The following is a 144,179-nucleotide window of genomic DNA, read 5'->3' as shown; positions in this document are numbered from 1 at the left end:
GCTGTTCCTCTCTCTGCCTCCACATCCTCCTTTCAACGAGCTCCTCATCCGTATACTCTGGCTCAAAACGGTAAGGACGTCCGCCATAAACAAAGTCGTCGTCCACAACCTCAGAATCATCCATCATGATCCATCAATCATGACATCATCCAGGTCAGAGGTTAGTAGGTCAAGCTACAGACCCAGGATGATGATAACAGGTAACTCCGGACTCAACGTAGAACAGCACTAGCATATCATAACAAAATATTATTGAAATGAACTAGTTTCGCGGCAGATAATGCATTTCGGTTCCCCAGTCACTCCGAACGACTCCAAATGACACCAAAGTTATATGGGTGAGTAAACGATCGTATTTTATGCCAGAAATAAGGTCCAGGTTGTAAAAAAACGGTAATTCCCCTCAGTACCACTCTGCAGAATTACTCCATTACAAGCCAAAATATTGTAGCTATGTAACAATATGTATTATTAACAACACAGACATGTAATTTAAACATTTAAACTAAATTATTACTTGTGTATTTACATTTGTAAAACCAGAGTATTTACAATACAATGGTAAATATAAAAGTAATAACTGTGCGTTTAGAACAACAGCCTATTAGACTACGTAATGTCATTACTGTGAAACAACTATGTAACAAACCAAATGTTAGAATCCCAATAATAAAAACAAACAAAATCAAAAATCTCCTCTAACAGGTATGTAAACCAGTCCTTTACAATTCCAGAGGGAATGGAAGGACACTGGGAAAAGAACTTGATGGACTTGGCTGGAAGGGATTATGTTATGAGAAAGTTTCGATTCTCCCAACTGCCTGAGCTGGCAAATGAAAAAGTTCAGTTTCGTTTTGCAGAAATCTTTCCAGGAAATGGATGACCGTAAAAGCCTTTGTGGCTGCAAAAACAACAGCAAAAAAAAAAAAAAAAAGGAGGAAGTGACTTCAGGGGCATCCTTCACAGAGGAGCCTCGGAGGATTGCAATAATTGTATGTTAATTCAGTGGCTGAGGGGGTCCTGTGTAGTAGCTTAATCCGTCAAATGAAGACTGGGCCAAGTCCAAAGTTTCCAGGCATTAAAATCAAGTCATTTCACAGTAGCCTGCCAAATGAATTCTCTGCAGTTGTGTAAGGAGCGGACTGGGGAATGGTTTATGAAAAAGATGGACTTGGTGTGACATGTTTTAACACACAAGATAAAACCTTAAAGGAGCAGTTTCATATTTTGGGAAACGCGATTACGTGATGTCCTCTCGAGAGTTAAATGAAAAGGCAACTGTCGCAGGTTTCCATGCTACGTACAGAGACGCAGTCCCTCTAGAGCCACATTCAGTGGTGTCGAGTGGCAACAGTTTTCACTCCTGGCAAGAAAGATAATAAAACTAATTTCCAAAATGTTGAGCTGTTTCTCCATCGTCCTGACTTCTGTAATATAACAACATTTAAAAGGGTTATCCCAAACTGGAGAATCGTCCGATTGTCTAACACCGGCACTGCAGAGCATTCACTATGCTCGATATTTGTTAAAAATACAGAGTCATTAAAATTCGACAGGCAACTACATGGTTAACATCTGTAACATCTGGATTCAACTTGTGGTCACATGACTAAGAGGAATCTGACACTGCGGAACACGGAGTTTCTGTTTTCACAGGGAAGGGGAATTCACTCACCAGACCTCAAACCCGGAGTTGAAACATGTCGCAGCTCTTCATACTCACCCTCATCCTGTTACCATGGATCCCAGGTAATAACTATGACAACGGATGTCATCTGATTACACAACTTGTGTAAAAAGCCTTTGCATAATTGATTAAAAAAAAAAAAAGAGGATGATTAATGCCGCCCCCTCACTTTATTGTGCATTTGCCAAATACTGCTGCTACAATGTGAGATGCTCTTCATGCATCACTTCTCTTTACTCTTTCATTACTGTTCTGAATTAATCATTTGTTAAAGACAGACTAGAAAGGATGTTGTAACTGCTGTTTCCTGCCAGAGCCAGAGAGGAGCTTTTGTGTTTTTGAAACTCTTCCAAGCTTCCGTATAGTTTACCCCTTGGCCACAGTATGTTTGAAGTTTATTTTGTGTATTATGGCGGGATAATCCAATTTCGGAATTAGACGTATGGAGAGAGAAGTTAAAGTAGGAAAAGTCTTTTGTAACAAAGGGAAATGAGAGCCATAAATGTGCAAGAGTGTTGCTCAAGGCTTCTTTCCGGCAATTTGGCAGATAAGAAGTGTCCACTGCGAGTGACTGTTCCTTCTGCAGCATGACTGAAAGTTTAAGTTCCAACTGGTGTTCAACACTCAGTCATCTCCACTTTCTTTCAGCCTTCCTCTGCAAAGTAACCACGGTGGAGGAGTTTGCAATCTTGGAGGGTCAATCCGTCACAATCCCGTGTCATTACGAGCCCCAGTACGCCAGCTATGTGAAATACTGGTGTCGAGGGAGGACCAGGGAGTTCTGCACCAGCTTAGCTCGGACTGACAACACCCGTTTAAACAACCCGGCCGAGGAAAAAGTGAGGATCTTTGACGACCACATCCAGCAGGTGTTCACGGTGACCATGAACAGCCTGAAAGAGGAGGACGAGGGCTGGTACATGTGTGGCGTGGAGATAGGTGGAATGTGGAGCGCAGACGACGCCACTTTCACCCACATCAAGGTCATTCAGGGTGAGCTGTTGATGGAATTTGAATTGATAATTCTTTATTCAAGTGCAAGTAAAAATGATTTTCATGCGTTTTGATAATGATTTCTGCAGGAATGTCAGTCGTGAACAGCAGAGTGAGTGGGGAAGAGGGAAGCACTGTCACCGTTAAATGCCTCTACAGTGAAGGATACAGGTATTTGAGTTTCCTTTGATGATTATTAATATTTTACCAATAAGATAATTTAAAATCCTATCTAGAGTCACAGTTGTTTGAAATCCTTAATCCAAGTCAAATGCTGGCAGACAGTCAACATTCTCTGACTCCCCTGTGACTGCCTGCCAACAGAGAAAGCGAGAAGAAGTGGTGTCGCAGTGGTGACTGGAGCTCCTGTCGGCTGTCAGGTTCTGAGGGGAGCTATGAAGACACTTCAGTGGCCATCAGCGATGACAGAACTAGGGCTTTCACTGTAACCTTAAAGAAGCTGCACATGAGAGATACTGGCTGGTACTGGTGTTCTGCAGGGCAGGAGAAAATACCTGTGAATGTGTTGGTCACACCACGACCCACTACTAGTAGGTTGACAATTTAAATTACCAATTGTGCTTTTTTTATGTTTCTTATGTTAAGGGAATATATTCTATTTAGTGTGTCAGTCCTGTTTGATTCAATGCGAAAGCTGCAATGGGAAACACTGCGTTTTATTTAAATTAGTATAGATTATTTGTTGTCTGATAAAGCTGAACTCTCAGAAGTGGTTGCAAACAGCCATGGAGCAACATTAATATTCATAAGTTGCCACAGAAACCCAACCAACAAACAATAACTATTTCCAAACAATCCCGGGCAACCCACAACCCAATTCAAAGTGCACATCCAAGGCTGCTCTTTGGACTGGCAGGTGGAATGAAAATGATATAGCTAGGAGTCCAGTATTTTCAAAATATCAGGGCAGGACACCTAAAAACCTAAATACACTTGCAAATTTTAAGAAAGTTGGGCTGAACAATGCCTATTCACAAATACTGTTGTGCCTTGGTCGCCAAGGGACAGAGAGAAAAGGTGTCGGTTTATGATAGAACATTCTTGCAATGACAATGCCAACGTGCCAACGTGTTAATTCAGTATACGAACATGATGTAATTATCATGTTCAACACCTTAGCATGTGAACATTTTCTAGCACAAATAATTGGGCATCAAAAACTCTCATGAGAGCACCAAGTTCTCAAGAGTGTTTTTTTATGTGCAACTAAGTCTAAACTGATAGTGACATTGCTAACCATCTTCTAGGTAACATACATATGCTGTAGTCAATCTAATTACTGTTCAGCCACAACATTAAAACCAACTACAGGAGAAGTAAATAACATTGACCATCTTGTTACAATCCAATGTTCTGCTGGGAAACTGCTGGGAAACAGCACAAGGTGTTGACCTGGCCTCCAAATTCACTAGATCCCAAACTGATCAAGTATCTGTGGGATGATCCACAGAGGCCCCTCCCCTCAATCCATAGAACCCAAAGGCCCTTACTAACAACATTCTGTTACCACAGGACACCCTCAGAAGGTCCATGTCCATTCTCTGATGAGTCACAACTGTTTTGGAGGCACAAGGGAGACCTACACAATATTAGGAAGGTGGCCATAATGTTATGCCTGATCGGTGTAGATACTTCATTGTAAAATGGTGCACTGACCAACAGAGTGATCAATGTTGCCATGCCTACTCTCTCCTTGCCAGCATGGCTAGAAACATTGAGAAGTTAAAAATCTGCATTTTTTTATTACTCTAAACCAAGATTTTGTTGATTTTTTTGATCTATCATTTGAAGCTCTCAAATCTATTTTAATCAAACACTGTAGATATAAAAAATAAGCAGAATTCTGCTACTCTGTGACCTTTTTTTCATGCCAGCATGAATCTGCTGAAATAAGAAGAAATAGCTTTCAGAGATCAATAGCTGTTTTGGACAAATGGGGCCCTCAGGTCTCCAACTGCACAAGGTATCGATTACCACGTGTCACCTATCAAGAACATCGGTGTTATTAACTCATATGCGCATGGAGCCACAAACACTCTTTGGCTTATCACAGTGCATCATTTTCAGCTCTGTATCTCTATCTCCAGGAGCAGTTCCTGTGACATCCGCAACTCCACCAAATCAGTCTGTGTACCTGCCTCCACCCAAACCCATCATTAAGCAGTCCTGGAGGAGTCATGGGTATAAATGAAGCACTTCTTTATAATTTCTATCTTCAAAAGTGACGTTGAACCTGAACTGCCTGCTCAACCACTTTGTATTTCAGTCACATGCTGGAGGCTATGGTGGTGTGTTCATCTCTCGTGCTCCTTGCGGGCATGGCTATATTAGCAAGAAAGCTTTGGAAACTGCACAGTAAGGCCACTTGTCATTTTAATGAAATTCAAATATTAAGTATATATTTACATCTGAGTGTGGTAAGAAAATATCCAACCATTATCCTTTTCTAGAGCGGGATCCTGGGCTGAGACAGGCGAAGCATATGAAGGCAAGTCCCGATATCTCTCACTATTGCATTAGACACCGTTTAAAAACACCATTATTAAGGATAGACATTGTTATAGTTCACATTTTTCTCTCTGTCTCCCACAGGATCATTCAGAGGACGTAGGTGCTGCTGTTGTTTTCCTTAACAGGGATTCCCAAGACATACACGTGTACTGATATCAGTCTCTCCAGTGGATACTGTCACTCTGAAACTGAATGTCAATTTTTTGTTCATTTACTGCACACAATCTTTCATAGTATTTCCATTGTCTTTGTCTTATTACAAATCATGCCATTTCTCAAGAGAATTGTGTTTTGCTTTGCTGCTTTCCATATACAAACGGCAGAGTCAGCAGAGCTCTTGAGATAGGGATGCTGTAAGATGAATATGGCACATTGCGTTTTTCGATTCTGTAATTAACTTCCAGTACACACAGCATACTGTATTTCTACACGGATTCCAGTTTTATACTCAATAAAATAAAGTAATTACATACAGAAAATGTCTAATTATTTGTACACCAGATTTTGATTTAAATGGGGAAAGAATGCTTCAATTTATCTGGTTGTAACTTTCTGAAAATTTTCTATAGCATTTGTGGAAGGCTTTTAGTTAAACACAGGGCGAACAGAAGTCATATCTTCATAGTAGGAGAGCCCAAACTGTGCAATGTTCAGTCTATATGTAGTGCTGTGCTATAGACAGCTTAAAGGTGGATGGCGGAACTGCTCTTCAAAAGTGAAGCCAAAGCAACTAGAGCTCCCCCTGGTGACTTGGAGCAGTATAGGTCATAAGCTCCACCTCCTCCATGTTAGTGGATGGGACTTGGGCCAAACTGAAACACTAAAATACGCATTTCATAATATATATATATATATCTTTTTTCCAAGAATGGTTCCTGTCATTTTAGGTAGTTAATATAATGGTGATGCATGTTCAAGTGTCAATTTGTTGGATAGGTTTCGTTTAAGCTAGCTATTTGACGCTGTAGAAACAGGATGTGACATAATGGCTACTTCCAGTTGCCATCCCAACCGCTCCGTAAAGCGAACCCGCGGGACATTGAGAGTTCAAAAAATAAAATTTAAAAACATTTCAACAACATTTCCTTGTAACTGGCGGATGTAGAGCAGAGCATTTTTGTCCATATTTATACAGTCTATGTGCCATGCATCTGCTATTAGATGCAATACAGTTAGTTGTTAGTTTTTTTTTTCTGAACGGAGCCGAAATAGTTTTATGTAGCACTACTCTGAATGCTGTGAAAGAACAAAGCTGTAAGTTTTTAGGGCCAGACAATCAATGCTGCAATGTTACCACAATGTCAGACTTGTTAGCTAACGGAACAGTGACCAGCAAGAGTTTTTGTGTTTCGTTGAAGGATGTACTGTATAGTAAGCACAACATTCAGTTGCATTTAGCTCTGTTTTGGTCTCCACCACCTGCAGAGGGAAATGTGTGACATTTTGGCTGCTAACTGCAATGCTGATTTTAACGGCTAGTTGCTAATTTGGTGTGTTTTAAGACAGTGAGACCAGGGAAAACAGTAACTTTTCAGGCCAGCCCAAATATTGGTGATATTGGTGAGTTGATTTTAAATATGCATGCAATCAGTATATGCACCGTGTATTTATCCATGCAGCATGACATGATGCTAATCACCATATTCCCTGCGCCGTCCAAAAAACTAATTTGAGGCCACTGTATTATTGCAATACCTTGGTTTATTTGAAGTGGGACTGTCACACACACTAGATGATGGTCGACACAATCACAATTCAGGGATTGGGTGTCCTACTGGTATAAAAAAAAAGTAAATCATCCCAATAATGAAGGTTGCATCTGTACGTGTTGACAGGGCAACCGCAATTGCAAACAAGGGAGGTTTGTTCCTTTCCCATTGTGAATTTTTAACCTTCTTAGTGCCAAGGGAAAGAGTTTTACTTTTGTAACATCAACACAATGTAAAGTCTAAGAGACTTTTTGTCTCTCTGGGGGACAAAAAGAAAAAAGTTCACGAATTGTAATTTAATTAAATGAATGTTTAACATTTAACACATATCAAGAAATAATTACCCGTTTAGGTCTTATAACTAGTGGTCATGTGCACTTACTATTTCTGTTTAAAACGTAATGTGGGGCTCTTTTAAAGATGGACAAACCGCTGCTAGTTCCTGCAAAATCCTGCAAAATCCAAACGGAAGGATTATTAAATGCAAGATGGTAGCACTTGTCTGCTGGTAAAGCCCATGGGATTGACTTGAGAAGAACATTTTAAGTTTTTCTTCCCGTTAAAACAGACCCAGACTGCAGTGTTAATTTATAACATCCCCATAAAATGGCTAATTAATGCATTTGTGTCATGGCACAAAAAGTGTTGGGGAGCAAAAAAGAGAAGCAAATAGTGTGAACAGAATTGTGAAATGTACTTATTTGAAGAGCGAAGGAAACGAAAAGGAGGAAACTAATCGAGACAGAATACATTAAAGGGAGGTCACAAAATTTAATTCAGAAAGAAAAAGGCTGTGCAGCACATTTCATGCTTGAACTCTCTGTTCTTATATTGAAGAACGAACAATGTGAATTGTAAATTGAACTGGCTAATGAGACAGCCACAGCAGCTGTGGAGCCAAGATTCAACCAGACCTTGAAAATGTTGATATTAACGTTTGGCTCACCTTCACTAGAGGAAGAAAAAAATAATTTAGAGTCAATATTCCTTCGTGGTGTCCTATATACACAGTACCTGCACAGAGTGTCTCTTGGATAGAGGTGTTTTTCTTTTGGTTGTGAACATCCATTGTGAACACATCATTGATTCTTTTTAATAGCCATGTTTGGCATTTTAGAAAAAGCTTCAGGTTACCGTACAGTAGGTTTAATATCAGCACAAGAGGTCAGGCAGTCTAGAGCCAACAACAACAAAGCGGTAAAAGTGCAGAGGTTACTTTGGTCAGTTCTGCTGATGCTGACAGAAGCTTATTCAGGAAATGCAGAGTGAACCAGATTTTAGCTGACGCCAAGTTTGAATCACGTGAAATGGAATTGCGTTACACATCCGTTGTGACAAAAAAAAAAAACACCCCTCTGCATTCAGTTACAGTATGCTGGTGAAGTAATATATTAAACATCATTTTGCACTCACCTTCCTCACAAAAGAGGTTTCCAACCTTAATTAAAGGTTCAAGACGGAAGTTATGCTAATAAAAACATACGGAGGTGTGAAAAACTGTTTCTCCTACTCCCACTGTGCTGCATCCGCTATATTCACACATGACACAGTAAATAGCAACACCATTTTTTATTATTATAACGATCCATATTGTGCATACACTACATTAAAAACTGCAAAACTACACATTATTTGCAAAGTTTGCATGCTCTCCCTGTTCCTGTGTTTGTCTTCTACGAGTGTTCCGGCTTCTTCCCACAGTCCATATATAGGCTTGTTGGCGATAGACCTATCCTTGGTGAAACCCGGCCCCCCCCGGATAAGCGGTTATGGATAATGAATGAATGAATGAATATACAATGTCACAGGATTTCTATAGGAGAAAATCAAACTGTACAGTGAATATCCAAGGCTGTGCAAAGGTGCCCCAGATGCATATAGTACAGAATTTCTATGAGTAGAAAGATTTAACTAAATAATGAATGTGCATTGCCTTGGAGCTGTGCTGCAGATGTGTAAAGTGCTAATGTCCATTTTAGTTTGAAAGTGGCTTTTGCAAGGTTTTGAGTGTGTGTGTGTGTGTGTGTGTGTGTGTGTGTGTGTGTGTGTGAGTGTGTGTGTGTGTGTGACTCTGTGTTAGTGCTGGGGAGATTAGTGGGTCCTTGGAGCAGGTGGAGTGGGGAGAGTGTTCAGAGTTCTGGCGGCCTGTGGGATGATGAAGTTGTTTTTGAGAGTGATTGGTCAGGTCCAGCTACTTGAACTATTAGACCACCGGCTAAACCAATGTGAAATGGAAAATTAAATTAGAGTGAGGCAGTTAAAAAAGAAATCTCTGCATCACATATAAATAGAGAATTATCTGTTATTTCTTGCAGTTTCAATTAAACTTCGGTTTGTGTGTGATGACTTTTAGAATTTTGATTAAAATAAATAAGTTAGCACAGTAGTATTATATAGTATACTATATTAATACTACTTTACTATAGTAGTAATAATATAGTAATAATATATAGTATTGTGCAAACATCATTATCCTTATTAATAATTGAATTCACAACATAGTGGACTCTAAAACTCTTATGTTCATATTTTTTATTATACATCATCACAACTCCTGCTTTAAACTATTTATTTCTATTTTGGCACGTTTCATAAATCACACTTTTATTTTAATTTATTCTGCTATCTCTCATGTTCCATGATCATTTATTGTGTTCTCTTCGACTCTGGCTCAGCGTAATCTAGTTCAGGCTCACTATTGTCTTGTCTCCTCTGCGTTACAGGGACTCCATCATTAATCTTAATACGTTTGAAGCTGAAGCCGTTCTGCCACTAGATGGAGGTCAACCCTGTATGAAATATGTTCTTTCCACTGTGCATTGATGGTGTGTGTGTGTGTGTGTGTGTGTGTGTGTGTGTGTATTCATGCACAAAAAAAAATGATTATTTGTTTCCTGACCAAACACCACACACAGTCTGAAAAAGGTGGGTGCTTGTCCCTGCAGAGCCCTAGACAAAAAGTGCAGCATTTAATTATCCCAACATTCATGCATTTTATACATTTGCGTGTGTTTTCGTTGAATGCAAAAACATTTCGATTCGGGCTTATGCCTACATGCATTAGAAATTACACTTCTGTAACTGTTCCCTGGAGTCTTGGCATTTGAGAGGCATCAGCAATCAATACATTTGTACTCACCTTGTGCGCAGCTGCTGCAGATAATAAGGCATCAGCGGGAAACATGGAGGGCCAGGCTGAAGGATGAGACTCTTCTATGCTCTCCGACAATTGGCATGAAGGCCGAGCGCTGCACGAGCATACCTGGCCCCTATTAAAAGCTGCACCTCTGCACAGACTAAAGCAGATGGGAGGATTAGAAGGCTTCTTAATGGGGATAAAAATAACTCGGCGACAAAAAAGAAACATGAAAGGTAAACTGCCGTCTACAAACTTCCATTAACACCACTAAATAGAACTTGATGCATTCATTTTGGCATATTGTAAATCATAATTTCAGTTTCTGTTTTCACTGTGTCTTGGTTCATTCGCTCTATCACAGCATGGAAGCTGCATGGAGAAAGAGGCATAATTTCCCCCAGTGTTTCTATAGTAACGGTAGATTAACAAACAAAATAAAATAGTTATCAGATTATACGCAACAATAAAATCCACTGTGATTTAGCAGACTGCCTCTCATCCACTGAGCGAGCACGATAGGGCTGGAAAAGGGCACGGGATGGTCCTGCTGACAAACCTTCAGACCAGATTTCACGCTGCACTCTTTAACACTTGTCATTACTTGGTGTTTACAAGAATGTGACAGTGGGAAAAACGGGAATATTTATATTTAATAGTTTACTTTTTATTTGCTTTAGCTCCAAGGTCCCAGTGGACAGCTTTTTTATTTTTTTTTTCCTGTGAAAAATATTGTAATATTTGTGCTGCTCTGGTACAGCTTAGAGGAAAAAGTGTAGCGCACTGAGACAGATACAAGCTGCTTTATAAAGGACGCTAAGACAGGTCAACACAGCTACCATATGATTCAGAATCAGCACAAACATTTCCTGTCTGACAAAGAAAGTGTTCGTCTTCAGTATACAGAGGAATGAAAGACTGTTATTACTCGTGTAAAGCCGAGCCACGGATTTTCTCGGTTTTGCTGTTTTATTCCTACATCCTACAGTATTTTCTTCTGCCTTTCACCGGCTGCCTGTCTAATTATGTTTTCAAAGGGATGAATTTTTCTTCATTAATAATAAATTGAAAAAAATAAAAGATTCACAAAGAAAACTAATTCCAAACTCGGAGAGGACCTTAGACTGATCCTTGAAGAGTACCACGATTCGCCTTACAAAACACTGACATGTTTAACTCTCTATGACATGAACTATTAAAGAGACAATCAGTGGAAATGGAGGAGATGTTGCTGGGATGCCGAAAAAATTTATCAAGCAGCTCAGGCCCCCTGGTACCATCTAAGAGCTTGCTATCAGTATGCATTTTGTGTTTTTTACATGTTATGTACTCTGAATGAAATGAAGGGCCGAGCCTACAAATCACACACAAAGAGCTTAGATATTTTCATTTCAATAAATGTCTGTTAAGTCACTATCTATTGCAAGAGGAGGGAACACACGGTTGCTGATCCCATGTGCAACTGATAAATATATTGTAATGTTTATACGTTTTCATTATTATTATGAACTGGTTGTCTGTGGTGACCTTCTTGGAAAAAAAGCTGTCTACTGTTAATGCACCTAATGTATTCTCTGTAAACACATATCTGCATATAAATGCACGACTCTCCTGAGGCGATAGCTGAATATTTCCTACTTCACATAAAAGGCATTTAAATTACATTCTTAGTACAAAGCAGACAGAGGAAACTCGGTGTGTATTTTTCAGTGAGTGCAGCACTTACCTTTATCAATGATCATTTTGGCATTTTCTGACAGTGTATCATTTTGAACTATTCCACAAAATGACAAAACAAAGACGAGCAGTCGCAGTGAGCTGTTAGATGAAGAGCTGCAGGAAACAGCCTGCACACCTCCAACTTCTCAGCACGGCAACCAACTGCTTTCACTGACCCCTGCTGTTCTCACGCCGTGTGCAGCATACAATCCGATCACGGCTGTTCACAGAATGACGGGCCAATTATAGCTTGAATTCTTTACTCAGCAACAATTGTTTGCCTTGCTGCCCTCGCAGCTTTATCAGCCGCAGCTTTAAACCACACCAGTCACCATTTAGGTGTTGCTAAATCAACTGTGAATAATATGTTGGACATTGCCCCTTTAAAATGCGTTGCCATGGCGCGCCAAAATGTGCTTCAAGTGGCTCAATACTCATCACATAATGTCACGGACATACCATAACAGCACGGCCCTGCTAGAATTTAAACTCATGACGCAGGACAGAGACATGAGATAATTACATATAATTATATATCACAATACACAGTGTGAAAGTACATCCTTGAGCTTAGAGGCTGGCCAGACATACACAATTTAATGGTCAGTGGATGAAATACTCCGAAGAGTGTATAGATCTGGTAAAAGTCATTATGTGGACTGCAAGGTTTTTAGTCTTTGCCAGAAAGGTATAATGTCATCTCTTGCAGCCCAATGTAAAACAGCAGCAAGTATTCCAATTAGCTATGACCGGATGTGTTGAATGGTTCGTAACCATAACGATGTGTGCCGCAAGAGGCCTTTTATGTAAGTTATTTGAGATCAGAGCCTCCTTACACTAATGCAGTACAAAAGATTTGTGAGCCAAAAGAACTAAAATTGCGTAACAACTTTGTTGACTCATACCCTTTCATCTCCATCTAGCCAGACACTGCATTACATTTAAAAATAATGTGAGTCACTGAGGAAACTTTCACAGGATAAACATTTGTTCTCACTAAATACTGTACATCAGGAAGTTAAGCTGAATTAGTTAGCACATAAATGCATTCTGTGTTTCAGATCATTATTTACGGCTATTTTGATATGTAGTAGAGGTTAAGGTTGGTTGTCTTTGATAGTTGCAGAAAAGCTGATTCCTAACTGAAACTGTTACGGAAAAACCCAGAAGAAAAGGGACTGTCTTGGCCATTTACCAGTGGGACCGTGTCAGGGTTCAGCTCCTTCCACAATGAGGATTGTGATTTTAAATGTCATTGCCAGCATGGAGCAGCAATCCTGCAATGTGCTCCAACTGGGTCAAGAAGCATTGTGTTGTCGTCGTCTGTGGAAAATGCACAGCGATAACGATGGCCACTGAGGGTAGGCTAAAGCCCATCATGCGTACGACACTGACTATCTCTACTTTGCAGGAAAAAGCAAGTACACAAAAAAAAATATTCACAGTGTTTTCCATAATTTGACACTACATTAGGGTGAATCAATTTCCTGCAGCAAATATGTCAAATAGTTTCATTTGGGATTTACGGAATAAATTATAATTCTATTCACCAGTGAGTTCCATATGCAGAAACTGATAAACAGAGTCTGGTCCAGTTAATATCTTTTTTTGCAAGGAAATGCCCTTGAATGACACAAATCAATTATCGGTAAAACATTCAGGGAAGTTTAGAAATAGAAATAGAAATAACGCTTTATTTCTCTCAGCCTCTGTGTCTGACATTGACAAGTTTGACGTGAAGGCCTAACAGTGCGCTTGCTGATAACATTGGATTACATAATTTTATCAAATATATATATATATATATATATATGAATCCCTGATATTGGTAATTTGCATAGAAAAACGTTCCTGCTCCAGAAGGATAACTCACTTGCAGGAAATTGTTCACAGATCTTGGATCCAGCGTCTTTAAACAGCTTCCAAATGGCCTAAACTCCATAAACAGCTAATTGTCTTACGACTGTACTTTTACATTTTTCAAAAACCAAATTGCTACTATAAACAAACATTTGCCATAAAATTAGCCAAAATATGAGTGGAGTCTTGTCTCTAGTCTAATTGCCTCCCTCTGCCAGAGATTAGATGCTGAACAAAGTAGAGCACACACAGGGATCAATATCTATTTCATGCCTCTATAGAACCACTGGCACTGTACAATTTATCAGCGCAACAACTCAATTTTGACCTGCTCTTAATGCATAAGGGGATATTAAAGGGAGTTTAGTAATTTAGAGGCAGATGATGCCCATGGGTTTTATGTTAGAGAGTAATTTTCTCTTCTGACTTATCATTAGTACAGCTCTGGCACGGACGGGGACTGCTATTTTCTGCAACAGTGGACTTTCTGTGGTCCTCTTGTTTCAATTTGTCATTGCAGGCCTCTGTGCTTGTTGTAAAGCTGCTTTAACATTGACCGTTTGCTTTTTCTGGTAGGTGTATTTGGAAAATGTCTCTGCATTTGTCCGCACGCCGTGTGCTGCATTGGAGCATTTGCTTGGCTGACTTGATGGTTTTGAACTGTGCAATCTCCTATTACTGCTCATTTTGTTGGTACAGCTGATCTGGGCTTTCTGTTACTTGACAAATACACTGTCCAGAAAAAAAAAGTCACCACCAAAAAACGGTCACACACTCGCTCACATTCACTGTGGCATTGTTTCGATAAGCTTCTGCAATGTCACCAGGTTTATTTCCATCCAGTGTTGCATTCATTTTCCTTGTATTGATGATGGGAGAGTCTACCCACTGCACAAAGCCTTCTCCAGCACATCCCAGAGATTCTCAATCGGGTTAAGGTCTGGACTCTGTGGTGGCCAATCCATGTATGAAAATGATGTCTCATGCTCCCTGAACCACTCTTTCACAATTTGAGCCCCATGAATTCTGGCATTGTCATCTTGGAATATGTCCATGCCATCAGGGAAGAAAAACTCCATTGATGGAATAACCTGGTCATTCAGTATATTCAGCTGACCTCATTCTTTGGGCACATAATGTTGCTGAACCTAGACCTGACCAACTGCAGCAACCCCAGATCATAGCACTGCCCCCACAGGCTTGTACAGTAGGCACTCAGCATGATGGATGCATCACTTCATCTGCCCTCTTCTTACCCTGATGTGCCCATCACTCTGGAACAGGGTGAATCTGGACTCATCAGACCACATGATCTTCTTCCATTGCTCCAGAGTCCAATCTTTATGTTCCCTAGCAAACTGAAGCCTTTTTTCCGGTTAGCCTCACTGATTAGTGGTTTTCTTAAGGCTACACAGCTGTTCAGTCCCAATCCCTTGAGTTCCCTTCTCATTGTATGGGTGGAAAAGCTCTTTCACTATTAAACATTGCCCTGAGTTCTACTGTTGTTTTTCTTCAATTTGATTTCACCAAATGTTTAATTGATCGCCAATCATGATCAGTCAGGATTTTTTTCTGACCACATTTCTTCCTCAAAGACGATGGTTCCCCACTATTCTTCCAGTTTTTAATAATGCGTTGGACAATTCTTAACCCAGTCTAAGTAGTTTCTGCAATCTCCTTAGATGTTTTCTTTGCTTGATGCATGCCCACATGGTTGGCTTCGGCGTGGTTGTTTAAGAAATGAGAAGCTACTCATTGCATCAGTTGGGGTTAAATAACTTGTTGCCAGCTGAAAGATAATCACCCATGCAGTAATTATTTTTTTGGTCAGGCAGTGTATGTTGAATGTCAAACTCTGTGCAACGTTGATGTGATTTGTACACGGGCACAGCATAGGACAAGTGGTTTTTACAGTATAAAATTTATATACACAGAATTATTTTTTTTGTATTGATATTATTTGCAGACCACTGGACAGATTCTACTTTCCAGAGCTTCATTCTCTGGAATGTATGTTTAATCAGTTGTGCAAATCCATCTTGTGGCTCTTGGACGAGTTCTTGCACTTCTCTCAAATGTACTGTTTTAATGCCGTTGCCTCTCTAGAAGGATTAAAGGGATGCTCTGCAACACAGGAACATTTTCTCTGTGTTTTTAAATCAGTGCAAACCCAGTCATCTCAATCTAAATGTCCAGACTACTGGACTATGTGAATACATGCATCAAGCTTCAAACAACAAAGCAACTAATTTGGTTGGCCATGGTTGAAACATATGCATCATGTTTGATATGTTTATACTGGTGGGCTGCCTTGTACTGAGTGGTGCAGAGAAAAGCAGTCTCTTTGTTCGGTGTTCAGTGCCTCGGTACTTATCAGAAGTGCTGCTGAGGTCTACAAATGCATGGAGCTATTCGCATTTCATTACATAACACTGACCTGCCGGGGGATGATGGGAAGCAAGCAACCACCGTGACGGTGAGGGACGAAGGACACTGCTCCTGGAATATCATTTACATCACTGTCACAAAGACAATTAGACATCTATCAGTTCACCATCAGTTATTTTAAGTAGGATGTTACTGAGAGTCAAGGTGAAACCAAACCTTCTTGATTTATAACTTGACTAAATAACTACAAACATTAGAGAGGATTGTTGGTGAACTTTATGCATATATATCCACACTTTAAAGTTGTAGCTTCTTCATGCAAGTTGTAATTTATTTTACAGAATATGTATTTTTTTTAAGGTTTCAGTTTCGTGTTGCCTTAAGAAATGGTGAGTATTTTACAGAAAGATCAGTGAAATGAATGCTGAATGAAACTGCAGTTAATGAAGCTAGGGAGCAAAGGCTAACCCAGGTAACGCCATGATTTCAGTTCCCTATTCACCTTTTTCAAAGAACAGTTTTTTGGGTTGTCAAAGCAGGAAAATGGAGTTTTCAGGAATGGGAGTAATTTATAACATTATACACTTTCATTTCATTTATGCTGCATTCAGACGGGGTTTGTCTTTTCTGTGTTCACGAGAAAAGTCCATGCAAAAGGTACCTTTAAGTGGTATTCACGACCTTGTAACATAAGGTGTAACACGTTTGCTGACGTTTTCAGAAATAGTGGAGGTAAATGGTGAGTTAATATGTCATAATTTAGTCTTTGTTCTATACATTACCGCATTCATAGCTTTTTCCCAACAGCAGCAATTGCCTAGTAGTTATGTTCTCACCTTACCGTCAATTTGCCTCAGTGTTCCTGCTGTGAAAAAGGTCGTTATATTAGACAATGGTAGTTTGTCCATTCGGGCAATTAGGCGACACCGTTCCAAAGGAAAGGCCCCGAAATAGAAGGGGACATTTTCTTCCACATTCAACCGCAGTGTTTGGCAATCATCATCACGCCATGTTCCTTGGAGCACTGGTGGTCCCTTTGTGGCTGTTTCAATATGGCTGCAAATTGTGCAGCTTGTTCTCTTAGACTCTCATGTTAAGGTTGTATTTTCAATCGCAGCAGCCAGTTAGCTAGCGTTCAAGACACATACTGTCTTTTGTGGGGAACTAGGTTTCTAGTCAGGGACATTGCTGAATTCACAGAGGGAGGAATTTAATTTTAATAGTCAGTTATTCCATAGCATTTCTTTTGTATTAAATGCAGTGGTTGAATTCCAAATGTTTTGAATTAATTCTGAGGTTCATTCACGTCATCAGCCTCAGCGTCACTGTTCTTTATTCTGGATTTGCTTTAACCAAAATTAAATGTACAGAATATTGTGATAGTAGGTGAATTTATTTTTGATTAATTTGAAGTAGTTGTCTTTACAGTCGAGGCTGCTGAACCGATTAATGGCAACCAACTAGTGGTTACTGGTGGTTTTGCAACATCAGCTAAACAGCAACTGATAAATGCAATGGGACCATGTTGTTAATTTACCAACACCATACCAATAGCTCCCTCCATGAAAGATTTGTCTGGAGCCAACACTGCTTTTAGCTAACTGTTTTGACTGCTGTTTCAACCACCAATTTGACGCTACTATTTCACACTGGCTACTTCAACAAAATATTTATCATTCATTCATTCATTCATTCATCTTCTATACCCGTTTAGTCCTGTTAAGGGTCACGGGGGTCTGCTGGAGCCTATCCCAGCTGTCATCGGGCGAGAGGCAGGGGTACACCCTGGACAGGTCGCCAGTCCATCGCAGGGCCACACACAGAGACAGACAACCATTCACACTCACATGCACACCTACGGCCAATTTAGAATCACCAATTAACATAATGAGCATGTCTTTGGATGGTGGGAGGAAGCCGGAGTACCCGGAGGGAACCCACGCAGACACAGGAGAACATGCAAACTCCACACAGAAAATATTTATCAAAATATTTCAAATACTTAATACATTTTAGCTATTTATCCATTACTTATAGCTATGACAGGTATCTGGTTCAGCTAACTGTTTCAAAATTAGATTTGACATCAAGCAGTTTCCACCATTTATCTGTTTTAGCTAGCCTTTTCAGACACTTCATTTTACCCTTAGCTAACTGTTTTAAATGTTTCATTCCTTTTAGCTATTTACATAGTTTCTTTTGTTTAGCCATCTGTATCTGTATTTCAGATATTTAAGGTATGGGTTATTTTTAGCTAGCATTGCTTGCTAGCTACCCAGCATCAAACATAACATGTAGTGTACATGTTACTCTGAGTTACAATTACTGTAACATGCATGTGTACTGAGTGTGTACGAATAATTTCACAATCAAAATATTCTTTTTAATTCTTGTCAGATTAGATTATAGCAGTGAACCAATTGCATCTATGCTGCTGCTGGGAAGGAAATATTAAAAATCATTGCTACAGTATTCCAAGAACAATACAATTCAAACACATAGCCCCCAGAGCAAGCACTAATGTGACAGTGACTTTCTTTCTTTCTTTCTTTTTTTTTTTTAAACAGAAAGAAACCTTGGGCCGAACCGAGCTATTATGTGGAGACACATCTGTTTGAGGGCAGCCAGGTACAGGGACAGAAAACAGGAGAGGAAGATGTGTCAGAGGCGAGGGGAGGAGAGGTGGAGGAGGAGAATAGCAGAAGCAAGCAGCTGCATCCAGATAAATCATAAATGCAGCATGTAGACATAATACAAACCAGAGGACTTGATTCAAGATGATTCTATCCCTGATAATTGTGAAATGCAGAGTGATGCCTTCCAATGGAACTCGTGAGCTCATGAGAAGACAAAATTATTGGTGTTTATGTCATAACATTAACCATAAGTGGGTGACGTCATTCATTCAACCTACGCAGACACAGGCAGAACATGCAAACTCCACACAGAAAGACCCCAGTCGGCCTGGATTTGAACCTGAAACCGTCTTCTGGGAGGCGTCAGTGCCAACCACCATATCAACACCGTCCTCAGATATATTATAAAATTACCAAAAAAAATCATTTTCTTCCATCTCCACACTTTCTGAAAACATCTTCAAACACATCACAACTTGCTAATGTCCACTTTGGAGGCCGTGAATACCACACGAGGGGGCCATTCGCATGAACTCTCCTTGTGAACACGATAAATACCACACCACTTGAAGGCAGCAATTCTCACAATTAAAGCACTGTGATGTGAACAAATAAATATCATAATACGTGTAATGAGCAGCCACGAGACACTGCCCGACTATAAACAAGCCAAAGTTGCAGCACTGCTGTGATTTCATGTGCATTTCATTACATTAATAGCTGTTTTTTTTTTTTTTGTTTTTTCACCAGTGACCAATTACTGTGATGTTCGGGGTCCATTAGAAGAGGATGCAGCGCTGAAGAGGATGAAATGTCAGATATGAAGCAAAACACTCAAGGTTCAGCATGATTGACTTACTTTTGAACAGGACTCAGGGCTTTGTGTGAGAGAATAAAAGAAAGCTGTCTTTTATATCTTTTAAATCAGTTGTCTCTTTCACTGATGTTGGTATCAGAAAAATATCATTTTGACCTGACCTATTGACTGGCTTTCAATCATATGATCCTGAGCGAGAAATCACATGCTGTTAATTCGTGCCTTGAATAAAAAAAGAAACCCACATTCAAGCAACACTGTACTTTCTACTGGGAATTGTAATCAAACAGTGCTGTTGAAAAACATATCATTATTGTAGGACTTGAGTCGACGCACGGGGGGTTGATTGCTGTTTCTACTTGTTTCTCTGCAGGTGCGCACACGCCTTCCATCCTTGCTCTGATATATTTTATATTAATAAAACTGTTAAATATGAATAGATCTGACTGACCTCACACCGCCAGGCATAATTTAAACATCATTCATCACGGCATCAAAGCAGCATTGATGCAAGACTAAAATCTGTGCACAGACACAGTGACATCTAACATTAGAGAGAATTTTTGTACAAACCCTTCCTCTGGGAAAAGCCATTGTAGAGGCCAGGTGGAAATGCATCAATAATTCAGTCCCAGATATCTCATATTTGACCTCATAGAGAAATTCATTCCCTTGTGTTGGAGTTCGAAGAGAGATGAGAACAGATACTTGAAAGCAGGTGAGGGGGGAAAAAAAATGAAAAAAGAGCAGCATCAGTATGAGAACCATGAGCTCACACTCTTCTCTGCAGCATCCTCACTCCACATGTTGATTGATGGGCTCAGGTATAAAAAGTCAATCCAAAGTCTGACAGATAAAACATCCCAGCATTCATTTTATGTTATGGTTGTAATGTGTACCTGTGTTCCTGCTTCCTCGCTTCTTATTTCTTAATGGTGAGAATTCATATTTGGATGTAGATATCTGCCAGGCCGACTGGGCCTTTCTGTGTGGAGTTTGCATGTTCTCCCTGTGTCTGCGTGGGTTCTCTCTGGGTACTCCGGCTTCCTCCCACTGTCCAAACGTTAGGTTCATTGGTGATTCGAAATTGGCCGTAGGTGTGCATGTGAGTATGAATGGCTGTCTGTCTCTCTGTGTTAGCCCTGCGATAGAATGGCGACCTGTCCGGGGTGTACCCCGCCTCTCGCCCGATGACATGGATAGGCTGCAGCCCCCCCGCGACCCTTCACAGGACAAGCTACGGAAGATGAATGAATGAATGAATGTAGACATCTGTCCTTCACTGTCCTTGAGTGGTTCTCATAACCAAAACAAAAATAGTAAACTCATCCAAAATCTTACAAAAGATATATTCACCTCCAAATGAATTTAATTCTTAAATGTGAAAACAATAAACTTCCTTCTGCATAAAAATAACACTGGGTGATGGATGCAGTTACACATGAACGATGACCTACAGACTGTCAGTGCTTTTTGAAAAAGGTAAAACCTGCACTTTGCTATTTAGTCAGGTCGCTCTTAGCAGCGACAGTACATTAAAACCTTGATTTCCATATTACTGCTATCATTGGTGTTATTTTTGCATAATCTTCTGGCTGTTAAATCAATTATGGAGGTCTCTCATCAACAGCACACGCCTGCAGGTACACTGGCGGGGATCTTGGAAAATAATATGGAGTGATTAGAGAAGGTGCGCCAGTCTGAATGAAGAATGAAACAACTGTCTTCCGTGATTTTGACAAAATAGCAGAAAGACAAGCGACAAACAAGCTTTGCCGCGTTTGGATTTGCCACGGGATTATTGTGCTGTCTTGTACATGGCTCTGGCTTTTTGTCTTCCCGCTGTGAGCCAGACAGAGAAAGTAAGACTCAGCCAGCTACAGCAACATTAGTCTGCTTACTTATATGTACCAAATCCATCGTGCCCATGACAACCATTGTAAGCTGGGCTTTGTTGGACATGTAATGACACAGCCTGAGAATTGTATTACAGTAGACACAAAGGAAATCCATTTGCTTCATGGGACAACTGGAATAAGAGAATTTCGCGTTTCATTGTGCGAGATAGGCTGCATAATACACCTTCAGCTGTGATAAGGAGGTGTTGTGATGGGCTGTCGGTCGAAGAGTCACATCTTCTTTTCCGTTGCGCGGGTAATGTTCTGCTTTTTTCACTTGTATTAGCTCAGCTGTGTGTGGGAAGGCTGCTGTTGGTCAGTCAGTGCAGTCAGTGTTCATCTGAGTTTTTTAATCAAAAAAAACCCAAAACATATTTGTGATTGTTTTATTGAACAAAACTAGCCAGACTTCCTGTTTTCCCTTTATTGCAGTATTTATGGTGGGCCGTGCTAAATGGCTGCTTACTATTCATATTTGAATGTTATGTTCTATACTAATACAGAAAAGGCATTTTTTGAGATGTTACTGTATTACCTATCCTGTTCTATTAACATAACAAGGAAGTATTAATTTCACTCCACAGTCTTTCCATAACCTTGGTCTCTGGTGCATGTGTTGCCTGAAGCTAACTATGTGTGAGACTCAAAATCCTAACCCAGGTCGCATATCCTGTGACTTCTACAAGTAAGAGCATTTGATGGAAATTGTTAGAATTTTTGACATAATTGGACCAGCAAACATTTGATCCTCTTTGATACAGTCCCTCCAGATGGTAGACCTTTATTAGACTTTTCAATAATCCAACAAACTAGGGACCCTCTTACAGTGGAATCAAACGAGCTACAACGCCAGTTAATATGTTGACATTTTGACCCATGAGTTGCAGTTGCAGTGTTGTGTGCGTATCTTGCACTGTTGTGATGCTGACAAAATCTACAGACAGTGATCAGTAGCTATAATACTGTTGTGCAAGTAACTACAACTTTGGCCTCAGTATTACCCTTAGCAAAGCATCTGGTGGGTGTATGTGTGACTGCACACCAGCCTTCAGCTCTGTGAAGCTTTGAACATTAGCCTTTCTTCAGCGGCGAGATGTTTGAGGGATCTGAAACATGGAAATGGCAAATGGACAATTGTATGTGTCATTGGTTCCAAGTTTTTTCTATGACTGTTCGCTCACCGCTCTCCAAGAGCATCTGTCTGTAAGAAAAATCCTTCCTACACAGGAAACTTTACTGAGACAACATCATCTAGACTGAGCTCTGGAGTATTTCTTGAGAAATTTTATATGACCATCATATTGACGGTCCTTGCTTAATAATAGGTAAGCTGAGTGTTTAACAATATAACTGATGTTGTGTTGATGCTACACAGTGCTTATGGCAGTAAGTTTTTGATGAGTTCATGAGTTCCATGGATTAACTGTGGCATTTAATGCAGTACTTAGAAAATGGCTTCAAAATACTAAAATAGCAGCCATTTTAAAAGAATATTGACGTGTTTTTTTGACTTAGAATCAATATTGCTCTGGGTCTTGGTATGAAGCACCGATTATTTGCCTTTTCAAAACACATTTCCAAAAGCATTCTTCTATCTTTGTACAAGTAGCTCTGAAAGCACACCTGATACCACAGTGTTTACCTGCAAAGGGAAAGGATAAGAGGTTTATGAACCATGGACCTCTCACAGTCTGACCTCTACACTGTGGGTGAAATCCCCAATTTCACTAGAAAAATATGTTTTTCACTCCCATCTACAACGTCTCACGGGTTGTAGATAAGAGAGAAAAACTATGAACTATACAGTACACTGTGAGTCTATAAAACAGCCAGTAGCTTATATATATATATATATATATAAAAAACACAGGCTCTTTTAAAATACATTTTATTATGCAGAAACCAAAGACAAAATGTACAATAGTCACATTAGTATGGTTGTTACAGGGTGATATTCATGGAATAAGTGCTTTCATAGACTCAATTTCAGGCATTAGAAATCCTTGTTTTTAGCATTGCAATAAACAGGTAGAAAAAAACATGACACGCTGACATCAAGGAATACAAGGCTATGGTACAAACATTAAAAAAAGACTAGGTGTTGCATTCAGATTGTGCCTTTTTTCAGCAAATCCACCCACCCCTGCCCATACACACATATCATAATGCGGTGTCTGTAATAGAATTGCTTTAGGTCTAATGTGATCTGCAACAGGGTCCACAAAACAACCATACTTCACAGTGAAAATTAGCTTCATTATATTTACACAAAAACACAGACAAAACATGGAAAATGAAACCTAAAGAGAAAAACCGGTACAAAACACAGACCATTAGCCACACTGTGCTGTAGAGTTTCAACCTCTTTTCTGAGGATTTAACTGTCATACTAACCATTTCTGATAAGGTTAGCCACTTATAATGATCTTTAAAGGGTTGATTTGGAGACGGAAAGGTATGGTTCACTTGTTTTTTTTCCCCACTTTAATTATCACTGCTCAGCCCCCTGACACATCTTAATGTCATACAATCAATCAGGAGAGAATCACTGGCGGCCTGGTTGTGATCCAGGTTTCCCCCCAGCAACTGCTGACAGACACTCCCCTCTCTTTGGAAGGCCAGATAATAATCTGATACTTCAAATCATTGCACCGAGATGATTCCATCTAATGTCTTTAATTAGGTCCATCAGCACTTTGTTTCATGTCACAATGTAAAAACTCCCTTAGCAGTGGATCTCGTAGGCAACCTGCGAGCCAAAGAGGAGACTCTGACTGAGGAAGAGCTCTTCTGGGTCTGTTGTTAGGGGTCCCTCTCCTCCGTCTGCTGGGTTTCTGCGAAGCCCCATTCCCCCTGATATTGTGAGTGTCTGCACCATTTCGTGGTCCAGGAGAGCCTCCTTCATACCCTTCTGTTGGACAAACCCACTCATCATAGGACACCTTGATGAAGTGGAGCCAACCACAGGCTTTGCCCGGTTGAGCACATACATCTCATGGCCATGGTCATCGCGGTACTCTTCCAGCTGCGCAAATGTGGTGGGTCCATCGGAGTAGTCGTTCACATAGAGGATGCTCTCTTCCTTGCTGGTACAGTAGGAGCCACTGTCCTCCTTTTGGTACTGCTGGTGACGGCTGTAGATCATAATCAAGAGGAGCACAGCAGTGAGTGCCAGCAACGAGATGCCAACAGCAATCGCGGTCTGCGTGGCAGGGCCTAGGGCATTGAAGTCCATGCTGTCCTGCTCATACAGGGGCTCCTGGCTTACATCCAGAACCTCTGGCTGATATAATGAGTTTGATGAAGAGGAAATATAGGAATGTGTGTTCAAACGAGGCCAGAACTGGGACGAATATGAGGAAGCGGACATGTTGACAGCCAAGTGGAAGGTAACCCGGGCCACTCCGCCGGGGTTCCAGGCCTCACACTCGTAGCGGCCAGCATGTGCTACAGTGACATTACTGAGGAACAGCATGCCACTGCCCATGTCTGGATCAAAGCTGTCCCTCTCGCCGCCCTCCTCAGTCCCACGCACAAGTCCATGGATTCCCCCGGCTCCCCCCATCTTGACCCCTCCACCACTGGGCAAGGCTGTCACCACCCCTCCAGCCCCCGGCCTGAATAGCTCCCCATTGGGTCCCAGCTCCTGAACCAGGCCTCGAGGTGATACTTGGGCCTTACCATGAGAGGCCTTTTTCCAAGTCACCTGGGGCTGAGGGTATCCCGAGGCCTGGCAGGAGACTCGGAGGCTTTCTCCTAGTCGCACAGTCAGGTGGCTTGGCTCAAGCTGCACCACAGGAGGGATGCAGACCAGACTGTTGGGAGCAACCTCCACCAAGCTGAGGTGAGAGAGGCGAGGAGGCTCTGAGCACATGAGCCGGCGCTGCTCTGCAGAACTCAGCAGGCGCTGCCCGTCTTTGCTGATCCAAGTTCTTAGCCAGCCAAGGGCACAATCACAGCGCCATGGGTTCTCTGGAAGAGATGAATGGAAACAGACAAGGATACATGGGTTAAACCTAGGTTAATCAAATAGTGTTTTCAGAGTTAAGGATGGACTTTTAAGCAAACATGATGAGAATTTGTTAACACTTCCATGACCACTCTGCAAACTCCATAGGCTGCTGATCATCCGATAGATTGAAAGCAGCTAACTGAGCCTTTTGTTTACACCAATTTAAACTTTGTTTGAGCTCAAATAAAGGGTATATTCAGGCAGAACGATTTGTTGTCTGACCATGATGAAAATCAACAATGATATCAGTCATTTCAAATGACCATTCAACGGAAGAGTAAAAAGACGGCTGTCGTAAAGAAAGGATGGATGTTTAAACATAGAAAAGCATTGCAGATTTTCAGCCACAGTCTCGTCTGTGTGACATTCATAGTATCACACTTGGTTTTTCACATGAAAAGCGAAAAAATAAATAAAATAATGAAATGGTAAAGGAGCTGAGAGTTTAATCCCTGTTTCCTTTGGCACCTCTCTACAGCTGGCTGTAAGTGTAAGTGGGTGCAAGATTGTTGGTTTTGTAAAGGTATAGAAATGGTCAGTGGATATCCTTGGATATGTAAAATATGTTTAAGGGCACTTCTATTCCTTGACATCAATCTGTTATGGCTTGCTGGTCATAATACGTTTAAAGTATTCTACCTACCTGTGACACGGAGCACCTGCAGGCTGACAAGCGGTTTGAGGGACGAGGCTCCCAGAGTGCGGAGGTGATTCCTGCTGAGATCCAGCAGGGCCAGGGATGACAAGCCAGACAGAGCTTGCTCTGCAAGCAGCTCTATGCTGTTTTCCTGCAGGTGAAGTTCCTGCAGACGCTGCAGGAAGACATAACAGAGGATGTGTGAAAAGTTAAAGGACAGATAGAAGTGTCAAATACAAAGCTAGTAGGATAACTCAGTTTCACAGTATAACTGTATGTTAGGGGTTTAAAAAACATCCCATATTTCATTTCATATTTCACTCAAATCAAAGTGTACATTAACCCTTTCTACCCATCAATCCATCCTTCATCTCAGCTCACACAGTCATACCTGCAGTCCCCTAAATGTATGGTCCTGGACCCTAGTAATCTGGTTGCCAGCGAGGTAGAGGACCCGGAGATGCTCCAGACCCTTAAAAATGTCAGGGGTGACCAGGTGGATGAGGTTTCCATTGAGGGCCAGCTCCAGCAGCTGCCCTTGGCTGAGAAAGGCCCCGGGCTCCAGGGCTGAGATGCTGTTGTTCTGGAGGTACAGGTAATGGAGGCTTCCCAGGCGAGTGAGGTCCTGAAGACGGATTTGCACTATGGCATTGTCCTGAAGGAAGATGGTCTTTTGGGAGACAGGGCAAATGAAATTAGTAGAGTGATCACAAAATGATTTCTTTATGGTAACCATGGAATGAATGTGATGTTTGAATTGGCACTTTGTTTTCTTTGGAGGAAAGTGAATGTGGCCCTCTGCAGACCTTTGCTCAGTGGGCAGAAAAATGTATTAATGTTAAAGAGAGATTACATTCTCAACAGGCCCACTTTCAAAGCTATTTCACTGGTCTGCATAGAGCTTTGGATTTATGCTAATGCAAGCACTACAAACAATGTGAAATGAGCTATTTCAAGATCATAATAACGACAATGTGGGCTGTGCTGCTTTTTTCCTGTTTTGTGGTTCAGTTCTCTTGCAAACGTGTGCAGAAGTCACAGTAAACATATTCCAACAAAACACTAATGACTGACTGCAGCCGTATGTGAAGTGCTTTCTATGTTTTACCCACGATGCATGGATGTCTGCTTGACAGTTAACAGCCATTCATCTATGATGTTTTCACACAGGAAAACACAGGGCAGTGAGGTAAAATATGATCGACGAGATAGACCTGCTGATTGAGGTTAATGGAACAATTTTTACGGGACATGCTTTTCATTAATATTCATGAGCTGCAGTAATGTTGGGGGGCCTGAACCCGAGAGGGAAAGACGATGTAATGTTAAACATCTTCTCAACAGATGATCAGAGGACGTGCAAGAGTCACTCTCTGAGCAAGAATGAATAATTACACAGCCAACAGCTCAGCCCCTCCCTCAGGCTTACATCAAAGAGGGTCACGGCGAATTGATTAACCACAATCATTTCAGGCTAATAAGAATGGATCAGAGAGGAAGTCAACTGAAAACTGCTGATGTGGGGAGAGGGGTCAGCCACAATGCAATGGCATCTAGTGCCCGAACTTATTGTCGATTTGCCAACAGACCTCAGTGACAGAAGGGACGCCTTGTGGGATTTCTTTGATCCCCAGGGATCCGCACTCCACTGTGAGGCTGTAGCAGCGACAGCTGGAGGGACAACCCCGGGACAGTTGAGGGCTGAAGGCTAGGATGATCAGGGGGAGTCTGCAGAACCACAAGGGGGTCATGTTGGTTTCACAGTAGGCCTTTAGAGACAGAACCTGAGGAGAGAACATGGAAAAGGACAAGAGGTTGTAAACATCAACCACTTAACGCGGTTACATAACAGCAAGCCCTCACGACAGTGTATTACATTCACAAACATAGGCCGACAGCTGCAGATATGTTGTATATGTGTAGATGACTGTGAAATGGCACAAGAGCATAGGTGTATCCCTTTATCCGCGGCTGTTTTCCGTTCAGCTGTGTCTATTCAGTGCAATGGTAGCTGCTTCTATTATGGGCCTCAATTAATTAAAGATGCGATAAAAGATGTGCAGGTTGCCTCAAGGACCTCTCTCTCTTGTCTGTTTAATGCATGCGCAAACACACCCTCCCTCTAGTTCCTTCTCTCTCTTTGTCTTACAAACACACACACGCATGCAACGAAACAGAGCCTCTGTTTTGAACCATGTAATCTTCGAAACCACATTTACCTCCTCAAAGCAAATCTCAAGTGGTAAGCAGTTCTAATCATCTCAACTATCAGCACTGGCGGCTTGCTGCGCCTAACAGCAATGCTCGTACTTCGACATAAACCCTTCCCCGAGCAACTCATCCATGCGCTTTTTTATTTTTATTTTTATTTTTTTATTCTATACAGCCCCGAAGAGATTTATTGTTCTGCTTGACGGTTCATATCAAAACGTCTTCAGACCAATACCATGTAGCCCAGCGGTGTTGACAATAGCTCATCAGCAGCAGATCACACGTAGGTACCCCGGGGTCAGAGATAGAATACATGTTTAAAAAAAAAAACCACTGCACTCTTTCTCCCCCGGTGACAGCAGGTACGCTTGCCTGCCTCGTCCCGGAGAAGCGTCTTCCACTACGGACATCTCATTGATCCAATCTGAAGTCTCACATTGTTATAAAACATTCATGCGCACCCTAGCCTTGTCTCCGTATCCCATTAAGCTTGTCTGACTTGTGAAATTTCTAGTTTGCTTAAGACTGCAGAGTCACTCAGAAAGATAATTGATAGCATTTACATCTTGCTCTGAATTAATTGAACACTTTATTGATTAACGGAATGTGCTCATGCTCATTAAATTTCTGAAAGGGTCTTTATCCCTGAAATAAACGGATAAATATTTGGTTTGCTGGGTGTTTGAACTGTTCATACTCTTACATCAAGCATGCACCATTTGCAGTGTTATAATCCAGATCAGTAATTTAACGCTTAAGCTATATTATCACCATTCCAGTTGAGACGTAATTCTCGGTGCAGTCACACTGCATTATTAGGCAAATGAGCAGTGAACTGGATTTTAATATTGCATGTTTGATTTAGCGCGCGTTTAAGAGGATAGCCAGCAAGATTAATACAATGTGACCTACATAAGCTGCTCAATCATCTTCTCGCGGCAAAAAACAGAGAGACACTTATTAACGAAAGCATGCCATTTCCTCTCCAGAGGTCTCCAAACAAGCATGGAGAGAAATTATGGATTTCTATTGTTGGAAGGAGAATTGAATTTTGAATGAGGCCTTGGTCTGTCATTGAGCTTTTGTTACGTCTCACAGTGAGATGACTTCCAAATAGCTTTGACTTGCTTGAAAAGTGTCAGAAGGGAACCGGAGAGGAAGGCACTCGCCTGTCCTGGGCTAAGAATACACACGGAACAGGATGCACGGTCTGATATTTGTTGTTTCAACGGGAGCTCGGCATCGATAAAAATGACACCCTGCCATGTAGAAGAAATAGCTTTATGTCTCTGCTCATTTCAGTGATACTCTATTTCAAAAAACAAAATAATAATAATCCCGGCGGCCAATAATTCTGAGCATGCAGAGCTAGGGTAGCCCGATGAGATGCACATACCAAGGACAGCATGTGGCACTATCAGGCTCTATAAACTGCAAGAAAACAATGACAAAAATAAAACAGGGAGCTCTTTAAATAATGCTGCTGCTGACTGATGTTCTATGGTACAGTATTTGCCCCACTGTTTCAGATTCAGGCTGCACTCACTGTGCTTGACTGTCATCTTTTGTCATGCTGATGTGGGATTTCAGTGGTAAAAGGTCAATTTGTTCATTTCAGTCTCAGTAATCCTCTGCGGAACACGCATAATCTGCACAATCAGATGCTTGTTAGCTAAGCTGCTCTCGGCGCTGTCGACATTTTCATAGAGGGAGCTGCTTTGTTCGGCGTAGAATAAAACGAGGTCAGCGATATATTTTTATTGACTGTGTGGAAACGTGGAAATGGGATGATTAGAGCTTGAAGTTGTGTGCATAGATCCGAGTGTCAAATGAGAGTGGCCGCCAGGGCAGATGTCAGTCAACAAATGCCAAAGGAAATCTAATGAATCCCACATCACACAAAGCCTGTTAGGCATTCACTATCAGCACCTTCCTTCTAAAATGCATCCACACACGTCTCTGCAAACATCATTTTGCTCTGGCCTCCGGATTGACGAAGAGCTTGTGTATTTGGGCATTTGTGAAAATACCATAGTCTATTTTATTTCTTGACATAGCGCTTTGTTTTCATGCCCCAAACAAATCATCCACTGCTGAACAATCACAGCCTGCCTGACCAAACATTCACAATGGAGAGAATGTACCACATCGCTCTGCTGTGATTTTTTCCCTTATTTTCTCAAGAGGGTGGGTGTTGATGTGTCGGAGGTGCAGCAGGCAGCCAAAGCGCTGGAGGGAGAAGGAAAGTTCACATCCCTACGCCGCCACCAGTGCAGATCGGCCTCGTCCGTTGTTATGGTAACTCTTGTGATGAGGGGAGGTCGGCTGGTGGGGCCCGAAGGCCAGCCAGGGTTCCTGTGAGCTGGCGTTAGGCAAACAACTCGGCAGGAATAGAAGCTGTCATTTCCTGCCAATAATTGCTCACAGGTACTTGGGCTACGTGATGACCCACAGCTAAATGGTAAAATCTCTTTCGGTCCAATTTGACTTCTCTTTCTCTGGGTTTGACTTTTTCCTCTCCTTTGCTCTGTCTCTCTTTTTACTCTCCTGCTCCCTTCATGGTTTTCCCTGAAAAGCCTCCATCATTTTCCCCTTCCAAGTCTCTGACCTCTCTCTTTTCTCATCTCTTGTCCTTCTGCTCTGACTGACAGGTGCTAAATCATTTGTCTCAGAGCATCCTTTTGTCCACAAATAGACTGAGGCCAAGGCACCGAACGCACAACAATGTGGCACTAACCCAAGAGTAACAGGCTGACTTTGAGAGACAGTCTCGATCGTGTGCTCAAAAAAAAGCACACAAACACAAACACGCTCATGAACATGCAGAGCACGCCTACAATGTAGCACTTGTACACAAGCACCAGCCACCGACGTTCAGGAACACATACTCTTTAACGAGAGACACACGCACAGAAAGACACGCAAATGCTCATGCACTCACAAATGCTGCCTACAACCAGCAGCAGCCATCATCATTCCCAAACAGAGACCAAGTCAGATACAAGCACTCACACATATTTTTGTGTCCGCAGTAAGGGATGCTCTGCTCAGTTAATAAGTCTGCATTGATTTCTTTATTTTGCCACTACCACTCTGTCCAGTTGGGCTCTGCAGCCATTGATTTTCACCATGAAAGCAGATGGGATTTGGCTGGCATTCGTGAATGTCTGTGTTGTGGAGAAACAGAGTAAATGAGTGCATGTTGCTTTTTGCTGAGATTGCCGAGTTGTGTGCATGTGTGTGTCTAGCTCACTGTCAGGCTGCCTCCAGCAGAATAACCCTCAGAGCAGCAGCAGCACTCTCCCACTGCTCCCAGTGGAGCATTTAGTCTAAAACCCTCACTCAGTCTCCCCTTACTCAGGCAAACTCTATAAATCTCAGATTTTTAAAAGTTCACTTGATAAACCGCTGTGACATGTCTGTCTGTGATGTATAGTAGAGACTGCTGTTTGCCTTGTAAGCTGACCAGCAGGAAAGCTAAAAAGTTATTGATATAAAATGCACAGAGGCTCAAATACACCCAGAAAATGTGATTTAGCTTGGTGCTTTACAGACTGTAGTAGCTGCGGTCGCAGCCAACAGCAGCACTCCAGCCCTAAGTGGCACGGTCAACATCATTTTTCTATCCTCAGGTTCAACAAGTCTCTCGTGTTCTCGCAAGTCAGTGTGATTTGTGACTCATAATTAAGAACTAAAAGCATGGTGGCAACTGTATGGCTTCATAATCAATATTTCCTTGTCCATGTAAGATTTAAATTTGATGCCCTCACTGTTTCGGGTGGGGGGGGGGGGGGGGGGGGGGGGGGGGGGGGGGTGATTGGAATGCTACATTATGATTGCTCAAAGCTTAAAAAGAGATTTTAAACCTCTTCTAGCCTTGCATATTTTTCCCACTGCTCCATGCTTTCCGTTTTTTTTCTGAAGGCAGTTCTGTTTCTGCATGATGAAACAGGAGTAACAAATGCTGTGTACAAAACGTATGACTTCAAAACAACTAGAGCATTATGAGCAGAAATCGTATTGCTTTCAGAACTGAATATATTTACACAGATAAACTTAGTGTAACATGAAATAATTATTCTGTTTTCTAACCTTTTATGAAAGACTGTAGCCAGAAAGACAGAGACTCCTGCACATTTACTGGTTCTCCAAAAATCTACATAATTTGAATTGTTTGAGGCTGTCGTAGGTTGTATGTGACGTAAACTGAGGGTTACTGTATGTTTCCATAAGGCATGTTTTTGTTGTAAATAGTGACCCTATTAACCATTTTAATAGTTAAGAGCAACTTTTGAGTTGCAAGGTTGTGAAATAATTTACTTTAATTTTGAGAAAAGGAGCTGAGTCCATTTATTTAGAGCTAGCAGCCAAATAGAAAGGATGAATGCCAGCCATGAATGTTGAATGACTACCCAATGCCATGCTTTTATTAGTTGATTATAACGGATCTTTAATGGCTAATTTTGGGTTATTAAACTTATTAGGTTGCGTGACTGGAGTGAAACTCTCTACAGCAATATAGGATCGCTATCTCATGTATTCTATCTTAAGCTACTGAAGGCTCCTATTGGCTTTCTTGCTTAGAGGTAAATCAGTAGATCGTTGCCTCTTTTAAGGTAAAAACAGCAAATAGCTTAGCATTAAGACAGGAAATGTGCTTTGTAATCAAAACAAACAAAAAGAGAGGAATTTTAGGTTGGTAGAAACAATGCCATTTCCTGTTTTTTATCTAGTCTTTATGCTAAGCTAAGCTAACTGTGGATCTGGATTTATGTTCACAGTACATGTGCGAGTGTGGTGTCAATCTTCTCCCCTCACTCTTGGCAAGAAAGCCAGTAAGCTTATTTCCCCATGTGTTTACGGCCGTTCCTTTAAAGTAAAAATGAGGCAGAGTTTGAGAAACCAGTAATGAGACATCAGCCATGTCTGTGTTTGTGTATGCATGTCGCCCATTGTTTTCATGCTTTCGGCAAACCCGTCGGCAGCAGTGTCATAAATTGTGTCACCTTTTGAAATGTGACTGTCAGTGTTCGCTGCCCTTCCCTCTTCACGAGAGTCACTGTGTCAACATTACCTGTCTGACACTTACTAGTGTTTTTTTCACCCCTTTTCAAATGCCAATTTTCTCCCTGTCTCGTTGCCTGTCCATTGTAATAGTCAAGGTTAGTTGATGCAATCGATCAGAGCAATTTCACTCACAGTAGCCTCATCTGACGGTCTGCAGAATTTATGAGTCAGTTGATTATGCCAGAGCAGAATGAGTGGTTTGATTTGTATTATTTATAATACATTTTCATGAGTTTGGTTGCAGCCCTCTTCTTCTTTGTCCATTGTTGTCTGTCACTGACACATGCGGCAATCGCATTTGACAGTTGCTCAGTAAATGTTTGTTTCGCATTGCAAGGGACTGATGAGCTCAGACAGGTTGGAAGATGAATGAAGGGGAGCCGCGTCCTCCTCTGCTGAGAAGCAGAACACTCTCTTCCATTTTAATATTTCTCCCAATTTTAATAAAAGTACTCGCATGGCTGGATTTTTATTTGGCTCTGTTTTCTTTTAAGCTGTTGCATTGCTGCATTACTACTACCCCCACCCCCCAGTGTTCCAGATGGGTGAATCTGAATTGTAAATATTGTTTATGGCAGTTCGGTTGAAGGTGCAGGTATTACTCAAGCAGCAATGGAAGTGCGTGGGAAAGAGAGTGTGTGTCCGAAAATAAAATGAAAGCGATGCTTCGATAACGACTGCTTATCATCACACTATATTGCATTTCTGTGATATTTGGTGTGCAGTGGTGTCTGCAGAAGGATCTACTGAATCCTCATAAATTATGTTCCTTTGTTGCCATGGAAGTGACAGCATCTGCTGACTCCAAGAGATGGACGTCAGACGTATGTCAAATTACTGACATGTAGCCTATATTGTGGTTATCTGTAGAGTCTGGGGTATAGACAGGAAATAATGATACAGTAAAAGAATATATTTTTTCTTTATCCCCACCCTACCCTCATGCATTTCTTATTTCAGCTGATCTTTGCCATCTGCCAATATCTTTCCCAAGTCAGGACAGAATTGGGGGTGCTATACAATTACAGCCGAGAGAGATTTCAGTCATTCATGTTTGTCTGGCAGACAGTAGCCGATGAAAAATTAAACATCTCTGCAGGCGCAAAAAGTCAACCTGTCCGCACAGATCTGTCCATGCAAGACAGATTCCCCACCGTTGGAGTTAAACAAACGAGGTCCTATCTAGGGGGCCGCTGTTTGGCTCCACGCTGCTTCTTGTGCAGAATAGCAATTAACCAGAGGGGTGTGCGTTACAGCGTTGGGGAAGGAAGAGTGGTGCTGAAAATTCAGAAAGAGAGGACATGGCGGTCTTCCTGTAGGGAGATATATTATTAATAGTAAGCTATGGTAACCTAATCATACCATATTGCTCTTGGCAACTCCTGTAGTGTCACTGTAATACTTCTGCCAGATCCCTATAGGGTCTGTGCTGTGCTCAGCAGTGATCTTATTATACTTTCGATCCCGATACTTTAGTATCACACCTATGTGATCTGGATATGAAGTGGCTCTGCAGTGAACATAGTCTCTCAAATTTCCTTTGAAACTGTGTGTTAATAAGGGAAACAGCATGACAGCACATCACCACAGTTCCTCCATATGATGACCCAGTTGCCAGATCATTAGGCAAACTTTTCCAGAGCTAATGCAGTAGACACAACAAATGTGACGGTGGTAGTTTTTCTCCAGGGTTTCTTTCTTTTCTTTTTTTTTTTTTTAATCTTAAGGCAGGTGTTGATTAAGCTTCACAAAGGCTCTTATTTCTGGTGCTGCCGAGCTGTATGGTTCATTATTTGTTTATGTGCACTCAGTGGCCATTTTATTAGGAACACCTACACAAGCTAATGCAGTCCAATGTGACGACCCTGTCAAAGCAGCCACCGTTACGGAGCTCTTAATGTAGAGTTTTGAGTGGCACATTTCACAAATGTATGGTTAATATTGAAGTCATGCGTTGTGCACTATTATATTCAGAATTGTTTTTATCTTTTCCCCTTCCCACTGACATATATGAGATACTATGACACTACCACAACAAGGGTCAAGCATCAAACAAGTACTGCAGTTGTATAATAATACATATATTAGATGTGTTACTGGGGATCTCAGTTTGAGGTCTATAGAGTGGTGTTAAATTGTTCCAAATTCATATTAAAGAGGACAGACTAAATACTTGAGTGATACTGTTTCATCTAGTTCATTTATTTACTCATAAGTATCCAGATTATTTTCTTTTTAATGAGGTCATTAACTGTAAACTTCATTTACGGAAGTGCTCCGATTCAGTCCCACCTTCATTTTATTTCATTTTAACTCCATTCACGAAATTATTCCAGTTACGATAAAAAATGCACCTCTTTTGTTTCACCACCTCTTTGTAATCTCCTAAAGTACACTGCGGACAGGCTACCACTTCAACATGCAGGCTGTCACAAAAGAAAAATAATAACAAAAAGCTTTTGGTTTGGGATTAAAATGAATCACATGTCAAACGGGGTCGCCAACAAACAACATGTGAGGACCCTCAGTGTTACTATCCCAGGCGCACACTGTCACCTTTTTCCCCACAAAACACAAACACTGCGACCTACCGCTTCCTTGCGCACTCCAAATCTGGGCAGCAGTCTGTCCACTTGCTCGGCCGACTTGGAAAGAAAGACTGAATAATAGTAATAAAAACAAAAATAAATTTCCCACTTGAAATCACTGCGGGGAGAAGCGCTGGAACATTGTTTCCCTCCCTCTGGCCGGTTCGCTCTTTGACTGGGCAGCGGTTCACAGTCCGCACAGGCTCAGCTTGTCCATTGTAATTGGAGGCTGAGAGCCGGAGGAGGGAACTGCTCGCATCTGCCAAGGCTAGGCGTCAGCGCTGGTGATTAAGGCTCTTGTCTCCCTTCCTCTTATATTGTTATGCGGCTTTGATTCGCTTCCCTTCTCCTCCTGCCTTCGTCGGATGATATCTTCCAACAGTGACCCACTCCTTTAATTATCCTGCTTGAATGGACTCCCTCCCCCTTTCTCTCTCGCTGTCTCTCTCTCTCTCTCCTGTCTCTGTTTCTCTCTCTTTCTGTGCATGAGTAAGAGGGTGATGGAGGTGGTCTTTATCTTCTTTATTCTCATTTATTCACTTTCAAAACACATTTTGCTGGGTTTCCTCGCTGCCCGGGACCGTCTGTTCCAGACAACTTTAGGTGGGATTTCCATGGCTTTATTGTGAAACAACACATCAGAATGAAGCAGAGTGATTTCAGCACCACGGACAGCAGCCTTGTCTTTTATTATGAAAGGTAGGGGCGTGTTAAGGCTGAGCCTCCATGCAGCGCTGCTGAAAGGGAGACGCTCGGAGTGATATTTCCGGCTGTGACGACGGGTGGAAAACTGCGGAGGCACCGAGTTGGAAAAGAGCCTTCAGCCTTCTCCGTCTGACCGGGGGCAAGTGAATCCAAGCTGAACCCCGGCCTCTCAATGTCCTGCGCGAACCGCATTGCTCAGTCGTAGCGGGTGGCCACTGTTCATTACAGCTTGTGGGCGAGAGGATGAATTGGTTGCATTCAAGATACAATCTATTTTCGGGCACTTTGGTGGCCCCTGTTGCTGCTGATTGTTCAGCTCTTGTACCAATCAAGCGCACTCTTGAATATGCGTTTAGGAAGGAGGCCAGTTTCCTGTGTTGTAGGTATGTGGCAAACTGTGTAGACGAACAAAATGACGTCCTGCCATTAGCATCAAATAGCTGCTTAAAACGAAACTTATCAGAAAAAAGGAACACTTGAACATGCAGAAATGTGATAAGAACTTCTTAAAATGAAAGACACAATCTTTGGAAAACATCTACATGAACATGAACTTTTACTTTTTAGTTTGGCTCCTTCAGTTACATCGCCCATACCGCAACCAGCCACCGGGGGGGGGGGGGGGGGGGGGCTCCACATGTTTTGGTGTGTTTTTTTTATTTTTCATTTTTATATATATATATTTTCAATTTAATTTAATTTAATTTAATTTATTTTTTGTTTGTTTGTTTGTTTGTTTGTTTTTGTTATGGTGCATATGCGCAAGCTCGGTAGCCCAGTAAGACAACTCTAGAACCATGTGTATAATATTTAAAGCATGTTTTTTGTAATAATGATCACTACCGTTGCATAAGTGGACTCGAACCATTAATAGGTTTAGCTAGCTATATCAATAACTTAGGTAAACACATTTAAGTGTCAAAATGGTTGGTTGCTAAAAAAGGTACAATATTTACAATTAAAGTTGGTAGAGTTTGCTATTTAAAGTTACTTTTTCTGTCCTAAATCCATTTCTGACACAGAAATTAGCTAAATTTGCCTACTTGTAGCTATCTACATCAGATTATTTATAAGGCACCATGTAAAATTGCATATGTACACACATGTATGACGTGATGTGTAGTTATATGATAAATGTATCCATCTCAACTATTTATCTATTACTTTAACATTAAATAACATAGTTGAATTAGTTATTTAAACTGTTTATCCATGGATTTATCCATCTTGTTTCTGCACCTCTTTCCGTTTTTTAATATTATAGGCAACATTAGCTAACTATTTATTCACTTTATTCATTACTTTTACATATCCATAACTATTTACCTGTTATTTTCCCTGTGTAACCATTTGAGCAGTTTATTCATTGCTTACAGCTAAACTATCTCAACCAGGTTTATAGCATTTTGCTGTTTTCTATTCATTTATTTATATGCATTTGTTCATTATATTTTTTAGTTGTTTTTATTTTCATTTTAGCTGCCTTTCTGCATTTCTTCTCACATGCTTTTCACAGTCTAACAATTGCACCAGGTAGCTGTTGTTGAGGCGTCAGAGCAGACTCACTGTGGATCTTTTTTGTTCCAATCAAAAAGCAATTTCTGTTTTTTTTTTTTTTTTTCCATGTATACAAGCTGCCCTATCACAATCTTACAACGTATCCCGTTGCTGCTGCTTACGGCCACCTGGGGTAGGCTGTGGTAGCCAAACCTGGTGGGGAATCACAGAAGTTACGTGCATGGGCCTCTGTGGCGGCGTGCCCCCTTTGATGATGACTTGATCACTCAGTAATCACACACCACAGTAGTTAAAACCATGCTGACCCACATTTCACTTTGCTTGATTAACGGCTATGTACATGTGTGTTTGAGCATACACGTGCATGTGTGTGTGTGTTTGAATAAGCACTGGCATGTAGTTACATGTGGAAAGGTTGCCATGCTGCCATGACAGGTGCATTAGTTGGTGTGTAATTGCATGTCTTTGTGATGCGGCGCATGCCACAGTGTGTGTGTATTTGAGCTCAGATTTTAATGATCTTCTCCTACCCCCTCTGGGCCAGCATGGGCCTATTTCGACCCACATCAGGATAATTAACATCACACTCAAATGGCTGTAAGAGCACAGGGCTCCTTTCACCATCTTTCCTCACATCCTGCTGCTCCTAACTGGTTCCATTTCAGCTCACAGGAGAAGCAACAAATGGTAAATTACAACACATGGGTTATTTGTATGCATGCACAGTGCACACACATTTTTATTTGCACATAAATTGGTCTATAAACTTTGCTAACAAGTTGTGTTTTCCAGTCATAAAAACCAAAAGTACCTTATTAAGCAGACTGGGAGCGAGGCAGTTTGTCTTACAATGTCATGGTTGCCAGTTTGACTCACCAGATGTGCAGGAGAATTACATCTGTACACCCAGCCACTTACACTGTCCAACTGTCTAAGTGCACTTGAACTAGTCAGAGTCCCATTAGTACTGCACTGAGGCCAACCTTGGAAGACTGAGGTTCTCTGGGCTGTTTCCGTGTGTGTGTGTGTGCTCACGCCCTACTGTGTTTGAGTAAAAACCCTTCATCCCTCTGCAGCTGCTCCCATAGGGATTGGCTGTAATTAGGAATGTTCTCTTTCTCAACTTGGATTGCAAATGAAAACACCTCCATGTCAAAGAGAGCGCACACTGGATCCGGCCCGGCTACTGAGCCTTTTCCACCTCTGATCTTGAAACCACGTCTCTTTATTGCCACTTCGTTTCTTTGTAGACCCAAATCTTCAAGTAGAAAATTTCTATTTCTTAAATCACAGCACTGAGAGAATCTCAAATGAAGAGTCATAAACCGACGCAGATGTAGACACAAGCTCTTTGTCATTGTGTGAAATATATTTGTGACTGAATCATCCGTCTCTTTGTCTCTAAAATTGACAGGTTTGGGCAATTTTCAAAATGGCAGGCAAAGATAAACTCTGACAAGTTGATTCAGGGAGAGACAGGCAGATGGAGATGGAGCGATACAGAAGAAAGCAAATTACCAACAGGGCAGTATAATTCCCATTTACATATTTTACAGAGCAACATAAATGAGTGCTATTTCCATATAACTGTAGGAAAGAAGATACCCAGGTGTGTTTGTGATGTGGTCTACATGGGTTAGAATCGATTACATTCACAGACTGATGCTGAGGAGATATTGTTGATTTAAAGCAAACCTACACACACACATGCACACACACCGTGTAATGCGATGATCTCCCAATGAAAAGCATGCAGGACATGAAAGCTTTACAAATGGCCGGCAAAACAACAGCTGTAATGCGACAGGCAGACATTTGTTCCACTAATCACCGAGGGGATTGTCAAATACGGCCGAATAGAGGCTAAGATAGTCTTATGTTATTAGGCCCGGCTATCGTGACTCCACACCACAAACGTACACATACACTGTGGATGGGTCTGTTGTCCATCATCCCTTGCCTTGGCCCTCACACCTTGACAGCTGTCAGTGTCTGTGAATTGTGAGATCTCTGTATAAAGAGATTACGCTGATCTGTGGAGAAGCCATGTTCCCTGTAGACATCGTCCAGGCTACACATCAACTTAACAATGTTGGGTTGTATGAGCTGGTCGAATAAAGCTTTAGGCTCATTTGAATTTCAAAAACAAAACGAAACAACCAAATAAATTATACATTTCACATCCAGGGCCAGTGTTTATAAAGTGCTGTCTTTCTACAACATTTGCCTTTGGCAACAGGTTGCAATTAAATCTGCAGGAGCTGTAGAGATTTTCTGGCCACTTCAGGGCAACGGACATCACCTTTTCAATTTAATAAGTTAACAACAACAGTCATTTACATATATATGGAAAACATAAGGATTTATTTTGGTGGTTCTGCTCTTTTAGTGCAAAAAATAATGAAAAATGTAAGTGAACCACACCGGTGAAGCTGAGGCTGGAACAGCAAAGGACTGAGCATAAACCTATTTTGAAGCACTATAAAACCAAGAGGTTCACCACTGTGAATGTCCCTATTCATGCATTACAGTGTTTTATAGATATGTCATTGTCGCTATATAGATTTTAGCCACAGGTTAATAAATGTCCATAGTTAACCCCAATAAACTTAGGAGGCACAAGGGAGACCTACACAGTATTAAGAAGGTGGTCATAATGTTATGCCTGATCAGTGTATATGGTATTTATACACTCTATAAGGGCATATTAGCCTTTGGTTTCATGCCATTGCCACACAAATCTCTGTTGTTTTTATTCTCTTAATCCATGTAAAAAATAGATTAGCCTGTCTACACTTTCTCTGTAAATAGTATCTCATCCTTTAATTCGTTTTTTTTTTTTGTTTAAACCTTATTATAGTTACCTTGTTGTTTGCACAACTATTCTTAGTTATTTTTAATAAAAATCTTATTTAACTTTCAAATTACTTGATATTGTGCACAGTTGGGAGTTCTTGCAATTTTCTTTCACTGCTGCTATACATGTACATTGTGCATGTGACAAATAACAACCTTCAACCGTGAACTTCAGTCTGTAGACCTTGATGTACCAGAAATCCCTGAATAGATTTCTCTAAAGATTTAATATTATCGGGCAAGATGTGCTTCAAGGTAAGTGACTAAATTTGTTCTTTCCTTTGATAGAGGGAGCTGATCCTTTAATAGGTTTATGTATCTGGACTCATTAATAGACAAAAGGTACTGCCTGGCACACAAACGTCCAAAAAGATAACAAGGCACTCACAATCAGGGCAGAAGTGTCTCCCTTCTTCCTGGAATATCCCCTGATGCCTTTTCATCTGTGATTTCAGGAAGTCCATTACTATTGCAGACAGGTATCGTGCTTCTACACTACAATCAATACTCTTCCATTAAGGTGATGAACGGTCCGTTTCCCCAACCTTCTGCAGTCAAGACAAATTCTCAGGACTCACTGATCCGAATCAGTCAATGTGGCCATGACAGCACAACACCAAGGCAATGTGAAGGGTAACGAGAGTGACTGACCGGGAAGTCTGACTGACGCCACAATCCCGGCAGGTGGACATCTCCTGCGTGATGCGTGCCATCCCTTACCCTAATAGCAGGCAGCTCAAACACCGTCAAATGTCATTCATTTCTCCAACCTAGAACGGGTAATGAATTTTTATCTAACATGTCTGAAGTAATTTCAAACACAGTTTGAAGTCTTGAGCTTGGCAAATGAAGTTATTTAGATTAATATTGAGTGGTTTCTCAAAATAAGTTAGATTGGAGGAATGATTCACTGGAACCCCCCTGGTATCAAGATAATGTGATGAGGTTCAAAAAGCTAATGCGAAGTGATTTCTTTGGACAAAGATTCTTCTTCATGCTGTATAAAACAATACCTCAATCTGGTTGAACATGTGGTTAATAATATGGAGGCTTTGATCAAACATGATATAGTCACTGACCTGGCACCTTTGGAAATTAAAGGCTAGCACAATGCAAATGCTAAATGCTTCCCCACATTCTCAGCAATGAATAAAATCAGTGTAAATCATATAACCGTATAAATATGGACAATGCGTTCCCACTTCCTCTCATTGGCCAAACTGACACTAATTTCTCGGGGATATGGACAGTGCCATCTTGTGACTTTGGAGCCAGAGTTTGTGCACTAGAGTGTGGGCCACATGGAGCCACGTTATCGATGAACCGCCAACACTTCCGCCAGACTAATTTGTGTTTTGGTTTAATAATACTGCGCTCTGTTCTACCTCCACCAGTTACAAAAAATGTTAGATTATAGACTGCATTTATTTGATTATTTTTTCCAACTCTCACGGCTCTACGGGCTTCACTGCTTCACAGAGTGGTTGGCATGGCAACTTGTAGTGTTTCTATAGCGTCAAATAACTAATTAAAATGAAACTTCTCAGAAAAATTGACACTTGAACATGCACCACTATGATATTAACTACCTAAAAGACAGAAACCATCCTTGAAAAAAATTATTTGACTTGTACTTTAGTGTTTTATTTTGGCCCAAGTCCCATCTACTAACATGGAGGGGGTGGAGCTTATGACCTATACTGCAGCCAGACACCAGGGGGAGCTCTACTTGTTTGACTTCACCTTTGAGGAGCAGTTCCACCGTCCATATTTATACAGTCTATGGTCTATGGTGTAAACAGCACTGTTCTTCAGTTCATAAGAAAAAACACACAAATTAGCTTAATAATATTTTCCAAGATAGACATGTTATGAAAACCTTGGTCTTCTTTATTTAATATAGTCAGTGTTGTTAGCCTGCTCCAGGAACAGTTTTCCTTCAGTTTAGCTGCTGACACGTTTTACTATCTTTTAGTAATCTGAAGAGACACACAGAGTGGCAAAGCAATTACTGAGTGAGTGACAGGCTCGCAGTCAAACATTCAGCTAAGCCAACAAAGACAATTCCGCATAATGCTCAAACAAAGCGCAAATCTCTCTGTGACATAGACAGAGCGGTGTGGGCACTGCCGATGAACGGTATCGATCGCCATCACTGAATGAATTAAATGAGAGCAGAATCCAAACATGGTTAGTTTTACTGACTACAAACAGCAATTTATCAAATTAAAATGAGGCAAAAATGTATTAATCCACTAATTAGTCACGTAAGAGTAAAATTATTAGATGGGTACTAAAAGGCTGATGAAAACAGATGGTGTCATATCAGGAAAATGCACAAGCACATTTTAATGACTTTGGGACTGAAAGAGGGGTGTAGCTGTTGAGTTAAATTTCATTCACAATGATGACAACATAACACAAAACAGCTGAGGAGTAACAAAGAATAAGAGATGAAGACAGTTTGAAAAGATTTTTACGTCACTATTCAGTAATGCAAATGCATTAGGAACAAACAAGCGCTTCCAACTATTACTCATAATCTTTTGTGGTCTGCAGTGTGACCCTGAAGTACAGAGGATGAGAGCACAATCAGCTGTTCACAATTTAAGACATTTCTGTCGTACAAATCAGACAGGTGCCTATTCTCTTCTAGCTTTTCACAATGTTGTTGAGTGCATTTCTATATTTCACAATGAGATTATCAACAGATGTTCAGTCAAGGTCCTGTCTACATTAAATGATTTTAATTTTAGAAGACATTAAAGACACTGCTGTCCCTTTTTGCACAAGGCTTCTGTATTTGCATCAAAGCTCAATCACCTTCAGGCTATTGTTGTATGTATGCTAAGAGAATCAAGTTTAGCTCTGAAATCAATAATCATGTCTTTTGTATTAGATCCATTTATCTTCACACCATTTAAAAAAAAAATAATGTATTGACCACTGGTCTGTGGCATTATTTTTCAGAAAGCTCACAATGACTGTCTGATTTGTAAACCAAATGTACAACCATTTATAAAATATATAACAAATGTGAGAGGACAGTTGATGTGAGTTTGTGGATGTTGTCAGGGGAGCACAGAGGCTACCATTTTATCTTCATTCTTTGCATACCCGGTCCTACTAAATTAAATTTAAGTCCAGAATAAGTAATGAATTTGTCTGCTAGAACGTGTGGTGTTTTGTTTTAGAGGACATTCTTGTTTTAATCATGGATTAATCACTTCCTGTACATCAGGAGTCAGCACTTAGCTTTACCCGCAGGTCAGATCATTTAAAAAAATACTGCTCAACATGGGGCTTACATTTACAGGCGCAAAACAGATCCTCATACACCAATCCAGCATAACATTATGACAAATATTGTGTAGGTCTCCCTTGTGCCTCCAAAACAGTTGTGACTCATCAGAGAATGGACATGGTCCTTCTGAGGGTGTCCTGTGGTGTTTGGTAACAGAATGTTGTTAGTGGGGGCCTTTGGGTCCTATGGGTTGAGGGGAGGGACCTCTGTGGATCATCCCACAGATACTTGATCAGTTTGGGATCTAGTGAATTTGGGGGCCAGGTCAACACCTTGTGCTGTTCTTCATATTTTTTGAGTTGTTCCTAAACCGTTTTTGTGTGTGTGCTCATGTCAGGCTACATCCTGCTGGGGATGGCTGCTGCCATCAAGGAGTGTCATTGCTATGGGGTGAGGGTGTCTGGTCTGGTCTGGGTGGGTGGTACATGTCTAAGTAACATCCACATGAATGCCAGGTCCAGTAGAACATTGTATTGTCACAAGATGGTCAATGTTATTCACTTCTGCTGTCAGATGTTTTAATGTTATGCCTGATTGGTGTATATTGATGGAGTTTTTCTTCTACTATTTTAAGGCTGTCTACTTGGATAAAGTAATTTTTCCCATTAGGCACTAAGTGCTAACAGAGCTACGTGCATTTATTACTAAAGTGCTATGTTTTATCACGTCGAGACCTGCTCCCGCCTGGTTCTCACATTGTTACCTGCGATAAATTTCTGATGAAAGTGTTTTGATTCAAATTATAAAGGAAGAAACTGCCGAAAGATTTGGCTGATGGTTTGGGTTGTCAAATACCAAAAGTACAAACAGAATAAGATGTCACAAAGAACTTATAGCAACTGTCTGCTGCTACAAATGTCAGCATGCAAGCGTATGCACAATGACAATGCTAACATGCTAATGGTTAGCAGATTTGTTATGGCTTACTTCTGTTTCCATGTGATGAAGCTACTGGACACCTATCTATCTATCTATCTATCTATCTATCTATCTATCTATCTATCTATCTATCTATCTATCTATCTATCTATCTATCATCATCATCATCATCATCTACCAAGGATCATTTTATTGTTGTCTGTCTGTCTGTATTACAGACTTAAGAATAAACAGGGTGATCAAAAGGTGCCATCAGATGCAAGATGACAAGTTTAAATGACCTGATTTTTTCAGACTAAAACAAAAACAACAACCCCAGATCAAAAAGCAAAGTAAGCACATTAGAGAAGCTGAAAGCAGAGAGAGTTCGATGAAAAGATGAATTGATTACATAAAAAGCAGATTAACACTTGCAGTTAAACTTATCGTGGTGAACCTCCCATCTCAGCTCTAATGTGGTATGTTAAAATCACTGCTTGATCAATGCTGGGCTGACACCAGCATGAAATGTTGTCCCGTTAATTCATTAATCTCCGCCCAGTGTCGGTTGGTGTGAATAACAACAACAGCCGACCTCACTTGCTCCCCAATCTCATTAATGAAAGTCTCAAGTAAAGCGCCACGGCCGCGGATATGTTGTATTTCATGGCTGACAAAAAGTGGAGGACCGAGCGCTTGAAGGCTGTGACTGACTGTCTTTCAGTTCAAGGAGAAAGGTTGTCTTCCCAGAACTGGAGTCACCTTGCAGACAAAATGCAACGATGGCCTCACAAGCAAGAAAATTACTTTCTGCAAAAAAATGACATTCTGTCTGTTATTCACCAGAAATCCACTTCTAATTCAGCTGCCAGTCTATACTAAGAGGTGACCGTGTGTGTCATGTTGTTTCCTATCTGCCTCAAACAGCACCGCGGGAACTGATGAGATTGTGTAACCGATGGACAAAACTGATAGCAGGCCCACGTAACTCGAAAATGAGAGTAAGAGGTCCTGTGTGTGTAAGCAGTCAACAGTCCACTGACATCTAGTTGTGTTCATTATGTAGTTTAATCCTGTAGCCCTGTGGCACCCTGTGATTGATGTTACGGCCCTGTGATAAAACAGCTTGGCTGCAGTAGCTGTGTCTGTAAAAGAGGCTGGTGGTCCTTGCAATCACAGACACGCTGCCCTTTTCTGATTCCTCTTGACTTGACATGCACAATACAGTGCCGCACAATTTGAAGATGGAAAAAAACGGATCTTCATCTGAACATCTGAATATCTGAATCACTTCAGGCCAACAGACAGCTGTGGAACTTAACATGCATATTCGATCAGACTCAGTCAATGATTCCTTGAGATTTTGGTCCGTTTGCACACATCAGGTTAAGGCTTCCATCATTTTGGCCAGTGAAAATATGTTTCAAAAAATAATTAAATATGCTGTAATCGGTCATCGTTCCTAGGGGAGGCTTTCACTGGAGAGTAATATGAGACCAATCATGTGCAAAAAGAACTTATCTGATAATCGACTCATGATCTCACCCTGTAATTATTTTTCTCATTCTCAATTAGAGCTCTTGATTATATTGTTAGGTGATCATCAGTATAAGAAGTAAAGGGATAACGGTGCTCCCTGATTTAATATAATGAGTATGAGCTTCCATACCTAGAGCATTTGTTTTTCATATTTTGGAAAATGTCAAATTAAGGTCTTCACTTTTGCAAACGGAAGCTGTGTAGTTACTGGAAAATGGAGTATAGGTTGAATTATTAAGTGTTCCTTTTTGCTGAGAGTCTGAGATTATCCCTTAACTGCTGCGATGCTGAAGAAATTTAGAACATCTGATGATCCTGAGGCAAATTCTGAATAGCACCAACTTCTTTGCCTATTAGTCTGTTGTATGTTATTTTATAACTATGAGAGTTTTCTTATAAGGTTTTAGATAAGAATCGCACGATAATTCTCTTTGTGCCGTCAGGACAAATGTCAAAAAGCTTTAGTGATACAGATTATCTGTGCCCATAGTCTGGATAAATCAGTGTCAGTGGAGGCAGACACCTTTAAAAAACAATCTCTTTCGTATTTTAGGTTTCAACCAACATCACACCTGCTCGGGGCTATTTGCAAGCACGCCTTGTTTTGCTGGACGTCTCTAAAGCCAAACGGGAATTTCACAATATCCACCTACGTCCACTGAGAGGAGAAAAAAAAAATCAAAAATCAAAAATCAAAAGAACAGTCAAATCTGGCTGCTGGACATTTCCATGACACAACATTTGGCTGCTTGCTGAAATATTCTTCATGCCAGTGTTGACTTGCTGAGCCGCAGCTGCGCCTTCATGGCAGATGAATTTCAACAATTACAGCCATGCTGCCCTCTCCTGACTCCACGTGGCACTGCGGTCACTTCTCAGGCTCTTTTCATCTGGCACCCAGGAAATTACATGCTGACTGTATGCAGGAGTCACAGCTGAGTCATCATTATTATGCACTGGACCTCTGGCTTTGCGTCAAGTACCAGTCTGCATGGAGAAATTTTCTGAATTATTCCATCTTAGACAAATGAACAATATATAGTCCCTGATATGTTGAATTGAAAAGCACCCTCTTACATTAATCCCAAGAAGGAAGAGCATACATTTTACTCCTAATGGAATAATCTTGCCAACTAATGGGAAAGCCATAACATGAAGCTCAGCATAAATCCAGTCAGACCTTCCCTCTCTTCCTGCTTCAGCTGACTGTGTTTCTGGTTTAAATATTTAAATTTAGCCACAGTCTCAAACAGCCAATCACGTATTCGCTGTAAATTTTAAATATGTGTCTCCTCTACCCTCCTACACCTCCAAAACCCCATCTTTCTCTTCTTCTCATCATTACCACGGCTGTCTAGACCCATGGTGTGTGTGTGCGGAGGGGGGGCTTCTCCCTCTTAAATCTATGGCACTAATTACCAAATACTTTCACATTTTTCTATTGCACACATCATTTAAAATATTCATTCTTTGCCCGGGAACATAGTCTCTCCTGATTGAAATGGCCTTCTGTATTTCCCCACCTGACATTAATAATGCCGCGCTCAGTCACCTGTAGACTCGAGTGCTGCTGCATTGCTCTGTGTGGGGGTGGAAAGGTTTACATTTCATCTCTGGCCTCAGCAGAGCCCACGGTGGTATGTGAAGTAATGTCTCCTCTGTAGTTTTCTCCCTGAGAAGTGCTGGATAGTTTTACCTTCAATAGCTGCTAAGGATGGGGGAAATTACAGCTGCTCACTTCGCACAGAGTATCCAACCAGTTTCTTGTTTCATAAATCTATTGAACGTACTCCTTCCTTTTAGATGGTTTGAAATTGTTTTGTAGTGGGACTGTGAGTATTCTGAATTGGGTTATTGGGTTACTGGTCTCCTGTGTGATCAATATGGGCTTGCACTCTAAGTGTTCAATCACTATTATCAGGGATTAACAACCCAGAGAGTAGTTCAGAAATGTCAGACAGACCTCAAATTTAATGCAATTTTTGACCAAACAAAGCTACTCACCATTTTCACTGTGTTTGTGCAAGCACAACTTGTTTGGTCTTGTTCTGTGACCAAAAAAAAACTACAATAACCACAAAAGCAGCTGGAGGGTCCTTAATAAATTATTACCTCCTGGAATCTGCTTGAATTTGTGGAATTTGTGTTTATGTCGCTCATCAGAATGCTGTCTTTCCTCTGAAGGTGCGAAGTGGACATGCTTAGGCTCGTTGTAAAGGGCAGAATTCACCCACTCATGTGATGTATTTCTTAAAATGATACAACAGACACAACGCAGATAGTAGCTCAGAAGTGTCACTCAGCCCTCGTCTAATTCCGTGCCGTGAAATGACCACACTAAATTGCTCATTATTGTGTCTGTGTTTGTGCAAGCCTAACTTGTGCGGTCTTCTTTTAAAGAGTCGGAATAGAGGTTTGATTTGATGTATGGCGTGACCAAATCAAACCACAAAGGCAGCCGGAGAACCCTCGATATACTGTATTAATGCCTCCCTGGAGTCTGTTTATGTCACTCATCAAGATTGCTGCTCTTCTGAAGGTGAAGCGTAAAGTGCAGTTTATTGCTACAGTTTCCCTTGATTTGCCCAGATTTTCTTGAGTCGGTAATTTTAAAGACGTCAAACATGTCTGCAGTCTTAACTTGTTGCTGTCTGTTAAAACTGAATTCCTTGACATGGTAAAATGTGGTGCAGTGCAAACACACTAAGTCAGTTACACAATAATATAAAAAGGGATCTGATTCAGTTAACGTTCAGCTTCAACATGCTATTGGTCACACCAGACCAAGTTACCCTGCAGTGTCAAACCCCCTGACTCTACAGACTACAGTAAGGATGCATTTAATGTAATATCAACTTTTAATTTGTATGTATAAGATTTTTTTTTTCCTTATTTCTTTTGTTTCAAAAGTTAAATAGTCTGCCTTTGTCTTTTGACAAATCTATTGCAGGTAGCAATTTTTACAGTGCATAAAGTCAGTTTCCACAATAACAGATTTGGTGTAAAGCATGAAGAAATTAGACAACTATTTAATGTAAATAGAAAAACAAAATGATTTAAATATATGTAATATGTATGATATATGCACAATCACGCATTCAGAACCATCAATGGAATCATCACAAAAGACTTCACAATGAACCACAGGAAGTGATCTTTAAAATAGATTTTATTTACCATTTTGTAATTCAACAGTTTACGATATACAGCTGACAGGACTAAAGACATTTCAATGGATTTTGGCCCTAAAGGTTGAAGAACAAGTAGAACAGACATGGTTAGATAGATAGACTGATAGATATGATAGAAGGAACCAGAAGATCTGTGCTCTCTTTTCTCACTTGTGCTTTTCCTCTCCCATGAAACGGCTCACGTTGGCATAGCAACAACACACGATTTCTTTCAACCAGACCACTGAAAATGATTTTATTCACTTGTTTTGTCTTTTCCCCCATAAAAAATACAAGTGTGGAGTATTATTGTAATTTTATACATTTACTGTATAGCTCCTGTTGCTTTATAAACTAATGATTTCTTTAAAGTGCTGCGTAACATGAGATTATTCTTATATGAGCAGTAGTAAGAAATTCAAGAGGTAATGTTCTGCAATCACGGAGAACCACAGAAGCAAGGTGAAATCACAGTTTTGTTTTGCAGTTGAGCAGTAGTGCTGGGAATTTGTGCACAGAAATGGTCCGTACCTTTGCCTAGTTTACGTTCTTCAAGATCAGTGACTTAATTCCACCTTAGCGTACAATGACACTAAGCAATATTTGAAGATCTGGGCCAATCATTAATTATTTTCATTTCTGGAGGGAAGAAATTTGAACTTTTGGAAGCCATATAATCATATATTTATATCAACAAAGCCAGAAATATATGGATTAAAAATAGTATATTTCCCTGTCCGGTGCATACACCACATTACTTGCCTAAAATGTCCACATAAAACAATTCTAACAACGTTAAGCACAAGAATGAAAATGTAAGTTCCTGATGCTGATTCAGTCCTGGTTGCAGAGTAATTTTGGTGTTTAGATTTTTCTCATTTTTCTTTTTTTTTTTAACAACTTGGACAGAAACAGCCAATCCGCTCGGTTTAAGGGCCACACGATATTAAAGGTAAACAGCGATGAACGACTGCACTGTGTGAAATAGCTTGGAGTAGATGTAAGACACACACGATAACCAAAAAAAAAAAAAAAGAAAAGAAAAAGAGTCATGTAGCTGCAGCCGCCTTCTGCACCAGAGCTCACAGTAAAAACTAATCATTCTTTTGTAGTTCAAGTTTCGATCCAAAGCTTTTTGTTTGACAATGCTTTTAATATCAGCTGGCTTTATCTTAATTTTCTATGAATACAACTTCGAAAACAAACAAAAACAAGTAGTGTCGTTGAACGTGGATAAACAGTGATTAAAATCTGAAGACAAAATATGTAGTTCTCTTCTTTTAGTACAAAATGTTTTTTTTTTTTCTTTAAAGATAGACCGTATGTTAATAGAATAGGACTCGTCTAGTTCTGATAGATTAGAGGTACATGGACATCAACACTGACACTACACCTGCTCTACATGCAGGCTCAGCAGTACGAGCTAATCCACTACACACAGAATACACAATACACCTGACATCGTCTACGTTGCACTACAAGAAAAAAAAAAAGAAGACAAATCAAAAACCAAATCGATCGATACCCGCCCTCCCCCGACCAGCAAAAAACACACCGACCCACTCCCTAAAGTAAAAGCAATGAGGAACACACACACAGTCCGATTATATAGTTTTTTTTATACATTACTGTACAATGGGAGGAAGAGATGCAGGGCCAGCAGAGATGGCGAGGGCTGGGATATGTAGAGAGATCGCACGGTGGCTAAGCTTCACTTATTACAACATGAATGCACGAGACGGGCAATCACAAACGGGACGCGGCCTGAGCTACAAGCTGTCCCAATATACACTTAAAATGACCTCTTATCTCTCATTTACAAAGGGGACTTCCTAGCGTTTCAGAAAAAGCAACACTTGTGTGTTCAGAATGTGGATAATGTATTGTTTCATAAAGAACCTGGTTTTTCAGTGATTTCATTAAAATGATTACAAAATGCTTCACGTGTGATGTGAACAGTTTATGAATGAGCCAGAAGCAGACCGCTGGCTACCAACCAAAGCTACATTTCTTCATCTAAGGGAACACATTCTATTGTTTCACTGTATAAACCAGTTATAAACCTGGATATGAATGCTTGTGCTCGTTTCAGAATGCTCACCGTGTTTATCGTGAGTCACTATTTTTAAGCTCCTGTGCTTAACACTGGCCCTTTCATCATTGCTGCTTTTGTTTTGTGCCCAGTTGCCAGCTGCACCTCCGTTGTGCCTTTACTATCCTGAGTGTCAGCATCGCTCCATCCTGTGGATTATAGGAGCAACTACACTGCCATGGTAAAAAACAACAAAAAAAACACTATCTGTACACACGATTGTGGGGAATAGTGGCGAAAGCGCGTGCAAATTAAGTCAGACGCTGTGCTGTGCTATTCTTACAACAGCCGTTCACTATTTTGGGCAAATGTGCTTATTTACTGTCTTGCTGACTGTTAGAAAAGAAGGTCAATGCCACTCATATGTCTGTTAGCTAGACATGAAGCTGCAGCTAGCGTCAAGTTAGCTTATATATTAGCTTAGCATAAAGACTTCAAGCCTGGCTCTGTCCAAAATTTATCTTTAGGGGATTACATGTCCATTGTCTAATTTGTACAACAGACTGGTCATTAGAATAGTCATTATGTACCAGACTACCTCTTGGCCAATACCTGTTGCCAGGCAACCAGCAGTTTATTGCATATTAAACCTGGAAGATATCGTGAAATGAAGCCAACATGCAAGAACTGCCCAAAACTGCAGTTTTTCAAATGGCCACTTAAAGCTGGCTCTAAAAACGAGTATATCTCCACAGACCTCCATGCTAAAAATGCCCAAAGTTAACTAACCCGTTTAAATTATATCAAGGCTTCAAGTTATGCAGCCATCACAAGTTGCTATCTATCTGCCTAGGGGTCATCTGTCCACCTCTGCTCGACTCAAACACCTTCTCGCCCGTTGAATTGGCCTGGTGGAGTCAGACGCAGCCAAGATGGTGGCCTCCAGCGCTGCCCATACTGAGCTTCAAACCCGCACTTCAGAGAGTCTTTATGCTAAGCTAAAAAAAGTCAAGATCTCCACATAGAAATGTGCAGTATACAATATTGTGCATTATGTTAATATGTTCAATGCTCACACCAGTATCATAGCCCTCCAGGTATCCAAACTGAGGAACTGACAACTCACAAACTGAAAATACAACACGAAGCAACAGTGCCAGAGCGGATGCAATCACCTAAATCCTCCCCGCCTGGGAAACTAAAAGCATCTCCCCACCATCTGAACAAGTGTCCGACTAAAACATCTGAGGATCTTGAGCGTGTGTTTGTTCTGTCTTTATAAAACATCAACCTCCGCCGCCTGGCTGCCACGACGACGCAGTGGACGCTTTTCAGTCGGGAAACCCAACCCTGCACGCTAAGGGGAGCCCTCTCTACTGTACCCCCCACCTCCATCAACACATATCAAGTCACATATGAGGAATGGTAAACATGGTTAATGCTGATTCGGTAGTTTTTATTTTTTGTACAAAATAAACATACGCTGTCTTTATTATTATTATTATTATTTACTAAGTTACTTTACAATAATGAGAGGTAAAAAGGAGACGTCTACTGAGAGAACAATACTATGCAGCTACATTTAAAACTACATAATACACTGAAGAGTTACTCTGGAAACAAGCAGCTTCTCTCTGCTTCCTGTCTATCCATCAGTTACAGCACAGCTCGGCTCAGAGATTTAAAAACAAGTGTCTGTAAATACATTAAAGGTTCCATTGACTGTAAGAGACAGACCTGCATATCAGTCTCTGAGATACATATGTTACCAAGAACGTGTGCAGGTAACTTCGGTAATGTTTTTGGTGACATGCCTGAACGGGAAGGTTTGCTACGATCCATGGGAGACACCAAATATGACACACCTTCTATCCAAGATTCTCCTTCACAGACCACTTCCCCACGATGCATTTCACTCAAAAAGAATGCCTGGAAGACTTAAGAAGAGATGGCACTTCTGTTTACAGAGTTGCATCCACCTGTTTTTTTTTTTTTTTCTTTTTTCTTTTTGTATGTATACGTGTAGGCGTTTTGTCGACAGCGAGGAAAGTCAGGTGGTTTTGGTCCCTCTAATCTAAGCAGGCCAGGAAGGTTTCCACAGGCGAGGAACTGCAAAGTTTACCTCCACTTGGACCCTGAGAAATGGGCACTGGGACCGCTCCTGTCCAAAACAAATACACTTTGTGTGTGCGTATGTGTGCGTAAGTCTGTGTGAATGCAGGGTTACAGTACAGTTAAAGTTCACTGATGTCTCTCAGCTGAGTTTAAGCAGCTTTAGTGGGCCAAGAAAAGTTACTACCAAAGGAAATGTCCACAGAAACTCATCCCTAGGTGTCAGTCACTATCTCAGGTGTTAAATATTTGTGCTCTGAAGAACTTTTTCTTTTAAAAGAAGCAGCATAATAAAAAACAACAACAGGCTTAGTCTTAAGTTGAGATCAACTATGATTGAGGTCACTGTGTGCTGTAAAATATACAGAGTGTATGAATGTATCTGCCTCTTATTTTCTGGATAGGACTTATTTCCATCGTTTAGCATCATTGGACTGTAAACGGCCGGTACAGGCGCAGTCCACCCCCCGCCCCCCTCTATGTCACAGCACCGCAAAAAAAAAAACAGAAAGTCTCCAGCTGTCAAATCACCCATCCCAAACACAACCAGCTAAACAGGGTAAAGGAGAACAGTGTGTGTCTCTAATAAGCTGCATGCACAAAACGAACCCATGCAGCTTCACAATCTACTGTATCTCTAACTGCATATGAAGATGACATACACAAGTTTTACAAAAAAATGAAAGGAAAAAACAAATTGCATTATTAAATTATGTGGAACAAATTAACAACCAACCCACCCACACACACACACACACACACACACACACACACTAACGTACTGTACACACAGATCTTTTTGGATGATGACCCAATTTTTTTTCTTCCTTTCGATTTTTTTTTTCCTTCGCTTATCTAGAGACAACACACAGATAGATAGAAGAGGTTAGGATAGATATAATAAGCCCTTACAATATGTAAAGGTCTCCAGTGAATGGGATCTCCCCCACAGAAGACTGTGGGAAAGTGGGGTGAGGATGGAGGAGAAGGGAGGAAAAGGGGGGAAGAGACGGAGGTGACGGGTTGGGGCGCCGTGCCCGCTAGCGCTGACCGAGCGTGGGGGGGGGGGGGGGGGGGGGGGGGCGTCTATGCGCTGGGGTTGGGGTTGTTGTGTGTGTTGGTGGAGCCGTTGCTTCCCTGGATGGTGAGGCTGATGTCATCCTTCCTCTCCTTCTCCTTCTCCTCCTCCTTCTGCTCTTCCTTCAGCTCCTCCTTCTCCTGGAGGGGACGGGCCTCCACGGTGTCTTCGGAGGCCATGGGGGCGTAGCGGCCTGTCCGGTGCTCCTGGAGGGCGGGGCCCCACTTTGGATGCGCTCGGCACGCGTACTTCAATCGCTGAGAGAGAAAGAGGGAATCGTCATTCAGAGAGGAAACGTAGAACAAGTCAAAAGACAAGAGGATCCGAACAAAAGACTTGAAAACAGATGCATTCAGAAATGACATTTCAACTGCTTTCCTTTTTTCAGTTAATTACTGTAACAGACACACATCTGTGACTGACACTTCAACGAAAATATCAAAATGTTGCCTTTGTTGTTGTTGCAGCTCCCACTTAAACGTTAAATGACACTTCAACTGCTTTCAGAGGATTTACTGTTTGTCTACTGCCACTTATGTTATGCTTGGAATGGAAGGCTTTTGGTTTTGGTTGGTACATAACTGTTTGTGTCACTTTTGTGGGCACAACCCAATACAACAATACCACAATCTCCATGTAGAGACTGTATGTGAATATGCAGTTTCTCTTCCTTCCTATCTTCTCCCCATGACAGCCAACTTTTCACTCCACCTTCACAGTGACTACGAACACTGCCTTTACATTTCAGCTGGCAGCTGAAGTGCTCTCGGCACCAACTGACACTTTTTGACTCCTCCAGCATATTTAAGGGACTGCTGAAATACTATTTAACACTGTTCATAGTTTTGTCAGACAGTTCAACTGCTTTCACAGCTTAAATAATAAAAACTGGTAATTCAATTGTCTGAGGGGCTTCACCTTGAAAGGCATTTTTGGGTGCTTCAGTTGACACTCCAGAGCTTTTCAGCCACTCAGTTGATGTTGAAGATTTAAGTGGCTTAGTCCAAGTTTCGTCACGTGCACAAGTAAGAGCACTTCACACATACGTTTAACTTTTCTTATGAGTGAAATTCTGCCTTTCCCTAGCTGTTTTGTGAATTGCTGTTGAAAAAAAGTGTCTACATTACGTGCTGTACCTCTCTAAAGGTGGCTCCTGGGGACCTTGAGATCTTGTAGAGGGCGTAGACGGGTATGCAGACCACCGAGGACATAGCCATGGCAAAGCCGATAGCCAAGGACCAGCCGGGATACACGTAGTCATTGTAAGTGATGGGCTTGTACTGGATCACTGTGAAGATCAGGATGAACTATGGGACACAAGACAGGACAGACAGTTAATGGAGTGTAACCTTATTTAAATGTATATATGTTAAAAAGTACATATCGAAAGAGAAAATGTTATTTTATAGAACAATATACATGTATATTAGATGATTTTGCAAAATGGATGCGCAATGTACATATCAATAGAAAACAAAAAGATAAGTTACAGTGTATCTGACCCATCCATTTCACAGTGATAAACAACATACACGAATAAATCTGTGCAGGTGAGATCAGAGTTGACAGCAGCCCACCAGACAGTTTACTTAAAAGCTGCAGATAATTAAGTCAACAAATCCTCACTGTAGACAACTGCAGTGGGTTTAGTCACAGTTCTAGCAGAGGTCCTGGAGGACAGAGCATTAATCTGTGTAGTGAAATGAAACAGAGAACAAAAGTGCCTGAAATCTGACCAGTAATCCACAACAATGAGTTTCTTGGTTGGCCCAGCAGCTTAGAGGACTAATGCGCCTGCTTGGGAAATGCCTTTGATAGCAGCTGCATGTTTCAATTTCTCAGTCAGAAAGATTTGCTTTTTAGAGGTTTAGACGGGAAACAAAAACAACAGCAGCCAAGCAGATTAACAGTGGTGGCAGCTCGAATGTAGGTTAGGTCCCTAACAATGTGTCAGCAACTTGGGGAAGTTGAGAACCTTCATCTGAACATTCTTCAGATCGCTTTTTTTTTTTAAAGCGACTGCAGCTATGTTTAATTTTGCCGAGACATTCAGTCACTACGACTGGACTCAGACCAGAATGTACGGCGTGTGTGTGTTCACTTACAGAGATAATGACGGGGGAGATGAATCTCCAGCAGACTTTGAAGAAGAGAGGAGGAGGGAAGCCCAGCATCATCTCAACATCTTTAAAGTAGTTCCTGTGACCTGCAAGGGAGAAAAACACCAGCGTCAAGCTTTGTACACAGTACAATATGAACGGACATTATGCTGAAACCGTCTCCAAACAATGTGACCTCAATGGCGCTTGGTACCGTAAACTCCTTCGGTATTTTTTGCAGAGTTTTAAATCTGGTGTCTATGGCAACATTCTACCTGAGACACAAAATGTGCAAAAAGGATTGGTCTTTTCAGTCTGCCTTTAATAGAGAAAACTAGCATATCTGCCTTTTGTAGAGTGAACTTCCCCTGCATGAATGTTTAATGTGGGTAATCTCACGTTCTTTTGAGATTCAAAGGAGGTGGAAATCTTTATAATTCACAAACGGAAAATGACCTTCATTCTTCTGTGCACCTGTCTCCAACTTCTATTTCATTCTTTGCTGACAGTAAATATTTCAAACTGCTGAAGTTATCTCTCTGTACAATCATCACGCCTAGCTACAGCCAATCATTATCAGAGAGGAGGAGAGAGAGCAGATCATCAGAAACTTTGTGTCCAAGGAAATGCTTGCATGTTGAGTGGTTTCTCCTCCTTACCATAAACATACATGACGCAGATGCACATGATGCAGGAGATGATGACCAAAGAGAAGCTAGCAGCATAGTTGTCCATCAGTAACAGCCAATAGATTCCTGCCTGCGCACATGAACAGGGAATGAGACAACACCTCTCAAGCAGGTCGCAGTCAGCGGCGTGATCTGAGCGTACTTACTCGTGTTGTTAGCGGCACTCCCAGTAGGAAGCCAGCTACGGCCACCGACAGCGTGACCACTGTCTTGTTCCTGATGATCCAGTCCGTGCCGATCTCGTCCACGATGGCCGTCACCAGGGTCTCCAGCAGACAGAACTGGGAGAGCAGGGGAGAAAGGTCAGGACTGGACAGATGTGGAATAAATATAGATGAGAACAATCATGACTGTCTTGATGATCTTAACAGATGACCAGGGGCAGCTTTCAGTGGTAACATTTTACACACACATTGTTGAGTTATGCTGAGATACGGGTAACATCATTTAATGCTTGAAGTCAGATTTAAGGAGGAAAATATTCTTGTTCCAAATTACCATATTTCAGCATGAATACTACTTCACATTTTGTGGTAATCATCCTTTCACCTAAAACTACACATGTCAACCTGAAGGTGGCGCTAGAGGAAAAGTCAGGGGATCATTAAAGTCACAACAACCACTTGCTGTGTAAGCAGCTGCATGTGTGTTTTGGTGGACCTGCACATCCAGATCACATCTAATCATAGCTGATACCAGTTCTCGTTTCAATGACTGCACTTGAGCATCAACGTGGAGGTGTCAACAACAGATGGAGGATAACATTTGTGTATTTATAAGAAGGATTATCAGCAGGAATGTAGACTGGAAATGAAGTGGAATCTCACAAGGCTCCAGTGAGAAGACACAATCTATATCTACATATAAATATCTGTATGTGCCTACACAGACAGTACATATATATGTAGATATATACAGATATTGAAAGTTGCACAGCTGTAATCATGCCATCATGTCAAGACTCAACTGAGAATGCGTACAAGAAAAGCAAAAGGCAAACAATGTTGCGCTCAGCATAACCACTCAGAAGTGGTGATTCATTCAGATTCATGTTTAAAAACACAGTGTCCTGTTCTCACCTGAGTCCCCAGTCCCAGAAGGATGAGCATGAAGAAGAAAAGTAGCGACCAGAGTGGTGAGATGGGGAGCAGAGTGAGGGCTTCTGGGTAAGCCACAAAGGCCAGGCCCGGTCCGTGGTCCGCCACCTCCGACACGGGGACGTTCAGGTGGTGCGCCATGAAGCCCAGGATGGAAAATATGACGAAGCCGGCGTACACGCTGGTCGCACAGTTGGTTATGCTGATGATGATGCTGTCTCTGGATATCGAGAGGGGATGGAAAAACATGTTGTGCATTCATTAAACTGCTGGGATACAAAAATCTAGTGTTCATTCACACACTCATTCTGAAAGGAAAATTCAATTACATTTGTATACTTAAGGTAAGTGATGACTTAATGTTCCTACATCTAACAGTAGTTTGTAGATCTATAAAATAAATGTTGATCATCACGAAAACTGATTTTTTTTTACTAATAATGTGATTTGGAAATACTGTTTTTAAGTGTTATACAGCCAGGGCAATCACTTTAATGAACAGACAATTAAATAAAAAATGTATTACTGTGTAGTACCACTGAACGTTCTGGTTCCGTCTATGATTTTTAACACTTCCTTGGATGATTGCTGTCTTTATTCTGACAGGTGGGAGAAGCCTGGCACACCTCTTTAATCTTAACTCTGACTCAGACTTTGTTCAGATTTAACAAGGGACTTATACGGTTACACAGCCCTTTGTCTCCCCACATTTCCTGTTTGGTTTATCGCAGAGGATGTCTTTGATGACTTTGATGGCAGTCCGTTTCTCACCCGCGAGGCTCCTGCTCCGTCCTACATTCTGCACTTCCGCGTGCGCACCAATTGGTGGTGTTACAGGAGAGCACAGAGCGCCTCCACAGAGATTGAGCGGCATAACCCAAGCCGATCAGGCTGCCGCGCAGCTGTTTGCACTGATAGCGCACCTCAAGCTCCAGGCGGAAGAACACATTATATCTCCAGGCTTTCTCCCTTGCCCCTTCTAACCCCCTGACGTCCTCGCTCCGTCATGTGCGGACAGGCTCAGGAGAGTAAATGGCATCTTTTCCTCTCTTTATCTCCTCCTCTGTCCCATTTCCTCTATCTTAACCTTCTCCTACGTTTCTTGCTCACTCCCCTTTGTGTTCAAGCACAGCACTGCGTCCAGCCTCTGATGTCCAAAAAAAAGCATTATCTCTGTCCCTCCTCCTGTCCAACCTTATCTCACCTTCTTGGTTAAGACCTATAGTCTTGAAGCTGGCTTGAGTTCAACCCTGCTCTTCTCACTCTGGCGCTCTTTGACCGACTCATTATTGGACCTAGCTGCATTAATTCAAACATGCACGGTTAACAATGACTTTTCTTGACAATGACATCAGTAAGCAAGCTCTCTGGAAAACTCAATGATAGCTCAGTTTTCTATCCAAGATTTGAAACGCTAACTGGAACCTCTAAAGATCTCATGTTAATAACTTAAGTTTGATAAAAAATAAAATCTCAACAAGAGAAATTGTGTTTTCATGTGCTAGATTTATTTTCTTTGCTTGCAGCGGTCACTTACCTGAGCCTCTTCTGACTGTGTTGCATAAAAATAGTCACTGATGTAAAACCCCATGAAACCATAACTTGTTGGGTGTCACCGTTTTGTACTGCATTTATAAGTATGAATAATTTTATTAACGAGCCTTAAAGATGCTGGTACGTGGATGTTACTCCATTTAAGCAGAGCCACAGTTAGAGCACAGCTAGAACACACAATTAGCTGTTTCATCATTTCAAGTCTTTATGCTAAGCTGACAATCTCCCAGGCTTAAATTTTATGTGTACAAGGAAGTGAAGTATTACAAAATATCGAAGTATTCCTGAAAAGCATAGTGTGTTTTCTGTTCAGCCACAGTCGGTAGTACCAACCTGAAACAGTTGTTGTGGAACTTATTATAGGAAGCCATGGTAATGAGACCCCCCCAGGCACAGCCCAGGGAGTAGAAGATCTGTGAGGCCGCATCTCCCCAAACCTACAACAACAACCCCACAATACAGTTAGAAGCAATACAAAGAAGGAACAAGACTATCTATTTGTTTGCCTGCTAATATAAGAGCCTACCTTTGCATCAAGAACCTTCTGCCACTGTGGAGTCAGGTAGTACTTGATGCCATTGATGGCACCATCCAGAGTTATGCCACGGATGAACAAGATGGTCAAAACTAAGTAGGGGAATGTGGCAGTGAAGTACACCACCTGAACACGGACAATCACACAAGGTGGTGAAATCACTTTCTCAAAAGACAGTTGTGTATAAGTATTAAGTATGCCTGCGTAAGTATGTGTGTTTGAGCGAGGCTCACCTTTCCAGAGGATTTAACGCCCCTAATGAGACAGAGGAAGACGACAAACCAAGACACAGCCAAGCAGCCCAGGATAGGAAGCCGGACCTCTCCAAAGTTCCCGATGTCGTCAGAGATGTTCAGCACATAGTGTCTGAGAGAGACAGGCAGAAAGAGTGAGTTTCATGAGCTTAAACATTTCATCTTTTCAGGTTTGGCCAATGTTTGGTTTTGGACAGCAGACACAGGGCGCAGGAGCTTATGGACTCCATCTAAACTTTGAACCTCTCAATACAGATCCAAGTTTTAGATGCTTAATGGCTACATTTCTTGGCTCAGACGATGACAATAACCGACAATGCTGCCTTCACTTTCAGGGATCATCAGACTTGTCCATTTGGTGTTTTACTCTGCAGTATTATTTCTTGATAGTACAATAATTGTAATGGGTATTCCAATCTGGCCTGGGAGCACACTGGGATCTCACAAGAACACCTTGAGGAAGTGGCTGCACTGTTTTGCTTAGACTGGTGCTCCCGAGAGGTGGCAGATAGTAATAGTCTTATAACCAGCTGTTTGATGGCCTGTATTGTTCTATTATGAAGTGATGTTAAAAATGAAAGACTCTATACAACAATATAACACAGGACATCACACATTTGATTTCTGCATTGACCATATTCATTCCTTCATCTTTGTATAGCTCATACAAATAAAAGGACAAGTGATAGGGATGCAATGAGGACTGATACTTTGGTGCCAAGACAATGCTAAAATAATAAAAAAGTAACTTGTTTTTCTATATTACATACTGTGACTACTGAGGATATTGGACAATAATAACAAAATGTGGAATGGCAGGAGCGTTGCAGTAATTAGAATTGTGGAAATTCAGGTAGAGTATCCCCATATTTCTTGTAATGTACATGTGTTACACATAATTTATGACAATCTAACGGTTTATAATTTCCTTCACCAGACTTGTTTTTACATAGTATAGTTGAACCTGCCACATATGAACAAAAATAATACGGCCGCCGCTGTCTACCCTCACACAAGTTTTTGCTAATTCTTTCAGATGAACCATATAATAAAGATTAAAACCACTAGATGGAAATCTCCTGCGTGACACTTCTGGTGATGCTGCCCCGCGCTGCTCAAAAGCTGCTGCACTTCCAGTCCAGTCTAGTCCAGATGTTTGAATGCTTTTTGCAAACATGGGGCATGTTTGAGGTAATCTTATCTTACATGTGAAAGTCAAATTTGGCCTCTGTGTCAAGCGAGATAGGCCTACAAAGCGGAGTCCAGAGAGGTTACTTGTATAACTTGGCAAAACAAAATACATTACAAAACCCACTGGTGCATGGCCAAACTTAAGCGATATACTGTATTTTAATGTGACACACTTCAAACACACTTCAAACACACTTCAAACACACTTCAAACACACGTCACACACCCAATGAGCCCTGTTTTGATAAAGAATTAGTTTGAATCCCTGAACTAAAACATATAACCACTTCGATTTGAAATGTGTAAAATAAGCATGATTAATGTAGCATGAGTGTCAACCAAGGCCCATCATGTACATTACATCCCAGTTCTTACTTCCAGTACTCTTCGCTGGGGCTCGTCCTCTTGGTGCGGTTGACAACCTCGGACACGCCTGCCACCAGGCTGGTGGTGGCGTTCGCCAGGCTGGCGTTGAGCTGCTGGCTGTCGCTCACTACCCCGGAGCAGTCGGGCGTGTTCCAGGGGTTGTTGCAGTAGGTCCACGGCAGAAGGCTTGTCATGGACATAAAAAAGTAGTAGAAGGCAATGCAAATGACCACGTTGTAATAGATCCCGATGTAGGTGGACACTACCATCATGCCGTAGCCCACACCTGAAGAGATAAACGGGTAGGGGGGAGAAAACAAAAAGAGAGATAAAGTACATAAGAAAGGAAACATGATTCAAATGCCAGTGCATGATTCGTCACAGATGCTGTATGTGTGTAGAGTAGAGTCTGCACACTTAAAATAGTAGTATTTATCTTTTTCGGATTGGCGTGTGGACAATAAGGATAATGAGGACATTCATTGCTGTATGCATTTCCTAGTCCCTCATCCTAACCATAACCATCACAACCATGCATGTACAGTCAATATTTATTTTTGTATTACTATTTTTATTATTCTTCACTGGGTGTATTGGTATTCTGGGCTTTTTATACTGTCTCCTACATGTATGTCTGAAAGTGCTGGTTGCGATGGAGATGTCAATTTCCCTGCGGGAACCTCCCAAAGGGATCAATAAAGTCGTCTATCTATCTATCTATCTATCTATCACAACTAAGTGCTCAGCCTAAACCCTTACCATCCCTTAGTTATGCTGCTATAGGCCTAGGCTGCTGGGGGACGATGCACCAAACACATGTCCTCCTTCTTTCTTCTCTCTCCTCCCTCGCATCCTCCACTTTCTTTTCTCTGGCACAGAGCTCTTGCCCTCTAATTTCCTATATACTACTAGTCATACAATTCTGTGCTATTACTATGTAGAATGTTTACTGCTGTGTGTGTCCCACCCCCCTTCCCCCCCCTTCCCCCCCTTCCCCCCTCTTCTTGTGAGTATCTCTGGCCTGGAGTGGTGTGTTTCCTGTGGAGCTCTATACTACATCTGTTGTCGTGGTCTCATCAGCCTGCCTAGTCTTCATGGAATCCTGCAGTTATCCACTCCTACCTGAATGAACAATTCTCCAACCTGCCTATGATTCCTCTTACATTTTCAAACTGTCATGTAACATCATCAGTTTGTATCATAAGATTCCACATGTACACTTTAGTCAGATATGTGTATCTATGACAGATGTATGTTTATCTTGCTGTTCTCTTCTCTTCTCTCTTTGCTGTTCTCTTCTCTCTTTCTTCTGTCTGTACCCGGCTGGCCTTAGGCAGATGGGTCCCTCCATATGAGCTGGGTTCTGCTTGAGGTTTCTTCCTGTTAAAAGGGAGTTTTTCCTTGCCACCGTTGCCTTCAGGCTTGCTCTGGGGGTTTCAGGCCGGGTTTTTGTAAAGCGTCTTGAGACGATTTGTATTGTTATTGACGCTATATAAATAAAATTGAATTGAATTGAATTGAATTACCCTTAACTTAACCCAAACTTTAACCTAAGATAAGTTGCTGGCAGTTAACAGTTGCAAGTTCCCAGTGGACAACACCCACAGATGTTCCTATTTAAACCTCATCTCCCCACCAGTCTTTTCAAACTGAAGAGGCTACTTAGATGAGTGGTGAAATAATAAGTTGTCTTTGTTTCAGCTTTGTTTTTTGGACTTAACTCTATAAAACAAAGTCTTAACCCCAAACAGCCCTTGGAAAGGATGTGATAAAGTGAGCCTCAATATCCTTATTTTCCATAAATGATCACTCAAAAAACTCAAAATGAATCTCATAATGATAGCTGTACAAATGCGCACACTGACCTTTGAACATAGGGCTGATCTTCCAGACTCCAAGACACCCCTGGCTGGCAAACTGACCAAAGGAAAGCTCGAGGAAGAAGAGAGGGATGCCGCAGAACACCAGCATGATGAAATACGGCAGCATGAAGGCACCTGGAAGAGACAGAAGCAAAAATACAGTCACTGTCACTGTCTGTGATCCAGACCAGTTGCACATCACCAGTGTTGACATATAATGGTCCACACAAACCCACTAAAGAAATAACGAAGAACTTAATAATAATACAAAAAATTCTAAAAGTGCTGGAAGCACTAGTTGTAGAGTAGATCCACTGTTATAAAGCACTTTTGTGTTATTCCTGACAAAAACATAGGAACCTAGGAGGCTTTCAACATGTCAGTTCCCTCCTACTCAGTTATCTAACAAAGATAATTACTACCGCACAGCTCGGTGAATGCAGAGATGCCAGTTCCACAGACACCAACAGACAAAAGAAATCAAGCATGTCTAGCCGATGTACTCCGCGAAGGTATGATCCCCAGCTACTAGATGCAAGGGTGAAATGCACCGCAAGCTATCATTAAAAGCATTAGTGAAATTAGAAAGCGTGTACATACTGTGCATAAATGAGGGAGCACTCTGAACGGACGAAAGTGCCACGATACATTTGTGTAAAACTAAACCTACACGACATAAATTAGACATGTGTCATGGGCTCAAAAGAAAAGAAAAAAACAAAAAAAAACGGAAAAACAAGAACAACATAAACCTCATGTGTCACAGTAATCTCCCCTGAGTACACGGAGAAGTCATCAAATGTCCAGCTGAGACTGTTCAGTGGTGCAGCAACTCTCTGGTGGTTCAGACTGGACAACAACCCAGACTGTCATCTATAGCGAATGCCTCTCTATATGTGTAAGATTATCATTATGCAAACTAGGTTGGTGCTACCAGCTGATACTGTACAACACCACTACTTTATTGGTGCTGGTAAATCTCAGCCCTCCCTATCTGCACCTCTGGGTGAGCTGATGTATGGCCAACATACACTGAGTTATTGCATGGCAATAAGGGTTTCCTATATATACTTACCCTAATCCAAATATTTGAAGCATAAACATATGAGCCAAAGTGGGCACAACGCCAAGGAAATGATGTGAATCACTGGATTGGGGGGGGGGGGGCTTGACCAAACTGGCTACCTACGCTTTGGTACTTTTCTAGTACAATTTCAAAACAACATACAAGAGTATTTAGAACACATTTTGGTTTGTTTAATCCAGATCTTGGCTGTGAATCCAGTACTACGTCAGCAGCACAGCGGCAGCAGCAGCACCTGGATCCTTTCTGTGCGCTCAGATGTATCCCGACAGCGCTCACAGCCCAATAAACAATAATGTAGTTACGCAAAACATGATGTCTAAAAAGATGCTTTGGAGTGAAGCTATGCACGTAACGTGTGAGCCGTTGCTGCTGCTGTAGACAGCTGCTGTGAGTGGGCTTATATAACATGAGTTATGGGGGCTGCCAATGAAGGTGTATAGCAACAGGTCTGCTGAGACTTTAGGGGGGAAAACACACAGGCAAGCGTTGTGTGTGGCGATATCTTGAGTTGATGATCAGGGACAAGATATACTGTAGAAAACCAAAAGTTTGTGAGCAAACAGTGATAGACAGCCTTGACCTGACAAAATTCTGCCAAGGGGCCCTCTTACCTGACCCCTGAGCCATGTAAACCATTTACCACTGACACAGTCACACCTGACACCACTATTCTCTGACTGCAGTCCTCCCTCCTTTAAAACAACTGGCTCCATCTCACATTGAACATAAAATACTATTTACGTTGTGGCTGCTCTGAATACTTCACGGTTGTTATTTATCCGTTATCCTGTCACAATTACTACATGATCACCCAACGACAATTATTATTATATACCAGGATAAGCCCAAATAATGGCACAGAGTCATATTTTGAGGTTTAACTCATACCATCTCCTTCTTCTACTTAATGTGGCCATGTGTAAAAGTGACTTAATTGCAGCTGAGGGGAGAATTGGTTCCACCAAATGTTTATCTCAAGGTACCAAATAACCCCAATAACTAATAATATAATACATGTGAATAAATATTTAGTAAATATGAATATTTTTGAAATAATATGGTGACGGCATATAGGAAAGCATTTGGTCAATATGGTTGGAAAACAAGAATTTAGAAGAAATGCTTTTTGACGGAGACAACCGCATCACTCGTTGCTCCAATGTAGCAATAGGTCATAGCATGAGCTAGATGCTTCTCACAACATTAGTAGGCCATGAGTCTATAAAAACCTAACACTGTGGTTCATGTGTGTGTTAGTACAACAAGTGTGCAGCAGCTCTTGAAATAAAATAGTTTATGCTGAATTAGCTTTGATTATAGCACACATTCAATCACTGGACGCAGAGACACAGTTTCATTACTAATCCTTTGCACTACCGTCACACATTTCCCTGGTTATCAGCTCAACACACTGGCTGGTCTGTACCGTGGTAAGAATGACTCTTCATTTCATCATCCTTGTGTGCATTACATGCTTTTATAAATGTACACTGTACTTCATCTATCTATCTATCTATCTATCTATCATATCATATCAAAAGAAAACAGCTGTGCTACACATTGTACTGCATACCTCCTCCATTCCTGTAGCAGAGGTAGGGGAACCTCCAGACGTTGCCCAGGCCCACAGCATAGCCCACACTGGTGAGGACAAACTCAATCTGGTTGCCCCAGTTCCCTCTCCGGGAGTTTTCATCCTTCTTCACTGGCTCTCCTGGAACTGCTCCGTTCTACAACAAGGTCGAGAGAGAAAGAGACAGAGGTGACTTCAGGTGACAGCAACGCGAGTGTGTTCCTGTGATAGTGCTGCTGCAGCAGGTCCAGAGACTGCACAGAAACACCTCATTCACAAGCATAAATCAGAAGCGGATGCTATGTCAGAGAAAAGCATCTCCAGAGGCCCTCTGTGGCCATTAGATTCTAATGTTAGGTGTATTTAAAGTATTATTTCTATAATAATCACGCAGAGGTAGTAACATCTTGCGAGTGGATGTTGAGATGAATTATTCATCATGGTCACAAAGTTACTGGACATATTCTACAAAATACTATCCTCCTCTACCCCAAACTTTAGCATAAGGTGGGCGCACTGGAGCAGACAGGATGCAAAGCGAAATCAGTGCCTTGAGAACAGCCGATAACCATTTGGTCTTGTTGTCCTGATTTCCAGCTTCTCCTCTCCTCTCCTCTCCTCCCTCCCACCCTCCCTCCATCTGCTGGCATCAGATGGTCCCTCTCTCCTGACCTCCTCTTTAAACTCAGCTGTGTCCGTCTGTCTGTCTGTGTGCGTTTGTGGGCCCACGTGAAGGCACTTGTGAAAAATAAATACTGCTAACTGAGATTATTAGTACGTGCTATGAATAAACTGTGATTACAAGCAAAGATACATGACTCTGCCAGCCTGTCGTTAATATGCTGAAAGTTACAGTCCTGGTCATTTTACATGGATTGGCTTCAAATAGCGAAATGTTAGGGTCAAGTTCTGAGGAAGGGGACATTCTGTATAGCTGCAGTAAATGGCTTTTATTCTGTTAAAATGTATAAATAGCTTATATGAATTCACGGTGTCTTGTAAGGTCAAGAAGAGAGAGCACAGTTGTATGCATGACAACATAATAAAACCTTATGGTGCCTTATGGTGTGTTACAGATTACACATTCCTTCAGTGCAGCAAACTGTGAATCATAATAAATAGCTTTCCACCATAAGACGCAAGATATTTTGCCATAAAAGTGAAAGTACTACAGTTTAAATGTGCCTGATAGAGATTATTTTGTTCTAATTCTATGAAATGGCTGCGTGACACCAAGCCCTGTGGACGAACAAACCCTGAAACACCAAAGACTTCCGCTCCCTGCTTCCGAGACCAAGTGAGACATGTTGTTCATCAGCAAAAAAATAAAAAATAAAAAATCAGACAGCAAAACAGCAACAACCACATTGAGCTAACAGCTGCCATATTTTCCCCAGAGCTCTGTAGTTTGTCTTTGAGTCTGGCTGTGCTTGCATGTCAGGAGGGCAAAACAAAGAGCATTCCTCCAGCATCCGTGACCTTTCTTTGTGCAGGGCTGAAGGCTGCAGGTGGGACAAACAGGAAGATCGGCAAACACAAACTTTGTCGGGGAGAAGATGCTCCCCTCCGCTCAGAGTGAAACCACGGTCACAGCAGTGTACGAGGAGAAACCCCCAGCGGAGAGGCAGCCACCGCAGCGGGTCGCGCGTTACGACATCTCCGCCCGGAGTTGACTTTGGAACGGAAAGGAGCCGGAGACAACGTGCAGCTGTGTGTGTTCACGTTCAGCTCGGCTGTACATCTTGTACATCTGACTTTCCTATCAGCAACCAGGTGTGGGCTTTCAGAAGACACACACATGCATAAACACGCAGGTTGACAGGTTGCGCTCAGGCCCACAACCAGAAAAGGGATACGTTGGGAATACCAATGGATCTGAATCTTTGCTGTCCAGTCTCCAAAACTCAGCCTGACTGACACACACTCAGGTATGTGGAGTCAGTGAATTCAAAAAGCGTGGACTTGGTAAGAGTTATTTTTTTGAACAGTCAAAAGCAGCCACTGTGTCAGGGCAGCTCAAAACAGTACAGTTGTATATACAATTCATGAACTCTAGATTTTTCTTTTAGTTCAGCTGGACTGAACTGGGAGAAATTAACCACATTTCTATTCTTATCATTAATGTAAGAATAGAAAATCTGTGTCCATCAGACTGCTAATTAGCTGAGATGATTTCCCACTGACGATCAGCCACTTTATAAAACAGATGTGACCTTTTCAGACTATAGATTCTCTTTGCATATCGTTCATTGCATAATTGTCTAAGTCATTTTTTGGCCAATGTTACAATATCAATTAAAAAAAATACCAATGTGCTTTGTAAAAATTGTGTTTTTTCTTGTTTTCCGAAAACGTTAAAATATGACCTAAGCAATTATCAGGCTAACGATATGTCTGTTGGTTACATTTGTTCAGTTACCTGCATTTCTATGGTTCCACAGTCACAAAAACTTCCACACGACATCAGAAGATATCACAATAGTTTAACATTTTTGGTAATATGCATTAAGCAAAATAGAAGCAACTTCAGATTTTTTTTAACCACAGCCAGAGCCAGACTAACTATTGTCTTTGCACTGTGCTAATTAGACTAGTGAACCTCTGCTTCCCCTCAAAAAGAAATACCTAGGACACAAAACATATGCAGCTATTTCTCCATGAAGAATAGAAATCACTAAAATTATGTCTTCTAACAAAATGGTGCTTTTTATGTATCCATCCATATATAAGAAGGTTTGTGACCCTCAAGTGTCCACATTCTGTAGCTGGAGTATATAGAATCAGAGTATATAGAATCAGATCCTTGTAAACACCATCTATTGGCTGAACTCTCTGTGCAAAGGCAGGACTTTGTGTTTTTCATGTCATCCTTCTCTTCCTTGACTGACCCCAATGTCTGTCTCTCTCTCTGCCCAGGTGTTGTAGCCCGTGGGGTTGGCTCCCGGGACCCTCTGGTCAGTCAGTCAGACAGACTCCTCTCTCCATATCCCTCAACTCATCCATTTCTCCATCACGTGCTTCTGTGAGACCATCTGGGCTTTACATAAGACCACACATGCCCCCTCCCTAGTTTCTCCTTCTTTTTAGTTTGCAACTTTTCTTTTTTTCCAAGGTCTCTTTCGAGTGACTTTGTAGAGACTCATGTCTCGCTCTATCATTACTGTTGCTGCTACAGAAATAAAATTAACCTAACTACATTAAATAAAAAAGTCGCCAATTAGACAGACCTAATGGAAGTCCTACTGTGTTCGGTAAAAAGATTAGGGCTTCTGGAACAGTTTTTCACAAATATGCCTACATGCAGGTCTTAAAGGGTGTCACGTCACGATTAAAATAACTGTGCATCCTTGTGCAATAGTAGGAAGAATTGTGTTTGCATTTGCTACATGAAACATGGCGGAATGAGTGACGAGAATGGCTCTCACGTTACCAATTGCTGCTTCCCTGTTCAGAAACACAAACAATCCAGTTTATGCTTTGTGGGCAAAACTAAGGATGGGAATGTCACGCAGTCAAAACAATAGCAGAATCATTTCCAAATCATTTCCAAAGAAAGAAAAGTTGGTTAGTTTACAGAAGCACTTGTACTAGCATACACCGATCAGCCACAACATTAAAACCACTGACAGGAGAAGTTAATAACATCTTGTGCCAATGCAATGTTTAGAGCTGTTGTTCGTGTGGATGTTACTTAGACGTGTAGCACCCACCTAGACCAGACCAGGCACCCCCCACCCCACACCACAGGACACCCTCTGAAGGCACATGTCCATTCTCTGATGAGTCAGAACTGTTTGGGCAGCAAAAGGGGGACCAACACGATATTGGGACATAGGTCATGATGTTATGCCAGGTCGGTGTATGTCTTCAACACATCAAAAAGTCTTGATTGTTGGAACTACGACTGCATCACTTATGACTGAAAATGACAAGACGCAATATATAGGTCTGATTCGTAAAGATGCTGTGGCCGCTATGTGAAACAGAAAATAGCAAACACGGAAATAAAATATGTCTAAATAATTAAGTTAAATTTTTACATGCACATTGTTTTTTCTTCATCCAGTGGCCCTTTCACGCATAGACCTGTAGCTAAGAAGTGTTTAATTTAGTCTAAAGATCCAGGTTTACAAAACACGTCATCAAAATATAGTGAAGATACTCCAAAAATGCATATAACCAGCAGAATATTTCATCCAATGCTGCATAAAATGTGTATCCTGTGTATCCTATTTGATACATACTGTAAGAGACACTGTCATTCCATGTCAGATAACAATGTCTAAGAGTGCTCAGAAGGGTAACCTGTATGTGCATATAAGTTGCATCACTCTGCATTATGCTAATTGACTGCTGAGAACTGATTAGCTGACAGCTCTGCACCAGCACCAGATAAACAAACAAAAAAAAAGATGTCAGATAGATTGGGTTGTGTTTATCCGGGCAGGCGCTGAAATCAAATATTAATTGCTTTGTTTCTGATTAGCCTGCGTCTCATTATATTCAGATCAGCTGCTAATGTATATTCAGCACAAACAGTACATCCATGCTCGCAACAGTGTGCCGGGCCAGTAACTCACTATTCCGTGATTACAATTTCACAGGTTTGAGTCCGACCGTAGCTGACAAAATGCGAGTGCCTTACTCTTCACTCTGCTAAGCTGATCTAGAAAAGACTGCCAGCTCAGTGCCAAAAATGCAGATGCGAAGGGAAGCGCTGATCTGCATTTTGTGTCGGCTCAGACTTGAAGTGACATAAGGTGGGATCAGTGCCACTTACCCCAAAACATGTCACTCCACAAGGGCCTGCAGGTGTAATGTGAAGGGGATAACGCGCAGTTTATGCTTCTGCGTTAAGTGGACGCAAAGGCTACGGCGTTAATGCAGACACCTACGCAGAGCCTATCACCTTAGTTTACTTGCACCTCCCCAGAAATGTAACTACGCACACAGAGCGCAAGGTAGTAGTGTGTTTCCCCTTTAGTATTTCCATCTGCTTCTCCGATTATTATTGATTGTATTGAATCAATTAAGAATTGGTAAGGTTAACTTAGGAGGTTTGGAGATACAAACATTTGTATGACTCGTGTGCTGCGAAATTTCAGCGAAAGTTTCTGTCGCCATTGTTGAAAGTGAATCAGGAGGAAGAAACAAAAATTAACCAGACTATCAAAAAAGACACAGCACCGTCTGGCGTTTGGGTGGCGTTGTTACAGAGCAAGCCAGATTGACGAGGTACAAGTATAAATGGCTCACACAGGCATAGGCTCCATGCGGAGGTCCTTCCGTTTAGGTCCCGCAGTACTATAAAAGCTCCTTAAGTGCTCTCCTGTTTGTAGGTAAGGATGATGAATGAATAATCCTGAGTTTCCTAATCATGTACATATTTTGTACATTAGTAATAACTAATGTTGCAAACTCAAAGAATCAATATTAACTTGGTTTTGCAGTAACAGTAAAACAGCTTTATCCCAGCTGTATTTTTCCACTTGATGCTGCTACTGCTGCTGCTGCTCGCCCTCCGTCCTCTCACAGCCCAAAGAAAGCACTTCAGCTATGTAAACCGACACACAGCACTATGGGACACACACACACACACAGTTTCACGGGAGCATTTACATACACACACCGGACCATTTTGACAGACAGCAGCACAAACCTTTCAAACCAACGTCTCCTGACAGCTGCAGCCATGTCTGTAAGAGATACTGCCCATTGGAGTGGAGCAAGACAAACACAATCGCTCTCAGCTTATGGAAACGCACACACTTCAGTTACTCTCCCTCTCTCTTCTGCAAAAACACACACAAACGCGGTTTAGATCGTTCGTAAAAGAAGAGTGCGCATCTGCGGACTGAACGTACTAGTACATACTGACGCTTCTCTTATTCCGAAAACTCCCTCTGAAATTTCAATCTCCCTCACACACTTCATTAGCAACGACTCCTCATGCAATCGCAGCAAGGACGCACGCAGTCAGTGGAGTGGCTCTGCAAAGGCCTGATAATCTCTCCTACAGAATGTGATTTGTTAATATCGTGCAACTGCTTACTGTGCATATCATTTCCTGTCTGAAAGAATTTTATTAAGAAATACCTCCTGCAGAGCGATGGCATTTTACTGACAGCTCGCTGCTCTCTCCTTCTCTCAGGGGAAGCTGTCTCTTGTGCACATATGCAAGTTTATTTTAATAAAATGAAAGTTAGAGTTGCCTCTTTAAGCAATTTGTTGCTTCGTAAGATACGTCCTTGCAGGCATATTTTACATATCGTTTATTTTTTGTGAAGAGGGATTTAGTTCTGTAAAAAGTGTGATTTATCAAAGACATTTCCACCTAGTATTCCAATGTCATTTAACATGTCTATGATATCTAACCACTCTGGATGATTCATATACTCAAAGCACCAAACACACACACACAGGTGAGAATGAAATCTACTTCATACAAAGTGTCCAACTCAGGACAAAGAGTTCGCCCATATCCATACACGTTTATCATATATAGTGGAGCCTTTATTTTGGCATGAGGGGATGCGCTTGCGGTGTACCTATTGACACATGAAGATGCAGCCGCTGTCACAGAGAATAAAATGGGAACACACAACATAGCATAAAAAGCAAGGGATTATATACTATAAATATCTACGTATTAAAAGTCATTGCATAATTGCTCATGTGCCTCATGTGTGATCTTATATGTCTCAATCTGTCTTTTTCCTTGAATGTCTTCTGTGCTGCTCCATGCAAATCCCAGATGTTTTGGTTGTCCTTGCTGTCTGTGCAGCTGTGCCCTGCAGAACTCGGCAACATTCTCCCTGCACAGCATTACAGCTGTCTCCGTAAACATGTTGCAGTCAAAGTTTGTGCATCCTTGAGCTCATCCCGCTCTGTTTGAAAACAGTATTAGGCAAAGATACACAATTACAGTAATAGCTTATTAACTCGGTGGTTAATAGCCCAGTGGTCTGCTCTCTCTACGCCCATCCAAAATTTAACACATCTGAGTAAGTTGTTTCTGAGCATGAGTCAAAATAGACAGATAATGGGACAATGCAAAAAAAGTTCTGATGCAACTGGATTTTTACCACTTTATGACAATATACTGTGAATACTCATATACACATGCTACCATATATAACCGCTAAACAGGCTCTATGTTATGCCACACTAGGGGGCAGTAACGCACCCCTGGGATTGTTTGCCAACCGCCAACAAACCCAAAAGAAGAACAAAAATAAGCAGCTCATTAACGAGGGTCAAAAATTAGTAGCCCTTCTCTCTTGGCATAAACGCCCTGGCTGATATGTGACGATGAAGTGAACGGAGCTGGGAAGGAGAAAGGGATGAAAAGGGGTAATGCATGAAAGAGGTGCAGGAAATGTCTTGTTGGTAGAGACTGGAGACATCTGTCCAAACACGAAAAGGGGAAAGGTAATCAGTGTGTATACATGGGTCCATGGCCTTTCAGTAAACTGTATATTGAGACTGTACCTAAAAAAAAATGGCTGTGGTTTAACCCTGGTGGCTCTGATCTTACGTGTGAAAAAAACGATACAGCAATATACACTATTGCTGTTAGTGATTGAACTGGAAAACTGAGCAGTAGTACTCAGCAGCAGCCTGTGTGTGTTACGTTCACAGCTCCAGATCATAATTCACTTTCAAAGAGCTGCGTAGAGATTTAATAAAGGTAAAAAACAAAGCCTCCTGGACTTCAACAACAAAGTTCAAATAAGAGGAAGTACTCTCTCAAGCACATCAGCATGTAATTCCCAGAGAAACTAAAGAAACTGTCAACAATGGGAAATTTACAAGACTCCACTACTTTAATGTCCACGTGTAGAGATCAACGCTTCCGTAAAAGAGCAGAGGTTTCTTCAAGACACAATGGAAGGATTTAATCCAACAGTCCAAGCTGGGGCAGACATGCGCTATTCAGCATTTTCCCTCACATGAATACTGCCCATTTAACGCCTCATCAGGACACAAGCACTCAGTGATTCATGTCAGAGCCATGTCTTCCATTCCATTTCACTCAATCTCCTTTTACATTTAAATCCCAGTTATGCAAATATGCAGTTTGCAACGAGGAGTGTGAAACCCTTTAAATCACTCTTTTACGTGAGCCTCTTCTTCTGTTGTTACGGATAATAAACCAATTAGCACATGATAACTTCTTCAATCTTCAATCTGCCCCGAGACAGGCAAAACAACATGTTATCATTTTGCAGGCTTCCCCCAGCCAAAAATCAAGCCCCCAGTTATTCAATGTGGCACACGTAATCTCCCTTGCCCCACCTATGCAGAGTTTAGTAAACATGTCTGTCTGCACTGACTGAATCCACTCGGCCATTATGGGACAAAAAGCCCACCGGATCCCCCCAAAAACAGGCCGCTCAAAGCTCTCTTTATGAGTGGGCTGTGAGGTGAGAGTAATAGGCCTAAAGACAGTGTGGACCGTGGCTTCTCAACCTGCTACCATTGGGGCCACATACCAAAGGATCTCATTGGGCAGGGACTGAATAAATCCCCCTCCACGGCTGATTAATTGAAACCAATGCATGGGGTGTCAGGAGCAGGAGAGAGGAGGAGGAGGACGAGAGTAAGTTGAGTGCTGTCGGATGAAGGGTGGGATAGATGGCCGCCCAGAAGCTTGGGGTCACTTACAGGTCACATCACTCCATATATTGAGGGTCTGTCAGCAAGTCAGGCATCTCCAGTTCACACTTCAAAAAAACAACTAAAAAAACAACTTACAGTGCTAAGTTACAGCTAGTTGCAACTGGCTATGCTCTCAAGAACTTTTGATTTGATTGGGTCTTCCATGTGTGTTGGCTGCTTCTAAGAAATAACACATCTCCACATTGAAATTAAGCGCGGTATCGATGAGGCTAGTAAATCAAGACGCGCGGAAAAGGTCAGCAAGAGCCTGGACAACGTGGTGACATATTTCAAGAACGCTGGTACATTACATCACATTTTAGTTGATCTGTGCAAAATCAAAAGTTCTTGAGGTATAAAGTGGAAGTTTGTGAACAATACTGGTGGCGTAACAGAAGTTAGTCCATGTACTTTCATAATCTTTGATAATATGTTCTTCTAAAAACACAGGATTGGACCTGAATGCTTCGGATGGTTAGACTTGTGGTGTCGCTAGAAAATACAACATCAGAATGGGGAGAAAGGATCAAAACATTTTTGGACCATTGCAAACTGATTTCAGTCCTTTAACTGGTGTAAGAAAGAAAGTATCTAAAATAATTTATCTGTGAAGCGCAATGTGATTACTCACTTTCACTGTGTGTACGACCAAATGGTGCAACACCATGAATCTGTAATTTCCATTAGTCTGTTTGCCCAGCCTTCAAGTGTGGCCATCTAGAAAGCATTGCCTTTTAATGTGTCATTTCACTTTGTGATTAGCTAACAACAGTTAGAAGTTCGTATGCCAAAATGAACCCAGATTTGAAAGCGATGTAGGCCCTGTACAGTCTTGGTGATCACATGACAAGTGGGTAGCTCATACACACAACGAACCATCATTTGAGAGTGCACAGAGCAACATGCTCTGGAGACCACGGATGCATCTGAATCTCTTGAGTCATCATTACTACTCATTAGGGAGTTCCTCTTGCTATGCAACACCCAAACCAACTTCCCTGTGCCTAAGGTCCAGTCCTGCTTCTCCTTGTTTAGCCACATTTCTACACATCTTCTCCTGGGGCAGTGAAATCTGACCACAGGGCTATTTTGAGATCAATTCTGATGCCAGACCTGCAATCCACTTTCAGCGGTTCAAGCACAATATCTATTACAGACTTCCAGATCTGGTCAACAAGATCATCAAAGAAGAGAGACATGAAAACAACAGGCAAGTCTGCGTACAGGTCACCTACTACATGGTCTGCGACCTAAAACAGCATTCAGACTCACTGAATGATAAGACAGCGAAATCTGTGGTTCATAAATTAGAACCACCATGGTTTCATTAAGAACTTGGTATGTGTAGATCATTAGGTATAACAGTCATAACACTGTAATTTAAAAATACAGATGGTGTTATCCAGCTCCTTACCTTGAAATACGTTTCCATGGCAAGGTACTTTATGCACAAGCAGCATCAGCTCCTTGAACAAACCCAGTAGCCTGATGGCTGGCGAACTTCTCTATCTCAGTAAACACTAAACTTTTCAAGGCTGTAATCCTCAAATGACTCACCCAGAGGAAGAAGGAGGGGAGATGTGCGGACAACTTTGTAAGAAAGTGGGCGTGGGATTAAGAGGGTCCAAGGAGGGTGGGTGTGGCAAGGGCAAAGGTTAGGGGTGGGCATTTTTTGTTAGAAGTCAAACCTAACTACACAGCAGTGTGGAGATGCTCATTGTGTATAGGATTATCCCATGGGTGCACATACATGTGCTATTATCTAAAATGTTTATTTCAGGAAAAATCGCCTGAAAAAATCGCTGATGCCACTTTATTTCACCGCATGCTGTGTATTTCAGTCACATGACAGATCCATGTAAATGCCATGGATGTGTTATTATATTTTAGGGAAGTATTTAAATTTCATGCAGAGGCCCAATCTGTTTTGACAGTCTCTTTTACAATTCATTGTCTTCCAGTGTAGGATGACAGCACCCCGTCAAAGCACTGCGAAGATAATCTCCTAATCCACTTCAGAAATAGGCTGTTCTCTAATAAAACAATGGTATTACATGAGAGTGAGTGAAGGACGGAGATGGGAAGAGGCAGACTAAAATAGAGGGCGATACCGAGAGCTCTGTGAGTGTGACAGCAAGGTAGAGACAAAGCAAAGACTTGGCGACAGAGTGGCGAGGGGCAGCTATGGCTTATGAGCACAGACAGGCAGACAGGTCTAACAGGAGCTGCTGTAGCCATGTGCAAAAACACCCACTCCCCTCCGCCCTCCCTCGCTTGGTTCACTCATTTGCTTAACAAGTTCATTTGTGCATAGCCCTTTATCGGGCATGGCTGTCAAGTGATGCGCAAGACTGGCCCGCGGAACTGTTGGCCCTCGCAAGCTGTTCACCTGCACCCCTCCCACCCCCGCGCCGCCTCCCACTCACCCACCCACGCACAAACACACACAAGTGCAAATGTCCTTATGCAAAAGCGCAGATATGTCACCCAATGACGCCAGCATTCTGAGCAATTGGTCTGCGATACTACTAGGTTCAAGCTGCAGAATCAAGTCCACGGCAAAAAGCTATTTTTTTTGTTTGCTTTGTTGATCGTGCCGCTAAAATGATCATAGTTGATTGACTGAGCTTTTTTTCCATTTGTGAATAACTGAAATCCTGATTTTATATTACAATAAATATTATTTTTTGAGTTTTTATGAAATTGCCTTGTATTTTTTAGTACAAGCTAGTCTTTTATCACATGGAACACATTTACGGGATAGGACAGGGATAAGATAACACACCTTAGTGCTTAACAAGTGCAAGCAATCCATAGTATTCCCGGCCAGACTAATGGCACAAAGTGGTATTCAGCATTCTGTCAAGAGAAAAAAATAACATTTTTAATTTATTGATTTCTCATGAAGAAATTCTTTCTCTGCATTCCATCCATTCATTTACACAACAGTGTGTACACTCAGAGCATTTGTGCAGCAGCCAGGGAGCAGTTTAGCTTAGCTTTTCTAACCACTATTCCACAGGGCCCTCCAGGTTCTGCAGTTCTGACATATTATGGCCCCAATAATCAAAGTTAGTAGAGAAAATCCCTAAGTTTGTTCAGTGGTTAACGAGTTTTAAGTCAGTAAGTTTTGTCTTGTGACCAGTTTCTCTCCTGGGGCAGCTCTAGTTATTTAATGAAACAATGCCATAATTTTCTTATTTTGGCCAGTTTGTTTAAGGCGCTACGGCAGTCACTGCTGACATTTATCCGCTTTAGTGCTCTTCCTTCTGTTTGCCTTGTTTTTCCTTGTTGTTCTAGCCCTCTGCACTTGAGGCAGCATTAACAAGCATCATCTCTGCGGATTCGCCCTCAGTCCTCGCACTGCACAGTGAGTGTGCTGCTTCGACAAGAGTGCGTGCACACACACACACACACACACACAAACACACACATTATCAGCCCCCCCGTATTTCCCTGCTAACACGGTGAACATGCTGCCTCAATGAACCTCATCATCAGCTCTTTTCTCCCCTGGTTTTTGCTTCCTACAAATCCATGACAAAGCTGGTGAATAAGCCTCATCAGCCTTTTCTGCTCACCTCATTTTAGGGTTTTACTTTAACTTTCCCTTCTTTCAAAAACTTGCAGCACAGTGCAAAGTAAATGTGAAGCATCCTGGTCAGATAAATGACATGCTGATAAGCATGGGTTGTTGCATTGATGTGTAAATATAATTTCATATATGTGCTATATAATGTGCCATCCTTAGTGCTATAAAAAATGACTGGTTCATTCAGATGTGGTGATGTGAGTGGTCAACAGAAAACCTGCCACAGCTGAAAGAATTCGCTGACAAGTCTACCATTATTATTTAGTTATTATTATTATTGTGCTCATTTCCATCACTGTATTTTTATTCTGGACTACCAAGTAGCCAAAGCAGTTTTGGCTGGTTCACTGGTTCATTTATAAAACATCCTTATTTATTATATGCAAGATTTAGCTCCTGTCCCCCCCGCCCCCTGTCTTCTAAATGGCAAGTTTTGCTCAAACATTTCCTTGACAGCATCACCCCAAACTGTTGCCTCAACCTCTTGCTGTGAGGGGGTTCAAAAGGAAACTGTACCGTACTACGTAACATAGGGCCTGTTCAGGACCAAGATCTGTTCTGGGCGAGCCGATCACATTAAAGACATGTGTGAACACCCCTAGGACGCACTAAGATTGCATTTGAGAGAGCCGATCTCTGATCACTTGGTCTGGGTGGCAGGTGTCCGCATTCCTTTGGCAGTGTGAACGTAATGCAACCTGAGTCGCATTAAGGACCGCCTGTACTCAACAGGGAGTTTGGCCTCATTCATTCCGAAAAAAAAACACGACTGCTTTAATAAATGATCGACAAGTGATGTTTGTTCGTAAGTATTGAGAGCCTTTCAAAATATTATGCACTTGTACCTCTTAACCAACTAAAAAACAAATAAATCTAACTAAGAATTTACAAATTAAAGTATTTAATATGAGTACATGAGTGTTATTCTGTGTTAATTATTGATGCGGTTTTGTTGGTGTATAAGGAGCTGTCTGTGGTTAAGTTACTATTTCCTCAATCACTGGTGTCTGTATTTACCTTTATTACAGGAGATTAAGGTGCATATTGAAACTTCTAGGGTTGGAGTTATAAAAATGGATTATTCAGCAGGTCTAACGAACGACAGAACAATAAATAATAACTCAACGAGTGAAGTCATGACACACACATAAATCGTTGGTCACTTGCGGTCGGATTGCCCAGATCGGATCTTAACGCAAAGTCTGAACAGGCCTATAATTTAACGCTGTTGATCGGAAATACCATCTTGTCAGATACATCCATACGGGTCTGAGCCCAAATTGTATCTGAAGTATAAGACTGGGCAGCATAAAGGTCTGGAGAACCAACGATCACAGCATGGTGTCACTGTAAATATTATTCTCTTTCCTTCCAAAATATGATCATATTATTAAATGAAATGTGCCAATTGCAGGGTCAGCTAAACTGCAGATATATCAATACGACTCCATAGACTGAACTGGACACCCAACTACGTATGCAAAGATTTTAATGTGCAGAAATACTGGCAGTCAATGCTGCATGAATCGTGTCAATCCTGCATAATATTTCACTCATATTAAAGGATTTAGGATTGTGGCCAAAACTGGCCAAAACAGGTACTGCAATCACTTTCAAAATACTGTAGAACGGTGTATCCCCTCAGCCTCCCCCCTGACTCGAGGTTGCCAGCTAAGCTGCAGGATCCAGCAGGAACGTAGGTTGCAACAAGGAGCTTCCAATGGCAAGCGACGAGTCCTACACAGTAAGTTTTTTTTTTCTGTTAATAAAGTTTATGCTTCATGAGAGATGTTTTGCGAAGTAATTATGTATCGCAAAAATTTACTAATGGCGATTAGCCAAATATTTCGTAAAGATGTACTGTAATACCACATTTCAGTCGGAACATAGATTGTTTTCATACCCTGCTAGTGGTGCGATATAAAGCTTTTTAAGAATGCATTTAGCACGGGCGACCATGGAAAATCCACTGTCTATATGTACGGAAGCACGGGGCTTTTAGCCTATACCAACAAACATGGTAGAATATAGCATCCAAAAGTCAAGGGTCAATTCCATGCCATTCTGGACTTTGTCACGACGTATTTCGGATTCATAACGAGGTCTTTTAGGTTTAGTAACGTTATACATGATTTATCCGACACGTTCGTAGCTGCAGCTGTGGTAACTAGAACAGAGCTGGCAACCCGGATGACGAAACTCTACTGACTTCGTGATTAGTAGATAGCTTGAGGGTGGCGCCTCAGGCCAAAACACAACATGACAACATCAACATCAGTTGAGGGCTGCAACTTTCACTTTTAAATGACAATATCCTGGCCGGACCACTGTTGTCATTGATATAAGTATTTGAAATGAACATGATTTCTTCATGTCTCGTGACATATCAGGGCCATTTTATGATTAATTGAAATACATTTCTTACATACGGTTCCTTTAAATTCAGGAAATCTTGAATAACTTCAATATTTACTGAGTACAATTGTAAAATCAGCAGCAGGGTAACAAAAGAGAGTCAAAGACAAACAAATGTTTTCCATGCTGAAGAAGATCCAGTCTAGTGTAGAGTCAGTGAATGTGACTTGTTGCATTTTAAATATAACCTGCACTGTCAGTTCATTTCAGTTAAAAGCTTAAGTTTATACCATGTGTTGACAAAGACCTTCCTTACTAATTTCCCGCAGTGCCAGACCTGCACTGTAGCACTTCACTAGTCTCAGTCTGAAGTGGCTTACTGCCATTTCCACAGAGAAAGGCAGATCTGAACTAACCACAATGCTCCGGTTCGTTCTGGTTTAGCAAAGAGTTCCAGGAACCTAAATAACTGGGTGGGCACATCAATGCGTTACCGTCAGTGGTCAAGGACTCCGACAGCAACTCTGTACTAGGAGTATCTTTTACAAATGACCTGCATAAAGGCAAATATGACTTTGCTTATTTAGAACACAACTGACTGATTTAGACACAAACATATTTGGGTTTCTTTCTGACTGTGTGTGCCTTTTTCATTTATTTATTTTTTTTATTTCAACACTACGATGCCCTGCCATGTCAGTCAAAGTCAATACAAATAGCCAAAGACCCAAGTTTGGAAAACGCTGCCATATGGCACCAAAGGCTATTGGCAGTCCACCCTTGCCATGACCCCAACATTCTTCAACAGGGTGTTTTGGCCTGAGGAGGCTGACTGCGTGACCTTACCATATATGCATTTTTCTCACTAACCTTTATATACAAATAAAAATGGTGGAGGAGGTGGAGCTGATGGTGACTAAGTGTGCATGAGGTTCAAGTAATGTATGACTAACCTGTATTTTGTAATGTTTTATTACTCCTGTTGCTTGCTGACTGACAGGCTTTCACAACAGGAATGGAAAATCGGGGGGAAAAAAATCGACACCGCTCTTTAAGTGGATGCTTTCGTTGTGGTAAGCCCTATGACAAAATCATTAGCATTGAGCCGCCTCAAGGGCTGACCTCTTTAACCCAGGTCAAAGACTGTCTCTCCTTTCCCTCTTGCCTCCAGTCCATGTCTGTAAACCCTGTCATTTTTAGCATTTGGAAATGATCCCACAGGTCTTTATTTCACTTAAGCTATACGGCTACTACGAGGTAAACTTAAATGATTAGACACACAGACAAGCACACTGCAGGGGTAAACAAACATTTCTCATTGTTTCTCTCATTTCATCTGATTTACTCAAATTTTTTAAAGGTAACGTAAGTTTTTTAGTAAATTTTGTACCACGAATTTAGCAATGGAGCAAGGTGTTTTGAAAAGTCCTGTCACACTGCATCACTGACATGGCATATCTTTATTAAAGCTTAATAACAAAAAAGCTGCTTTTCAGTTAAATTAGAATGTTTTCACATTTTATTTTATTTATTTTTTGGCCAGAATAGTTGATGTATTATTACTACATTCCAAACGTGCATAATCCTATTTACTGGCCACATGTGCCTGGTGCTGGAGCAAGAAAACATATTCTGTTCTGGACTGGTGCACACACTGTATCCACGACAGTTAAGGAATTTAACATGGAACAACAGCAGATTTGGTCTTTGTCCGTACCACGGTAATTAAAGTATCTGGGACATAAGGCCAGGCAAAATTATACCAGAAAAAATGTCGCATACACTACGCTTTACACTTAAAAGAAAGAAGTTCTGCTGCTTTCATTCTGTTGAGCAAAACAAGGAAGCTAATGACTGAGGTTGGATTATTTTCCTAAACACTGCTCCCAGGTTTGTTTGGGAACAGACGTAGAAAACCCCTTCTGTGTTCAGGTCTGCACCAGTGAACTGAACACAGGGATTTGACCAAATTAGATTAGATTAAATTTAACTTATTTGTCTTTGTGTAGAGTACAGGTACAGAGGCAACAAAATACAATTAGCAACTATTCAGAAGTGCAAAGAAGGTAGGTTAGATGTTAGATGCATTTATTTAATTTTGGATAAAAAATTTCCCCACTATGAAATAAATTAAAGGGTTATCTTATTTTATCTTATCTTAATTACATTCAGGGAAACGTCAACTATCCCTTTCGAGGAGCCTTTCAGAAAGAAACATCCAATCGCAGAGCTTCAAATACTGTTGCACACACAGTAAGTACAGGCTGACTATTACACAAACCTGCTGTAGAAACCTGATAGTGCATTCAGCACTTTGTTTCAGACTGTGCAAGTTTGTTGAGTCATGAGTGAAACTGAAAGCGCAGCACAGAGCTGTCAAACAATCCAGGAGACGTTGCGTTTCTACACTGGGGAACGCTGAAGATGTACAGAAGTATAGAAATAGATAAAAATGCTATGAAAACATTGGCCTTACATATGTTCAAAGGAGGTCAATAGCATTTCCCTCCAGGTGCTAGCAAGCTCTCCTCTCAGCACCTCCCACCTCTCTAGTATCCATCATTCATTTGCCCATTCATCCACCCAGCCATGCACGTATCATCAGTTTGCCGTGTGTTGTTTAGTATGTGTGCTTCTGGAAGGCAGCTGTGAGCCCGGAAGCCCAACTTAGTGAAGTCAGAGGGAGACCGAAGGTTAGATCCACCATAGGGAGATGGAGAAGGGGCACAAACCCACATACACACACACACACACACACCAGCACACACTCTTTCTCTCTCTCGCGCTCTCGCTCTCTCTCTCTCTCTATATATATATATATTATTTCCGTCTCTCTTTTCTCTTTTCCACATGTGTCTGTTTCCTTGCTTGCTAAGCTTTGGTGCAGAGAGTAAACACAGCGACTTTGCACTTACGCTCCATAAACTGCAACACCTGCCCCCAGATGGGGAGAGTTTTAGTGTGTGAGAGAGAGTGTGTGTGGGCCCCTGCTGGCTTAACCCTACGCTAAATGTAACGCAATGAACTGCATATTAGCGGCTAACGTAACATTATAAATATGACATCTGGGATGTTTCACAGTCAAATCCGTCTCCCCAAGTTTCAAAACACTTTCCTGATAGTGGGTATTTTCAACGTTCCTGCAAAAAAATAAAAAAAAAATAAAAAAAAATCTCTATTCATGATTTTTAAACTGAACAGGGTTATTTTAATCTGCAAACCTGGCACTGAAAGCAAGACAGCCTGCAGGGCAGACAGGCTAAATATGTCTGTGTGCACTCACAGGGAGACAGACATGAACAGAAAAGGTAGGTGTCGCAATGCAACAGCGTTATGGATGAATGCCTCTACAGTAGAAGAATTTGTTCTTTTCTAAACAACAGGCCTCATTAGCTTCTTGGCATGGCACCCCGTGATCTAGAAAATCTCCTTTTAAACAACGCAAATAATTTGGGTCAGTTGTTGAAGCTATTAGTTGTCTTTGAGTTGTGATTATTTCAGACAAGTAGTGATCAGTAGAGAGCCAGCACCTGATAGTGTAATCTCCATAGTATGTAGAGATTGTTAAGAGATCTCAAATATGTGAACAACAAAATAATGAAATAGAGAACAATTTCCTGAAACCACATGAAGTCAAAGAAATGACAGGGCAATCAGTGCTTCAGCCTGGATATGGAAACGCTGTCCGATCTTTTATTTCAGTAAAAGGATGTCAAAGCCAATCACCGGCGCTCACTTAGCAATTACCAGATCCATCTGAACTCCTTATTACTCCAATTATTAGTCGAGCATGCCTTGAAATCACACATGACCTCAGACTATTGTCCCAACACGGCGAGGTCGGCCTGCCGCTGTGAGGGAGGATGTGACCCGTGTAATGACGGGGGAAATAAAGGAGCGTGTTTTTGATCAGAGCTGGACAGCCATGCTAGTTTTGAGACAGGACAATGGGTGATTTTAGAAACTGTATCAGTATCTGAAGATAGTAACAGCATGAAGTCAGAGTACATGGATTGACCATGTGAGGAATGATGTTGAAAAAACTAGTAAGATATCAAGGGATATATGTTATTATTATTCAATTAGACTTAAGCCCACTAAAAAAATTATTTTGATCCCCAAAACCATAAGTTAAACTGCTGGCACCTATTGCATGCTATTAAACAGTTGTTGCAATTAAAGTTGTATTCCACAACTTTGTACCCTTTTAATTACAAAGTCAGTCACCCATCTTTAAAGTATAGCCTGACATACGCTTGAAAATTTGCATTTTTTGCAAACCAGAATTTTATCTGCATGGCTGATTTCCATAACACCCTCGAACTAGATTGCCTAAGTTTTAAGTCAAGGTAGGGTTGAAACATTCTGGGAGGCTTCACTAATTCGCTCCCCTACTGTGAACTTAGTTCCATAATTAACGTTGTCTGTAGGTCTGTGTGTGCACGCACGCAGGCAATCAGCTTTATCAGCTCAGTCTGCACTTGAGTCAACCCACAGCAATCAGCTCAGTCACAACCGACCCACAGATATCTCTGCCGAACCTCCTGATTAGATCCATTACTACTGAGGGAATGTTACGAAGAAATAAGCAACGACAAGAGGAAAATTGCACAGTAATTTATAGGGACATTTCTGTCAATCAAAAGAACAGCGCTGCGCCAATTAAACACAATACTATGAAAATAAGGTTGGGTAACACATTATAAATGTACCTTATGTAATCAGTGTTCTCAGTTTTGAGGTTGCTTTAGTTTTAGTACGGTATATTTGGTCATCAACATTATCTACAGATGTGTTGTTCGTGCCGTGATTAAGGTGATTTTTCCAAATTTTGTGATACACAAAGGCTCTTAAGTCCCGCTGAGATGCATCCATCCAACAAATTCAGTTTAAAGCAGAGAAGGACGACTGATTTCTCAAAGCAAATTGTGTACCCATGGAAAGGAGCCCCCCTTCTAGGCAAACAAAACTGCTTACGTACCCATAACGCAACCTAAAGTTAGGATGAAGACTGCTTCAGTTATGGATGCTATTTTAAAGTTCAAAACGGATAGCCCAAATCAGTGGTTTTGTGATTTACCGTGAGCTGTATTCTTTTCTGAATAAAATTAACTCAAAGTTCTGTGAGCAAGTTTTAAAAGGACAGACCTTCCATTTACATTCGTCCTGGGCAATCTGATCTCAAGTAATCAGCGTAAGGTACAGGTGTGAATACGCGCAGGATGCATTGAGGACGCATTTCAGTGATTCGATCGAAGATTGGAATTTTTCCAATCCGATCCAATCCGCTCTCTGACCACATTTGGAGGTGGTCTGGGAAGCATTTGACCGCATTGCTTTGGTTGTGCGAACACACAGTGCATCCTGGGTAATGATGTCTGACTATCTATATTGGCCTTTATTACTGTCACTGTGTCTAAAAGCACAGCAGTAAAATAATGGTGCGAGTTTTATGAAGCTCTCTGAAGTAACTAATGTTAAATAATAACTTAATGTGTGTGCTTTCAGCAAGGGAGAGAGAGCTTGTTCCAAAATATGGAAAATATGACGCACACATGGTGGAGACATGTGGAGACACATTTTAGTTCCAGGTGTGAACGGACGTACTTTAAGCTGGCCACGCGCAATTGGGTTGCCCAAGTGGGATGTTAATGCAAGGTTTAAACGGGGCCATAGTCCAATATGCACTAAGGTTTACTTATTCATATACAGTTTTCACTGACATTATGATCTGGCGCTTCTGATGCAGTTGTGGTGACAGTTTACACACCTCCACTGGTACAACGTGTGCAACGTGTAGACGGTAATGAACCCCTCTGCTTTTCTTTATTTCTGTTGTGCTAGTTTGTAATAGTATCATAACAATATTGAAACATTCCCACCGGCCCGGTAGACCACTCCGAGGGAGAAGAAAGTTGACTAGACCGAATGTTGCATAAATATGATCCATGTTCTGACATCAAGTCCTAGCCAGAGTCTCTTTAAAGAAATTCAAACTGACTTCTTACAAATGTCATGTGTATTTGCTGAGTTAAAGGAAAATAATATATGGAAAAATACGTAAAGGTTTAACTTTAAACTAAACATGTTCACATTTCCCTACAAATCAAATAAGACAAGGTGTGAAGGACAGCCATTCTGTCAAGTGACAAATCACAAGAATTCCCATCAGTTCTCGTCCACGCAACCGCAGATTACAAAAGTATATCTGTAGCCTGGCCACTGCTACTGAAGTGAACATTTAATTTGTCAGGAGATGTGGAGGGGGAGTCCATAATTATGGACCATATGAGCAGGCAACATTGTTTGCAAGTCCTGAAGAATTAAGTAGGTCCTGTCAGTCAACGCTTGGAGAGAAACACGGTGTGTACGTTGACAAATCTAAACCGTCCAGAATCAGCGGATTAGCATGTGTACTGTTGTGAGTAGTGAATACCGCTTTAGGGAATTGTTCTCTGTGTACAGACACACAAACACACACCTATGTAATTGGTGCCCCCACATGCACACACACACACGCACTGTAGAGCTCTAAATATCTTCAACGTTCCACCCACAACAACCTTCCATTCCTGTATTTTGTGCATGAGCAATTTGAGCATCTTTTGTGTTGGTGTCTTCGATGTGTGAGTGCACAAAAAAACTCCTAACATTTGTGTCTACGCTGGTAGGCGTGTGTGTGTGTGTCTTTGCCTATAGCAAGCTGACTCAGCCTTGACAGTAGCAATCGGAAACAGGAGACAAGGACTTGGCTAACAACATAAGCCGGCAGCAAGGTCGGATGCACACAAACACACAGACAAAGACACACACAGGCACACACACACACACACACGTTTTTTGTCTTTACCTGCTATAATGGAAGCAACTGTATATCTTATCTTAAACAGATCAGAGGATTTAATTGTTTCAAAGTGTTTCAGAGTCAGTCGACAGTTAATAAAAGAAAGCCGAGCGAAGGCTGAATCTGCCAAAGTGTGCAATTAAAGCTGCTTCTGGGGGGGGGGAGGCGGTTGGGAGGGGGGGCATAAATATCGGCCTTTTCTGGACACTTCTGCCTTTCTACTCTGTCACTCTCTTTCACACACACGGCAGACCAGCCCACTTCCTTACCAACCCCATCTCACAGCGCTGCCCGGACTTCCCACTGCAATTACTTATAAAACTTTTCAGGGCCGCCACACGTGGTCAGGTTTTTAAAGAGCTGCGTCCCCCTCCTCACGTGGTGCGGGGGGTATTGAGTCGTCACAGACCCCCTGAATGATCACCGAAAAATAAGGCGGCGTAGACAATAGCTCGTCTTGATGAATTCAATTCTTTCAGGACCCTGTACCGTTGTCCAGGCAGCTCCGGGCAAAACAATCGTTGCTTTGATAGTCCAAGAAACACACACTCACTGAGTTGCTCTTAGAAACTCCCTCTAACTACTTCCGAATTAGGACCTAAAGATGATATACATCAGACCGGAACTTGGGATTTTGTTCCAATTGTCCAATACTCCCGGCAGCCTCCTTTCTAAGTCTTCTACCAAGATGTTTCCTTCTGCTTAAGCCGGTGTGAGGTGCAACAAACACAGAAGAAACATCAGCGCGCGCTCACTTCCATTGCGAGTAAAACAAAAACAAACAAAAAGACAATATGACAATAAATGACAGCTTGAACTGACCTGGTCTGCGGTGGAAGCGGCAATGGTGTTTGACTCAGACATGATTTGATGCTGTGACCCAGTGGTGCTTCTCTGCTGGCCACTGTAGGCTCCTTCATTCACACCTTGCCTTTCAGTTCCGCAGCGAAAGAGGGGGGAGAAAACACAGTATACCCTCCCTTTTGCCCTGGCTTGATTAATGCCTGAATTACTTTCACCTCATTTCATCTGATGGAGCTCTGCTTCCTCTCCGCCTCTCTTGCTCATTCGGCATGGTAGCCCACTCTCTCTCTCTCTCTCTCTCTCTCTCTCTCTCTCTCTCTCTCTCTCTCTCCCATCTCTCTCTCCCCCCTCCCTTCCTTCTGTGATTCCAGCACTGTGCTTCCCCTCCATCCGACCCTCCCTCCTTTTGCGCTCTTACTTTTTACTCACCCCTCCCTCCCTTCTCCTCTCACTCTTTCAATTTCTCTTTCTGCCCCCTTTTTCTGTCGCATTTCACAATTTCAGGAATATGCTCCCTTCTCCCTTTCCCCCTCTGTCCACCTCCCCCTTTTTCCCAACTCCCACCACCTCCCAAAAAAAATTAAAAAAAAGACACACAGGAGAGATCCACAGTCTTTTCCCTCTACCTCCACAATGAATGGCTCGTTGTCACTCCAGCACCTAGGCTGAATACAGAGCAAGCAAGCGGGAGAGAGGAGGACCCATGGTGATGGTGGTGGAGGGGACAGGGGGGTGCTGAACTTCTAGTTTAGCTGGCCGGAGTAAAGTGGGGGGAGGTCTGGAGGACCCATGGGCTCCAGCCAAGCTCTCTCTCTCCTTAACTCTTTCTCCCAAGAGATTAAAGTTAGGAGACAAAAAAAGTGAGGAGCCCACAAGTGAGGAGCCCGCACGGCTTCCACCGGACTCCCCTGCCCCCACCCACTTTCTCTCTGTCTCACTTATTTCTTCCGTTTGTTTTCAGAGGCAGCTGCTGCAACTCTGCAGACCACCAACAACTTCCCTTTCAGCAGTACTTGACTCTTCCAAATCCTCGTCCGTCTCAACACCCTGACATTGCCAATGCCCCCCGGCCCCCCGCCATGTCACACCGAGAGGCCGGCCAAGCCCCAGCCCTCCTCCTTTGCCTTCGTCCGCGCCATGTTCACAGAGTTACACCCTTTCAAATTCAAGCGCTTCCCTCCCGAGCCTCTGTTTTGATGCACACATTGTTGGACCATATGGCTAATGGCTACCCAAAAAAAGTCCCCCACCCCACAATAGGGGCGTGATTGAGATCGACAAAAACATCACTCATGCAGCAGTCCAAGACGCCGTCTTTCAACGCGTCACTCAACGTCACTCCCCTGACTGGATGCGGTGTGAGTAATGTCAAAAGTTGACAGGCAACTGGCACTTGGCCTAATGGGAGTTCGATAGCCGAGGACAATGGCCACTGCCGCTTGAGTGGAGGCCCTCCTGTTATGTTCAACACGAGACGAGCTACGCAGACAGGATGCTATTCATTTGTCTATCAATTCAGAGCCTAGAATCTCACAGGGGACGCAATAAAAGAATCATTAGCATATACCCACCCTATTCAGTGTGCTGAGAGGAAGTACTAGGGGCAATGAAAACAAACGCTCCGGACAAATAGCTGCACATGTTGACACATTTAGAGCAGGCAAATTATTGTTCAAGAGGTGCTATTGTATTGTTGTGATTGCGTCATTTTCAAACTTTTCAAGGGTATTTGCTCAGTTTTGGGAAGTACAGACACCACATATAGAAAGTTTACAGGGTTTAAATTCTAGAACATTCATAGTCCTGATCCACTGGTCTTTCCACTATATAGTGAGGCAGCTAAAGTAAACACTACATCCCAATATTTAATTCCCTCATATTGGGAAAAAGAAACAGTAGAAACAACAATCTGTTTCTCCAGCACTTGCACAGTCTACAACTCCACATCCTCTAAACCAGAGAAGCAGCAAGCAGCGGGTTGGTTTGGTAGTATGCAACAGAGAGTGTGCCTATCCTTAAATTCACACCAGGCACTGGATAGCTGATGCCGTGGGAGGGTGAAGGTGGACCATCCCGAGTCCTTTTAATTTAAAAGATAATGTTGTAAGTCAAATATGTCATTCTTTGGAATAATACTGACTACTATCTATGCATAAGACTTGTCTAGTCTTTCTAATACGCAATTAGAAATCAAAACGTCTCTCTGCACAAACCAGAAAAAAAATAATAAATGTCTTTTGTCATTGAAGTCTGATGTGGAAGGGATGGGACTTTGCCTCTCTATATGAACATGAATTGTTCCTCTACTGCTGGGCCCTATCCTGAACCATAGATTTAACATTTGAGGCAACTACAGTTGGACACTTTGGCTCACAAAAATAATCCTGGCAAAATGTAGGGCAGCCTGCTAATTTTGAGAATCACAATTTCCCGGAGAATGCCTTCCATCTCTTTTGTAAGGTGCCTTTTGTGTAGCAGGCATGCAAGCATTACTATTTTTCTCACCAGAAAGTTTAAAATCTTTTTTTTTTTTGTTAGAACCAGTGCTCCCTCTGTGTGTGTGAGCCTGCTTGCATGTCACTAATAAGTCACGCACATGCACCGCTTTGAGAGGCTGCAGGCACCATGTTTGTGTGTGTTCATGCATTTCAGTACTTATGAGACCAAATTTTTTTCTTTTGACTTTCATGGAGTGAAAACATTTTTGCAGTCTGAGGTCACTGGTCCTCGTTCCGCTATTTTAGGGATATGGCATGGTATTAAAACACTGCAGACATACGTGTGTGTGTGTGTTTTCGTGTGCTGGGCCAAAAGTTGTGGGGGTCCAAACTAACAACAGAATGCTAACGTTGTGGAGCCATGTTGTTTGTACGGGTTCGTTCTTGTGGGCCACACAATGCTGTGAGGGTTAAAACCTGTTCAGACTTGGTTTTAGTATAAAGGTTACACTTAGGTTAGGGTTACGCACTTGATGGTTAGGGTTATAGGCTAGGGAGTGCCTTATGCCAATGAAAAGAGAAACGTGTGTGTGAGTGTGCATGCGCGCTCAATTGACAGCTAAACTATGGCAGATCATTAGTTCCTCCACGGGGCTCCAGCTACTTCTCACTCGCCTTGCCTCTGTAGGGTCTGTGGGCCCCAGATTAGGTCAAATCTAATGAAAGGCTTAACAGGTGCACACACTCACACACAGACACTTAACTAAACTTTAATCATGCAGACATTAAGTGTTGGGGCAATCACTGAAAACTCAGTATGTATTTTGTGGGGACAAACAGATCCTAAAATAATTGCTTGTTGTGGCTGCAGCGGGCTGTTTGTGGAGGGGAGGGGGTGAACTTGTTTTGTTAACTAATTGCCCTATTATGTTAGGTCATTTAACTCTAATTAGAAACACACAGATGCTAGCTGCTCATAATAACACTAACGTGTTAGAAGTCTCACTTATTTCTTTTTATATGTGTTTACTCGAGAGAGTCCTAAGAGAGAGAATAGCAGGGTGGAAACTGAGGATTTTTCACGCATAGTCATGGCACTGAGACCTCATTGACCCTCGACTGGTTTCACACACCGAAATGCAAGCAGCCACGGACAGGGAGGAAAAGCGATAACTTCACTTTTTGTATCCAAGGCAGTTGCCAGGATTTTCTTTTTCATCATTTTAGTTTAAAAATAATTTAACTGATTATCAGTTCCATCTATCTATAAGCTGATTAACCTGCCGAGAAAGATGTGACGAGAAACCTTACGTTTGAGTTCGAGCGTTTTTTTAACATGGAAGAGGGCAAACATCGGCAATCAATAGCAGAACGACAAACGCGATGTGGGCACAGAGCAGAACACTGATAAGGTCACAATGGATCTTTATCCTCAAGGCTTTTCTGATGAGTTCCAAAACATGCCAACATCTATTACAGGTGAGTCTACACAGGCATTGATCTTCAGCTTCATCTCTGAACAAGGAACACAAACAACTGAAACAGCCTTTCAAGGACAGTTGAAGAGAGAAAGAAGAAGAAATGTAACAATATCTTCCATTTTCAATTTTCACTTACAGTTTAAGCTCCAGCTGTGCCAAACCAATATTCTCACTGAAGACCGTGCAGTATATGCAGTAATTTGAAGATTAATACAACCTGGGTCTCACATTTCCATACTAAGGTTATTAACCAAACTCCAAATTAAAGTAATACAATATGATTGATTTTAACTGAACATAGTATGCATACTGGAAGTTGTAACTGACATCAAGACCTTGTGTCTACTCCTTTTGTGTCCATTTTAACGCTTTATTTGTTTTTTTCTGTCTGCATGTCACCACAGACAGACAAATAAAAATGTAAGTCCAGTAGATTGAATCAGATCTACCCTCAGGGGTTTCTGTCAGAATAATATAACCCTCTAATAAGACTTCAATAGGCTATTTAAGTCATGCTGATTTGGTTCAAATTGGACCAGCTGGTACAATTGCTGCAAATGGTTTTGGTTTGATGGGTTATTTGCTGCCCTTGCTCTTCATCTGACAGCTCACTGTGGTTACCTGCTTGTTCTGTTCCCTCTCTAACATTTCACAGTTCAACAGCTCACTGACAAACAGGCTGCACTTAAATATAAAAGCCTACAGCCTTTAAGCTGAACCTTTGGAATATGTTTGCTTTGCATGACTAAAATGAAATAAATCAGAAATAGCAAACCAGGAGACCTAATGCCAAGGTCTAACGTGTCATTTGAAGACATTTTTTGCAGGTACTTAACTGCAGGTTACTTGGGTCCCAAGCACACCAGCATGACATAAAAAACTGCTATCAAAAAAGGTCCACTCCTCACGTCGCCTGTGTCTGCACTTGGATACTCCAATAGGACTACAACCAACAGCCAGTTAGCATGGTCTTTTCTGCAGTACTTAACGTTATCAGGTTTACTGCAACAACCTTTGCTGTGTTTATAGAAATAAATTCAATCAGTATTTAACTTAAAGAGTGTGCACACAGTGAGGAGTAGACGAGTGCATGCACCCTGATGAAGGCGAGATCGATGAAAATATTTGAGGAATAAAACAAAAAAAACCCCCAAACACTCGGTTTATACTTCTGCAGCAGATCTTCACAGATACTGATGTTGGAAGCATTTATACTTGGGCATTGGTGTGTTGGCATTGTTCTGTAATCACGCAGCTAAAACACTAGTTGCCTGTGTTGACTTCTTCTCTGTGTGATTTAAAGCGTTTGGAACTTAATGCTCGAGTTGGAGCCTGAGCTAATTGGTGTTATTTTCACTGATATCACTGAAACACAGAAAAGAGGGATGGTATCTAGTAGATAGTGTGTAGGAGGCGGAATAGGGTGAATTGTCTTTGCCTGTTTAGGACCTGAGAGACGTGGATGCATTTAGGACCAATCAGTTTTTGCGGAATGCGTTGCCGCGACGTGAAGTTGTATTTCTTGGTAGATGCACAGTGCACTACAGCAGAGCTATGGTGTACCACTAAAGTGGTAAGAAGCATTAATCTATCTTTGCTTACAAAAGTCTTTGGTAGATAACAGTGTTTGCTTGCTGGGGTGTATAACCATATGACCACAGGAGTATACTATGAAGGAGCCTTGAAAATCTGTAAGCTTGCTCTGGGTTTCGATTTGATTTGGGCTTTATCTACCTAACAAACTTATTTTTTTTTTTTTTTAAGTTTCCTGCCTCGCAGCATGACATCTTAACATTACACTCATTGACCTGCCTCAACACTGAAGACCTAATCTCACAGGGAGTCGTGCCTTGGCTTATTACATCTTCTGCAATCTATATATCTGTCCCTTAGAGCAATTAGGTTAATATGTCTTCACCTCTCATTAGCTCAGCATGCCTGTGATGGGATGTCTGACTGTGAAAGGGGCCTTGAACTGAAGGAGGCATCGATAAGCCCGACTTTCTCTTCCATCCTGACTGGCTCATGCGAGGCAAAAGCCGAGAGAGTGCAGGGCAGAGCAGTCGTGGGAGAAGACAGGGTGGAATAAGGGAAGGGAAGAGCAGCGAGCAGAGAACTTCACAGGGTTGAGGTTTACAATAGGACAAGCACCGCAGGAGCTACAGAGCAGGAGAAAAGGGAAGAGACACAAAAAGATCAGTTTTGCAACAGCAGTTCGCCTTTGTCCACTGCAACAAAAGGATAAAAATGTGTTGAAGCGCAGTTGGAGGGAAAATCAGTCCAAAACTCGCAGCTCTTTAACTGGAAGCGAGGAAAGAAAGTGTTTCAGAGGAGAAAACATGAAAAACATCAGCTGCAGAGCAAATATATAAAAACAAAACGGAAGAGAAACTCTGAAGAGTGATGGGGAATTGGGATTCAAATGGGTGAGTGATGTTTGTCCAGCAGTCCAGTTGACCTGAACTGGACACGACCTGGCCCAGCCAGCCTCTGGGCACCCAGGGGAGAAAGACGAATGACGAAGAGGAAAACAAAAGAGTAAAAAAAAAAAGGGAGAACAGAGAGACATTTCCAACGCTTGGTTTAACCTGAAGTTTCCATGATAATTTCTCCACCCATCCCCCGACCCCCCCATCCCTCGTTGCTTTGGCTGGGAGGGCCCCAGCTGTTCGGTCTGTATAAATAGCGTGAGGCTTCGGCTCGGACCCCCGGGGAGAGCGGGGCTCATTGGAGAGAAGGCATGGGAACAAATCGGGCGGGAAAAAGCACACAACATACACATTTTGACAAACATATGGGACCTTTGCTGGGTATGAAAGTGAGGGACATGTGAGGGAAGTTGGCCTCACGTGGCAGAAGTCACTGTCGCAATTAAAATGTGACGAGAGCAGAGGAGCAAAGAAACAGGCAGAGATACGAAACGCTGTCTCCGTTCATTAGAAAGACGAGGCTCCGTCCTAGGTGCCGCTGCTTCGGCTTCATATAGAAACAGATAGAAACACCAAAAGCCAAAAATGTCTTAGCAATGTGCCACATACTAGGGCTCAGTGCAGGGTGCAGGTTTGATTTCTTTTACTTTTAATAGGGTTTACATCCCGTTTCTCTCCACTGACATCTATCAGACAAAGGCGGAAAAGGCCAGAAAAATATGTGAAATAATAAAAAGCAAGCATGTGCTACAGTAGGATGTAAGGTTTACTGGAACGGGCAGAACAATTCTGTTCTGTTGTCAAAGTTGTCAGGCACCAAAGGCTGATGGGCAAATGTTGTCTCTCTGGTCAGAGTGGAAGCAGGCTGTTCATATCAAAAGCCCCTTTTAGAAAAATCACTAAATAGTCTCTAAATATAAAATAAAATATAAAACATGTCCTTAATGAGAAGTGGAATGATTTATTTTCTAAAAGTTCACAAATTTAAATGTGTGTTCGTGTGTTTGTCTTAGTCTTCCATGGTAGTAGAATACAGACGTTTGGGTTCAGAGCATTTTTAGACACTTTAACGATGAACTGGGGTTGGTAAATTCATAGATGCTAAAAATAATAGTTTTTTCTTTCAAATTGTGTTTATGTAATAATGTACATTTTCAATAGAGGTTTAACTTGTGTTTTCAGGAAAATATTTATTTCAAATTATTCTCAAAAACATCGTGGTTCACGGCTCATCTCACACCTTTTGGTCTCTGGTGAATCTGTTTTTAAATCTGCATTTTCATGTCAACAGTGTATCACGTGCGAACGGTGTCAACAGACAGTTACCGACCAACTCTGCTGTGTAAAGTGTTTTAGCGTCTTTCAGATCATTGCCTTATAGCCCACAGCTTTGGAGTTTTTTAATCTCACTGCTTTCATGAACCCGGACGCAGCTGGAAATGTCAGAAGGGGAAAACTAAAATAAAAGGGTCAATTTAGTGACTATCTTCTGATCGCTGTAGAGCATCTAGCAGCTCAGGAGCCTGTTAAAAGACAATATTATTCACGTTTGTTGGGTAGAAATAAGACTGGAGAAGAACAGTCACTATAAACAATATAAATGCTCCTCCATTTTTAAAGCCTGCAGTGTTGTGCCTAGTATACGTTTAAAAAAGAATGGCTGTTTTGTGCATCATCGCCCAGTGATCTAATTATTTTGCAGAGTGAAAAAAAAAATAATAATAAAATACATCAGCTGTGCTCCAGCAGAGCTGCACCTGGATCTGTCACATTTGACCAGAATCAACGTGGCGACTTGGAACTTTTCCATAATAATTCAAAAGCCAAAAAGCTTTATTTCATCAGACAGATGTACCCCTGATGTTACTGATCACGTGTCTGAAAGGGGCTAAAGAGGAGGAAACACAAAGTGGAGGAAGAGTGATAAATAACACATGGGAGGTGTGTGTAAGCAGGAGAGGGCTGTCAAGCCCTGAGAAAAGCAGACCCCCCCATGTCCCAGGCTTATAGCTGCATTCAGCACCCACATACACACACAGCCAGGGAGCAGGTTGGGTTCAAGCGCAACAAATTACCTAAATATGGTTCTGAAAGGGCCTTTGAAAAGAGTTCAATTGGAAACCATTGAAAATGATAATAATACAAAAAGAATCTGGAGGAGATTTAGGAGCCCCGTTGTGCAGACACAATGTCAGAGCCCTGTCCATAATTTCACCAACTTCAGTGGACGAGAGAGGAAGAGTGTGAACACCCCTATTGGGAAACTGGCTTGTCTTTTTTATGGAGTTGTAGGGAGGGAGACCCATTAAACCAGGAAAAGAAGGGGAGAGGAAGAAAATCAGAACGAAATTTTCAGCCTGAGTGGTTTTTCCAAAGGAAATCTAAAGGTCTTAAAGACAATGGAGGCCTTTTTTCCCTCTTTGCTATGTGTGTGAGTGTGTGAACATACACGGGAGGTTGGTTGGTGGCGGGTTACCTTTTCAAGAGAACCCAGCAGTGGACGTGTTTGGCATCTGTGGCCCTTGTTCCTCAATTGTACGCTCGCCACAGTGGCTGCTGTTAAGCCGACGCTGGGCGCTGCCTGTGCCCCGTAAGGATGTTTGTATTGTTTTGTTGTCCCTCCTCCCCCCTTTCTCATTGAACTGTTCAGTTAGGGGGGTGGAGTGAAATCAGAAAGAGAAATCATGTCTGACTTCTCCCTCTACCAGCCCTCTGAGCTCTCTGTGCATCTCTATGCTCACATCTGTTTGTTGGCTCCTCGCCCCAAAGGCAGTGAACACGGTTGCTGAGCACTACTCTTAACTAAACTGAGTGGCAACTCAATATGTTTCTTACATAAGTACTGAGAGAGAGATAGTGGGAGAGAAACTGTCTGGTTTCACCTGCAATAAGAAGGCAAGATGCAAAAAAATATGTGGCCAGCAGGAAACAATTTTTTTTTTTAATAGACTCAACACATGCCCAATGAATCCAGCCCCTTGACTACAACATGGTCTCCTTTAATCACATTTGTGAAAGTGTAAAAGTCTCTGCCTGAAATCACTAAACAAGATTGTCATTGGATTATTTTGTCACGTTAAGCAAACTCGTGTGCGATTATCGCTGTGTGTAAATACACAGACCGTTCATGTGTCTTCTCCGGGGTGAGGATGGGTTACACATTTAGAAGTAGTTGCGCAGATATCTGAAATATGTGTATATGAAAGTGTGAACTCTACGTGCGTGTTCCCTGACTGTGTGGAGGGTTGGGGCTGTGGGTCCCACTATTTCATTCCCTTCAGTTTCCACTTCACGGCCTGCGGCACGCATTAGCCGCACGAGCCCTGGCAGAGGGCGCATGCACATGCACAATGCGGAACGCGCTCTTTCTCTCTTGCTACCACACATACTTTATGCGTAGGTGTGATTTCACTCACCTGCTTGAGCAGGGGCCCCCAAAAGTTTGAGCCAATAACCCTCTCTACACTGCAGCTGTGCGAGTTCAATTCAAGCCTGCGCCCTCTGCTGCATGTCAGTCCTCCCTCCTCTCACACCCCATTACTTCCTCTTTCCGCTGACAACAATCCAATAAAAACACATACGTATAAATTTTAATGAATGCAAGATAATAACTGGGAGTGAAGTTGGGACCAACTGTGCTTCCGTCTGTATTTAAACATATATAAAGGCTGTACAATAGTGCAGGATGAGCCGAGGCATGTCACTATTTACATCACTATTCCCACCTTCTTTTCCGCTGGGTGAGGTTTGACTGGCACTCTGACATCATCTCATTGATTGCTCCTCATCTTCTACGTTTTAACTGCACCAGAGGGGAGAATTAGTCCCGCCGACTTATCTCAAGGTGCTTAAATGCGACGGAATGTTGCCGAAGAAATGCAGTCATTCAAGACAGTTGAAAAACGTTTAAAAAGTCTCGACAAGGCTCAATTAAACCATTAATGTCATTATCCTGACAGCCCCAGCTCACGTCTAACCTTCAAAAAGACGACAGGGATGCGCAAAGTATAATATTTGTGCCACAATAACCAAGTGAGGAACCCCGTCTGAGATCTGTGATTCAACTGTTTTAGTTGACTGTCATTTATCATGTGAAATACAGACATTTGGTCTGCAGTTTCTGATTTAATATTTGGTGAATTTGGACTGTACAGAACGAGACATCCTCTTGGGGTCTATTTTAGTACATTTTACAGACAGCACAAACCTGAACAATAAACGTAGCATTAATTAGAATTACACACTCTTAAAGCCTCCTCCCAGCAAACATCAGTCTCTCTCAACACCATAGATTGCACTATGAACGACTGCTGCCAAATTGTGCACTAATTCATATCAGTGGTTACTTTAAGTTGACTACAACACTGCTTCCCCACAGGTCTGATACCTGCATACAAGTACACCACACAGGCAGGCATTCGGTGTTAACAGGCTCAGATGTGGAATTAAGGAATCTAGGTCAAAAAGGACTGAATTGGGCCAGTAGTTTAGGTTCTAAGTGCAGTAGTTTGTTGTTTTATTCTCGCAACTGTCAAGGCAGAAACCAGATTTAGTAGCAGTGAGAATTAAAAAGTGGATAAACTGGGACCCTGCTTCGAGAGTGTGTTGTAACAACAATTTGAGAACAGTATATGAAACTTTTTGTGTCACATGTGACATGTTAAAAGGTTTAACAGAACTCATGAGAATATGGTTCAGTAAGTTGTCAGTTCACAGCAGACAGAGCTTTGAGTCCGATTAGAGTTGCAGATAAGAAAACAAACCCAACTTTAAAAAATCGTACATTAAAATGCTTGCCAATGTCTAACTCTGATCCAAAGCCAAGCTTAGGTGACCTCTTCCTCCAATTGGCATTGATAGTGATGGAGGGGCAGCTGTGGTCTGCACAGTCAGACGTACGAATACAGCGCTGAGCAGACAAATAAGCAAAACCTCAGCCCAACTCCTCCTCCTTCTCCTCCTACTCTCATATCCCTACACATACATCTAAACCGCCGACATTTTAAAGACTACCAGCGTAAAAGACGTAACTAAGGAGGAAAAACAAAGAGACAGCTATCCGTCCAGTAAAAGCTTGTGCCAGGGCACCATCTGCTCATCCGCCCAGTGGAAGTGGTGGCTTCCAGGGCAATCAAAGACAGCGCAGGAAGATTGAGGAGATGGGGCTCCTTTTGACCGCTGTGAACGAGCAGGGGAATTAAGTTTGGACAGAAAGAGAGTCCCGGCAGAAGGCTATCGGCCGAGCCAAGCGGTAGCAGGAAGCGAGCGCCTTGTGTGTGCCGAGATTTACGGTGACTGGTCCATCCACCAACCATCTGGGCCCGTATAAATAAATGCAACCAGAGTGTAACAAAGGGCAGGAACTTCCCAAAAAAAAAAAAAAAAAAAGAAGCGGTAAAGCAATTTTCACATTTTGGAAATAGAGGAAGTCGAGATTAATGGATGCGAAACAACAATGTTTTCCTAAAATCTTGTTTTGAAGGAGAATAGGGGTGAAGGAGAAGAGACAGAAAGGAACAACAACAAGATTCTGTCACTGTCACACAAAGGCACACACACTTTCTTTCATCTGTTGTTGATGTCTCCGAGCCACAACTGACATCACTGTCCACAACTGCTGAAGACAACGGCCCCAGCCATGAGAAGTGACCAGTCACAAGACGAGCTCCACAGAAGTGTGCATAAGCTGTTGTCCTCTGTCACTACGGGAGTCGTTGTTCAATTTACAGAAGGAAGCAGTAAAAAAGACTTGCTGCCTGTTGCCAACAGCACAGTGTGATGTGGATTACACCACTTTATGTAGCTTTCCCACATTTGAGTCACAGCAGAATTGCGCTGCATTATATCAAATAGTTTACCTTTTATACTGTGTCTGAGAGATTTGTTTTACATGCAAAACACCTCATGGATTCACAGAATAACACATCAAAGTTTCACTCATTATTGGTGAACAACTCTCTAGTGGCTCTGAGGAGTCGGGGTAGTGATTACAGACATATAGATGCTACAGCTGATTCATCTTCCCTGACAAACACTTGTGAGTGTGTGAGGGGAAATAAGAGGCGCTGTGTATTCAAACATTCCTCTTGAGTCAATTTTAAATTACTTTTGAATCCCATTACAAGCTGTATCCAAACTCACTGAACTTGTGTTTGTAACTTTCAAGCCGTGCCTAACTATTCCAAAGACTGATTGGCAATCTGTCCCCTAACCCTAACGCACCCAGAAAAAAAAGTTATGAGAGCGAGAATTAAATCTCTATCCTCCAACCACCTTCAAATCTTCCGAAAGAGACTGCCGAGGAGAGAGCAGGCGAGACTGATAAAGTCCCTCTCTCAAGTTCAGACGGCCCGTGTGCATTTTAACGTGGATATGTATCTTGAAAGGACGCGGCGTGGGAGAAAAAATGTCATCAGGGAGGAAAGCAAGGCTTCAAACAAGCGAGAATGTCAGAAGGGAGTCGGAGCTCAGACTTTGTGTTTATCGCCGTCTCAAGACAGACTGAAGGACTAGGACTGAAGGGAGAGAGAGAGAGAGAGAGAGAGAGAGAGAGACAGAAGGAGAAGTGACCTGACTGCCAATGACGCCAAACCTCTATTTAAAGCTTCGCCAGGCCTGACACTGACACATTTACCTCTTGGCCCCATCTCTTATCAGCCGCCAAAAAACACTGAAAACATGTTTACTGATTGCCACAGCTGCAAAAATGAGATTACCGGAGTACAGTAAACGTAGAGCGATGAGCGGGGAGATTCTACGACTGCAAATGAGGACAAAGTTTGGGAACTTTTCGGGATGGTGTTTAGTTTGGTGATGTGTAGTTAGCTGGGGAGCAGCAGGGAATGACAGCTTGGCACTCCAACGCCAACAGAACAAACTCTCAGCTATTCAGTTTATTAGTCGGTGAAAACTCGTGAAACTTTAAGAAGATGATCATAAAAACAAGAGTAAATCAGAGTGTGTGAGTGTGAGTATAACCCTCTACTATTGAAGATAAAAGCCTAATGAGTGATCACACAGAGCACTGAAACAAAAAAAAGAACCCAAACCTGGCCTCTGATTCAGGAAAAGAGGAGGCAAGGAGTCAGTCAACTGGTGGACCAGCGACTGCATCCGACCAGCGCGGTACAGCTGAGATGTGTTTGCACCCATGTGTTTTCACAAGTGTGTGCACAACTGTTGACTGAAAAGTAAAACTTACCAGGATCCCAGCAAACTGCTTCTCTTCCATCCTTCAGGACCTTGTCGGCAAAGATCCTCTCTGCTGCCGTCGCTGCCTCTCTCTCTCTCTCTCTTTCTCTCTCTCTCTCCCTCTCTCTCTCCGGGATGGACTCGTCTGCCTGTTGGAGTTGGAAGTTTTCTGAGGTGGCCGAGGTTCGCTCGAGTGTCTTCACCCCGTCGCGTCGCTCGCTTCTGTCTCTGCTCCCCCTCTTTCCTCTCCTGCGTTGTTTGCGAGTGTAGCTGGAGTGGCGTCGCTGCTTTGTGTTAATTCTGCCCTAATCCAGAAACTTTTCTATGCTGTGAAAAGAACATGTGACAGGCAGAGAGGGGTGGGGAGCGGGGAGAGGGGAAGGAGAGGGGGGAGGCAAGGCAACACTTTTTAGTTACTTGTCTCCTTGGCCACGTTCAAAACAGTTCCCCAGTACACGACCAGCTCGGAGGTGCAGAAATGAAAATACAGCGTCAACAAAGTTCAATTAACCGACTTCTAAGGAAACGCCGAGAAAAGGATGCGGAGAAAGAATTTTGAAAACCTGTAGTAACAGATTTGCATTTTGTAGCACAGCAGCTGCCATAACAAAGTGCCCTTTTGTGTAAAGAGATTAACTGTTAGGGAAACGTTTAGACTGCCCATTGACTACTGCTGTATGAAAGCCAAACTGGGAAAAGAACACTCCGCCTGGACTTAGAAGAAAGTGGCAGAAAATACTTTCGGATTGAGTGAAAAGTTTTCCAGAAATGCTCATCTTTTTTGGTTTGCCCTCGTTTTTTGCTCCCTCCCTGGAAATGGGTCACCTGTGATCAATATGAACAGTATTTTCAAAGACGTTACACTACTGTTTGTGAGAGAAAGCATGGTGTTATCTAAAGGCATATAGTTAATCCAAGGATTATTTCCATTTACTGACACATTTGCAGATTCTCCTCTTGATTGACTCACTAACAGTTTGGTCTATAAAATGTGTCTGTTTTCCCAATGACTAAGGTGACAACTTCAAAAGGCTTACTGTATGTCAAACCAACAGTCCAAGACACAAAGCCGCTTATTGGAAAATAAAAACAAGACATAAAACAGAGAAAAGCACCAAATTCTCACACTGGATACAATATTTCTTAGCAGTCAGTTATCAAATGTTTAATCCTATCACTTGCCGTGTCAGACAGGCGTAACTCTGCAGCATCGAGCTCCATCACTGACTCAGTGAATAGAGAAAACTCTAAACAGTGAACTAAAAGCACTCAAAGGAGACAAAACAAATTGGCCAAATATAGCCACCATTCAGTGTCACACTCGCATATAAACACACACGCATGCACACACTCAGCCTGTCACGTGTACAGGAGCCTACAGGGACTCAAAAAGGCCCCGGGACATCCATCATACACAGCACGCTGCACACTGATGAAAAGATGACAAGAAACAAAACTGGGTTAAAAACTCAACCTTACCATTCACGAGAGGATGTTTGCATAAAAAGAAGAAGAAGAAAAAAACAACAAAATAAAGAAAACACCAACTTCTACGTAAGGAAACAGGACTAGCTCAGTTGTGAGAAACAAACTGGTGCCAAGACTGCCGTCGATTATGAGACCACAGCGTTCTGTCTGCATCCCACTGGTTGACTCTACTAATGTATGTACACAAGGGTTGAGCCAAGCCGATTGGGCAATCACAGGAGGAGTGGCAGCGAGAAGTTACACCGAACTCACCCTGAGATCTGACGTGTCTGTTAGTTCTCCTGCTGCCTAAACAACTAGCACCCAAGCACAGGCTGTATAAGTTGCCATAGCAGAACCTTGACATTGACATAAACCTACAGTTAATGATGAATTGAATGCTGTGATGTCTGGCCACACAGCAGCAAGTAAAGGTTTCATTTTGTAAGTCAAGGAGCTTGACTACAGAGGCTCAGGATTTGCATCAGAGAATGCAAAACGTTGCACTCAGTAAGGACTGCAGACGGAACACACGTGCCTGTCCAGACTCCAGACTTAAGGATGAGAGGAAGTCTGTCAAAAACTTACTGTGCTTACACAACCTTCATTTTCACCACCTCATCTGTACGAACCATGCCCAGGGTCACTTGTTCTACGATGGCAGGTAAAATGTGCTACTGGGGATGTATGTACTAACCATTGCTCCCACTGTTGTCCGCACTTCTGTCAGCTTAAGTGTAAGGATCTGAGAAATTTAGGCTCTAGAAGTTGTACAAACTATTCCAGTCAAAATTAACGCAATAACACAAATATCACAACTTTTCTAAGACGCGATTAGCACAAACATCTTTTAAAACATCTTTTTATTACAATCAATCACACCCAAGCAATGTTTGTGAGGTCTGGAAGCACTCAATGCAGCAGTAACGCTGTGAAAAGCAAGCAGAATGTGAAGTGCAGTTGTAATAAATTATTTTTTCTTGCAGAGGAAAGTAATACGCCCTATAGCCTTAAACCTGACGAAAATCCCAAAAGAAGTAAAAGGAAGCCAGCAGAAGTGAAGGAAAGGTGTTTTTTCCAACAGGAAGTTCAGCTTCAAAGCCGTGCCGGATGTTTCTCTCAACAAGAACTAAGTTATCTACGGTTGCTGTTGACGTGAACAATCCCAGTTACCACCAGATCAAACATAAACACACGTGGACAAAATTGTTGGTGTGCTTCCATTAAAGAAAGGAAAGGTCACTGAAATAACTTGAAACTGACATGATTGTGGTTCAACTGAATCATTTAAGAAACAAACTAATAAGAGCTAAGGAGAGAGTTGTACATATTATTCAGAAGTTTAAGGTCCACAGGACTGCAAAAGGCAAATTGATGACAAACTGAAGCGATGGTTAATACGAATAGTAACCAAAGAGCCGAGAACAACTTCCAAAGAGACTCCAAAGTGCAAGGTACATCAGTGTCAGATTGTACCATCCGTCGCTGTTTGAGCCAAAGTGGACTTAATGTAAGACAGCCGAGGAGGACTCCACAGTTGAGTTGGAATGTCCTGTCCTTTTGACAGGTGAGACAAAACTGGAACTTTTTAGCAAGTCCAATCAGCTCTATGATCACAGACGCAAAAATGAAGTAAACAAAGAAAAGAACACTGTACCTACTGTGAAACATGGAGGAGCCTCCACTGGGGCTGCTATGCTGCATCTGACACAGGGGGTTTGAATCTAATCTGTACAGTGCAGTCTCAAGACTATCAAGGCATTCTGGATCGAAATGTGCCCAGTGTCAGAAAAATAAAGTTAGGGGTACCATCATTTTTATCCAGGCCAGTTTGATTAGTTTGTTTTTAAAATTATTCTGTTGAACCACAATTCAAAATCAATGTCTGATTTTTCATTAGTTAGTTTTCCGAAATGTTTTACTTATTACTACTTTTGGCAGTTTTAAGTTATTTTCATGACCATCTGGGGTTTTTCTTTCTTTAACGGAAGGGTACCTGATTTCTGAGCATCAGAACATGAGATGTTGATAAAAGTACGAAAAACTGTGATTATATACTTAAATCTGTTCACTCCCCAAATACAAACACAATAAAGACCCACCTTAAGGCACATTAACAGTTAAAGGTGTGCTTTAGTGTGGTTCACATATTGAATACGCAAAAAATACAAATAGAATTCAATTTACACAGAGTAAAAGTGTCATTTTGCCCAGCTGCTAATTGTCAGCACCTACTTTACATTTTCCTCCCGACAACATCTATGGCCAAAGTGTCCCTGAGCAAGGCACTCAGCACCCAACCTTCTGCCCACTGCTTCAGGCGCACTGTTTTTTAACAGTTCTTTCCTTGTTTTTGTGCACACTTGGCCAATAAAGCTGATTTGCATTTATGCAAAGCACTATGCAAAGGTGAGGAAAACACCAAATTCTTGCGTTCACTGCACAGCAACTAGCAGAAAATCAGATCCACAGTCCTCTAAAAAAAATAAAATAAATAAGAAATGCTGTCAAGTCATCAGGCAGAATGTCTCTGACAAACTTAAAAGTCAAATTAGATTTGTATAAGGCAGCTTTTCCAGTGTAATTGAGTTTTATTTTTTAATTTGTTTTAATAAATGTGACTGAGTAGATTGTAATGAAGGCAATTAAGGAACTATGAATAAAACAGCCCCTTGATAGCTTCTTTCATCAATGAAATTGCGAGTAAATTATTAAATAGTTTAATGGAGGTGGGTGAAGAAGGAACCAGCTCTATTGGACAGATTAATGCAAAACTTTGGACATGGTTACCAGGGGATAAAGTAATAAACTGAAATGATCTGACTAAAGCACAGCTCCTCCAAGACTTTGGTTATAGGCCAAATACTAAGTAATCTTAGCACTGTGTTGTGCTTTCTGCATCCACAAGTACAGATAAGATTTTATCTTCATAGAAAATCTACGTGCCAGTGTGTCATGATGCATGGCTACTACGCTTCAGTGCTAACAGATATGCATGCATTGTCCAAGCGGACTTGAAATTAACACAGTACGAACTATACGTTGTGGTGTCTGCGGCTGTCTGTATGCAAGGGAGTGTAACTGAGGCCGTACACTGTGGTCGTTTAGTACTAAACTGCCTCTTTTTAAGTTTCACCCAACCCCAGTCCTTGTTTCTCTAAAGCCTCTTCTTTCCTTGTCTTGGCACTCTGGCTATCCATGCCTTTGAGGTCAAATTTGTTCAAAAAGGTGACAGATGATTTACACCAAGGCGACAAAACTAGCAAGTGATATTCTAGACGGTGCAAAAGTCCCGGCTCAACGTCCGGCCGAAACAAAGGTTCTTTCTCGAGCTCTGACAGGAAAAAAACAGCGCTAAGTTAATACGGTCACAATCACACACAGCAAAGAGAGGTTTAGCTTATGCAGTTTAAGGTCATCCCTCCTGGCCCCGAAATATTGACCTCCCGTCGGGGGACGACGCCACATGGTTATACATTAACTGCTATGACTATTTCTTTGTTGGGGCCCCATTTTCTGGGGACAAGACTTGTAGGGTCAAAGAACTGCAAGTCATGAGGCACGCAGTTAAAAGATAATTAGTTTAGCTTGTATTCGCAAAGGTTGCCTAACCATCCTTGGGGCAAATAACAAACAAAGGTGCAGACTTACTTTCTCTTATCTTACAGACAAGCGCAACACCAACCTTCTGTGCTCCTGAAACCATACAGCCCATTCTTGATTTGCATACTACATCTACACTGTGTGAGATCCCTTGGCCCCGTGTCTGACATGATGCACAACTCGGTGGAGTTCAACACAAAACAGCATCCATTATTGCTAGCTATGTTTACAATGCATCATATTGTCGGGCTTGCAAAGCGGCTGTGTCTGTTATCAATAAAGTCAATATGCAGCAGTATGATTGGGACTCCACAAGCTCTGTTTAGTCTTGATAGAGAGCTTCTTTCTCACTGTGCACAGAAATATGGCTAAGGAATTGTGACGGTGCTTTAAGCAGCCGCAAAATTACTTTGTGCAGCATGTAGTAAATAGAGCCAGCAAAATATGAGTCACTTTGGAGTCCTAAAAACATAGGAATTCTTAAAATAAGGCATTGGCATTGGGGATATGAAGATATGGAATTTCAAAATAAAGAGCACAAATCATGATTTTGCTTCTTAAATAGTGGCATTTAAATGATACTAGGTGCTGTGGAAGGAGAATGCAAATTATCTATAGCAGTAAATCTACCAGTGGAGAAAATAACAAAGGAATGTCGACTCTTTCTGAATGCCCTGCCAAGACAGTTGAGCTAAATTCACTGCTCGCTGCTAAATAGAGCATAGGGAACCTTTTCAGGCTCATTCTGATGCTAATCAATAAGGAGCCTCTGTTATAACAGAAACACACACAAGCACATATATATATGTGCGTATATATACCCGAGAAGGAGTTGACCTCTCTTATCTTTAAATGGAATGGAGACTTTGACCCAGAAACAACTCTAGAGACAATAACAATCCAACACACCTCAAGTCAAATACGAGACATAACAAATACATACCACACAACCAATTTAAACTATTACTGTATCTGGGAAAGAGTGTTAGTGTTTTAAAGCGACGAGGCCCTTTAAGTCTTTGGTCTCGTCTCAAGTTTCTGATCCTGGTTTTCTCCACTGTCACTTCAGTGCTTCCTCTGGGTCTTTCAGGCTCTGGGTTCTAAGAACCTTCAGGCGTTTTTGATTGCTATTTGATGAGGTTATTATTAGGTCCAGGAACAAGACCACACCCCATTCTATTTCCGGCACTTACCAATAAAGGTGTGTCTTAACCCTCTCCCTCTCAGTTCGTCTCATTTCTCAACCCCCACCTTCCCCACCCCTCTCTTTTCTTTACCTCCTCTTCCATCTTTTATTACAGGAACCTGAGGGACAAGGAGCTGAAGCTTCCTCTGTGTGCCCCCACCCAAAATCTCATTAACTCATTAACTGGGTTCCTCTGCATCTGAAAACCATCATCCTTCTACACATTCCACCCTTCTCATCCCATCCCTTTGACCCCTCTCATCTCTCCATCCATTTCCCTCACATCCTGTCTACCATTAAACCTCCTAGCATCAATTATGGTGTTACACTAACTTATACCCTGACAATCATGTGGGGTAAATCATTACCAATCATGTGCATTTCATACACAAAGGTGAAAGGAAGAGCTGTTTTTCTGGGCTCATGTTGTTTTAGCAATACACAGTTCTCACAGGATTGTGACAGCACACGTCTGGTGTACGACAACAGATTAAATTACCACTTATATCATTTACCTTCACAGTTTATAATAAAACACAGAGGGGGAACACTTTGGAGCATATTTTGCTAATAGCACGTACATTTACTTTTTGAAGTTAGGACTTTTACTTGTGGAGTGGATGTACAAGTAAAGGATCCAAATACTTCATCCACCACAATTGCTGCTAAACTGTCCTGTACTTAGCACAAAGCTTTGATAAAAACACTGTACACTAGCTGCTCAGCACCAAATGGATGACAGAGAACGTTAGCGGCTCACTGAGGGACACGGTGAACCACTTAGCTGCACAAGAGCTAGACAGCATGAATTAAGCAGAGCTAAAAAGGGAATGTATATTGAACTTAATATACAGTGGGTTAGGAAAAGCATGTCACCAACTACATGCCAAATTTCTCCTGTACCTGCTGGATGAGTAGATGGGTAACTTCTTGCTGACACATTTCCTATATCTATAGCAATTACATGCCAATGCTGTGTCTGTGAAGGCTCTCAGACATCCAGGTCTGTGTTTGCCGCTGGTACTGATACCCCTAAGTGATTAAAGAAAATGTTTACCTTAACGCTACCCTTGAAAGTACATTTTGCTGCAGCAGTGCAACTTAAGAACATAGTGAACATGACATAAAAAGGCATACAGCTAAGTTAACTAGTAGATGTATATGCAGAGGTTATCAGTCATATAGGTCATTGTATATACAAAAGACTAAGCTAAAACAAGGCCAACCGGACGTCGTGGTGACTGGTAGAGAGGTGGTGGTGGGGTTTTAATCAGAACATCTGTGGATGGTGCCCACTTGAAACTCACATGACTAGTGCCTGTAACAACCAGATACTTAGTCATTGGAAGGATCTTTTTAGATTCTGTTGGTTCTCTAACAGCCAACTAATGGCCACAGACTCCAGTCTCACGGTGTGAACAGTGGGTGCAAAGACAGCTGTTAAGACTGTGTTGTAAATTGATAGCAGACTGGATCTCTGTCCACCTGCCCTGTTCAGAGATGGGTTTTCCAGTTTAACATGTATGGCTTCCTTTACTCCTCATTCAAACCACCCGTCTTTTCGGGCTAGAAAAGTGTTTTTCAAGTGTGCACCACCCACAGGTGTTCCTAACAAAACCTCAACTCCACCAGTGATTTAGAACTGAAGAAGTTACTTGGTAAAATGTCTTCATGACACCCAACAAGTCCAGTTGCTCTTGTTTTGGGTTTGTAGATTAGGAGTAAAACTCTTGGCTTTCAATGTTCCATTGGAGCCAATCTGTAGTAAGGTCTACTTTGACTGGTATCTATTGTGTTCATTGTTATGTATGGAAAATATTGCAAAACCAGCCAAGTAACATTCCATTTTGTCAATACCAACTGACTTGCAAAGTGACTTTCTTCCAACCTCGATAATCTTAATGTCCCCAGAAATGTCGACCATGTAGCCATCATTTAAATTCTGCTGTAGTTAGCAAGCCATTATAAATATTTCAGCTTTATTTCTGAGAAGTCAGGGTTTGTCTATGATTTCAACACATGGGCAGGTCTACACATGCCAGTACCCACTAGTATGGGGAAGCTGCTGGTCACAAATACCAATGTGAACAGTATGGAAAACACGCAGCTTGTGATAAATCATCTAACTGAATGCAGTTGACAGCTCTCTGTCTTGAATGTGGCTGCTAAGCTAATGCTGGAATCAAATTAATTAACCTGTTCTCCTAGTCAGTGAAGCTGAATCATTTTCACATTTCACTGCAGGTAAAACACAAGAGGAACAAACACTTTTTAACTTACATCTAAACATCCTATAAAGCCAGGCCTAGATCGAGGCTCAGGACTGATGCCTTATTAAACATTTTTGTTAGTAAGTCCTACCTCTATCTCCGTAAAATGATAAACCCGTGATAAATACGTGTTGACCACAGGAAACTTTAAAAGGGTGACTCACAGAGACAAAACAAAGAGAATTACCACCTAACTGTAGCCCCAGTTATAAGTCAGTACAGATCTCTGAGAGAAACGCCATTTTATTCTGTCTACATTGCAGTTGTATGTATGTCAAAATGACGACAGTTTGATTTGATTTGATTAGAGTTCAGTGTCATTGTTCCCAAAAACCTTCTTTCCAGCAGCAGCAGCAGACAGACAGTTGCTCTTAGTTCTGTTAAACGTGTAATATAAAAAATGGTTGGTAAGGATCTTTTGTTTCTGGTGGCAGTCACTGTTGTTTTTTTAGCCCTGAGATCACATTTACCATGATATTTGTGTCTTGCAATACTTAAGTCAGTGTAGAGAAAGAGTAAGGAAAGATTATTCCTAAAAACAGCAACTAGTTATTAACACAGCGCAGGAATACAACGAACTGGCAGTGTGGCAATGGCTGTGGCAATGGCACGAACAAATGCTCCTGATCCTGAAAGGTGCTATTTTCACTTCTTAGCACTGCTTTTTTTTAAATTTTCTTTTTATAAGACAGTGCTACTGAGCAGAAATGAACTGAAAACCAAGCTGCATGATCACTTGCTATATGCAGACCATTGACTGTCAGAACAGGCTGCTGCAGAGCTCCGAGCCATAATGAGCTCCCCATTTAAATGATGTCAAATATTAATTATTATAAATAAAAAGACTGTGCAATATTAAAGTCACATACTTAAAACTAAGGATTTTCATTAGAATAGTACAATTGAAATAGTTTTAACGACAGCTCTGTTACACCTACTCTAAGTAGGCTCTCAAAGAAAAAGGATTTCCAGCAGCATGATAATAATAATAATAATAGCTTGGACTTATATAGCGCCTTTCATAGTACCCAAGGTCGCTTAACAATGGGAGGGGGGGGGGGGGGGGGTTAGGGGTCAAAATGAGTAAGCTGTTATGACGTAACCAGGAGCTGATGGAGACCAAACCATTTATTAGTGTGGCAACGCAGCAGCTTGAGTACTTCTTTCTTCAAGTGGCCACAAAAAAATAATAATAATAATAATAATAATTCCTGTGTTCAGAATTCATACTAGGCAGTAAGGCTAAATACACTGTGATGCAGCTTTATACCTAACACACACATGCATTATCATTTCAACTCACATTGTGGAAAAAGCCAAAACTATATTTTTCCTATTTCACAAGTCCATTTGGAGACAAGGTTCGTTGATAAATAAAGCATTAAAAGCTCATTATAATAATAAGCAAAATACACAAATAAGCCTTATTCTGGTTTAAGTAAAATCCTTTGTAATACAGTTGTAATAAATATATACCTATCAAATATCAAACACAAATTACTGTAAGACACTGCAAATCATTAGTTTGCAACAGTATGTTCTTGTAAGAAGATGAAAACAAACATTACCTTGCTGCAGCATAATTCATTCTACAGGTGATTTTTAACTTTCTTGACATAAGGAAGCTCAAATGCTTTTGAGGTGTGCTTTGTCATAGACAAACAGGTAGAGCAGCCAGACTGGCCACCTATCTGTTTGTGTGAGCTGCTTCTGATGACAATGTAGATTATTTTTAAAATGTGAGTCAAACTATGTACAAACCTCACCGGATGTCTCATGAGCTACACGTCTCTGAGGTGTGACACTCCAGAGCAAAGACTAAAGAGACAAACAAAGCCGTGTTGTGTTCTGGTTCCCCCTAGTGGTGGAAGCATGTGCTGTAGCTAGAGCCCACTCCATCCTGTTCGTTTCTGACAGTTATCTGGTTGCATCTTCTCTTCAGAGCCAGGTGAAAAACAGAGCACCATATATTCAACTTTGGAGATTTGATCAAAGCAGAGAACATAAGTACAGAGAACTGCGACACCTCACATAACCTGGTGTTGTATTATTATTAATATGCACTGTTTTTCCCCCTCTCCACTGCGCTGGGGCATTCCAGACGTCCAGACATGTCCGGATCACTGCTTCACAATAATGACACTGAAATATCTGAAAGTCTACTGTGAAAACTGTCTGATACAAGCCATGGGAAAATCCCACCATAACAAATAGTTGATGCTATGACATCCAGTTTCACTGTAAATTTCTTTTGACACTGCAGGCATTTAAATCTGTCTACCCAGGCATACAGTGAATCACACAACCGTCCAGTTATAAAAGCAGTACACCTTTCATGTTAAAGCAGACGGCTGGCCTTAGGCAGATGGGTCCCTCCATATGAGCTGGGTTCTGCTCAAGGTTTCTTCCTGTTAAAAGGGAGTTTTTCCTTGCCACCGTTGCCTTCAGGCTTGCTCTGGGGGTTTCAGGCCGGGTTTTTGTAAAGCGTCTTGAGACAATTTGTATTGTTATTGACGCTATATAAATAAAACTGAATTGAATTGAATGTTGTGCGAGTAAAGGTGGAAAACATTGTGTGGTTTAGGAAACTGGATGACCATGTACTATATCTAAATTTGTATCTAACCTCAGACAAGCTACTAACATTAACAATTGATGACCACGGGAATGACTTTTTATGATCTTAACCGAGTGTTTCTGTCAAATCTTAAGCCTCGTCCACACATACGAAAACGATCTTTTCCCTCTCCGTTTTCGATGGCATCGTTTCAAGAAATATCCGCGTCCACACAGATCCGTTTCAGCACGACCGAAAACGCTACTTCATATTCCAGGCCTATAGGTGGCGCTGTTTCAGTTTCAGAAATTCACCAAAAACGGAGAGGAAGAGGCGGAGCATGCGCATAAAGCTTGAGCGCTGTTTACAAATCGGCTTTAGAAGAAACCAAACTCAAGGAGAAATGATATTTTGCCCTGGTAACCCTAATAGGCTCAGTATCTTCTCCAGCAGGAAAACTAGCATGTAGTCCGCCATTGTTGTTGATGTTGTTATGAGACGTCTCGCGGGAGGTGGAAGGCTGCTCGGGGGTGTGGCGATGTCGTCATCGTTTTCTCCGTTTCTGTCTGTCTACACAGAAACGCAAGAGGTGCGTTTGCGAATTTCTCCACCCTGGGACCCGTTTTCAGAAAAGTGCGTTTTAGGGCTATGCGTTTACAGGATACGTGTGGACGATCGGCCAAAACGATGCAAAACTTCTGCGTTTTTGCGATTCTGTGTGGACAGGCCCTTAAACTTGCAGTAAGGGATTTTAACACTGAGGTGACACATTAGCACCCCATAAAGTATTTTATGGTGTCTCAGTTAACAGTTACCTTTTGAAGCGTTCATTTGGTGTACTTCTCCTGTTCCCTTGAGAATGTTACGTCTAATATTAACCCTCATTTTAACTAGTTTGTGTCTGCACCAACACTTAAACACTTTTCTGTGTTCGCCAATGAGGTTTCTTACGGACCCTCTGCAGTTTGGTGAAGTAAATAAACAGTGTTTATTAGCTTCCCAGCAGGTTTATCGGAGCCTTTCCAGCTGCCTGTTGTGTTGGCATGGCAAGAGTGAAACAAAGCAGTACAGCTGCAGACTAAGAACTCAAACCAGTTTGCTCAGTGATGCTAAAATGCACCATAAATCCAGCAGCAACTTGCAGTTTCATGCGATAATTCTTTGTTGGTGCATCACTTTTAGCGCCACATTTCATAAGATGCACAAATATGTCTTGAATTCCAAAGATGTTTTATAGAGGTTGTGTGGCATTGACAATGCCGAGGTTCTGACTGCAAACGTCAAACGTTCATTGCTGAAAACTTTTTAATATTGTTACACCCTGAGATGGATGTGACTTTACCACTTGCCCATTGTTAAAGGTTCACTCTTCACAATCACTTCCCCTTTATTGTCTCTGTAGGGCAACTGCAAGCTAGTCAAGTTAGTGACCAACTACTGCAGTTAGTCAATACGCTGGCAGCTGATGTAACCATCATAACAGCTTACTCAAAATCTTCAAGCACTCATCTCAACGATAGATCAAATGTTCTGATGAAGGCACAGTCACCACATAGATACTTTAAATTCTCATCCCTCCAATTCTATAAGACTGTGGCATGGTTCCTTTCTTAAGAAGCCAGTAGGTTTTGTACCTGACCAGAACTCTCCCACACAAGAAGTCTGGTTGTCTGGTTATCTTAGAAGCCCCCTTTGGCCCTAACCCTATTTTCGCACAGACGTGTATGGAACGGGGTCCTGTTTATTTTGGGGGTCGAGGGGTTGTGGTCATCTAAACCTCTAAACTGAGTGTTTCCAGATGCAAACTCCAAGTGAAGAGGAAGAAAGAAATTTCGCACAATGTTTTGCAAACTGAGGCGACATGGGAAAATGCAGGGAAAGAAGTCCTGTCAAGTATTGTCATCTAGATACAAAAGAGTATGTAGTTGGAAAAAGCATTTCAGAAAAAGCGCTGTTCACAATGTTAGCAAACCATTCCACTAACAGCGATTTGTGAGCTACAACACAGTTATTTCCCATCCCATATATGTATGTAGCTTGAATAATAACAGCAAATTTTCTGCTCTTCCATGGACTGCACTAAAACGGCACTGAAATAGCCGACGTGTACAGGCGTTCGCTCGTGTCTTCCTTGCTCTATCCTGCAGATAATAATGATGTCAAGCAATGGGTTTGTGACATGTACTGTAGTACAATGTTGTAAGATTTCAGCAACTCCTGAGCAAACCAGGAAACTACTAAAATTCAGATGGAAAAGCAAGATTTCTTTAAAATGAAGAAATATGCTCCCAGACTGCCTTGCGACAGAGCCTGAGTCGCAGCCTATGTGAGAGGCCTAGCCCAGTATGAGCATTTATACTTGTGCTCTTTCTGTGATTACGCTGCTGAAACGATGGTCAGCAGCTAGTCAGCTGTGTGGGTCCAAAAACAAACACTCACAAGATGTGCCTTTTTAAATCCCAACTCCATACCAGTCCTTCAGAACTGAAGAGGCTACTTGGATGGCTGGAGACACATCTTTGAGAAACTCTACAAGTCCAGTTGCCTTTCGTATTTGGATGACCTGGAAGTCTGAGAACCTTCAGACTTATGTGTGTCCAGCTGTGTGGAGTTTGTTTGTGTGCACGAAACAACGGTGTCGGAGCTGGAGCTAAGGACTGTTGAACAACAGTTACTTTTACTTTAGTGCTATAAAAAGAGACGTCTGAGTAGATGGAGTGTATGAGGCAGAAGGACAATTTTCTTTTCCTTTTTCCTGAGGGCCTATTCAGACCTTGTAGTCAGCTTTAAGTACATGTTCACACCTGGTATTAACATGTGTCTTCACATGTGTCTCCAGCCAGCCTCTAAGACCCTTTCAGTTTGGCACTCTGGATGCAAATAAACACCGAAACTACTTAGGGCACAGTAGAATATTACGACAGCGTCTCTCTCTCATGACTCCTTACACATCGAAATGCTTGCATTAATAATTAAATCCATGCTTATTTGAAGACAGAATCACACACTGTGTGCTCGTATTGAATGCTTTAATTTGGCAATTTGTGTTTAGATTTATTTACTATTTAGTAAATGAAAGCTACAAGGACAGAATATTTTAAAAGGCTCTCTTTAATGTCACTCAGGACGCATTGTGTGCTCACACAAGGAATGCAGACAAACTTGATCTGATAACTGATCATCAGATTGATCTATTTAGTTTGACTGAAACATGGCACAGGATGATGAATATGTTAGTTTAAATGAGTCTACGCCACCCAGTCATAGTAATTATCATATTCCTAGAAGCACAGGTAGAGGAGGAGGAGTGGCAGCAATCTTCCACTCTGATTTATCTATTAGTCCTAGACCTAAGGAGAGCTTTAATTCATTTGAAAGTCTTACTCTTAGTCTTCCCCATCCAGACCAGAAAATACAAAAACCAATTCTTTTTGTTGTGGTGTATCGCCCACCTGCTCCTTATTCTGAGTTTTTAGCTGAATTCTCTGAGTTTTTATGTGATTTAGTTCTTAGAACAGATAAAGTCATTATAGTAGGTGACTTTAACATCCATGTTGATGTTGTCAGTGATAGCCTTAGCTCCTCATTTACATTATTATTAGATTCAATTGGCTTTTCTCAGAATCTAAATGGATCAACTCACAGTTTTAATCACACCTTAGATCTTGTCCTAACATATGGCATAGAAACTGAAGGTTTAACAGTATTTACTCATAACCCTCTTTTGTCTGATCATTTCCTAATAACTTTTGAATTTACAATAATGGATTACACAGGAACTGAAAAGACATTTCATTACAGTAGATGTTTATCTGATGATGCTGTAACTAGATATAAAGAATTAATTCCTTCTTTATTTACCCCAGTGCCATGTGCCAGTGTTGTGGACGACAGCAACCACAATTTAACCCCTGCACTAATAGATTATTTTGTCGATGGCACTGCAGCATCGCTTAGTTCAACTCTAAACTTAGTTGCTCCTCTGAAAAAGAAGGTCATGAATCGGAGGAGGCTAGCTCCCTGGTATAATTCACAGTTGCGCTGTTTAAAACAGGCAGTCCGAAAGCTAGAAAGAATTTGGCATTCCACTAATTCTGAAGAAGCTCGCATAGCCTGGAAAGATAGTTTAACAACTTAAAAAAAGCTCTCAGTAGTATTAGAACAGCATATTATTCATCATTAATATCTGGAATCCTTCTCCCCAGTAGTACCTTCAGTACATCCAAAACTCTGCAGCTAGGATCCTGATGAGAGTGCGGAAACATGAGCACATTACCCCCATTCTCCACTCACTCCACTGGCTTCCCATCTCCACCAGGATTGAGTACAAAGTTTCCCTCCTCACTCACCAATGCATCCATGGACACGCACCCCCCTATCTCAAAGAAATCATCAATCCACAAAACACAACACGCTCCCTCCGCTCCACTCAATCAAACCTCCTCCACATACCCAGAACCAGACGGAGGACCATGGGAGATAGGGCCTTCTGTGCTGCTGCCCCACGTCTGTGGAATGCCCTCCCTGACACCTTGAGGGCACCACAATCAACTGACTGTTTTAAAAAAGGTCTTAAGACATTTCTTTTTAGCAAAGCTTTTGGTCCCCTTTAGATGTTTTTTTCTTTTTTAAAACCTTTTCTTCTTCTTTTTAACCTGTAGCACTTTGAGATATTTGATGTAAAGTGCTTTATAAATAAAATTTATTATTATTATTATTATTATCTTCTTGAGCTCTCTTCAACAATTACAGCATCTAAACCATCAACCTGTCTTCTAGATCCAATCCCAACTAAATTGCTCAAAGAAGTTTTTCCATTAATTAACACCTCCATATTGAACCAGATAAATTTATCTTTATTAACAGGATATGTGCCTCAGTTTTTTTAGATTGCTGTAATTAAGCCCTTACTCAAGAAAGCCACTCTAGATCCAGATGTTTTAGCCAACTATAGACCAATCTCAAACCTTCCTTTTATTTCCAAAATTCTAGAAAAAGTTGTTGCTAATCAGTTGTGTGACCACTTAAACAAGAATGGTCTGTTTGAAGAGTTTCAGTCAGGTTTTAGAGTTCATCATAGTACAGAAACAGCTTTGGTTAAAGTTACCAATGATCTCCTCATGGCTTCAGACAGTGGACTTGTCTCTATACTTGTTCTGCTAGATCTTAGTGCTGCATTTGACACTATTGATCATAATATTTTACTACAGAGACTTGAAAGTGAGGTCAAGATTAAAGGAACTGCATTAGACTAGTTTGAATCCTATTTATCTGACAGATTCCAGTTTGTTCATGTCAATAAGGATTCCTCTACTTATACAAAAGTAAGTTACGGAGTTCCTCAGGGTTCTGTGCTAGGACCAATACTCTTCACGTTATACATGTTGCCATTAGGCAAGATTATTAGAAAACATGGCATAAACTTTCATTGCTATGCAGACGACACCCAGCTATATTTATCCATGAAATCAGATGAAACTAATCAGTTGGTTAAACTCCAAGCATGCCTTAAAGACATAAAGGCTTGGATGACCTGTAATTTCCTACTCTTAAACTCAGACAAAAGAGAAGTTATTGTATTCGGCCCTAAGCATCTCAGAGATTCATTATCTAATCACGTGGTGTCTTTGGATGGCATTACCTTGGCCTCCAGTACTACTGTAAAAAACCTTGGTGTTATATTTGATGAGGATATGTCCTTTAAATGTCACATAAAGCAAGTGACCAGGACTGCCTTCTTTCACCTGCGTAATATCGTCAAAATTAGGAACATCCTGTCTCAGAGTGATGCTGAAAAACTAGTTCATGCATTTGTGTCGTCCAGACTGGATTACTGTAATTCATTACTGTCTGGCTGTCCAAATAGCTCTTTAAAAAGCCTCCAATTGATTCAAAATGCCGCAGCAAGAGCATTGACAGGAATTAGCAAGAGAGATCATATTACTCCAGTTTCAGCTTCTCTTCACTGGCTCCCTTTAAAGTCTAGAATAGAATTTAAAATCCTCCTCCTTACATACAAGGCCCTTAAAGGCCTAGCTCCATCGTGTCTTAAAGACCTCATTGTACCATATCATCCCAACAGATCACTTCGGTCTGAAAGTGCAGGCTTACTTGTGGTTCCTAGAATTTCAAAAAGTAGAATGGGAGGCAGAGCTTTCAGCTATCAGGCTCCTCTCCTGTGGAACCAGCTCCCAGTTTGGGTTCGGGAGGCAGACACTCTCTCTATTTTTAAGGTCAGGCTTAAGACTTTCCTTTTTGATCAAGCTTATAGTTAGGGCTGGACTAAACCATCCCTTAGTTATGCTGCTATAGGCCTAGGCTGCTGGGGGACGATGCACCAAACACATGTCCTCCTTCTTTCTTCTCTCTCCTCTCTCGCATCCTCCACTTTCTTTTCTCTGGCACAGAGCTCTTGCCCTCTAATTTCCTATATACTACTAGTCATACAATTCTGTGCTATTACTATGTAGAATGTTTACTGCTGTGTGTGTCCCCCCCCCTCCCCCTCCCCCCTCTTCTTGTGAGTATCTCTGGCCTGGAGTTGTGCGTTTCCTGTAGAGCTCCATACTACATCTGTTGTCGTGGTCTCATCAGCCTGCCCAGTCTTCATGGAATCCTGCAGTTATCCACTCCTACCTGAATGAACAATTCTCCAACCTGCCTATGATTTCTCTTACATTTTCAAACTGTCATGTAACATCATCAGTTTGTATCATAAGATTCCACATGTACGCTTTAGTCAGATATGAGTATCTATGACAGATGTATGTTTATCTTGCTGTTCTCTTCTCTTCTCTCTTTGCTGTTCTCTTCTCTCTTTCTTCTGTCTGTACCGGCTGGCCTTAGGCAGATGGGTCCCTCCATATGAGCTGGGTTCTGCTCAAGGTTTCTTCCTGTTAAAAGGGAGTTTTTCCTTGCCACCGTTGCCTTCAGGCTTGCTCTGGGGGTTTCAGGCCGGGTTTTTGTAAAGCGTCTTGAGACGATTTGTATTGTTATTGACGCTATATAAATAAAATTGAATTGAATTGAATTGAACTTGGACAAATGCGACCCAGTCCACCTCCAAACGTGGTCAGAGATCAGATACCTCAAATGCGATCTCAATGCGTCCTGCGGTTGTTCACATCTGTATTTACACTGTACACTTGTGATCACATACCTCAGGATGGATGTTAATGCGAGGTCTGAATAGGGCCTGAGAGATGCAGAAATGCTTTTTGGAACAATCACTGTTGTGGTCTCCATCAGTGCTGCAGAACCATAAATCTAGCTTAAGTGACCTGACTGTATTTGCAGGCCAACATGGAAATATCTTGTAGTTCCTCTAATCAAATCAGTGATGTAATACAAGTGTAAATATTTCAAAATACAACTTCTTGAAGCTCCCTTCTGAAGGCCCAGTACCAGGGTGAGAACACTCTAAATTTAGAGGATTGGCCACTGTGTGTCAGGAAGAGAAGAGGGGACTACAAGAGAGGTCTTTGTCATGTGTCCGCTGCTAAACCTAACTATTTCCTACGAATCCAAAACAGAAACTCCCATGCACACAATTAAATCTGGTCACTAGGGGACAAATTGTAATTTACAATTTACTTTGCTTTCTCTGCCATGGCCAAATGCTAGGTATTGGCAACAAACGCCATTACCTTATTCATTTTTATTTGTGATTGAGCAAATTTGATTGATCTGAAATGGGATAACAGAGACTACTATTATAAATTAAAAATAAAACATTTACATTTTGACATAATGAGACTTTTGATGCATTACTTATTGATTTCCAGATGCACAAATAGCCAAGCAATATATCAGCACTTAATATCTTTCAGCTTACATACTTCCTGTTCATTTTTATATGCTTTTGAGACACTCATAAGAACTCTTAACTGCAGTGATTAAGGGGAGGATTTCCTGTTCTTTTGACATGTATGAACATATGTGTGACTCACAAAGTGCTGCATAAGGAAAGCAAACTTTAGGGCCAGATGAAAGAAAGGAGCTCTTGTGTAAGGCTAAGGATATGGGAAAAGGGTGGTATGTATCTGTGTTGGGGGCAGGGTTTACCACCATTCATGCATGTACCACGTCTGTTGACATACCCTACTTTTACCATTCAGTCCAGCAACGGGTTTGGTTATCTTACAGGAGCACAAGTGAAACATACAGAAAATGTTCTTTCTGATAGTGAATTTTAGACTGTATCTGTATATACATATATAGAGACAATGTAATAGTTATCACTGGTGAAAATAATGATTACTCTTAATGATTCATTTGCTAATTATTCATTGAGTTCATCATTTGATGTATTAAAAGTTATATCACTTTTTTCCAACTGGACATATTTTAATGTCAGTCAAAAACCCATTGATATTAAATTTCAATAAAATAAAAGAGAGGAAGGTTAAAAGAGAAATGCTCACTGAACCAGAACAAGCTCTTGTAACAGGACTTCAGCTATTATTCGATTGGCAGAATCATTACTTATTGGGTTCATTAAACGATCAGCTAATAAAATCCACTCTAATATTCACTGTGGATGACCGACAGTGTCACAGTAACACAATAAACCCTTAATCTGCAAGGCTGGTCGATCATACTCAGCTGACTGACAGGAAACGAAAGACAAACACTGCTCTCAATCCTTGAATGTGAATATTAGTAAATGAAATCATACAGACTTTTTATATACAGCATATGATGCCTTATTTGAGAAAATATGTGTTAGATTAATCAGAATACAGGTATATGGGTATTGTAATAGGTAGGGAGTGAAAAAATAGACTACTACTACATTTAAAACACAAAGGAAGCATTATTGACCTTTGGGTTTAAAAGTATAATAAAAACTACTGTCACTGACAGCCACAGATGATTATTTGTATTATTAAGTACAACTTGGCTAAAAGGTCTTAATAAGCTGATATGTAAGGAGTTTCAATACTGCATAGTCTGTTATAGAGTACCACCCACACAGCATTGTACTGTATATATTTAGTATAAACTACTGTGTAGCAACAACAAAATCTTTATTAAAAGTGGTGTAAATCTAAACCAGCAGTGATCTTAAAGAGCCAACAAAAGAAAAGAAAAAACAGTATGCTAATGAGTATATAATTAAAAAGCAATGTACGATTTACAAATCCATGCTCCATTAAGATTTCACTTTATATATAACACACTTCACTTCTTTAATCTGTTTGTTCAGATCAGGAACTCTTATCTTTTTTATTCATTATTTTTTTCTTTAAGTGTGATCAGTTTCTCGGTTTATGTTTTACGTTTACATCAAATAACTGCATGTCCACTGAAATGTCCGTGCCAGGTATATTGCTATATTCTGTGTAAGCCTATTCCTCGTGTTTCCAGTGTCACATCTGGCTGTAAAATTAACATCATTATTGCTACTATTATTATTGGAATGATTGTCAATAAAGTTTTACAGTGTACCCTGTAATTTTAGCACGTCAGGTACGTACAAAGCCAATTCCTAGAAGTATTTATAGCAACTTCTGGTTGTTGGTAAAGTTAACTGTGGGGTCTGGTTCTATACTTAAAACATCACTGTAAATTACACACTGCTGCACTATTTTTCGATTTGAGATTTTACTGAATTTTACTGTCAAATTCAGACATTTTTACAGTGTATATTATATATTGCAGGGTCTCTGCAAAACTGACAAATGGAAAACTTTTGTACTGTGTGTGTGAGGTCTCATCTACAACAGGAAGTGGTGGACAGAAAGTGTTTTTAGAAGAACTCGCACCCGTTTTATCTCCATTCACTCTTCAGTGGAGTCATAACAAGAGGTGGAGGGGGTGGGGGCGCATCTAGAGCCACGTGTTTCTCTTGTTTTAAGAGCTTCCTATCACTCTGCATCACATCTGAGTTATGTTAGTTATTCAGCCTGATGTCATCCTCACTATAAATAAGAATGTCAAAACACCAACACGTGTTTAATATTTTCTTTCCTCTATGACAGTCATTCTGACGTATATATCCACAACGTGAAACACAAAGCTCCTCCTTTAAGAGGATTTAACCACGTTACAGTCCATGCGCTGCTGCTGCCGCTGCTGAAAATGTTAAGCGTACTCTTTATCCATCCCGACAGAAGGCGTTGTCTTACCGTGCAGGTGAGCCCTCGGTCTTCTGAATGGAGCCCACGGCTGCGGGTTGGCTATAAGTTTCTTTTCATCCTCCGGTATTGGATTGTTAGAAGTTGCATCACCTTGGTCTTCCGTCCCCCTTCGGTCACCGCCAAGCCAGCAACTCCTCCTTAAACCCCTCCCTCTCTACTCCAAAATGGGCAGGGGGTAGCAGCATGTGAGGGTCTCTCTTGGTCTGAAGACGCACAGAAGCATGTCAGTGGCGCGGGCGCAGCATCAGCCTGCGCACAGTGCTTACAGCGCATTTGCGTTGTCTCAGTTACGACTTGACTAAAATCATTAAGAAAGCACTTCAGTTGTTTAACCCTGCATGTTTAAATTTTAAATCCATGCCTTAATATGCTCACGTGACACCAGACTTGACTGCTAGAGGCTCATCATGAGGAACAGAGGAATGAAGTTGTGCAGCCTGAACCCTCCTCTGTGTCTACATTAGTCAAACTACACGTGTTTATTGAGGAGGTGAATGAATGTGGCTCATTCTTTTGTTATGTGAGCATGCCGCAACCATTCCTCTCCCAGACCCCTGTGGGAGTTTTTATACATGCGTGTTTGCAGTTTGTAAGCAAGATGTGATGACATCCAATAATGTGTGCGGATGACAATGCGAGTCCAGATCTCTAACATAAAAGGCAGAGGTAATGAGCAAACGCGATGCTCCAGACAGGTGTGGTAGCCTCGGCTGTGTAGTGCGGTGCAGCCCGCTGGTAGTGGCGAATGTGGAAGCTTCGAGGCGTCCACAGATAACAAACCATATAGGTGTGCGTGACGGGTATGAATGGATGATGGCACTTTGGAGGTTTTGGCATGCAGATGCGGGCTTTACCTGGTTTATGGTAGGTACGATCAGGTTGGAGGGCTGTTGGGGACGCGGAGGAGGAGAAACGACATGCAGACGGGGGTGATGGTCAGAGGCTGCTGGGGTGAGAGGAGGATTGTGTGTGTGTGTGTGTGTGTGTGGGGGGGGGGGGGGGGGGGGTTCAATATTTGCCTTGGGCGGATAGCATTTTTTCTAATGCCTTTTCAAAGCAAAACGCACAGCAGCTCGCCGAGCTGAGTTACAACAATGGAAATGCTGCACATATCTGAATTCTTAAATATCTTAATTGTCAAAAAAACATTCTAATAAAGCTTAAATGGGCACCATGTAACCATGTGCAGTAGTGGAACAAGTACTGAGATCTTTAACTTGGGTAAAAATACTTGTTTATAAAACATTTCCTGCATCCCAGACCTTAACTAACAGACCTATGTGAGTATTATCAACAAAAGGTGGACTACAGTAATCGGATCAGTGTTCTGTGCTAAAATGTTGAAGTCTAATACAGTTTTTTTTACTGGTGCATTAATGTGCATGCAGCATTTAAATCTTGTGGCTGAGGCTGAAGTGATATTACTTGTTTGATTTGTTATCTGGTGGTTTTGCTGTATAACAAGTTATTGCTTTTAATATGATTCAATAATCATGGAGGGTTTTAAAACACTATTCTACAGCGGTCGGGTGAAGTGCAATCTTGCTTTACTTCCAGTGTTTTCTCCACTTTGATTGTTGGATTGGTTTCTCCTTGTATGCTCCTCCCTCATTAGTTTTGTGTCTTGTTAGGCCCTCTGCCCATGTGTATATATATCCCTCCCATTTGTTCAAGCCGCCTTTTATGTGTTCCCCGTGCCGTTACCGTTTTGGCTGTTTCCTTGTGATTGGTCGCTGGTTTTTGGTCTTCACTAGTTTCCTTTAGATAGGTGTGTTTGGATTACCCTGCCATTATCCTGCAGTGCTTTTTGTTTTCATTAAATTCGTTTTGTTTCCGAATTCCCCTTCGTGTCTTGCATTTGGGTCCTACTTCACCAGAAACCGTGACACATTTACTCGTCGACGTTACTGAAGTACTAGTACTTCACTTGGCTAAGCTATTTAATGCTACTTTATAACTTTCCACTTAGCTAACCACTATACCTCCACATCTTATAAGTGTACCAGAAAGTACGCAAACCCCTTAGAATACCTGTGTTTTCTGCACTAGATTTTCTCCTTTTCACGAATGTAGTCCATCACTAAATAAATACACAGCAGTCTGTGTTTAATACCCATACTAACCATTGCCAGAGCTGATGGAAAAAGTAAGTTGACCTGTGGGGAGCTTGGCTAGACTGGGATGAATTGTGTAGGAGGCAGACCTTATTCATAAGTGATTTCTTTATAAACACAAATTAATAGAAGTCAATACTTTGCAATGTTTACTAACCAAAAAGGATGTATATGAATGTGACCAGATATACTGCAAAACACAAGCAAACCCGGGTTAGTATCCGTCTGCAAGTTACAAATCAATGATGGGAAAACTGCATGGCTACAACTAATAAATAAGCACAGTTATACCAGGATGTAATATGGCAGTGTTGTTTGAAAGGTCTACAAATGGTATGCTTTCACCCACTTTGTCGCATGACCCTTGGATTTAATACTGAGATGAACCTCCTTTCGCTACAGTAGCTTCAGACTAGTTCACTTGTAGCTGCAGATCAGGTTTGTAGTGTTCAGGAGTTCTGCTTTACAGAGCTGATCAAAATCTGATTTTCCTACAAGGATTTCCTACTGTTGCAAATGAACTTCAATTTTTGGGGTCATTGTCCTGCTGCTGGACAGCCATCCTGACATTATCCTGTAAGATACCTTGGTAAACTTGGGACTTTTTCTGTCGAGGATGGCAAGTCCAGGTCCAGTGGCAGTAAAGCAGCTCATAATGATGATGCTGCCTCCACCATACTTCACACTTGGAGTGACAATTTCAATCATTTATTTTCAGCACTAAACGGTGTCTTTTCATATAGAAACTAAACTCTTTGAAATTACTTAGGAACCATTTCCAGCTTTAGGTAAATAGACCACTCTTGACCATAGATCTTGTGATGTCTACTTTCTGCAAGGTTTAAGCGTTTTTTTGTTTTCTTTTTTTGTTTTTTTGTTTTTTGTTTTTAAAAAAAGTCAAAGTAGGTTTAACCCTCATGTCCAATCTTGTTTCATTGACTGGACTCGAGGTTCGCCAACTCCTGACTCCGATTAGCTTTTGTTGATGTCATTACATACATTTTAAAACTGGATGATGTACCGATGAGAACAATATGATTCTTTGTTAGAGGTGAAATGTTGTTTCATAGTGTAAATTTAAGATAAATTTATACACAAATAAGGACAATTTAACATGGTTTTCTTACTGCATGTTAATACAGAACTCTTAAACCACTCAAACAAGTAAAGACTGCCTACCGTGAAATTTTCTTCATCAATATACTAATTTCTCTGTGGGTGGAACTTCCTCAAAGCGTTTTCAGAATTTCAGAAGCCAATAATGCTTCTGCTTCATTTGTTTAGCGGGTTCCTCTGCTAACCTTAGTTTCATTTTCATTTCAACTGATGCCCGACTGTGCGTTTATGATAAAGAAACAGGACACATAGCCGCCCCATAACTAACTATCAGAAAACTCAGCAGGTGGTATGTTTCCACAGATAAGAAAGATAAAAGTGTGCAATATGGTGCGGTGTGTGAAAAGCTATGCAAATAACCAGACATGTCGAATGGTTTTACAGAAATTTTTAATTTTTTTTTTAAAAAGAAAAAGAAAAAAGAAAAACGAATTGTTTTTATAATATCAATTTCTGACAAATGTCAGTCTCTGATCCTATCTCCAGAAATTACATGACATTTAGTCATTTGATCAATTATTAATTGGCATGCGCAGCTTAACAGATGTGTTCATTAAACCCATACACAGTATTCTTAGAAAGTTGGTAATTTCTACATATAAAGGAAGTTGAAATGTTCTGCTAAGGTTTGTATTTGTAGTTCGAGATGATCAGAACAATCACTGGAGCATATGGAGAACATATTTTAATAAATATATGACACAAAACCTGAGCATGACGTGCATGACCACATATGTTCGATTATCGGTTGCAGTCTGGCATTGACAACTGGTTCTTCAGCTGTAGAGTAATGGCTATATATGCCGCCACGGTAAAGAAAACACATAGTTGTGTAGGATGATATGTAGATTGACTGTAAGTGAAGGCATACACATTTAAATGTTTGGATTTTTGGTTCATCATTTATCTATTCCTGCCTGGACACGATGCATGTGGAGTTTGACTTCTGACCCACTGACGGTTGACATAACCCAGAATCCCTTGGGTTAGGTAAACAAAGTTACATGGGTGCATAGCTTTGCCTCCTTGACAACACACACATGGACACACATACATACTAATTCTTAGTCCCAATAAAGTGAACTAGAGGGGGTCATGTTACAGACTACTACGAACTTTGAAAAAAAGTATTAAAATATTGTCTTGACTGTTGTTGTTTCCTGTTTTTTTTTTTTTATATATCTTATTGTTTTTCCTGTGTTCGTCTTGTTAATCGTGTGCTCCCTCCAGAATAAGTCTCAGTCTATTATTTTGTAGTCTTTGATTACATTATTGTTTACACCAAACTACAAGGACTGGCAACACCAGAATGCTTACACCTGAAATATATTTTTTAATACTTTTGTATGTTCACCAGCTCAGCCCCAAAGATAGATAAATCATCAGTTCTCATTTATGAGTGTGGCCTTCATCCATAGTATAAGTAGTTGCTTGTAATTGCCATTTAGAAGGACACTTAAAAGGCTTCCTGATCTGATGCCACAGAAAAGTAGCATTTGTCTCTTTCAACACCATCACAATCACCGGTGAAAAATGATGAAATCTCTTTATTTAGTATGCTGTGGTTACGGTCTGGTCTGGTCAGGTCAAGGTGAAAAACAACCAGGATCATGAGCTGGATTTAAATATCTCTCCAATGGAAGTCATCCACGAGGTAGCTTGATCAGACGTCTCCAACTGAGCTCAGCTGGTAATTAATCTCATTTTGTTTTCGGGTCAGTCTTTTGGTCATTACACACACTGTCAAGCATCCTTAAGTTCCATCTTAGCACCCCTAGAATAGTAATGACAATAACAGACTTGTGCTGATAATAATGCATTTTATTATTAGTTTCTTCTAACATCATATTTTGCAGATGCTACAGGTTGAGTGCCATATTCTCAATGTCATGACACTTGTCTGGTACATTCGTTTCAACCTCATCCACATTAATTCAAAGGCTGCTTGGTGAACTCTGAGTCGTTGTGTTCAGTACATCACCAGACCAGTCACAAGAATGAACAAATATCTCATTTAATTTCACCTCCTGTCCCATGTCGCAGGCTTTCAGGCATTCAGCATGTTGGATTTGATTTAGGGGACAAGGAAACTGGACCTGACCATGAGACCAACAGAGTTCTGTGGTGCAAAATTCACATTACTGTACTGTATGTCTGACATACTGACTGGCAGCTGAGCCCCCCTAAATGTGTGGTCCTGATTACCCCTGCCCATGACCATAGATAAAGATGAACAAACAGACAGACTTGGTAAAGGCTTCTGACTCGGCTGCATCTTTTCCTCAATGTTACATTACAATTACAGCCTTATGTTCCATTTAACCATCACTCATGAACAAGGCTCCCAATGTGCCTGAACTCTTTCACTTCAGGCGGCAACCCCATTGCCATCAGAGTCACCACCTCAACCCAGAGAAAAGGTTTGTTTGTCCCTATGATCCAGGAAGTTGGGAGACAACAGCTCTGATCTGTAACAGTCCTCAAAGTTAATTTGTAAACGTTAAAATGTCCGCATCCTCCAGGGAATGTTCCTTTCGGATGTTCAAGCAGTGTCTTGAACCCATCTCTAACCACGCCGATTTGATGTCCTTTGACTGGGTCGCGTTTTTCAAACAACTGCTTAAAACACATTCTGCTAATTATTATTCCCTATGTGTGGTTTAAAAGATAATTCTAATCTCCGTCTGCAGATCCGTGTACAGATCAAGGACTGAAGGCTGCGGTACGATTGAAATTTAATTTGGCATTCCTCCAAAGGCTGTCAAAACTCCTGGCAGCATAGGAGGAGAAAGAATGAGGAGGTGTGCCAGCCACCTTCAAAACAAGACGCCCAAATTAAAAAGATCTTATCCAGGCCTCATGTTTGGATACATTATCATCACACAGTCATCTAGGGGAAATGAACTGACGTTTTGCATTTTGGCACATGACAGTATTTATATAAGAGCAAAGAATAAGGCCCGAACATGGAGTGTCATAGATACAGGTTCATGCTAACTAACAACAGCAGGGACAGTTACTGCAGAACACAGACAACAGCTTTCAGTAATATCACCACATTATATCAAGACAGATGGCACAGACTCTGCAAATAGTCTGACCACAGGTTATAAGCAATGTGAATAAAGGTGTACACAGCAATCAAGGTTACTCAACAGATGCTAAAGGATGAACAGTCAGCAGTAGAAACTGGACCAAGAACGACATCTAGTGGGGAAACGAACAGAAGGCTCAGGGTTTTTACATGAACGACGCTCCATGTAATCATAGCACTTAGTAATCAACTCCAATACAGCTTTTTAGGTTAAAATGTGACTATTAGTTAAACATTGTTGATCATGTGAGTAATGGATTAGTTTATCTGAAGGGATTATTTTATAATTAGATTAGATTAGATTAGATTAGATTAGATAGATACAAATATAACACAGGCAATGATATTTATAGTATTCTGACAATGTTTGTATATTTTACTGTGTATGAGGGGAAAAAATGGAAAGGAATGAACAAAAATGGTAGTAATCTGATTACTTTCTCTGTTTTACCAGATTGGTCTATGGTTGTGCATCTGACGAGCTCCAGGTGGCGCTACATGACTTCTTCAAGGCATTGTCCTACAGTTCAGGTAAACATTATATGATGAATAATGGTTTAAATTTCCCAGCTTCAGGGATACTCAAATCCAAACTGGAGGAAAGTCTTTTAGGAATTACAACTATTACAACCAAAAATCGTTTCTTGGCAATGAGTGCCTGAAGTCTGAAATCCATACACATAACCAAAGGAGGTGGTCCTCTTAGGAGTTTGTCTGGCCTTTACCACAGCTGTTTTTTAGTTGTTGTTTGCTGTCTTCGGCAAGTCAAATACATCTTGACTGGGTTGAGGTCAGGTGGTTGACTTGGACATTGCAGAATATTCCACTTTTTATCTTCAAATTGCTATTGGAAGTCATACATACCCACACATCACACTCCCTAAGTTATAACGTTGAAGGACTCAGATCACGAGCCATTCCAAGTCTTCTCCATACTTCTTTCTTATGTCATTCGGCTACAGATTGATCTCAGTTATTTCTGTTGTGAAAAGTTTTTACTTTCCCGTGAAATACATCCTACGGTCATCCACCTCTGTTGTGTTCCCTGGACATGCAGCCATTTTTATATTTCTGACTGCACCAGTGTGTTCTCTTTACACCCAGAATTAATCAAATAGTTTATTTGGCTACTCTTAATGTTCCTGTTATAGATGGATTTGATCTCCTTTAAATGCATGTTGTGGGTTTACAACAGCAGTGTCTACTTGCTTAACTGATAGCGACGTGATAAAGTAATGTCCCACATCCGACACAGCTCTTGGGGCAATTGTCTAATCTCTTTTACAGTCATGAAAACAGACCACTGTGTATAACATTTATAATAATTCCTTAATTTGGAGTCATCACTTTAAGCCCATATTGATAACTGTAATTTGAATATGTTTGATAAACTGCTAAAATAATTCCTCAGTGTCCAAATATACAGTATATGGAACTAACTGTATAGTATACACTGATCAAGCATAACACTATGACCACTGACAGTAGAAGTAAATTACATTGACCATCTTGTGACAGTACAATGTTCTGCTGGGAAACTTTTGGACCTGGCATTCATGTACCCCCACCCCATAGCAGTGACACTCCTTGATGGCAGCATCCATTCCCAGCAGGATGCAGCCTGACACAGGCACACACACAAGAACGAAATTCATTAGATCCCAAACTGATCAAGTATCTGTGGGATGATCCGCAGAGGCTCTTCCCCTCAACCCACTAATAACATCCTGTTGCCAGACACCACAGGACAGCCTCAGAAGGCCCATGTCCATTCTCTGATGAGTCACAACTGTTTTAGAGAGACCTACACAGTATTAGGAAGGTGGTCATAATGTTATGCCTGATCGCTGTAAACTGAGTCTGTGCAGTCTAGTTTACTGTCACTGATTGCTTTACCCTGCCCTAATGTAGTTTTGATGACAACTCCAGAAGCCTGTATTTTGGAATATTTGTTAACTGTAATTTGAGACAGCAACATTCATTTAATTATATTGGAGACAAAGATCACACATCAGAACAGTATAATCAGTGAGACTCAGCTTACATGTGTTTATTGCTATTTTGCTATTTATAAGGCAATCAATCACTCCCTACATGAGTAGATCCCCATACAGTGTCTCAAATGTTATGATATGAATGAACATTAGAGGGCAGTCTTTCATAAGCACTGATCCAAACTTTGAAACGCACCTAATGGGAAGCACTAAATTCACCTTGTCATACCTTGTCACTCACAATGATGATCAATGTCTGTCTGGTAAATACAGATCCTGTCATATCAGCCGGTCTTAAACTACAGCCTGTACGGTATGTTTTATTTGGTTTAGAGCAGTTTAATGTCTCCATTGTAAACTGTAAACTACCGCATTGTAATAAAAAATGTTGGACAGATTTACAGCTTAGTTATGCAAAAGGGAAGCATGTTGTTAGATGATTATATAAAAAATAAAATCAGAGTAACAGCAGTTTCTAAGACTTTGTCCTAAGCTACAATGTTCTTTGTTGTTTTTGTCACTGTTTTGTGCTAAGATGTGTGATTTGGCCATGCAGCCCTTGTGAGAAATAATGAAATACATCATCACGACAACATAAACTCCAAGCAGATCTGGTTGAATGTCCTGTGTGAGCGGAACATATTCAATGACAGCATTATTTGTAAAAGTACTTTTATTTTTAAGGCCCTTAATCGCAATTAAAAACAATACATCTCAGTTAACAATTCGGTTTCAAGTACAGCAGTTCAACCATTGGTTGCGGTGGATTTCTTCATTCTTAAAAAAAAAAAAAAACAGATTTTAACATTATAAAATATGCATTTTTGTCTGCATCCCTAAAAACAAGGATCTGTAAATATCATTTGAACTGACTGAAGAGAGTGTGGGATGACAATGCACCTGTTTTTTTGTTTTTTTGGGATCCTGAAAATGAGTGTTAGTACCTGAATTTGTTGGCATTGCTCCAGCAAACCTTCACATAACCAAATAAAATGTCCAAAAGGTAGGCCTAGCCTACAATCCGCAGCATAACTATAAAACATCTATTTTGTTTTTAGCATAAAAAAATGGCATTACAACTCTGACCTGATGTTTGTAGTATCAAAGATATAAGATGTAAACATTACAAAAATAGTATTGACATATGTACAAAAATCTGGGTCCTGCCCACACTGAGCAAATAAGCGGTCTTGTTAAGGCACTCACCAACAATCAATAACATTCTAAAGACAGGGTGAGGAAATGTTTAAATACTAAACTACTATAATTTAGCCAGTATTATTTATATATGCACACATTATGTACAAAAACCACTAGAGGCACTTAAATTCATGGTATATGATACACTTTTGAAATACATCACAACTTGTTCCCATAGGAATGCGTTTTGCTTGCACCAGAGAATCATAAGCCACGAAGTACAACATGTTTGTTCTCTAGATATCACTAAGGTCCCTAGAATTGACTTGGATTGTTGTCCAGTGTCCAGTGTGGCCTACATGTGCCTCTTCATGTGGAGAGCGAGGTGATCGGAACGGGAGAAAGCGCGCTCGCAGAGGTGACACTGAAAAGGTCTGTGTCCAGTGTGCTTTCTGAAGTGGCGAGTCAGTTCGTCTGACCTGGCGAACTTCCACCCGCAGCCTTCCCAGTTACAGTGGTACGGCTTTTCACCTGAGAGACACAAACAAGAGGATTTGCTTAGATTGCAGGCTTTGCAGTGCACGAACAACAAAAAACATTATTAAATCAAAATATCAGCAAGAAATGGGTTTTGGCTTCTGTTATGTTCTCACCTGTGTGCGTCCTCATGTGCGCTTTAAGATGGGAGCTCTTGGTGTATGTTTTCCCACAGCCAGGGAACTCGCAGTTGTGCGTAGCAGCGCGCTTTCGGGCCCACGACCTGCGGCCTCGCTTCTGCTTGATGCTCCCGGCCTCATCTTGAGAGTAAAACTCCAATAAGGATGGCGACGAGGGAGGAGTGAGCAACATCCCCTGGAGAGAAGTTGGGTGATGCTGCTGGTGAGCGTGGACATGCTCTCTGAGCATGTTGTACTGTCCCTGAAACTGTGGCACGCTCGGCTGTGCATACTGCGGGTGAGGATATGGCGCGTTCATGTACTGGTTTTGGAGATGGTGTTGATTGGGATGATGATGGGAGCTCATGGCAGAGTTCATTTGCGCCAAATGATCGCCTGTGTGCCCCTGGGGTGCGGCGTGCTGCACGGGGTGCGCGCCGAACCCCTGCAACGCAACTGGAACTGTAGCCTGGTGGTGCGTAAACGCAGCTGGGTGCACTGAACGCATTTGGTGTTTGTCATACACATGTTCCATAAAGTTCCCTCCAGCAGCGGCCATCATACAGGACTGACCCACAGGCTCGGTTTTAATTTTGTATCCAAGCGGGGAAGGAGATGTGGCCGCTTGGTGATGAGCGGGACCAGGTGTAATAGTAACAGGAGCTCGCAGCTCAGTGTACTCTCGCCCGTCTCTTGCCTTGCCTGCTGCGCTGTCCGGTGAGCTCTCCACTGGGTAACCCATCTCAGGCGTAAGAAGCTCCGCCATGAGACTGCGCACTGGGTTCGAGCCTATGAAGTCTATGGTGCCATGGTAGCCCTGTGCGGCCAGGTGAGAAGGAGGATGTTCGCTGCAGTCTGGAACAGAACCCCCGCTGCAGCTCTCCGGTGACTCCGGCAGCGAGTACGCGCACTGCTGCTGCTGCTGCGGCGGTGAAATGTTCCCATTGATGCCATTGTTGCTAACGCCATCGGAGCCGATCGTGTTAGACAAAATGAACTCGAGGTCCAGAAATTTCCCCAGGTCGTCTTCGTCTTTCGAGGGCAAAGCAGGAGACTGCACGATGCTGAACTCTACCTCGATGAGCGGGTTGTCTGCGCCACCTGTTGCGCTGCTCCGCGCACATTCCCCCAACTTGCACAGCTGTAAAAGAGCACCAACAGAAAACTTAGTAAGAATGTGAACCAACAATCTATTATTTTGCAAAAACGAAACATACAAAAACAATAACAAAACACAACGTGTAATTTAAATGTAAAACTTCTACTTACATTATCCATCGCTTTGACGCTCGGAAACGATGTTATTGGTGGCATAACTGCCTCAGCCACAGCCATGATGACCTTTTGTATGTAAAAAAGTAAATGTTTAAAACTCCAAACTCAAACACACGCCGTTCTCTGTGTCCATACAGCGCCCGTTCGTATCGTTGACAGCTGTGGAGCGTTCCAGGATTCAGGATGTGAGTATCAACAGTGCCGAGGGAGTTTTTATAGCGCCTTTACGCATACCGGGAGGTGTGGCTTCTATTCTCACTCCAGCACACGTACACCTCCCCCATCGCAACCAACAGTGCAAACAAACACAAATAGTAGTGTGGTGCGTAAAGCAAGTTTTGCATAAATTAAAGAAACAGAAAAAAAAAAAAAAAAAATCAGCAATAATTTATAATTTTAGGTCCATATCTTCTGGAATTAATTAGTGACATATCCTCAAAAGTCAGTAACGTGTATACTTTTTTAAACTTTGTCAAGATGTAATTTACTAAACATAAAACTTTATGTACTGCATTTCATCCACGACTGACACATAGACGTGTCTAAAGGTATTGATAACACCATCCTGGAGGCAATTATTCTAATTTGGCTCCCACGAGAAACCAAAAACATTTCCCTTGAGGCAGGTACAGGGGGCGACACCAAACCTGGCAAAAGTCTTAAAAGTGCTGCGTAGGCAGAACTGCATTGCCTCCTTTAAGATGCCTGTCAGTGTAACCATGTGCGCCCTTGAAAATAGGTTTTGTCAGTACTAAAACGTGCTTTTCAGGGGGAACTGCGCACAAATCCAACAAAACGACTTTTCTCAAAAAAAAAGAAAGAAAGAAAAAAAAAAAGACCACATTAACAATTTAAATGTCCTCTACAGTTTCGCTCCAGCCTCCTCACACACATAAACGGCCGCCGTCACATCATTAGTTTGATCCCTGCATGTTTAACACAAACACAAATGTGTGAAGTACCGGCTCCTTCCCGAGGCCGAAACAACCAGTTAATCTGGGAGTCAACAAAAGACTACATGTTTCTTAATGATCTTCCCCCACAACAGCTCTGTACCCTGCAGTCATCCCTGTGGTAAGGTACAAGAGGCTGTGTGTCGCCAGTGGAGAGAGGAGAAACGACTCTAAAAAAGAAAGAAATTACTGGTAGAAATAAAAACTCCCCAGCCCCAGCATCCATTTATTAAAAGCATCACTATCTTAAAATTGTACAAACATACTGTAAGCCCGAGTCCTGTATTTCTTTAAATAATTTTGAGTTCCAAATACAAATTCTTGACCATAAAACAAGTGGAATATTTCGTTATTCAAATGGGGGCTTGTACTGTCATCTTTTAATTTGTTGACTCATATAACAGTGTCAATTATATGCCTTTATTTGATAGCAGATATTATGAAAAGCAGTAAGTTTCTAAAATAATTTTACTTTTTTATTATCCTGTTTAAATAATATATTTTTTAACTGATTCAGTTTATCATGATCAAATAACAGGGCCTTGAATCTCATTAGAGTAGATCAATTTGGTTTGATTTCCACAGCAAATCTCCCCAAACTGTGACAAAGCCAAACAACCCAATGCAAACATGTCTTTGGTTCCTTCTCTCTCTGCTCCTGCAGGTGTAGTGGAAAGCCGCGTCCTGCAGCTCCCTGCCTTTATACTCCGTTATTTTTAACCAGCTGAGCTTACGCAAAACAAATTCCGGTCCTGTCTGCGAGCCAAGTGGAAATGGACTCAGTTTCCTGAGGAAAATCTTCACACTTGCTTCCTCTACTTTCACTCTGCAGCCACTGTAACGTGCTTGGAATGACATGGGCGCAGATCTGCTCTCTGGCTCCAAAACCGCTCACTGTGCTCCCATTATGGAAAAAAACACATTAATCCTGTTTAGAAAACATCGTTTGAAGGGTAGCGTGGCAAGTGTAACTTATGCGACAGTATCTGGCAAAAGGCGGCGATGTCAAAAATTGCATTCGCTAAAAGCACGCTGTGAGTTCCACTGCATAGAAAACTATCTTGTCCCACCAAAGGCCTTATCAAACTGAGGCCATGTAAAAACCAACTAAGAAAGAATACAGAGACAGATACAGATAAAGAACTGCCCTGGGCTCAGGTTTCTCTTTTGTGACTCTTTTCTAAAAGGGAGGAAGTCTCTCAGCTCAAGTGTTTTCTAAACACAATTACTTAAGATTACATTTACATTTAGGCATACAGACAGAGAAAACTGAGGTATTTCGCCCTAGACACACTAAAATGTCTTCTCTTTCTTAGATGTGTCTAATTTTGATATTGCTAAAACGCTACATTTTCATATTAATTCCAGAACCATGTGAATGCTTTTAAGTTGAGCTTTTATTGTAGAAGGAGAGGTGATTTTTGTTGGCACATATCGCTCATTGAGTTCTCAGTCTCTTTGGTGTAGGGGGCTCTAAAGACACACATCACCATAAGTGGTGATTTAGAGCTTATTCTACACACCGGCATATTTTATTCCTTTCTATGTTGGGGACGCATTTGGTGAACACTTCGGCTTTTGTTTGCAAGATTAATAAAGAAAATAGAGACACTGCTCACAAATTGAGGGGTAAACTTACTTCGTCTGTGAAGTCATTCAGGTCATGGTGTGTCCACAAAAAGCTTGAATGAGGACAACTGGACTTGTAGAGTGTCTTGAAGACGTTTAGCCACTCATCCAAGTAGCTTCTTCAGTTCTGAAAGACTGAAAACAACACATCGAGTTGTCTTTTCGGCTTTTCTGAACTGTGATGGATAAATAAAGGATTATCTTTTCTTATCTAATCTTATCTATTAAACTAAAAGTATAGTATTGGCTACGTGGATCAAATATTTGCCAAGTAATATGCAAATTGTCAAAGTAGTTAGCTACGAGGAAATGACAAATTGTTAGGAAAGATAGCAACAGATAACCTAAATTCATAAATAGTTAAATGGGTTCATAAACACGGACATCAGCCCGATAAATAGTTTACTTTTATAACTGTAAGTAGTTCATAGTCATTGTCAATATAGGCTAGTTCACTACAAATAAACGATGGTTCCAGCAATAAGTAGGCTAGTGGATTTAATTAATGGAGAAATGTTGAAAGCTAGAAATATAGAAAAAATGTTGAGAATGTAGCAAGTGAGCGAATACATGATAATACTAATAAATTGACTGCTAACAGTTAATAGCTAAGGCTGATTAATGCCGAAACTGTTATCTACGGTGGCTGAGAGGTGCAAACAATAATTCAGTTATTAAAATAGAATGGCTTTTCAGCTGATATGGATAAATTGTTGCCAATAGTCATCTAAAAGTATTACATAAATGCTGGAGTGGATGGTAGCTAAGTGCATTGGATGAACTGTTGAAATCTTTAACAGATAATGGCAATATCAAATGAATTGCATGAAAACATTATGGCTTTATGGAATTAATTATGTTCATGAAGAGGTATGTTCATCTTCCAAGGCCGTGAAGACATAAAGATTCTTATTTGTTTTGATGATGGGAACAGGTGCAAGAATTTTAACAGGAATTGTACAACAGCCTACTGGGAATCTGATCCTTTGGAAACTTGTTTCTTCCTTGCTAATGTGCACTGGCATGCTCAAGCAACATGAGCAACACAATCACTGTCTTACATTTAGAGACACACGTCCATAAAGACATTGTTTTCGTGTTCCTGTCCAAACAGTAGCTGTACTCTGAGCGGCCAGGAACAATCTACTTAGCAGAATACGGGGACACACACAGACATACGCACACACACACACTAACAGCAATTATCCTCCATCACCCACAAAGTGGGGGGAAACCCAGCTGTTATCTTGGATAAATACGCTGCCGTGCATGGCATGAAAAAGCAACAAAGTGATTAGAGAGAAAAAAAGAAAGTACAACCACAGTGCGGAGACGGGCTGGTTACCTTCTAGAAAGATATCAAAAGGAGGTGGGGAGGAAAGGAAATAAGAACAAACGCAAACCAACAAGGAGAATCATGGGAAAGAGGAATAGCAATAACATCGGCCGAGGCCCTCTAATCTTTAATTTTGCTCTTCCTGAGGCCAGAGTTTGACGCCTGGTGGCTCAAACAGTCTGACTGCCAGGGTGAAAGACTTTTTTCATCTGGCTAGACTGGACTGCATTACACTGGCTGTAGATTTTATGTGGGTACTGCAGAATTTAAAGACATTTATTTTCAGTGGACAAACGTAATTTATTTTGTCACTGTGCACAAATTATTGCACCTGTACATATAAAAAGAACTTAAAGTCCCCAAACACGATGGATACATTTTTCCATGTTAAAAGTTTACTTGACATTTGACGCAAATCCCAAATTCAACAAATGAAAATGAAGTCACACGTCTAATTCAGTATAATCCCATATGCTAATTGAGTCACCTCTGACATCAAACAAGATTACTGTCCTGTTATGGAGTTTAGCCAACAAGAGCGCTAAAAGGTTTAGCCAAGCTAAATGGTTTAGTAGCATTCAGCACTTATGAAGCCATTAGCAGCTAGCTGTTAGCCTAATGAGATCAGGCTGCACCACGCTTAGCCATCTATAACAGATTGTTAGCTCATTATTTGCATATCTTGTGTGTGGGCTCAGGATCAGTACTAATTAGGAGCTCGAATAGTAATGATGACCCAATGAGTGCATTACTAATAGTAGTACTATTACTATTAGTAGTGATGTGGTAAAACTGCAGGTTAGCGCAAAAGCTACTATACTGTTTTTGTATCTTCTACTTATCAGCTTCTGGTTATTCTGAAGGTAATTCATCTTTACTTTTTTTTTTTTCAAAAGTGACCGTCTCCATAACATTAGCCACTCTTATTGTTCTAGTTAACGGTGCAGTTCAAACACTGGATAGTAAACCGGTTATACAACAGAAGAGATTCTAAATTTGACTGACTAAATTATTGACCTATTGGCCAGCACGTTTTTGTAACCCTCATTCTAGAACTTCATTTAGGTGTAGTGGTAGGAACCGGTCTCACTTCTTTCTGTCTCAGTTTCAGCCTTCTGTCTCCGTACTAGCCTGTAGCGGCAGCTGAGAGTCTGCCCACTGCCTGCTACAGCAACTCACTCAATACCTCAAGGGTAATTTACCTGTTCCACCTGTTGGGATTTCTTTTGTGTGTGTGTTTGTGTGTGTGTGCAGCTTTTTTTCATGCTTTCTTCAAGTCGCACGAGGGGATAAATGATCAAGAAATGCAGCAAAAATGCTAAAAACACCAAGACACCAGTTTGTAAAGAAGAAGCTTAGATCAAATTGTGCTCCTCCTAATCCAGCAGCTCTGTAAATGGTTGAGAGCAAATGCGAGGCGGTCAGGCTCATGTGCAGCTAGATGTGTTGCTAAAGAAAAAAAAAAAAGCAACTATTTACGGTTTTAACATATGAAAAGGCCACAGGCTAGTGAAACTCATTTATATTTGAACCAGTAGTGACCAGGTATTTCTGGAACATCTGCTTTTTACTTTCCTTTGAATCTTTATGTTTTGCCTTGCTTTTTTTGTTGCCCTAGGCCATGGTGACTTTTATTTACACTAAAAAGTGAATATGTAAATAAAAGCTCTCTGTATTTCTGCTAGATTTAAAGAGTACCTATGAACAACCTTTCGGAGCTGCACTTTATAGGAAAAAGGAAGTCCCTTAAAAATACCCATGGATTATGCCTGAGCAGCAAAAAATATGCCACTGTCAACATTTTTTTTTATCACCATCACCAACAACCCTTAGCTAAGGAGGTTGATACAATTTTTTATGTCTTTGATGTAAGTCTTTAGCAGTATCAATTGAATTTCATCAGCATGGTGAGTTTTTTTCAGTTGTTAAAATGTAAGGTTTTCAGACATGCATGTGCAAACTAGCAAAATCTATCATAGATTAGACAGAAGGTGGGGTTGTGGAGTATTGTTGATGCACTGTAGGACTTCATAGGTTAGGGGAGGGTTCAAGGTTGTCATTGCAAAATATAACCTAAAAGGTAGCTATCTATTCTATTCTATTCTATTCTATAAAGGTCAGGTAACACAAGAAGCCTAAACTCTGGCAATTGACACCGCGATTAGTTGCCCAACTCTGCGCCATAAATAGTCAGCTTATGCCATTAAGTGGGTTGCAGTTTAAAAAAAAAAAAATGCCTGACAATAGATGCACCACGAAAGAGGCAACATGTAGAAATGCTGTGTGCAGAGCAGAGAGGTGGTGTAGGGTTTCTGTTGCAGCATAATATCTGCATATGTGATCTGCTTTGGAGCAATCCTTGTGCTCTTGGGCAATAAGTGATAGCGCCTCATTCATTTTGGCTGCTCCACTTAGCTCCTCTTTCAGTGGATAAGCTGTGATACCTTCCTACCTGGCAATGATACTCCAGGCAAAATCACACCCATTGTTGTGCTTTTGTCAGAGGCATAAGGAAAACATACGATGCTTGACATTTTTGGTTATTATTTAACACTTGATGGTATTCTTTTCCGCATGTGAGTGTATCAAATTCTACGAGACTGCCTAGCTGGTCCACCATTTGTTCACCAGGTTCACCCTGAGACCAAAGATGTGAGAAACTCAGTGTCACGGAGACACCAAACACTTGAGTGCACGCCATGTGGGGACGTGATGTTCTAGAAACCAAGTCCATGGACAATTTCCACATCAGGATTCCACTAACAATGTTTCATTCAACTTTAAGAAAGTCGTAACCGTAGCAATCAGGAGAAATTCAAATATCTGTGATGGATGTCAAATGACGTAGTGCTTTTCAAAATACCTCATGTCTTTGCCTTGTGTCACGGGCCATGGAGAAGCTAAAGACAGCCAGTGCACTACGTGGGTGAGTGAGAGGCCAAAGAGTGATGTATTGTGTGAAACACTGTGTATTCAGTATCAAAGTCTCACGGCGCGGGGACAGTTTCCCAGCGGGGCCACCCATGCAGACCATAAATCTATGGAGAAAGAGTCACTGCAGGATCTTGAAGGGTTACTGCTGCTTGCTGTTGCAAACTTTCGACGGGACAGAAATAATCATTTGCATATTGACATTAGCTATACCAGCAGTGCACCTCATCTCCATACCGTTTGCCATTTTGGATCAGATGTCAACTGACTTTTCATGTAGTGTCATGCAGTTCCAAGCTTGTGCAGTGAAGTATCTCTCTGTGGCAGATAAGTACTCACATGAAAAAGGTGAATACAAGAAATGATGTGATTTGATTCCTGGCAGTTTGATGATGGCAAAACTTCAAAACAGGAATGGGTACCTATCAGTAAATATTGCACCATGTAACCCGCATTAAACAACAAAAAAAAAAATCAAAACAAAAAAAACATTTAGACAAAATCCTGACTGTTTGTACTGTGAAACTAGGATTGATCTTCTCATCTAACCTTCTGCCAAAAAGCAAAAAAAGTGGTTGTCAGCTACAAATGTACATTTATTGCAACTGCAAACCCATTTATTGCAAAATCTCAGTGTTGATCTGCAAAAGTGGCAAATTTAAAATCCAATTCTGACTGAAGTATTTTAATTACCAAAATAATTCATTCAGTATTAACTCAACATTTGCAACATTATTGCAGAGGTTTAGTAGAACACCAGGGTGTCTAGTTTCCACTGGGCTATATGACTAGTGAGTTATACATTAATGCTGAACATGTATAATATTCCAAATATGAATTTTCAGATACATACATTTGCCATCTCTTACACCATGCATGTAGTATTGATGAATCTATAGAAAATAATTGTGGGAGAAAAGTCAGAGCTGACTTGAACACTGTGCACGTCATCTAAACACAAAATACTGTAGATTTTCATTCAGCTTTTCATTCATATGTACACATAGAATATGTATTAGTGGCGTAAACAGCCAGAAAGCTTCATATAGTAAAGACTTAAAGGAATTACCAGAGCATTACTCTGATTGCAAAACTGCCACGCATTACTCAGTTCTGATTGTTGTCTTCCCTGGCAGCTGAAAGTAAAAAAACAGATGTGGTTGAGGTGAGAAACACAGATATGATTCACCTGAAGGTGCTGTGAGGTCCCTGAGGTCAAACTATGTCAATCTGCTGACATATCTCTATCTTTCCAGGTGCTTTCACTGGACTGTAACTACGACTGTTTGGACTGAAGTTAAGTTATCGCAATCTCGACAGAAACTAAAGAGCCTGAACATAAATAGTCAACAAATGTTGTAAATGAAAGTGAGGCTTATGATAATAACAATAATGCTGTGATAAAGACTGAGACAGTTGTGCAACATTTGCATAGCACCATGTTTCACCTATTCTTCTCTACCTTTGTACAAACTGTAAATGTAGACATTACTTCAGTACTAACATGCAGACTATCCAGTGTGTCACAAAGGTTGTCTCAGTGCCAGAGACA

General features: G+C 41.4%; 4 protein-coding genes across 5 annotated transcripts; 1 reads left to right on the top strand and 3 right to left on the bottom strand.

The window, feature by feature from the left end:
• The first annotated feature begins 976 nt into the window (after positions 1–976).
• pigr (polymeric immunoglobulin receptor) lies at positions 977–5,675 on the top strand. The gene is made up of 8 exons (XM_084545704.1): positions 977–1,749; positions 2,336–2,680; positions 2,770–2,851; positions 3,005–3,231; positions 4,789–4,882; positions 4,968–5,056; positions 5,152–5,189; positions 5,294–5,675. Exons 1-8 carry the CDS (start codon positions 1,701–1,703, stop codon positions 5,363–5,365), a joined length of 996 nt encoding a protein of 331 aa, XP_084401830.1. The 5' UTR covers positions 977–1,700; the 3' UTR covers positions 5,366–5,675.
• An 18,342-nt stretch (positions 5,676–24,017) lies between these two features.
• lrrc24 (leucine rich repeat containing 24) lies at positions 24,018–27,775 on the bottom strand (the record flags this gene model as incomplete). The annotated part of the gene is made up of 4 exons (XM_084545903.1): positions 24,018–25,347; positions 26,031–26,199; positions 26,416–26,694; positions 27,614–27,775. 4 exons carry the CDS (start codon positions 27,773–27,775, stop codon positions 24,101–24,103), a joined length of 1,857 nt encoding a protein of 618 aa, XP_084402029.1. The 3' UTR covers positions 24,018–24,100.
• Positions 27,776–55,050: 27,275 nt separating this feature from the next.
• Positions 55,051–128,218, bottom strand: slc6a9 (solute carrier family 6 member 9). Of its 2 annotated transcripts, XM_084547396.1 has the most exons (16): positions 127,683–128,218; positions 124,378–124,592; positions 110,324–110,452; positions 103,175–103,491; positions 67,370–67,526; positions 64,713–64,844; positions 62,857–63,133; positions 61,270–61,402; positions 61,028–61,162; positions 60,835–60,938; positions 58,930–59,167; positions 57,997–58,131; positions 57,821–57,920; positions 57,168–57,268; positions 56,199–56,369; positions 55,051–55,319 (listed from the first exon to the last, which is right to left on the bottom strand). In XM_084547396.1, exons 4-16 carry the CDS (start codon positions 103,202–103,204, stop codon positions 55,071–55,073), a joined length of 1,962 nt encoding a protein of 653 aa, XP_084403522.1. In that variant the 5' UTR covers positions 103,205–103,491; positions 110,324–110,452; positions 124,378–124,592; positions 127,683–128,218; the 3' UTR covers positions 55,051–55,070. The 2 variants fall into 2 exon arrangements, with proteins under 2 accessions (XP_084403522.1, XP_084403521.1); XM_084547395.1 differs by lacking the exon at positions 110,324–110,452.
• Positions 128,219–133,368: 5,150 nt separating this feature from the next.
• On the bottom strand, positions 133,369–136,089 carry klf17 (Kruppel like factor 17). The gene is made up of 3 exons (XM_084546445.1): positions 135,773–136,089; positions 134,501–135,644; positions 133,369–134,378 (listed from the first exon to the last, which is right to left on the bottom strand). The coding sequence occupies exons 1-3, from the start codon at positions 135,836–135,838 to the stop codon at positions 134,203–134,205; spliced, it is 1,386 nt and encodes a 461-aa protein (XP_084402571.1). The 5' UTR covers positions 135,839–136,089; the 3' UTR covers positions 133,369–134,202.
• Positions 136,090–144,179: the final 8,090 nt, after the last annotated feature.

This window comes from Chelon labrosus, assembly GCF_963514085.1.
Source record: "Chelon labrosus genome assembly, chromosome: 6".
Taxonomy (NCBI): Eukaryota; Metazoa; Chordata; class Actinopteri; order Mugiliformes; family Mugilidae; genus Chelon; species Chelon labrosus.
This window is presented reverse-complemented; position numbering and strand designations above follow the sequence as displayed.

Bases quoted from the DNA above. Each gene is read 5' to 3' on its own strand.
- pigr (XM_084545704.1), top strand. From the start codon at position 1,701: ATGTCGCAGCTCTTCATACTCACCCTCATCCTGTTACCATGGATCCCA. The intron at 3,232-4,788 runs GTAGGTTGACAA...CTCTATCTCCAG, and splicing joins CACACCACGACCCACTACTA to GAGCAGTTCCTGTGACATCC. The intron at 4,883-4,967 runs GTATAAATGAAG...TTTGTATTTCAG, and splicing joins CAGTCCTGGAGGAGTCATGG to TCACATGCTGGAGGCTATGG.
- slc6a9 (XM_084547396.1), bottom strand. From the start codon at position 103,204: ATGGAAGAGAAGCAGTTTGCTGGGATCCTG. The intron at 61,163-61,269 runs GTGAGCCTCGCT...GTCCGTGTTCAG, and splicing joins GCGTTAAATCCTCTGGAAAG to GTGGTGTACTTCACTGCCAC. The intron at 58,132-58,929 runs GTGAGAACAGGA...CTGCTCTCCCAG, and splicing joins TTCTGGGACTGGGGACTCAG to TTCTGTCTGCTGGAGACCCT.
- klf17 (XM_084546445.1), bottom strand. From the start codon at position 135,838: ATGGCTGTGGCTGAGGCAGTTATGCCACCAATAACATCGTTTCCGAGC. The intron at 135,645-135,772 runs GTAAGTAGAAGT...GCTCTTTTACAG, and splicing joins GCGTCAAAGCGATGGATAAT to CTGTGCAAGTTGGGGGAATG. The intron at 134,379-134,500 runs GTGAGAACATAA...TGTGTCTCTCAG, and splicing joins GCACATGAGGACGCACACAG to GTGAAAAGCCGTACCACTGT.